The sequence below is a fragment of the Cricetulus griseus genome, chromosome 3 (assembly GCF_003668045.3).
Source record: "Cricetulus griseus strain 17A/GY chromosome 3, alternate assembly CriGri-PICRH-1.0, whole genome shotgun sequence".
Lineage (NCBI taxonomy): Eukaryota > Metazoa > Chordata > Mammalia > Rodentia > Cricetidae > Cricetulus > Cricetulus griseus.
The window spans coordinates 196,039,500-196,181,189 of NC_048596.1; the positions used below are offsets into that span (position 1 = coordinate 196,039,500).

Genomic DNA, 141,690 nt, shown 5'->3' on the forward strand with positions numbered 1-141,690 from the left:
GGCGCTATCAGATTGCCTAATGCCTAATTGCCCCACATTGCCATCAGATAGCACTGCTGCAGTTCCAAAGGGTGCAGAAGAGTGGGGTTTGGGCCAGCTGCTCCCTTGCATGCAAAGGCAATCTACCCAGAGCCACATCAAGCCCACACAGACCTTGAACCTAAGGGTTCCCAGAACACTGAGCTAATGACGGGCAGGGAGCTGGGGAGGGAGGCACAGAGCTGAGGAGGGGTGTGTAGAGTTGGATGGGGTGCAGAGCTGAGGGGGAACCACAGAACTGGGGGGAGCAAAAATTTGGGGTGCATGGAGCTGGGGGTGCACAGTGGTAGGGGAGCAGAGCTAGGGACATGGAGCTGCCACTTTCCCTCATCCCAAAGCTCCCTGGCTCTTGTTCTAGCCCCAGTCTGCTTTGTCGACAGAGGCTGTCTACACATGTTCCCGAGTCTCTGTCCTCTCCCTTCCATGAGTCTCATTCAGGCTAACTAAACAGCAGTTTTGGGCCTGAGCACAGATCACAGCTCCAAATCCCATTCCACTAGTGGCCAGACTTCAGGCATCAGCCCTTGGTGACCATTGTTAGAATTTTCCATATCGCCACTGTGCCTTATGATTCAGTATTTCATGTCCTTGAATATAATCCAAGACTGAAAAATAGGTGATTAAAAACAGTAGTATTAATAAATTTTTGTTAGAGTGGCTTTTCTCTCAGAAGGGGTGGGGGCTGGAGAATTTGTAACTAAAGTGCCTGCCATGTGGGCATGAGGGACTGAATTGGGATCCATCCCCAGGACCTACATAAAAATGGGGTATGAAGACACACACTGTAATCCTAACCCTGGGGAAGCAGAGACCCCAGGATGCCCTGGAGCTTACCAGTCAGCTGTCTAGCTGGTCATAAACTCTGACTTCAGAGTGCCCTCAAAAGGTAAAATGGAAGACAGTAATGGAAGATACTCGACTGACATCAGTCAGCCTCTGGCCTCCACATGCTCCATATGATGCGTCACTTCACACACAAAATGGGGGTGGAAGTGACAATGTCAGAAAACAAGGAACATCACCAAGGCCAGTCAAGCCTGAGATGCATGAAACGAAGGCCAACTCAAAAGTCCTACGTTGTGCTGCCACCAGCAGAGGCAGACCCTGCTTCAGAGTGGAAGGGACAGAGTGAATTCTAGGCAGACTCGAGAGGAAATACACCTGTGGCCAACACCACCCTTGGCAGAAGCCCAGAGATACAGAACCGAGCAGAGCACCCCACCTGTGGGACTTGAGGATGACGTGTGTCCACACTTTATCTCATCCAGATCTCGCTGGCCTCCAGGGAGTCTTGGACAAAGCCATATCCACTATCTGTGAATCTTGCAACCCGTGGACAAACGTCACTGCCTTACCCAGGTTTTCAGTCTTTCAAAGCAGACTAGAATGTGTTTTATTAGAACTCTACCATAGATCCTGTTGCGTTATTTTCCCCAGAGAGTCCATTTTTTTTTTTTTAAGTTTTTAATTAAGCAGGAGCAAGAATTTTAGAACATTTCAGCCGGGTGGTGGTGGTGGTGCACACCTTTAACCCCAGCACTCAGGAGGCAGAGGCAGGCAGATCTCTGTGAGTTCAAAGCCAGCCTGGTCTACAGAGCAATGTGCAGGACAGGCAGGACTGTTATACAGAGAAACCATCTCAAAATAAAAAAATAAAAAAAATTAGAACATTTTATATCATCCATCTGCTTTCTTTTTATTACATTTATTTTTTTCTGTTATTTATGCATGTATGTGGGTGCTCAAATGCTAACAATTTGTGGGAGTCAGTTATCTCCTACTGTAGGTCCCAGGTATTGAACTCAGGCAGTGAATCTTGGCATCAGGGCCTTTACAGGTGAGCTGCCTTATGAGCCTGGTATGTTTTCCTGCTGCCTGTCTTTTTGTGCACATTTTCTGGCACATTCTACCTTAGACATGACCTCACCTACAGGAGAAATTTGTAGGAAGAAACATTAGTTAAGTATTTACATATTTACTTTAATGTCAGTTAGCCAATGATTGATAGACTTCTATCAGCTTATGGTCAGTGTTCTTGAAATGTTTTTTGTTTGTTTGTTTTGTTTTTAATTTGGCTTTTTGGAACCTACAATACCTTTTGTAATAGAAACTATTTGTACTATTGTACAAATAAAGGCTGGATTCCTGTGCTAGCCTGGAAGCCCTCAAAAATAAAAATAAAAAATAGCTGTTACAACTGGTCCTTCAATAGCATATAGGAGAGTAGTTCATTTAGTCCATATATGATAGATTTTTCTTTATACAGACAGGAGCAGAGGTCACCCAGTGTCGTGACCCGGCTTGTCTCAGCTTTAACCCATGACAGCCATGAGGTTTGGCCTGAGTGGGGGTGTGGAGACCTGGAAGCTCCCAGCAAACCAATGGCGATAAAGATCAAACATAGGCATCTTATCATCTTTAGAGAGCTCTCAGTTCCATGTTGTAGAACTAGAGTTATTTCTTTATTAGCCATCTTTTTTGGTGTTTCTTAACCATTCTGCCAATACCATGAGGGAACCATCGCTTTTTTCTCCTCTCTCCTCTCGTCATTTGCCCCTCCTAACTCCTAACCTTCTGTCCTCATAAGTTACTCACACAACTCTGATCTCCCTGCCCAGGTGCAGGCCTATTTAGATGCTTAGGTGCATAGATATGCAAATTAGGAGGCATATTACCCTGAGGCCATGACATTAATAATACAATAGTGGGCCGGAGCTTTCCGGTGCTCCTTGTTTAGTGAGACCAAAGGCTGGATCTCAAAATATTTCATCGTAGCAGAAATACTTTGGTCCCCCACAACCCAGTTTAATATTCTTTCCCTTTATGGCCAGATAAAAGGATGGGTATCCAGGAATACTTGTTGGCATGAGGATGGATAGTGAGTGGAAGAACTAGTTGTATGTCATAGTGTACTAATACAGGGAATGAGTACACACAGGCACCTAACACTGTATTCCACGTGGGCCCTTAGATATCAGGACTCAGAACTGTATCACAGCAAGCTGTGCTTTTCCAGCCTCTGAATGAAAAACAGTGTTTTCTGCAATTATAAAGGAAACATGACAATTTTTAAAAAGTGTTTTATTTACATTTTTAGTTATTGGGAAGGGTGCAAAGCACAAATGTAGAGGTCAGAGGACACCTTGTGGGAGTCAGCTCTCTCCTTCCACTATGTAGGTTTCCCAGGATTAAACTCAGGTCATCAGGCGTGGAAACACATGTCTTCACTCACTGAGCATTCTCCCAGGACAGAGGACCATTACATCAAGCCTCATGAAGCTCCAAGTTTACTGCTGTTCCTTTTGGGAGGATAGGTGTGGCGCTGTTACAGGAGGAGGGATGGTTGTAACATCCAGCGCCAGAGGGATTCCACTTCTTGGGGCAGTGCTTGGGCTGGTGACAGGTACTTCTGAGTTCTATTGGCTCTCAGGGAACTGAGTTCCTGCCTCTTCCACAGCTCCATCCCTGGAGAACGGTTACCCCTGTCTGGGCTGAAAGTCAGGTACACCCGAGCAGCCCAAGTTCAGCCGACTTGGCGTGTAGGATCCATGCTCATCCATCCCAGTTGCTCCTCCCCCAGACAGCCATGCTCCTGAAGTCACACCACCAGCATGTCCTCCTAGGAACTGCAACTTTGCTCCCTGAAAATCTGAAGTGTCCTGTGGGTGGCTGTGGTGGCAGCACTGTGGGGAAGGAGACTTGGAGACAAAGTGAGGGCATGACTCTCGGCCACGCAGCAGGCCTGTGACAAGTCAATTCAGAGGCAGTCTGGGGTACCAGCCTGCAGGATAGTGTCATGGTGAAGACCCTCTCTTAGGGAAAGTCCAGTCTGCCCCCAATCCCTCCTCCTGTACCCACTCCTTTATGGGTCACAGGCAAGGAGATACTCATAGGACAGTGGTGGCTTCAAAGCCATTCTCGCCTGCAAGAGTGGGTGACTCTGCAAATCCTCTTCCTGGAGTCCCAAGGCAGCTTGCAAGCAGTCACATCAGTGCCCCCTCTCCCCAGCTCCTCCACCTGCTACCTGGGGCCCAGGCAATGCAGGAGAACTAACAAAACCCCTTCTGCACAAGCAACTGCTAGGACAGCGCCACACAACAGCCTGCTGGCACTCCTAACAGTGCCCTGGAGGCCATAGGCCATTCATCGCCCCAGACACTGCTTTGTCAGCACAGCAGCAGTGTGGAGACGCTCCTGGGACCTCTCCCTCAGTGACAACCCAGATGCTCAGCTGTCAACGTTTCCTCAACAGTCCAGACTCCATCTAGTCCCAGAGAGCCTAAGAAAGCTCTAGATAGCCCAGGAGGACGGCAGAGCCTCCCGGGTTCACCTTGGGGCTCTAGGATGCAGGGCCTGGTACAGCCACAGCCTCAACTCCAGCAAGCATAATTCACAGCCATCTCTGACACCCCAACCTCTGCCCAGCCCTCACACACTTAACCCTCCCTCTATTCCTGCCCCTCACTCCGTTCCTCCTCCCACTCCGTTTATATACCTCCTCCCTCTTCTCATCTCCCAACTACCTCTTCTCTCCCTCACTTCTCACCATCACCTCCCTCCTCCCACCATCACTCTCCCTCCTCCCAGCTCCTCCCACCATCACCCTCCCTCCTCCCACCATCACCCTCCCTCCTCCCACCATCACCCTCCCTCCTCCCACCTCCTCTCCACCCTCCCTCCTCCCACCTCCTCTCCACCCTCCCTCCTCCCTCCCCCAGGATCCCTGTGGGAGGGAGCTGTGTTTGCAGGCTGCAGTCAGAGCCAGCCAAGGTGCCCTGGTTCCTACCTGAGAGGAGAGTGTGAATAAAGAAACCTAGTTAGGGACATTAAAGGAAAAGACAGACGCAGGATAGATGCCAGGAGGGCTTTCAGTCCATACTGAATGTGCTTAGTCGATTCTTTAACGTTCTTAAGTACTCAACCAAAAGCGGGGACAATGGTAGAGGCTTCTATTATCACTACTATTATCATTACTACCCTTAATTCTCCAGGTATTTGACTGCCACACCTGCCATCCAGCCTTAAGGTCAAGAGTAAACACACCTGAGCCCAAGTCTGTTGTTATTTAGATAAAGACATGCCAGTTTCGCCCAGCACCAGGCTGGCAGATAGCTAGGCAGGGGGCATCAGGCCTTGCTGAGTCATTCCCATGTAAGGGTTCCAGGCCAAAGATAGGTCACCAAACTCTAGCCAGACCCAGGAGGTTACACTGGTCCTCACATCCAAGCCTTTTCAGGCCCAGCAAAGTCCCTGTTGTTCAGGTCAGCTGTTTCTGTGGGTTTCGCCAGCCTGGTCTGGACCCCTTTGCTCATAAACCCTCCTCTCTGCAACTAGATTCCAGTTCAGCTCAGTGTTTAGCTGTGGGTGGTGGCTTCTACTTCCACCAGCTGCTGGATGAAGGCTATCGGGTGGCATATAAGTCAGTCATCAATCTCATTATCAGGGGAGGACATTTAAGGTGGCCTCTCCTCTGTTGCTTAGATTGTTATCTGGTGTCATCTTTGTAGATTTCCAGTCATTTCCCTAGTGCCTGATTTCACTGTAAACCTAAAATGTCTCCCTCTATTATGGTATCTCCTTTCTTGTTTTCTTCTGTTCTTCCCCTGACTCAAACTTTTTGTTCCCTCACCCCTCCTCATCTCCCCTTCTCATTCTCCTAGCTCACTCCTCTCTCCTCCCTTGCTCCCAATTTGCTCAGGAGATCTTGTCCTTTTCCCCTTCTCCAGGGGACTACGTATGTCTCTCTTAGGGTCCTCCTTGTTTATTAGCTTCTCTGGCAGTGTGGATTGTAGGCTGGTAATCCTTTACTCTATGTCTAAAATCCACATATGAGTGAGTACATATCATGTTTGTCTTTTTGTGATTGGGTTACCTCACTCAGAATGGTTTCTAGTTCCATCCATTTTCCTGCAAATTTCAAGATTCCATTGTTTTTTTCTGCTGAGTAGTACTCCATTGTGTAAATGTACCACATTTTCTCTGTCCATTCTTCGGTTGAGGGGCATCTAGGCAGCTTCCAGTTTCTGGCTATTACAAATAGTGCTGCTATGAACTTCGTTGAACAGATGTCCTTGTTGTATGAATGTGCTTCTTTTTGGTATATGCCTAAGAGTGGAATTGCTGGATCTTGTGGTAGACTGATTCCCATTTTCTTGAGGAGTCGCCATAATGATTTCCAAAGTGGCTATACAAGTTGGCACTCCCACCAGCAGTGGAGGAGTGCTCCTCTTTCTCCACATCCTCTCCAACATAAACTGTCATTGGTATTTTTGATTTTAGCCATTCTGACAGGAGTAAGATGGTATCTCAGAGTTGTTTTGATTTGCATTTCCCTGATGGCTAAGGATGTTGAACACTTTATGTGTCTTTCAGCCATTTTAGATTCCTCTATTGAGAATTGTCTATTTAGTTCTGTACCCCACTTTTTAATTGGATTGTTTGGTGTTTTGGAGACTAGCTTCTTGAGTTCTTTGTATATTTTGGAGATCAGCCCTCTGTCAGATGTGGGGTTGATGAATATCTTTTCCCAGTCTGTGGGCTGCCGTTTTGTCTTGCTGTGTCCTTTGCCTTGCAGAAGCTTTTCAGTTTCAGGAGGTCCCATTTATCAATTATTGATCTCAATGTTGGTGCAGTGCTACTGGTAATGTTCAGGAAGCCGTCTCCTGTACCAATTAATTCAAGGGTATTTCCCCCTTTGTCTTCTAATAGGTTCAGTGAGGCTGAATTTATGTTGAGGTCTTTGATCCATTTGGCCTTAAGTTTTGCTCATGGCGATAAACATGGATCTATCTGCAGTCTTCTACATGCCAGCATCCAGTTATGCCAGCACCATTTGTTGAGGATGCTTTCTTTATTCCATCGTATAAATTTAGCTTCTTTGTCAAAAATCAGGTGTTCGTAGGTGTGTGGGTTAATATCAGGGTTTTCAACTCTATTCCATTGGTCTACCTGTCTATTTTTGTGCCAATACCAAGGTGTTTTCAGGACTATAGCTCTGTAATAGAGCTTGAAGTCAGGGATGGTGATGCCTCCAGAAGTTCCTATATTGTACAGGGTTGTTTTGGCTATCCTGGGTCTTTTGTTTTTCCATATAGAGTTGAGAATTGTTCTTTCAAGGTCTGTGAAGAATTGTGCTGGGATTTTGATGGGGATTGCATTGAGTCTGTAGATTGCTTTTGGCAAGATTGCCATTTTTACTATGTTGATCCTACCTATCCAAGAACATGGGAGATCCTTCCATTTTTTGGTATTTTCTTTAATTACTTTCTTTAGAGAGTCAAAATTCTTATGGTACAAAATTCTTATGGTACAAAATACTTACCCCAAAGTATTTTATCTTGTTTGTGGCAATTGTTAAGAGTGATGTTTCTCTGATTTCTTTCTCCATGAATGTATCATCTGTATATAGTAGGGCTACGGATTTTTTTGAGTTAATCTTGTATGCTGCCACTTTGCTGAAGGTGTTTATCAGATGTAGTAGTTCCCTGGTAGAGTTTTTTGGGTCACTTATGTAGACTATCATATCATCTGCAAATAGTGAGCGTTTGACTTCTTCCTTTCTGATTTGTATCCCCTTGATCTCCTTTTGTTGTCTTACTGCTCTAGCTAGAACTTCAAGGACAATATTGAAGAGGTATGGAGAGAGTGGACAGCTTTGTCTTGTCCCTGATTTTAGAGGAATTGCATTGAGTTTTTCTCCATTTAATTTGATGTTGGCTGTCGGCTTGCTGTATATTGCTTCTATTATGTTCAGTTATGTTCCTGTTATCCCTGATTTCTCCAAGACCTTTATCATGAAGGGATGTTGGATTTTGTCAAAGACTTTTTCGGCATCTAATTAGATGATCATGTCGAGTTTTTTCCCCACAGTTTATATGGTGGATTATATTGATGGATTTTTGTATGTTGAACCATCTTTGCCTCCCTGGGATGAAGCCTACTTGATCATGGTGTATGATTTCTCTAATGTGTTCTTGGATTTGATTTGACAGTATTTTACTGAGTATTTTTGCATTAATGTTCATGAGGGATATTGGTCTGTAGTTCTCTTTCTTAGTTGTGCCTTTGTGTGGCTTGGGTATCAAGGTTATTGAAGCCTCATAAAAAGAGTTTGGCAATGACCCTTCTGCTTCTATTGTGTGGAATACTTTAAGGAGAATTAGTATTAGCTGTTCCTTGAATTTCTGGTAGAATTCTGCACTGAAGCCATCTGGCCCTGGGCTTTTTTTGGTTGGGAGACTTTTGATGACTGCTTCTATTTCATTAGGGGTTATAGGTCTATTTAAGTTGCTTATCTGTTCTTGATGTAATTTTGGTAAGTGAAATCTAACCAGAAAATTGTCCATTTCCTTTAGATTTTCGAATTTTGAGGAATACAGGTTTTCAAAGTATGACCTGATGATTCTCTGGATTTCCTCTGTGTCTGTTATGTCCCCCTTTTCATTCCTGATTTTATTAACTTGCATGTTCACTCTCTGCTGTTTGCTAAGTTTGGATAAAGGTTTGTCTATCTTGCTGATTTTCTTGAACAACCAACTTTTCGTTATATTGATTCTTTGTATTGTTCTCCTAGTTTCCACTTTATTGATTTCAGCCCTCAATTTGATTATTTCCTGGCGCCTACTCCTTTGGGGTGTATTGGCTTCTTTGTGTTCTAGAGCTTTCAGTTGTGCTGTTAATTCTCTAGTGTGACTATTCTCCAGTTTCTTCATGTGGGCACTTAGCACTATGAACTTTCCTCTTAGCACTGCTTTCAAAGTGTCCCTTAAGTTTGGGTATGTTGTGTCCGCATTCTCATTAAATTCTAGGAAATCTTTAATTTCTTTTTTTATTTCTTCCTTGACCCAGAATTGTGCAATTGGACGTTACTTAATTTCCATGAGTTTGTAGGTTTTCTGCAATTCCTGTTGTTGTTGAATTCTAACTTTAAAGCATGGTGGTCTGATAAGATACAGGAGGTTATTTTAATTTTTTTGTACCTGTTGAGGTTTGCTATGTTGCCAAGTATGTGGTCAATTTTAGAGAAGGTTCCATGTGGTGCTGAGAAGAAGGTATATTCTTTTGTGTTTGGATGGAATGTTCTATAGATGTCTGCTAAGCCCAATTGGGCCATAACTTCTATTAGTTCCTTTGTTTCTTTGTTAAGTTTCTGTCTGGTGTTCCTGTCCAGTGGTGAGAGTGGGGTGTTGAAGTCTCCCACTATAAGTGTGTGTGGTTTTATGTGTGATTTGAGTTTTAGTAATGTTTCTTTTACGAACGTGGATGCCTTTGTATTTGGGGCATAAATGTTCAGAATTAGACTTCATCCTGATGGATTTGTCCTGTGATGAGTAGGAAGTGACCTCCTTCATCTCTTTTGATTGATTTTAGTTTAAAGTCCAATTTGTTGGATATTAGGATTGCTACCCCTGCTTGTTTCTTGGGTCCATTTGATTGGAAATTCTTTTCCCAACCTTTAATTCTTAGGTACCATCTGTCTTTGAAGTTGAGGTGTGTTTCTTGTATGCAGCAGAAGGATGGATTCTGTCTTCTTATCCATTCTGCTAATCCATCTTTTTATAGATGAGTTAAGACCATTAATATTGAGGGATATTAATGACCATTGACTTTTCATTCTTGTTTGTTTTGGATTTGGTGGTGGTGGTGAAATTATGTGTGGGTTTCCATCCTTTTTTTCCTATGGCTGTTGGTAAAGTGGGATTGTCTATTGCCTATATTTTTCTGGTTGTAGTTAACTTCCTTGAAGTTTTCCTTCCAGAAATTTCTGTAGGGCTGGATTGGTGGATATGTATTGTTTGAATCTGGTTTTGTCATGGAATATCTTATTTTCTCCATCTATATTGACTGAAAGCTTTTCTGGGTATAATAGTCTGGGCTGATATCCGTGGTCTCTTAGAGTTGGTAGAATATCTATCCAGGACCTTCTGGCTTTCAGAGTTTCCATGGAAAAGTCATGTAATTTTGATAGGTTTTCCTTTATATGTTACTTGACCTTTTTCCTTTGCTGCTCTTAATATTTTCTCTTTATTCTGTATGTTTGGGATTTTGATTATTATGTGGCAAGGAGACCTTTTTTTTTGGTTCAGTCTATTTGGTCTTCTGTAGGCTTCTTGTACTTTCATTGGCATGTCTTTCTTTAGGTTGGGAAAGTTTTCTTCTATGATTTTGTTGAATATGTTTTCTACACCTTTGAGTTGGATTTCTTTACCTTCTTCTATACCTATTATTCTTAGGTTTGGTCTTTTCATGATATCCCATATTTCCTGGATATTTTATGTTAGGGATTTGTTGGACTTAAGATTTTCTTTGGTTGATGAGTCTGTTTCTCCAAGTGTATCTTCAACTCCTGAGATTCTCTCTTCCATCTGTTGTATTCTGTTGCTTATGTTTGTATTTGTAGTTCCTGATCGTTTACCCAGCTTTTCTATTTCTAGCATTCCCTCAGATTGTGCTTTCTTTATTGTCTCTATTTCAGATTTTAGGTCTTGAAGTGTTTCCTTGAAAGATTTGTTGATATCTTGTATTTTTTGGTTTGTTTTTTCTTCCATTTCTTTAAGGGATTTTCTCATATCCTCTTTGAGGCCCTCTATCATTTTCATGAAGATGATTTTAAGGTCATTCTCTTCTGCTTCATCTGCATTGTGATGTTCAGGTCTTGCTTGTGTATGGTCCCTTGTCTCCAGTGGTGTCATATTGGTTTTTCTGTTGTTGAATGTGCTTTTATATTGTCTTCTTCCCATCCTTTCTTCCGGTGGGTGTAGCAGGAGTCTCTTCCTCTCCTGGTGGGTATGGGACCAGGGTTCCCTTCTGGTAGATGCAAACAGTTCCAGTACTCTGATGTCGGTCCTCTTTTCGTGGATGGAGGCAGGACAGTTACCAGGGCCTTGGCAATCTCTGGGTGTGTTGGATCCTGCCAGCTGAGTTTGGTTCCCAAGCACAGCAGGGGAACCCGAATCCGAAACAGCCCCTGGCCTACCTCTCTTTCTCCCTCTCTTAAAGTCCAATGCACTGCTGCTTGTAATTTTCAAAATTATCAAATTTTTAGATAGTACAGTCTTTGAGTTCTGAATACCAGGTGCAAAAACTTGTCCATCCCCTCCATAATAGTGCCCAATGTTCCAATGAGTTATTTCTCCCCAAAGGGGATACTGGAAAAAATGAGTTCTGTGCTTGAGAAGGGGAGTGTGCATAAAAGAAAGGCTAGCTAAGGACATTAAAGGAAGAGAGACAGGATAGATGTCAGGAGGGCACTCAGCCAAGCTTAGTCTCATAGGGATAAAGACAGATTTGAACTCTGTGAACTTGAGGCAAGATAAAATGGACCCCTCATTATGGGCCCTGACAATCCCTCATCCCACTTCCTTTTCCAAACAACCTCCCTCCTCCTCCTCCTCCTGTCTTTCCTACACCTTCCCTCCTCCTCCCCTCCCTCCTCCCACCCTCTTCCACCTCCTGTCTTATACTTTCTCCCACAACTCCCTCAAACCACTTTTCCCATAATACACTCTCCCGCTCCCCAATTCTCTCCAACACACCCCGCCCTCCAAAACCCCCTTTCCCCTTCCTCTCCCACGGCCCCCTTACTTCCTCCCACCTCCTCTCCCCCAATTCCACTTTCATACACCCTCCTCCCAGTCCTCCCCCAGTCCCCCTCCTCCCGGTCCTCCCCCAGTCCCCCTCCTCCCGCTCCCCAGTCCCTCCTCCCGACCCCCAGTCCCCCTCCTCCAGTCTCCGCTCCCGATCCTCCCCATCCTCAGTCCCCCTCCTCCCATCCTCCCCCAGTCCCCCTCCTCCCGATCCTCCCCAGTCCCCCTCCTCCCGTCCTCCCCAGTCCTCCTCCCGATCCTCCCAGTCCCCTCCTCCCGATCCTCCCCAGTCCCCTCCTCCCTCCCCCAGTCCCTCCTCCCGGTCCCCCTCCTCCCCAAGTCCCCTCCTCTCCTCCCCAGTCCCAAGTCCCCCTCCTCCCGGTCCTCCTCCCCTCCTCCCAATCCTCCCCCAGTCCCCCTCCTCCCGTCCTCCCTCCAGTCCCCCTCCTCCCCAGTCCTCCTCCAGTCCCCCTCCTCCTCCTCCCCAGTCCCAGTCCTCCTCCCCAGTCCCCCTCCTCCCGGTCCTCCCCCAGTCCCCCTCCTCCCAGTCCTCCCTCCCCCCACCTCCTCCTGTTTTCTCTCCTCTCGCCCCTCCTACGTCCTGTCTCATACTCTTCATCCTCCAGCCTCTGCTCCCGCACCGGCCCTCCACCTGTCCCCCTCCCACGTCCCCTCCCTCCTCATTTCCTTTTCTTTCCCCTTTCTTCTCCCTTTCTCCCTTCCCACCTTCCTCTTTTCCCTCCCAATCCCCCCTCCTGCTTCTCATTCCCTGTACCCCCCTCTTGCTCTCCCTTGGTCCCTTTTCTTTCCTTATTCTCCACCCTTCACTCTTAACTTACCCCCCTCTTCATCTCCCCTGTCTTATTCTCCTCCCCCCATGCACCTCTTGTTCCCCTGCTCCTCTCTGCAGTCACCCTTCTTCCTCCTCCCCATCTTTTCCTGCCCTCTCCCCTCCTCACCGCACCCTCCTCTCCCCTTCCCCTAACTCCTTTTCTCTTTCCTGCCTCCTCCCTCCCAGTTTTCCCTCTGCTCCACAGTTCCCCTCTGCTTTCCTGAACCTTCTCCCTATTTCTACTTCCTATTCCCACCTCCCCTCCCTCCTCCTCTAGTCTCCTCCTCCCCTCCCGCTCTTCCCTTGTCCCCACCTCTCCTTTCCCATCTCCCCCCACTGTTCCTCCCCCCAACTCCCCAGTGTCTTCCCATCTCCTCCCTCTCCCCTCCCCTCCCCTCCCCTCCCCATTTCCCTCCCGCTCCCCCTCCCTCCTAGCCCACCCCACGTCCTCCTCCATGGTCTGTACGCCTCCCCCGGCACTTCCTCCCTTCCCTCTTTCTCTCTCTAGTCCCCTCTCCCACCTGCCTTTCCCTCCCGACTCCTCCATACTCCCTCCTCAGTCTTCCCCCTCCCCTCCCTTGTGTTTGCCCCTCCCCGCCTCCTCCCTCCTCTCACACATCCTCTGTGTATCCCTTCCTCTCTCCTTCCCTGTCTTTAAACCTTCCTTTGTCCTGTGTTCTCCTGAACCTGCCTACATGGTGACCTGGGGCTGGCAGTGAGGGCTGGGGACTGGATTGATCACCCTCAGTTCACCTAGCAGGCTGCTTCATTCTTAAGGTGCCCTGCTGAAGCCTCCCAGACACCAGGAACCAGCTCTGGCACAAGTGGCAGCCTGGCCTTAGAACCCCAGCCCCTCAGAGGCTGCCCCACTGCCTGAAACCAGGTAAGACTTTGTGATGCAACAAACAGGCACCTGGATCCTTGTCCCCCAGCTCCCCTGTTGCCTCATCGGGGGTGGGGTACCCTGGGGGATGGCCAGCTGCACTGTGCCTTCCCCCCCACCCCACCAGTAGTCCCTCTCACCAGCTCTGCTACCAGCAATCCATCATCAGGTAAGCAGACCCGAGGCAGGAAGAGCCCAGTGAGGTCTGTTTGGGATGCTCCAGGGAGGTGATAGCTGAGCCCCCTGAGGAATCAGTTGGTTAAATAGGGCCCTAAAGCAGCACTTCTTGGGTAATCCCAAGAGAGTGCTGAGAGTCCCAGTCCTCAGTCTTCCCATCAAATGGGTTTAACTAGGTCTCTGCCACAGGAACCGCACTTTGGAAGAATGGTCTTAAAACATGTGGCAAGGACTGGGGCCCTGGAACTGCAGTCATCCCCATCTTAGCCTAGCTGGGTTCTCCTCATCATACATGTCCTTATTGAATGTCAGATCTGCCACCCGGACTCTGCTCTGGTTCTGTGGCCTCTGGCTTTTTTTCTAGACCCAGGGACAGCTTGGGCCCAGACAGTATGGAAACAACCTTGGGTTCTCTTAATTTAGCCAAGGTTCATTATGAATGCGCCTGCTAGGAGTGACAGTAAGCCCTAGCAGGGAACTCACAGGGCTCTCCTAGATGCCCACGGCCCTCCCAGCTTCCTTTGTCCTGTGAGGGCAGAGCCCTCACATCCCTGGGCCCATCCATAAGGTCCAGTTTATAGACTGGCTTCACTTTCCCCCTTCTCTGTGCAGAGATCCCACAGGGTCCTGCTGACCTCACCCCCTACCCATTGAACCCTGACTCAAAGTCAGCAGAGGGCTCTCACTGCCACTCTGAGTCCAGGGTGAGGTACACCAGGCTTGCCCTTCCACCAGGGCACCTTCAGTCCAGATCATAGCTCTCTGTGCTGGGACCTGTCGCTATCATGAATCCAGGATCTTGGACACAAGCATTCATTCCATGGACAGGTTGATCCCTAGATCACACAGAAGCAGATAGCCTGTGAGGTAGAGTCCTCCAAAGCCCAGGGTGGTCAAGAGCTGCTTAGCCAAGCCTCAGATCCCTTGGCCTTCCATGGCACCCCACTACTTCCTGATGCGGTGACCTCAGGAAGGTTGGCTTGCCTCAGTTTCCCTGAGCATAGACCTCCAGCACATGCCCCAGGATCTGCAGATCCTCACCACCACACAGTATCTCCCCACTTTTAAAAGGCCTTGAAGCACAACTTCCAAGCCTTCAAGTTCACAGCCACAGCCTGCAAATGAAACTGCAAACAGCTAGCTTTTGCCTTTCATGTGGCCCTCGGTCCCCATTGCCTTGTGAGACTCTACCTCTGGCAAAGGTGCCACTGGGGATAGTCTGCCTGGGGTGAGGGGTGGTGGTGGCTGCTGCACCATCCCAGCTCTGCCCTGAACTGTCCCTTTGCCTCCAACCTTCTGCCCTCTGCTGTGCAAGTGTCCTGTGGCTGGTGTAGCCCATAGTCACGGGCCCAGGCTTACGACCACAGAAGAATCTCTTAGCAGGTAGGGAAGCTGAAGGCCAGAGCCCAGCAGGCCAGCTTGTCCCAGTCCCAGATGACTCCTGCTGGCCTGCCATCCCCAGAACTGCAGGCTGCCTCAGCACTGACCTCAGTGCCCGCTTTGTCAGATCGCCCAGCCCCACTTCTTATAAACGTGCTGGACATCAGGCTCAGAGCTAACCAGCACAGGTTGATCTCATCTCAAGGCCCTTGATACATCTGTAAAGACTCTTCCCACACGGTCACACTCTCTGGTTCCTGGGGTTAGGATGTGGGCATATGTCAGCCACCAGCACTTAGGGACACCTGCTCCCTCTCTCCCAAGGTGATGGCATCTTACATGGATGTGGGTCTGCCGTAACTGTTCACATGAATGAGCAGTCTGGTCTAATGGGCAGCTGACGATACACACACACACACACACACACACACACACACACACACACACACACACAAACACCCCACACTCCCCTCCCCCTTTCCCCTTTCACGTACACTATCTGCCCCCTCCTTCTTACACTTTATATTAACAGGTGAGACTGCCTGCAAAGAAACAGAATATTCTAGATAGCCACTAGGGGAGAAGCTGGTCAACTGGCTTATAGAGTTAGACCTTTGACCAGGCACACCATCAAGCCTGGCCCTCCCCCACCCTCTCAGCCCTTCCTCCTTGGGCTTTCTGACCTCCCCGAGTCCGGTATCACCCATAGGGACTTGTCCCTGCCCATCTCACCTTCACCCAGAGCCATGCGTTAGTAGCTCTGTGAACTCTTCACCGATAAAAGCTCATTGTGTACCTGAGCAACAGCAGAGCACTGTCCTTCCAAACTCAGTCCTTTTGTGACCTCCATGAAACTTCCTCTTCCCAGGCTCCCCAGCTAATAATACCTGGCTTTTGCCTTGTAAACTACCCAGAACCCAGGCAGAGTTGGAGGCTTCTTGTGTGCTCAGCATCCTTTGGCTCCCAAGAGCCTCTTGCTGGCTGGATCATCCCTTCCTCTACCATCTGACAGACCCAAGCCAGGGCTTCATTACCCACCCTGCTGAGCACCTCAGGCCATTCAGAGCCCCCACTCCAGCTTGTAGCCCCTAAACTAGTGCCCTGCCAGAGCTGGTCATCTGGCTTTGTTTCTCCAGGGTCAGAAAGATCCATCCCTGAGAGGGAGAGAAGGGAAGACACCCTGCCCCACCCCCTGGAACTCACATTCCAGTGTGGAGGATCACATCAACAAACCAACAAGTAAGTGTAAAGCACACAAAGGCGCAGTGAGGGCTCTGGGAAAAACACAGATCAGTCCAGTGTGTGGTTACACCTGGGTGCCTGTGTGTGTGTGTGTGTGTGTGTGTGTGTGTGCGCGCGTGCGTGTACATGAACACATGTATCCATGCAAGTATATATGGAAGCCACAGGAAGACTTGGTTGCCTCCCTCAATCCACTTTATTTTTCACCAGGCTCCCAAGTGCTGAGTTTAAAGGCATCTGCCACTGTCCTCAGCCTTCTTACTACACCTGGAGCTCACAGTGTTTTAAGCTGTTTCCACCCCCTGACAACTGGATGCTAGGCATGCAAAGCCATGCCTGGCTTCTTTATGGACTCAAGTTGAGGTCCTCTGATTTCTGGTATAGCAAGTGGGCTTACCCCCTGAGCCATCTCTCCAGCCCCAGAAAGCTGTGGTCTTATGAGGAGACAGTGTTTGAATAGAAGCCTGCAAACTGAGGAAGAAAGAAGGTGGACTGACAGCATTGTATGCTTAGGGAATGACTGTACTAAGCCTCTGAGACAGGACTATCAGGGGTGGCACAAAACCATCCAACTCCCAAAGGGCTTTTCAGGAGTTGCTGGTGAGACTTGCTGTGGATCATCAGGGTGAGCATGGAGTCTGTGGGTCAGAGTGTGAATAGAGTCTTTGTGTCAGAGTGTGCATAGAGTCTGAGGAGTCAGGGTTTAGAGAGAATCCTTGGAGCCTAGGTGTACATGGAGTTGTTTGAGCCACGGAGCTAGGAGAAGCATTTGAGGGAGGACCCAGTGGAGGTGGGAGCTACTTTAGCATAGAGGCAGCTATAGCTTCCTCATATCTTGAGCACTCTGAGCCCAAGAAAGGGGACTGCTGGGCCTCCTGGGGATTTACCTTCTGCCCTTAGCTTCTCCCTCCCCTCTCCCTGTCAGCCTGGCTAGTAGTGGGTGGATCAGCAAGGGAACACTGTGTCCCTGAGCTCTAGGGCCACAGCCCAATGCCCTGAGAGCCCAGCAAAGCTGTCATCTCCATGCACCCACCTTTGGCTCACTGCTATCCAGAGTAGGACATGGTCATCCTACAGTACACCCCGCTGTGGGGATGGCAGGCCCAAGCCGTGGGCCCAGATAGTAGACAACTAGTTCTAGAAACCCAGCTCACCACAAAAGGTTTGGATAGGACCCAGGAAGGCAGGGCCTTAGCCAGGGTGCCTTCCAAAACTGGGTGTGCAGGCAGGAGGGAAGGTGTAGTTGGCCTAAGGCTCAACCCAGCTCTCTTCCCTGCTGATGATAAAGGTGACAATATGGCTGCTGATTGCTTTGCTCAGGTATGATTCCATTCCTCTCCTCAGCTCCTCCCTGGGCATACAGAAATGGAGGCTCAGAGTGATTGGGTCACTTCTCCAGGATAGACAGGCCCAGGTCCCTACCATGCTTAGTGGAAAACTGTCTTTAGTGGCCACTGCCACTTCTTGAGCCAGCTCCATTTCACTGTGGGGCCCTGCTGTGGTCCTCATACTCACCCCTTTACCCCAGGCCCTTCCTGCACCCTGCTCTTCTTAGCTCTTCCCCTGGAAGGAACTTCACTGTTCTTTCAGGCCACAGGGAAAACAGCCCTCCTGCCTCCCCATCCTCTCCAGACTAGAGCCTGTCTTGTTCACTTGCTAACTATATTCAGAGGCCTGTATGAAGTGTTGCCTTTGTGGCCTGACCAAGACACTGCAGGGAACAGTTCAGCAAGGCCAGCCCTGGCTGACCCATCACACAGGGCAGGTCACAAACCCTACCACTATTGCCTGCATCTACCCACATGTCACCCTGGTCCTTCTCCTTACCCCCCTGCTCGTAAATATTCAGGAGTTCACTGAAGCATGCCTTGAGCTGGCTTGTTTCCCTGTGTAACCTTGGAGATCATTCATCGTAGTTAAATGAAGTAATGCTTGCTGCTCCACCACCCTACCCACATCACCCCATGAAGCATCAGCCCTTTGCACTCTTACCTTGACCCATCTACCCTCAGCAAAAAGACTGAAACCCAGGCTGGCTTCAAAAACAAGCCACGTGTGGGAGCTGAGGGCTGGCATGACAATGGCAAACCCAGTGTGGCCTGGAATACCCGCTGTCAGGCAGGGAAAATGGCATGGGCTCTCCAGCAAAGAAGCCACCAAGCCAGCCTGTTGCAATGATCAAATATTCGTGTTTAAACCATGTGTCACTGTTTGGCCAGGTGATAAGTGGAAATAAGGTCAATTCCAATACTTGAGGCAGGAGCGCCTCCACAAGGTCTGGCTTAGCTCAGGCTGCATGCATAGCCAGTGTTGGGTCAGCCTAGGCCATATAATAAGACATAGAGAAAAAAAGATTATGGAAAATGAACCAGCCTTGGCCATCCATCCCATCTGACCCATGGTGTCACTGACCCCTTGGTATCCACGCCCCTCCCCTCCTGCACCCCATCTTCTGCCTTCGCACAGTGGGCATACTTTACCCACCAGTGTTCACATGCAACCTTGGGCACCCTTCCCACCTGCCTTAGGGATTCTCCAACAGGAGAACATGCCAGAACTCCTTTAATGAGTCTCGTGATTGACACTTGACTTATGGCCCACACTGGGCCTCCACACAGTGCATAGCTTCTCACAGCCGTCACCAAAAGTCTGTCTGTGTGTCAAATGCCTAACCAGGCACATAGGCCATGATTGGCTGTCTCTGAGCTCCATGGCTAACTGGTGACCTGCTAGAGGGCCTCTGACTGTCATAACTACCAGCCATGCTGGTGGCTGATGTCACCTTGATCAGCAGCTTCCTGTCCTCAAATTGACCCTGCTCTGTGGTTTCCTGTTGTTTGGTCTCAGAGACATTTATTCTGAAATCTCACAGGGAAGGCTGACCTGTGGAGGAAGTGGCTGCAGTTATACAGGCTGGGTGGGCATCCATCCATCTGCTCCCCAGCATGCTCCCTCAAAGGAACCCAACAGAGGACAGAAGCACTGACATACCAAAAGACAGCAGCATCCAGAAGCTTGGGCTGCCCTTGTGTTGTAGAGCAAATGCCATGAATCCTGAGGATAGCCCAACAGGGAAAACAGAACCACAGCACTGAGCCTAGTGGGAGCCTTGACAGGGGCCCAAGTGAGGAAGCTCTGCCCTGGCCCAAGGGAATGCCAGCCTGTTCAGGCCCAGCATCCAGGGCCTGTTAAGTTTCCAGGAATCTTTGTGACTTGGTTGTTAAGAACACCTGCTAATAAAGATTAAATGGTACAGACTTAGAAAATAACATGTTCATAAAGTGAGACAGCCTGGCTGGTGTCACCCGCTTTGCCCCTGCCTGAGGTCTCCAGGTCTCTCAAGACTGTATGTGTTGGAGGCAGCAGTATCCAGCAGGTCATGGAATCTCTGTTCCACTCTGCCCTTCAGAAGCCCCAAGTGTCACTCTGGTCACCTGACCTGGTCGGTGGAGGGGCTGTTACACCTCAGGAAGCAGCACACAGCACAGCTTTCTACACCACTCCAAAAGATGCTTCTTGCTTTTCTAACTTTTTATTGATTGTTATTTTATTGTTAGGGCACGGCACATGTGTGGAGGTCAGAGGACACCTTGCAGGAGTTTGTTCTCTCCTTCCGCCATGTGGGTCTCAGTGATGAAACTCAGGTCATCAGGCTTGGCCACAGGCACCTTTGCCACCTGAGCCATCTTGCTGGCCCCAAAAAGCTGATTCTTAAACACATGGCAGCACCTGACTCCTGCCCTGGCCACTCTCATCTTATTCTTCAACCTTTTGCCATGACTGCCTTGTCAAATATAACCAGAAAGCAAGCTTGTGTGGTGCTTGGACAGGGTTCATTCTCCCAGGGCTCAGAGAGAGCCCTGAAGGTGTTTGTGTGTCGGGAAAGCTGTAGGAATATGTCTGGCAAGCAGCTTCTGCCCTTGAGAGGGAGGATGCAATGCCCCAGGTTGCACCCCTTGCCAGGCAGCAGCATGTCAGTGCTGACCCGGGCACTGACATGGGCCTTCATGGAGGTTGTAGTGTTCTGCTTATATGACAGACACTATCAACCCATGTGCTGCCTGCCTTTAAAAATATTGGTGTTCTACTTGAAGAAACGGACATTCCATTTTGGATTCTTCCTCCCTTCCTGAGTGGGTGTTAGGGGACTGGGGGCTGTGGGAAGCCACTGTGCCCTTCAGCTTAGGGCTTGGGCTTCAGTGAGTGTGGGGCTGGTTTGCATCTCATGTGCTGCTAATGCAAAGGGGACCCACAGCCCACTCTCCCGACAGACAGACAGACAGACAGGCAGGCAGGCAGGCAGGCAGACAGACAGACAGACAGACAGACAGGCAGGCAGGCAGGCAGACAGACAGACAGACAGGCACTGTGACATTGTACCACCCAGCACAGTGGGGTGGCCAAGGATGTGCTCCCTGTGGAGTGTGGTGATCCTGCGGGCCACAGTGGGTGCCGACTACAAACCCAAGTGAAATGACACATGGCCACAGGGTGATCTTCTGTGAGTGGCCCTGACTGACTAAGTATTTCAAGGATATTCTGAGGCCTGGAATGTCAAGGGTGCCTTGCTGAGAACAGGAAGTTGGGGCCTTAAGGCCAGTCTGTCTGCAGAAACCAGGAACTCACAGGCAAAGCCTTGGTGAGGAAGAAAACAAGAAGTCGGGAGGTGGGGCAAAAACAGCCAGGCACAGTCCAAGGAAGAGCCCAGATATCAGGCAGGGCTGGCCAGACCCAAAGGATCTGCCCCTCAAAGCACACACAGTGTAGGATTCGAGAAGAGAGACACACCAAGGGAGTGTTCTGGTCCCTGTGGCCCCTTACTCCAGCACTGAGAAGAGGCACTGACAAACTGGGGATGAACATCAGGAAGAGGTTAGAAAACAAAGTGAGGGCCTGATGGAAGTCCTCCAGGAGGACCAGGTATGCCCTCCCCAAATGCCGTGGGGTCACACAGATATGTGTGCTTTGCCCCATGGAGTTCATGCCTCACCTTCTTGACCTAATTCCCACAAGACCCCAGAGGAGGCATGCACTTAAGAGTAGGCAAAGGGACACACAATGCCAGCTATGCTTTTGGCTCACAGCTGCCTGCAGAAATGGCTGTGCAGGCCATGTCTCCCCAGCTGGCACCATCCTTTGAACCCCACAAAAAAAGGGAGGAGCTAGCCCACAAGGAGGAGAGACCCCAACTCTGGGACTCAACTCTATGACCGTGGATCCCACTACACATCCTGCTGCTAGACCTAAGACACCACTGCCGACCCCCACCCCTCTGGACACACATGAAGGTGCACACGCCCACATGCATGCAACATGTACCCATTCCCTGACAAACATGCACACGTGCACATACCCATGTGTAGGCATACACACATGGGACTCTCTGGAAGCCAGCCTTCCCTAGGAAAGCTTTCCACTTCCTCCTGAAGACAGAAAGTAGCTGTGACCTTGACGCTTTCTTGGGACAATTGCCAAGGTTCATGACCCACTCTTAGCCTCCTCCTTGCCAATCTCCAAGTGTACATGGAGGTATGCCACCTCCCTGGTGTCTCCCTCTGCCTTTAGAAGAAATAACAAGCTCCTTGAGTGGCCATGGGGTTCCAGTTGTCACAGAAACCCCCAAGCCTCACTTAACTCCCTCCCTCTGGCATTTACCCCATCAGTTTCTCAAACTGCCAACCTCAGGGCCTTTGCATCTGTGTGCTGTTGACTTGGCAGTCTTTTCTCTCCTCCACTCCTGTAGGTTTTCCTGGTCCTAGCCTAGTTGCTATCCTCAGAAAGGCTGTTCCTAGCACGGCCAGTCTGGGTATCTTCCCATGCTTGCTTGGGCAGTCACCACCCCAAGAACAAGGCCTCAGTCTCTCTCCACCATCAGGTGCCCCACACAGCACCAGATGGAGGTGGGAGTTTTAGGTTACTGTGAAGAGCATATGGTTGTCACTCAAGTGAAGCACATAGGGTTGAATTTGATCCTGAGTAACCCTGTCCCTCCTTGGATCTCAGCTTCTCTTCCCAGAGAGTTGGGTGTTGTTGTCTTGCTGTAAGTCTAGATGTCCCTATGCCCAAGATTGTGTACCCTGTCATTGGCAAGCAAAGTGTGGGTTTCAGTAAGCTCAGAACCCCCAAGATGAGGACACAAGGTGAGGGATTTTATCCTGTCCTTGGTTGAGGAGATGGGGACTGCCCTCTTGACAAGGTAGAAGATGGTATCATACATAGGAAGAAGGTCATGGAGTCTGGAGTTGACCCAGAATCCTTGATAGCAGCAAGTAGGCCTGTCCTGGAGCATATACTGATGGGAGCAGAGTCAGGCCAGCCAATGGTCTGACCACCATGCCGGAGTATCATCTCCATGAGGGGGTACTGCAGAAGAGGATGTCTGGACCACAGTTCCTCTCCAACCCCGAGGGCGAGGCTTCCCCCACCCATGCACCAACTGTGCACAACTTCCAAGCTTGCCCAGGCCCGACTGAGCCTCCGGCATGCATTTGTAGAAAACCACAGCAGCCAAGGCTGTAGGACAGGACAGACTTGCCAGCACACTGGGCTGAGGAAAAGCAGGCCAAGATCCTGGGCCTGCCTGGTCCTGTCCAGCTGACTGTGTCAGTAAGGCAGGAGGTTCCGCTACTCACCCAAGGGCCCCTTGCTCCTACAGTCTTTAACTCATGCTCATCAGTGTCCCTACTTAAAGACGGGTGTGTCCCTGATCCCCAAGGGAACTTTGCAAATACAGCTCAGAATGGTCCCCACAGTTCCCACTGTGCAAGTGACAGTAACCTTGACAATGAACAATTATGAAGGTGTGGTGGCAATGATGCTGAAGATATCAGCTACTTAGAAACCTTTGTAGCTACATGGCTTCCATCCAAGATGATGTGAGCCACCCTTCCAGACCGAAAACACTCTCAGAGAGGCTCTGCTTTGAGTTTGGAGAGGAGCTGCTGAGCCTGGGTGGGGGGTGGGCAGCTAGCCCCCACCCTCCCCCTCTCCCACCAGCCAAATCCACCCATCTCAGGTTTCATCCCTTTTGGCAACCAGTCTTGGTGGTGAACTTGTCTAGTTTGCTCTGCTTCATTCTAGCACCTCCTTCTCTGGGTCACGAGTCACCCTGGTTTGAACTAGTGGGTACTTTTGGCTACTTACAAGACCCTTGTCAGTGTGGTGTGAGGACCAGGCAATGCTGGGATCACAGCCAGAGGGAATCCTAAGCCCCTGGAAGCACACTGAGGTTCCAGACCGCAAAATTTCCCCAGAGTGACAAGAATAAACCGTCTCTCAGCTCCACCCAGCCTCCTCCTCTCCACTCTGGTGGGCCTTGTGCCCGTCTCTTTGCCATTAACGCCAGCACTCATACTACTACAAGCCCCGTATTCCCCATGCCCTGGACAGCTGGACAGGTAGACAGGCTTCAAAGCTTCCATGATCTTGACCCAACTTCAGATCTCTCACCTCATCCTGCTCTGGCCTGCCTCAGGGGAGTCCTCCTGCCTGCCCTTGCTCAGCCTTACCCCACCTCTTGCCCACACTACAGATTTCTCCACTCATCTGCTGCTTGTGGTCAGCCACAGCTGACAGGTCAGTTGCCGCCAGTGGAGTATACACCACAGGAGTCCATGTTGGCCACTACTCTGGGCTTTTCTTTGGGGACATTGGTGGTTCATGTTGTAGGTCACTATTGCTGCTTATGCTTGACTTTGTAGACCATCCCCAAGTCCACCAATGCAAACCCCATCACTTTCTCACTGGCCAGCCAGAAATCCACTCCCACACACTGGTACCATCCCCACCGCCCAGGGCTAGCCCCCACATCCAGGCAGTCCAGAAACCAAGGTTGTCTTCCAACCTGGGAATCTCTGCCAGCCTAGCCTCAGCTGGGGCTTGTCATAGAGTATCTGCCCTGTCTCCCCCCCTCCCCTGTGCCCAGCTCCACACACCACCTCTTCCCTGCTACAGAACCTTCTCCAGGGCTTCCAAACAACCCACCCATTCTACACCCCAACTCTCTCCAAAGCTCCCTTTTGTTTTTTATAACCCTGACACACAACACTTAGGCAAGACACACTTGTTGGCTTGCATGGTCTCCTTTGACAAATGGGAGCCCGCTGGGTCAATTTGGGATGGGCTGTTAGATGACTTGGCATGAGCCAGAGGCACAGGTAACTGGAAAATGCCACACCTGCAGCTGTTCCTGCTCATCCCATCAGAAGCAGAGATGAATCCAGAGAAGTGTGCTCAGGCAGAGTAGGGGAGCCAGGGACTCAGAGGGCAGCAGAAGGATGCAGACAGAGTGCCCACCTCACTCAAGAGAGCCTTGAGCATCGGGGGCAGATATCTAGGTCACATCCTGTGGACTGTCAGCTGGCACTACTGAGCTGGAGGTAGTCCAGGACAGCAGGGGTGCCTGAGGGTCAGCAGGGTCTAAGTAGGGGAGGATATGAAGGGACAGGCCTCTTTTTGTTGTTGTTTTGTTTTGTTTTGTTTTGTTGAGACAGGGTTTCTTTGTGTAGCCCTGGCTGTCCTAGAACTCACTATGTAGACCAGGCTAGACTCAAACTCACAGAGATTTGCCTGCCTTTTCCAAGTGCTGGGATTAAAGGTGTGTGTATCACCACTGCCTGGCTGAGATAGCCTCTTTTGCTTTCCACATCCTGCCACAGGAGCCTGAAGCCCAGAGCCACTGTCCTGGGCCATTCCAGCACTTGGCATTTTAAAGCCCTTGTGTAGAGATGAGAAAGGCCCTAGAGCTAATTCCAACCCTCTCTGTGACATTTTACAGGTCACTGCCCTTACCTGCCCTGGAAGGAAGGTCTGTGGGGTTTACAGAGCCTGATAAAAGCAACAAACAACAGACTGAATTTAATCACCACACATAAGACCAAAACAAGAAGGGGACCAATGGGCAGCAGTTGAGTGGGCCAGAGAGCAAACAGCTCGATAGCCCAGCTTCCTGGAACTCTCGGGGCAATGAACTTGATCAGCAGGTCACAGCCTGTTAGCTAGAAATGGAAGTGGGAAGATGCTGGTCAGACAGCCAGGAGCCCAAGGTCTGCAGATCCCTCATTTGCAAAGCAGCCACCAGCTTGCAGGGTACCTGGATCTTCACCAACCCCCTCCAATAGCCACTGTTTCCTCTGATGAATCACACATAACAAGGCCCTTGAGGACAGGGACCAGTGATGTGGAAGGCCTGTGCTGAAACTCCAGTCCTAGAAACATGTGCCTCTTCCAACAGAATTCATTCCCATGGCCAGGATAAGGAGCTGTCATCCTAGGGCCTTGCCCATGTGCCCAGAGTTGCTTAGTCAGGCAGCAGTCACTCCTGTAGTTTTGCAGACTGAAACCTGTGGTAGAGGTCTCACTCCATTTAGCTGTGGCTCTGAAGTGCTATTGAGCATCAGAACTGTCAAGAAGGCTTGGGGCAATGTGAGTGGCTGGGCTTCCCTGGGCCTGCTAGCCTGCAAGGGAGAAGGCAAGCCTGGCGATCCTGGAGTTGGCAAGGCTAGGTGTTGGGAATGGTGGGCACTCAGTGAGTCAGAAGAGGCTGAGTGGAGGGGAGTGGTCCACCCTCTGCTGAGGACCTGCAGTGTGCCAGCCAGAAACTCGCCACAGTGGGCAGCAGGCATTGCTATCTCTGTCTTGTGGATGAGGACATGGAGGTGCAGAGAAGTGGGCTGTCCAAGTGTGCACCGCTAACAAGACCAGAGTCTCTGACTTCACAGACAACACCTTCCAGTCTTCTGTGGCTAGAACAAAGCTGTCCTTCCTGGAGGAAGGGTCTCATGGTTTGCCGCAGAGCCATCTTCACCTTTGTCCAACTCAGAATTGTTGCCAAAGATTTAATCATTGGCAACATGTCAATCAGGAGCATGTGATGTGACATCAACAGGGTCACTCATACTCCAGAATGTTCTAGCAGTCAACCAGAAAGCCACAAGACTAATAGGGATGTGGCTCAGTTGGTAGCAAGCTTGTCTAGCATGCATGCAGCCTGGGTTCCCTTTCCAGCATTGCAAAAACAACATGGTGGTACATGCCAGGGATCCCAGTACTCAGGAGGTGGAGGCAGGAGGAAGGGAAGTTCAAGGTTTTCCTTGACTCGACAGGAAAATATATCAGACACATTGAAAAAATTGGGGCGGGGCGGGGGGGGGCAGAGGAGCAAGTTTCACTCAATTTATTCAACAAACATTTGATTATTTGCTGGGCCAGTGAGACCCACTGCATGAATGAATCTAATTGAAGGGCAGAAAATGCTTGTCTGGCCAAATCGCTTTGTTTTTAAAATATATTTGGAAGAAAAAGTCTGTTTGGGCCTGGTGGCACAGTCCTGTGATCTCAGCTACTAGAGAGGCTGAGGCAGGAAGATTCCAAGTCCAAGGCTAGCCTTGGCAGCTTAGTGAAACCCTATCTCAAAACAGAAAGCTTGAGAAGAGGGCTTGGATGTGGCTCAGTGGTGGGGCACTGGTCCAGCATGGCAAGACCCCGGGGTTCATCGTCATGTTGAACAAGCCAAAGCCAAAGATGCCTATCTAGGAAGCACTGATACCAGTAATCTAACCGCTGCTCTCCTCCCCTCTCTGACTTGTGGGACCTGGCATCAGCGTAGTTTCATGCTCTCCTCTCATTGCTGTGATGAACACAGCAGTTGCCTCTACTTCCATGCTTGCATTTTTTAAACAGCTGTAGGATACTGGCATCTGGGCACAGTCAGTGGTGACTGATCTGTTTCCGGCAGGCAACTGGGGAAGTGGTATGCAGTGTTTGTACTCAGTGGTGTGACCGAAGCTCCCCAAGGATCACAGCCCTTTCTGATTAGGACTGCCCATAATGTTGAGATCCCAGTGTGGACGTAAGCTCTCCGCTGAGTTCAGAATTTTTTGTAAGGAAAACCAAGTAGTTGGTGGGACTTTCCCTGAGGCCCTTGAATGATCCTTGACCCTACTGCCCAGCTGGCCTAGCTCACAGAAAAATGCCTTTCTTTCAGATGCCATGACTTCCTGTGGTTGTCAAGGAGGTGGACTGTAGGAACTGGGGTCTAGTACATGTGTGACCCACCACTCCAGTGACTGCTAAACTGTAATTCTTCCCTGCAACCCAGGCCTGAGGCAGGAGGACCCTGGAGCTCAGGGAGTGAGCTCCTGGGTCTGATAGTGCTACCCCCAGTTTCTGGGGTTTTCCGGGAGTCGGAGCATGCCTCTGAATCTCTCCATGTGACTGCAAGGAGGAGCACGATTGAAGTGGTCACCCATCTCACAGGTGGGATCCATTGGAAAGGTGAAGCCTCTTGTCTCATGAGGTCACATGGCTTGAACAGATGGAACCAGAATCCTGAGAACACCTGGGCTGAACGCTTGTACACCCGATGCCTTCCAGACCCTAGAGCAAATGTCCTCCCTCTCCTCCGGATTGTCCCCTCACTGTTTAAAGGAAAGAGGAAGGAACCAGGCAAGTAGAGGGAGCTCCTGACGCAGGGCCCTGGAGCCTCCCAGCTTCCTCCCTGTATGCACAGCCTTCCTGGGGCTCAGCCTCTCTCCTTTTCCCTCATGGGGGTCCTGGGTCCCCATCTTTGGCAATCTACCTAGGGGCCCACAGTGCTGACCCCTAAGTAGGCTGGCACAGGCAGGCACTGACCACTCACACTGAGTCCCAAGTGTCACACAGAGCTTTGCTGGCAGGCCAGTCTGTCTAGGAAGGCCCTCATCCTGCTTCTGGCTTGGGAAACTCCTGTGGGCTTCTTTATCTGTAAACTAGTCATTGCTAAAATATCTGGCCATCTCTGGGCTGCTGAAGGGACTGGTGAATTTGAGGGTCAAGGCCATGGACATTGTGAGCCTGAACAAATATTTTGTGTGTCATGTGTCGGAAGGGCCTGGGCTCTTTGTGCCAGAGCCCTAACCTAGGTGGGGTCACAGACCCAGCTCTGTCCCAGCTGAGGCTTCCATTTGCTCAGGGCCTCAGTTTCTTCACTGGGGATTAAGTAGAATAATGCTCCCATTGCTGGGCTGGTGTGCAGATGGAACCACCTGAACCCACCAGGAGTGTGTGTGGCAGCTAGCAAGTGAGCACAGCTCTGCCCACCCACCTGAAGAACTGGACACCCGTGTGTTTGCCTACCTGAACCTCTCAGTCTCTCTATTTCAGCGCTTCTCAACCTTCCTCATGCTGTGACTGGCCCTTTAATACAGTTCTTCATGCTGTAGTGACTCCCAACCCACTTCATTGCTACTTCATAATTGTAATTTTGCTACAGTTTATGAATCATAATGTAAATATCTGATGTGCGGGGCCCCATGGAGGTCGAGACCCACAGGTTGAGAATCACTGCCAGCCTTTCCTGGGAAACACCCCGCTCTGCTGCCATTCACGCCTTGTGAGCCTGGGCTTGAGATGAACTTCTCTGAGTAGCAAGCAGCCTTGTGTAAGAGCCTGTCTATTCACGGTGCCTGGTTCCTGGAAGCAAGAAGGGATAAAGCTGGATGGAGGGAGGGTCTGCTGAGTGGTTCTGGGAGAGGCCAGGGAGAGCGCACTGGTATTAGTCTGCAGGAGTGATGAGAGCAAGCCCACGCCCCTCACCCACACCAGGCCCTTCCCTCAACTCAAATCCACTTTGCAACCTAGGAAGCCCCATGGTGACTGCCAAGGTGCTCATCAGGGAAACTGAGTCTCAGGGGTCACTCTGCCCAGCCCCTTGCCATGTTCCAAGTGGCTCACACTCCTGATAAATGAACCCTGGGGATGACTGGTTGTCAGGCTAATGCCACTCCAAGTCTGACACCAGAGCCGAGTGATGTCTGAGGTGCGTGCAGCAGGAGTCCACAACAGGAGAGATGCACTGAGGGAAAGGACAGGGACATCTACTTAGAGATGTCACTTGTGTGCAAGTGTTTCCCTTACTGATCTTATGTGGGGGTTTTCTTCCGTGGCTCTGGGGGTGCTGGGCAAGCACTGTAGCACTGAACTACAGCCTAGCATTCCCTGACTACAGCCTCGGCATTCCCTGACATGTGTAATCTACGGTTCTGGAACATACTCAGTGGTGGATGTATGCTTGACATCTGCAAAGCCATGGATTTGATCCACAGCCTACATGAAATCAGTACAAATATTGACACCACTTTACCCTGTTGGTGGATGGGGTGCATGAGTGCATGCTCATGTGTGTACTCGTGCAGAGGTCAGAAGTCAGCATCAAATGTCTTGCTCCATTGCTCTCCAACTTGTTCTTTGAGGCAGAGTCTCTCACTGAGCCTGGAGCTTGGCATTTCAGCAAGCCTGGCTGACCAGCAAGTGCCCCCAGGATCCACCTGTCTTTGCCACCACTGTGCTGGGATTGCAGGTACATGTCACCAAGTAGAGTTTTTACAAGGATTCCATGGAACTGAACTGAGGTCCTCTGTGTGCACAGTGAGCCATCTCCCCCAGCCTTTTCTACCCAACGCCTATGTTCCCTCTTTAGGCTGTGATTGCCTTATGCACATTTTATAACCAGAATTACAGAACAGAAGGCAAGTTTCCTGAGCAGGCTGAATCTCAGCCTCCCTCCCCATAAGCTTTTTGTGTAAGGGGGCCTCCCAGGATGCACCTGTCCTAAAAGCTCACTTTTTATGAGTCCAAAGTTCAAGTTTCCCAGGAGCCTGTGTGCATTTGCTGGCAAGCCTGCTTTGCCTTCCCAAGTAGGGAGGACTGTTAGGGACCCAGATACCCTCAGAAGCTCTGAGGAGCAGCCCACCACTCCTGTCAGCTTGCTGGCTACACAGGTCCCCTCTGCACCTTCAGACAGTGCCCTTTGGCCTGATTGATCTGGCATCTGTATTTATCTTCATCTCGATGGTTTTGATGCTGATAACTGCTGGACAGGTAAACAAGGAAGGAGGAGAAAGTCCACAAGGTGCCTATCAGCCAACTCCAGTAAGGGGCCAGGGCCGTGGGCAGGGCCAGCCTGGAGAAAGGCCAGTCCCTCTTTCCTGGCTTTCCAGGCTCTGGCCTTTGGCTGCTTCCAGTCTCCCCTTGGCAGCTGAGGCTCCAAAGTAGGAGACCCTGACCCTGGGTACACGCCCTCTTTGCCTCAGTTTACATAGCCAAAAGCATGGGCAAGTTGCAGCCAAGCACTGTGGGACATGAAAATAGAGATGGGATGCAGCCAGACCCAGGGGCAGACCTGTGCTCTGCAACTGCTCCAGCAGTTTCCAGTCAGGAGCCCTCACTGAGTTCAGAGCTCTGCTCCAGGTCCTGGTTTGTGGGAAGTACACTTTGAGACTGTTGAAGTACGGAGAGGGGGTTCCCTCTCACCCCAGGCCACAAAGCACACCTGACTGAGCTGAGGCCTGTAGCAGGGACTCTCTGAAGCTTGTACTATCTAGTTCAGTGGTTTAGCCCTGGGTAAACTAAACCTCTGAGGGGAGTGTCTCCACAGAAGAGCTCAATCCAAGGCAGCTCCCACTCAGACTGAGGAAAGCTGCCAGGTCTAGTGCAGTTAGTTGGAAAATGCAGAATGCATGCCTTTGTTAAAAACTGACCAAGAATTTTAAGGAAGACACCAGAGCTCTAAACAGCATAAATTACAGCACAGGGAAGCCAGGCAGGAAGAGGAAGGAGCCTCTGTGAACTGATACCTAGGCTGTGGCCTGCAAGTACCTGGCCTTTCCCCTAGACCCAGGTCAGCAGCCAGCAGTGGTGCTCACCCACCACTGCCTCCTACCTGTTCTCCCCCTTCACCCACCCCTGCAAGAGGTGCCCCTCTGCCAGATGGTGGTTTGGCACCATGTACTCCTTGGGGAACAGACTCTCCTATTAAGACTGTTAGTGCAAACTAGGGCTCAGATGTGTGTGAATGTGTGTGGTGTGTGTGTGCGCGTGTGTGTGGTGTGAGGTAGGGATGTGTGTGTGTGTGTGAGTGTGTGTGTGTGTGTGTTTGTGTGTGTGTAGCAGTACTGGGGATTGAATCCAGGGCTTTGAGCATGCTAGGCAGTGTTCTGCCACTGAGCCATCTCCCAGCCTGAGCCCAGGTTTGAACATATGCATATGAATGCAAGCAGGGTTTTGTGGAAGGATTTTTTTTTTTTTTTTTTTTTTTAATGGTACTAGGGCTTGAACCTAGGGCCTCATGCAATGCTAGGCACTGGCTCTACTGAACTATTTCCCCAGGCCTATATGCAGCATTTTAAATAATAATTTTTTTAAGCCAGGAAAAACAAAATATTAAATTTTTAAATAAAAATGTGTGCTAGTAGCCAAGATTCTCCCAGCTGGAGGCTGCTCCACAAGGTGGGCCTAAGGACCCTGTCTTTCTTTACAGGGTCTTTGAAGGGTTCTTTATCTGGCGTTTGTATTCATCTTTTTTAAATTTTCTTCATTTTTTTTTTTTTAGAAAATTGCATCTAAGCGTCACTTTCTTGGTTAGTGTGTGGAGTCCCTCTTAGTGTTGGTTCTTAGAGCAAGAGCCTGACACCCACCCCCCAGTCCTTGCCCTGGTGGCAGAGAGGACCATGAGGGTGACAGCTGATAATGACAGGAACAGGTAATGGTCACCAAGGTTGACAGTGACCTAAACCCCTACCCAACTTCCTTCTGTTGGAGCAAATACTGAACACCTTTGTGGAGAGTGCTGTCCCAGACCTAGTAGGCAGCAAACAGTGCCACCCCAGGACCAAGCTTCCATTCAGCAAACTCAAGAACAGTTTAGCAGATGGTGTGACCCCTCCCCGCTCCTCTACAGGAAGGGAAGTCTATGAGGACCAGGGAGATACCACACAATCCTCTGGCCCACACACCCCAGCCCAGGAAGGAATCAAGCTCAACCCCGTTTTTCAGATAGGGAAACTGAGGTTTGTCCAGAGCCTCCAACCAAGAAGTTACAGAGTGGGGATTACCAGGGGTCAGGCTGGTGCCTGGTGGCTTTTTTTCTGCCCCCCTCCCCACAAGCTGGGGTGGAAGCCTGGTGGAACAGCTGCATAAGGTACTTCAGGGGCCAGCAGGCCAGTCATTTCAATTGCACATGGCAAAGTTGTTCCCATAGGGAAGAGACCAGGTGATCTCTCCCAAGGGTCACAGTTCCTCCTTCAGATCGAGCCTAAAAAGGGGGGCTGACCAGCAGGGGCCCTTTAAGGCTGGCCAGGGGCAAGTTCATTCACCCAGGGGCCCCTGCTGACTCATGCTTATGAAAGTGATTTTCCTGGCCCCGCCCCTGCCTCCGCCTCCTCCCAGCCCTGCAGTGAAATACCCCTGCTAGCCTTGGGCCTCTCACAGCCTCTGGGATCTCCAGGGCTAATGGACATCCTGTTCCTGCAGTCAGTCACCGTGACCAAGTCCCAAACCCTGACCAAGTTCCTCTGAGTGTCCTGCCAACCCAGGTTCACCAACTCCCTCCAGCTACTGCCCATCAGGTGAGTGGCCTGGGCAAGGCTGTGGGTGGGAAGTGATAGCTGTGGGGAAAGGGAAGCCAGACAGGGCAGCAGGGCAGTAAGTAACTTGGTCCTGAGCAGGACTCTGGGATTCCTCCCTGCTCCTCCCAGCCATGTCCATGTCCAGGTGCCTGGGCCACTCTCCCCAACAGCCTCATCCAGCCCATGGAGTAGCTGTTCTGGCAGGAAGAAGTGTGAATAGCCTTGATCCATGGCCACCATGTCTATAGTCCAGTGGGTGCTGTGCCCTGTGTGTCAGGCACAGATGGGCACAGCCCAGGGGTCTGGGCACTAAGCTTATGGAAGGTGCTTGGAGGTGGGGCATCAGGAATCCTTGGGCTCAGGTGGGGCAGGCACTTGAAATAAGTGTTCATTGTGACTAAGGCCGGGTAATACTTGGCTGACTGCGCACTTCCTCACGCCCCAGGACTTTGTGTCACTAGCAGCTGTCACTGTTACTTGTTGCTTTGTTTGGGAATGGAGGGGAAGGGGACCAAACTAGGCTGTCTGAGACCTAGACAAGATGCCTTCCTCTACCCTACCTCAGTTTCTTTCTCTGTGTAGTGGGGATAAGAAACCCCAGCTCTTGAGTATCTTAGAGGCAAATGGTACAAGGCCCCAGCCCTCCCCAGTGTGACAATTTCATAACCTCAGAAATATCTGTGGTGTTACACCAGGGCAGTTATTGACACTTATGAGAAATTCTGCTTTTCATTTTTATGTGCATGGTGCATGTGCTCATACCTGTGGAGGTCAGAGGTTGATGCCTAGCAACTTCCTCAATCGCTGTCCACTTTCTTTTTCTTTATTATTTATTTCTTTATCTTTGTTTATTCAAGACAGGGTTTCTCTGTGTAGCCCTGGCTGTCCTGGAACTCACTTTGTAGACCAGGCTGGCCATGGTTAGTACTTAGATGGGAGACACCTTATTTTTAATCTTTTTTTTTTTTTAATAGAGAAAGTGTGTTGGGGGGTCAGTCAGTCACCCTTAGGGGTCAGGAGTCAGTTTCTCCTCCCATCTTTATTGAGTCCTAGGGATCAAATCAGGTCACCACCCTTATGTAACAAGTTACCTGTTGGGCCATTTCCCTGGCTCTCCTGGACTGAACCTGGAGCCCATTGATTCAGCTAGCCAGCCAGTTGTCTCCAGGCCGCTTCCCTCCAGACCTGGGATTATAGACATTTGCTTTTTACAGGGGCACAAGGGATCCTAACTCAGGTCCTTGCACTGTGAGGCAGGCACTGTACCCACTGAGCCATCTCCCTGGCCACCCACACCAGCAATTCATCGTGTTAACTTTTATGTCACTATTGCCCTACCAGAGGGACATCAAAAAGGGGCTGTTCTAAACTTCAGGGTGGGGGACTCGCTCCTGTAATCTGAGCACTTGGGAGGTGCTGGCAGGAGGATCAAGAGTTGTAGGCCATCAGAGGCTTGGTGTAGTTTAAAGCCACCCTTGGCTGCAGGAGACCCTGTCTCAAACAAACCAGGAGGCTTATTCCAACTCTACAAAATACAGCCAGAGAGTGGAGCTGAAGTGCAGAGAAGTTGTTTTGCTTTATAAATGTGTAGCTAATGTTTGTGGGTGGTTGTGAGGGTGAGCAGCTTGGAGGATGTGACCTGGGGGGGACGGGGGGCCGGGGCCTGGTGGTGACCTCATGTGTATGGCATCCAGCAGCTCCAGGTGAAGCCTCTGCCAGCTGTGCTGGGAAAGGGGCCTGGTCTTGGAGTGCAAAGTCCTCCAAAGTATTAGCCCATCCTACTTCCTGTGAAGCAACTTGGGCATCCCCTTGGATCTGGCCTGTGTGGACAGGGCCTCCTGCTGGCACCAGTGAGGAGTTGTATGCTGGGGTATTACAATGAAGGAAAGGGTTGGCACCTCAGGTCTCCAGGGATACTTGGCATGCTCTTTTTAGGAGTGTTGGAATGTCTAGTAGGGTTCTGCCCACAGGGATCAATTTTCAGTTCTGTTAACTGCTTGTTCTGAAGCTTTGGGGGCATGACTTTTCCCCTGAAACCTCAGTCTCCTCATCTGAGAAGTGGGTTGCTGCTGTTCCTGGGGATAGCAGAGGCAGGAGGGAGAAAGCCCAGGCCCTTTGATGTTCCTCGGGTGCACTTGGGAGGGGATTGCCTTCCAGGAACTGCAGCCTGAATGCCCAAGGCTCTGACCATAGCTGCACGGTCAGTGAGAGACTGACCCTGCAGCAGGCCATTGGGTACAACCACACAGTGCATGATGAGTCTCTGGCCCCTACACTTGCAGGAGCACAGAAAAGGTTCTGGAATGAGATGGCCCGGTACAAGTCCAGTCCCCCTGACTAGATGTAGGATAGGCTCCTTGAAGCAAAGGTCTCCAGCCTCAGTCTCTATCTGTAAATTGGGAGTGATCGAAAGAGTACTTTTACCACTCAGATAAATATTATAAGCATGAACTGGTGTGTGTAGAGGGCTTGGACCTTGAGTAGCAACAGCTCTACGGAAGTCTGACAATGCCTGGTGTTGGCTGCTACAATTACTGCCATTGGTCATGCTACTTCAGTATCCTCTTAGGCCCTGTATGGGAAGGCCATATGGTTTCTAATAACAGCAGGGAGCCACCTGCGCCCTCCCAGGGAGGAGGAGGGGGACTCAGGGGATGCTGGGGACATAGAACACCTTCTTTACAAGTCAACGAAGCTGTCCTAAGCCTAAGCATAACTGAGGCCAGGAAGATGGTTTTTGAGCCCACAGTGAGGTGCAGGAGCATGTCCCACTGGCAGGCTGCTCCTCCCCTTGTGTGGCTCACCCTCACAGTCACCAGCAGGGGAGCACTGAGTGCCAACAGCAAGTAAAGCTGCTGTGAGGTCAGTTGTCCCGTCTGACTGGTTGGACCTGCCTGATGGGAGATGCTGGTGTTTGTGTCCCAGCACACAAGTCATACTCAGCCTCAGCTGTGTTTTGTTGGCCTGTGAAGGATTTGCGTGAAGGTGCTTCATTGGCTGGCCACTTTTCCAAACTAGAGAGTTCTGCCTCTAGAGGCGATGTGACCTCAGACCAGTGTGCTGCCACTAGGTGAATCTGAGGTTCTCAGGGACTCGAAGGATGGCTCAGAGTCTTAATCATCAGTTAGCCTTAGGGTAAAGTCCTGCCGGCAGCTTTCGCTCAGGGTCAGCGTGGGAGGGACAGGCGCCTGGAGGATCTCATCACCCCTGCTCCCCAGCTCCCCATCGTGGCCAACATTGTTTGTGGCCCCTGGTTATGCACACAGGGCTGTGGCTCCTGGGGGAGGTTGCCCGCCCCTGCTGCCAGCCTGGGAAAGCAGCTCCGGTGCTTTAAGCAATTAGGCATTGTGACCAGCAGGGGGCGCAGGAACTCCAGAACCGGGGCTTGCTGGCATTTTCCCAAATCTAACTGTCAGAGTCTCCCCAAGTCCAAGGTCCAGCCCCACCCTGAGCAGGAAGTCAGGCAAGGCCTTTCTGTCAGTAAATCCACCCAAGCAGGTGTTCCAGAATATTCTCCTACTTGCACAGTCTACAGAAGCCCCAGGTCTGGGAATGAGCCAGTGTCACCAGTAAGGAAGTTATTGTGTAGCCAGTGGTGTAGTGGCACTTCAGCTACCACAGAAGTCTTCTTGTATCCCCACCCCACCCCCAGCCCTGCTTACTGGGCATGGAATCCACTCCCTGAGATGAATCGGGGAGATGGATGGCATAAGGCTCAGTAGAGATTGTGGCTCCTTGTCTCCAGGTAGCTAGGGAGCAGGGCAGGGGCCCCATGTGGCTGGAGACAAGCTTGTTGGATGCAGAGAATGTGGGAGGAGAGGAAGGAGAGATGAGGCATATTGTGGCTACCCCCTGGGGTCCTACACTCAGTGCTGAGCGCCAGAATTGAGCTGAGAATTGGCTGTGTGTCCCCAGCCTGACCACATGGACTTCTCTTTGCTCTGTTCCCCAGGTCAGCAGCCAGCCTCAAGCTGAACTCCAACCCCAACTATGAGCTCCTGGAAGCATAACTACCTCAGGGCCAGCAGCTCAGAGCCCCTCCCAGTGGTCATCATTGGTAAGTGTCACACTGGCAGGGGGTACACTGGTGCTCTGGGGACCCCTGGGTCTGAGGCCAGCTAAGCTAAGGCTGGACTCTAGTGGCTCTCTTTAAATGAAGCTGGTGTGCTTACCATGGGGCTAGCACTATGTGACGGGGAACACAAAGATAGGGCCCAAGTGTTTCCTGTCTTCAGTTCTTCAAGACTGAGAAAGCATCAGGTGAATGGACATTTTTAAAGTAAAAACAGATTGCTGGGCAGTGGTGGCACACACCTTTAATCCCAGCATTTGGGAGGCAGAGGTAGGCGGATCTCTGTGAATTCAAGGCAGCCTGGTCTACAAGAGCTACACAGAGAAACCCTATTAAAAAAAAGAAAAAAAGAAAAAGAAAAAAAAATGAAAACAAAAGGATGGCAATAAGAGCAGGGGAGAGATGATGCCTTGATCCATCTAGGAGCTTAGGTCCACTCAGACTCAGAAACAGCCATCACCACCCACACAGGGCTTGGAGCAATCCATCCCACCGATGGACCATTGCCACAGCCCTCCTGGCTGAGGCTAGCACCCTGCCTCTGGGCTACACCTCCATCCTCCTTTTACTTTGGAGCTCACTAAATGGCCCGGGCTGGCCTTGAACTTCAGATCCTCCTGCCTTAGCCTCCCAAGTTTCAGGCTTGCGTGGCTATAGGGTCTATCTCTGTGAGTGTGAAGCCCTGCTTAGCTTTTTGTCAGCTGTGTGAACACAGACCACTTACCTAACCTCTCTATGCCCATTGCCTCACTGACATCATTGCAGAAGTGGCTTAGAAACATTTCACACAGGACCCCCACACAGGAAGCCTTTGACCATTGCTCATTAGTTTATTTCTTGATCATTATTACACGTGGCATCTGACACAGAGTAAGAACTTGGAGACTGTTCACAGAATGAAGTCCCCCTGACACCCTGCCCTGTCTCTGCAGGCAATGGTCCCTCTGGTATCTGCCTGTCCTACCTGCTGTCTGGCCACATCCCCTATGTGAAGCCAGGCACCATCCACCCACATCCCCTGCTGCAGAGAAAGCTGGCTGAGGCTCCAGGGGTCTCCATTCTGGACCAGGTGAGGCTGACACACGAGTGAGTGTGTGTGTGGGGTACTCTCCTAGGGAAAAGCTAGGGGTCCCTGAAAGACCAACCACACAACAGAAAAGCCCACCAAACCAACCATAAAACAGGACAAGAGCAGCTGGACTGGTTTTCTGAGACCACTGATGCCATGTCAGTGGTCTAACTATGCTTTAGATCCATGGTTCTCAATGAGAGACTCCCTCTAAGAATACTCACTGGGGCCCTTAGGCTCCCAAAAGGACCACAGTGACAGTCCCCAAGTATAGAGGTCTCTGTGTAACCAGTTTCTCTCAGCCTCAAAGTGGGACTCTGCTATCCTCTGGGGATCCCATTGACCCGTGCCTCCCCTTCAGGACCTGGAATACCTTTCTGAAGGCCTTGAAGGCCGAAGCCAGAGCCCTGTGGCCCTGCTCTTTGATGCCCTCCTGCGCCCCGACACAGACTTTGGAGGCAGCATGGACTCTGTACTCTCCTGGAAGCAACAGAAGGAGCGTGCTGTCCCCCACCTTGTCCTGGGGCGGAACCTCCCTGGGGGCGCCTGGCATGTGAGTGTCTGTCATCTTGGAGCCGCCCCTGTTCTACCTTATACCTCCTTTTCTTCTCTTCCTGTGTCTCCTCTACTGCCACCGTCTCAGTCCTGGGGAGGGGTGTTACCTGTCCAGGCTGAGCCTGAGAACTCCTTTCTCCACAGTCTATTGAAGGTTCCATGGTGACCTTGAGCCAAGGCCAGTGGATGAGTCTCCCAGACCTACAGGTTAAGGACTGGCTGCGGAAAAAGTGCAGGTAAGGGGCCCCTGGAGGCTGGGCAGGCTAAGGAGACTCCCCTACAGACAGACACAGCTGGCCTCTCTAGTTCTGGCTCTGGTGGACTCTCTCTGCAGATGAAGAGGGATGTCAGGCTTGTCCAGTGACAGGAACATATGCTTCTCTTACCTTTGATGCAAAACGCCTGTCAGAATTATATTACGGTGACGCTACAGTGCTCATAGCCTTCCCTTTACATGGCTTTGAAATATTCCTAAAGGGGCCATGTCCCTGGTTTAGCAAATACCCTACCGCAGTGATCCACTGCCAGCCTCTCTTCCGTGTGCCATTGTGAGAAACAACCCAGTGGGTAGCCTCTTAGGACAGTTCTCAGTTTTCAAAAAACAAAAACAGTAGAGGGGAATGACAGACAGAAACAAATAATTCAATAGCTCCTGGGTGACCTAGGTGGATCCTGACCTTTGAGTCACCCTTAGTCATATGTGCCTGCACTGGGTAACTGCAGCCATGTGGAGTCATACAATAAGTTCAGGGAGGTCAGAGGTTATGCAAAGCCATCTCCCCGACCAGCATCACAGACCCTGTAGTCACTGTCTATAGATGGCAGCAGAAATGATGGCGCAGCCCCCTATGCCTTTCCTATGTGGCCCAGGACCTGCTAAGGGCTTCAGTGGGATACTTTAAAGTTCACACTAATCAGAATGTGACTCACGGGATAGAGCGTTGGGGATTTGGCTCAGTGGTAGGGCACTTGCCTAGCATGCACAAGGCTCTGGGTTCTGTCCTCAGCTGAGAGGTGGGGGGCTGGGGGAGGTGTGACTCACATAGAAAAGGGTAGGGAAGCCCTGGGTACCCCTGAGGAGCATGTTGTGCCATGGCACTCAAGGTCAGGTTCAGAGACCTCTGCCTTCACTCACCCTCCCTTGCCCTCCTCTAGTTCAGCCCTGCTCTTAACTCTAGCTGTATAGACCCTTGGCCTCATTCTGAACTTTATAGATGTGAGATCATACTACATTTACATAGACCTTTTGGGTTTTATTTTTAGCTTTTGAGGCAGGGTCTTGCGGTGCCAGGCTGGCTTTAAATTGGTGATCCCCCTGCCTCAGCCTCCTGAGTGCTGGTAGTCACCAATTCTTGGACTATTATTACCCCTTGGGGTAATGACATCCCTGGCTGGCCAGCCCAGGCATGTCACTACAATGTTCAAATTCCAGTCTAGGCACTTGGTTTGCACCCAACCTTGTAGAATCTTCCAAGGCCTCATGGCATGTTGCTGACATACTCATACACCTTGCCTCACAAGTCGGGAAACTGAATCACAGGGAGTTTCAGGCTCCCTGTGTTAGCTCCACGTTACACAAGAGACAGCGAAGCCTGGCCTCAGCTAGGAGTGCTGTCACCACTGGTATTGCCTACCTCAGTGCCTATCTCTGACACCCAGCTCCCACATCTGTTTCCTCCTTAGAGGTCTCCGCAACAGCAGAGCCACAGCTGGTGACATCGCCCACTACTACAGGGACTATGTGACCAAGAAGGGTCTACTTCACAACTTTGTGTCTGGTGCTATAGTCACTGCCGTGGAGCAGGCAAAGTCTGAGCATGGTATCCCTGAGGCTCAAGCACCCAGCCCACTCTTCCAAGTGAAAGGCTACTTAACTGCCAAGGACAACAGCCACCAGCCCTTCTCACTGTGGGCTCGTAACGTGGTCCTGGCCACGGGCACCCTTGACAACCCAGCCCGGCTAGGCATCCCAGGAGAGACTCTGCCCTTCGTCCACCATGAGCTGTCAGCCCTGGAGGCAGCCCTTCGGGCAGGCACCGTGAACCCAAACTCAGACCCGGTGCTGATTGTGGGCGCTGGGCTGTCTGCAGCCGATGCTGTCCTCTTTGCTCGCCACTACAACATCCAGGTGATCCATGCCTTCCGCCGGTCTGTCCATGACCCTGGCCTGGTGTTCAACCAGCTGCCCAAGATGCTGTACCCTGAATACCACAAGGTGCACCAGATGATGCGTGATCAATCCATCTTGTCACCCAGCCCCTATGAGGGCTACCGAAGCCTCCCTGAGCACCTGCCACTGCTCTTCAAGGAGGACCACCAGGCAGTGTTTCAGGACCCACAAGGGGGCCAGCAGCTCTTTGGAGTCTCCATGGTGCTGGTCCTCATTGGCTCCCACCCCAACCTTTCCTACCTCCCCAGGGCAGGTGCTGACTTGGTCATAGACCCAGATCAGCCACTGAGCCCCAAGAGGAATCCCATTGATGTGGACCCCTTCACCTATGAGAGCACTCACCAGGAGGGCCTGTATGCCCTGGGGCCACTGGCTGGGGACAACTTTGTGAGGTTTGTCCAGGGTGGGGCCTTGGCTGCTGCCAGCTCCCTGCTGAGGAAGGAGACCAGGAAACCACCTTAACGTCTGTAGATGCCCTGACACCAGGCCTGAAGAGGAGGGGCTTATCATAGCCCGGTGGGACATGAGTCCATCTAAAGATTTCCCAATGGGGGGGACCAGTCTCCCCAGCAGGAGATGAAGACTTGAGCCTTATGGATGGACTGTCTGGCCCAGAGGCATGGGGAACACAGGCTACCCATCCTCAGGCTAGTCAAGGCTCAAAGTGAGAGCAGTAGCCATAGGCCAGAGACACCTGGGCCTGGGCCTGGGCCCCCTTGAAGCTGTCAGTGTGTGCTGGAATCATGGGGCCAGCTGAGTGCCCAACTAGGAGGACTCCAGGTGGAACCTTTCAGAATCAGGTCCATAATAAAACCAACAGTGCCTCCACTGTGCCTGAGAAGTCTGTGCTTGGGGAGTGGCTGGACAAACAGACCCCATACTGGGCCCCTGGATGAGATCTATAGCTCCCGGAGAAGAAGGGATGGAGGCCCAAGGTGGAGCAGTTGTGGGAACAGTGCTACAGACTGGAGAGTCTGGGCAGGGAATGGGGCTTCCAGAAGCCCTTTGCAGCCCTGTCCACCCTGTAGTTCCTGGTCTGCTTGTCAGTCTCCAAGTCTCACCTCCCTGTTACCTGCCTCAGGGCCTTTGCACAGACTGGTGTCCAGCCCAGGTCTCTTAAGTCTGAGTCACTTGCACAATTCTCCACAACTTGCTCTGCCTTCAGGGTAACTGGCGTCCGCGGGTGGAGGAGGGGAGGAAGGGACACGGGGAGGAAGGGACGCGGGGAGGACCGGCCGGCAGAGGGCGCTCAGGGATCGCCGGACACTAGCACCACGGGGGAGGGGACCCGGGGTCAGCGGGACCCTGGTGGGGACTGGGGCACAATCCCGGGGGCTCCCACCCTCCTCCACACCCGTCCGCAGTCCTGTGTGTACGAGGACATCCCCCTCTGGGACCGTGCCAGGGTCCGGCCGCGGGACCTCGCACCCCCCGCAGGCAGTCCCCTGCCTCCGCTCTTGGCCGGCGGGGTGGGGGCGGCGAGCACGGAGCACGTGGCTCGGGGTCCGGGGAGCCCCCCCCACCCCCCGGCACTGGCGGTCCCCGCGGTGTCCGGGCCGCGGGCCGGCGGCGGGAGCGGCGCTCGCGGGCGGGCGCGGGCAGGGGGCGCGCGGGGGCGCGGCCGGGCGGGGGTCGGCGGGCGAGATGTGCGAGCGGGCGGCGCGCCTGTGCAGGGCCGGCGCGCACAGGCTGCTCCGGGAGCCGCCGCCGCAGGGCCGCGCGCTGGGCGGGCTGCTGCGCTGGGTGGGCGCCAGGATGGGCGAGCCCCGCGCACCGCTCGTCCCCGACATTCCCGTCACGGACCCCAACCCCGGTCCCGCCGTGCCACGCGGGGGCACGGCCGTCATCCTGGACGTGAGTATGCGCTGGACCCTCCGCCCAGCGCGGCTGGGTGCCAGTCTGCACCGGGACCCGAGGACCCTCTCCTCTATCCTGCACGTTCCCACATCCCCACATCCCTTAGCTGGGACCCTCCTCGACGTGGAGACCCCAAGCGCAAACCCCCAACTCTCATTGCCGCTGAGGCGCCTGTCCCCCAATCCAGATCGCACGATCCCCTCCATTCCCTCCCTCCACTTTCCCTTATTTCCACATCTCTACATCCCATAGCTGGGACCCCTTCTTCCCACAGGGACCCCCAGGACCCCCAACTCCCCCTGACTGTACGATCCTCACCTCCATCTTTTTCATCCACTTCCTTAGATCCCCACATCCCATAGCCGGGACCCTCCTCCTAGAGGGGACCTCGAGCCCCCAGCCCCACACCCGGACCAGGAACCTCTTCCTCAGGCCCCTCCCTCCATATTCCCGCTTCCACTTATCCCACAGCCCGGACCCTATTCCTCTCTCATCGCGGCTGGGGAGCCTGTCCCTCTTGGAACTCCACGACCCCCTGCATTCCCTCCCTTTACATTCCTGCATCCCCGAATCCCATAGACCGGACCCCTAGAGCTGCCATTAAGTCTGGCAGCTCTCTTTTGGCCCTAACCAAACCCTCTCACTTGAATCCCTATGACTGGGACAAGAGCCCCTGGGCACTTCCAGCCCTCTCCTCTCTCTTCGCGATTCTTCCCTGCAGTGTTACTTATCTGAGACCACACACAGCCCCTCAACCACCCCTTCACTCTCTGCTAAGGAAGCTGAGCACCCCCAACCCCCCGTGCTGTCCACTTTGCGAGTGAAGCCCCTTCCCCACCTCTCTTTCCATAAAATCAGAACCATGCCCGGACGTAGGGGCCCTCACCCCTCCCCCAGCTCCACCCGGAGCTGTTGTCCTTCACTCTCTCCTGGCACCCTCCCCTTCCTGTACTTTCCATTGACTCTTGGACCCCAGACTCACTCCTTACCCCACCTACCTCCTCAAGCACCACACCTAGCTCCTTCACCGCTGCAGAGTGGGGGAGTCACATGAGTGGGAGAGGGCTGGTGGCCTGGCTATGGAGGGGCTTCTGGGGGATGGAACTGGTCCGAGCGGGTACCTTTACATATTATGAGGTTCTAGGAGAGTCAAGGTGTTTTTGAGTGTGTAAGTGCATGTGCGTGTGTTTGTGTGTGGCACACACCCCTACAAGTGTCAGGGGACTAGAAACCCTCTCCCCACTTTGCTTCCCTTGCTAGATCTCAGAGCCCATACATCTGTCTGGGCAGGAGGGTTTCAGAGATGGGTGTCCTAGTGCCTTTATGAACACACACACACACACACACACACACACACACACACACACACACACACACACACACACCACATGCACACACACAGAAGGATTGAGGCAGAGTCCAGAGTGGAGGTGGCAGCTTGGCCCTCTTTCAGGGGAGCCCTGTCCAGCCCTTCCCTCTGCGCTTGCTGCTGTGTACTGGCTGAGCCTCTATTTCTTCATCTGTGAAGTGGGGTAAGCAGTAGGGGGAGGGTGTCAGTCACGCTGGTTCCAGGAGCCACCTTTCTTGGTGTCAGTTGGGGGCACATCAACCAAGTCATTTCCACACCCAGGCCTTTTGGGGTCTGGGAGTACCCTGAGAATACACATTTCCCTTGCTTGTCCTATTGCTTGTGGGGTGCAGGTGAGCAGAGCCATCTGTCCTTGGACTCAAAGAGACTCCAGGGGGTGGCACTTCCTGCCTGGCCTAACAGATCCCTATCAAACCTTCCTGAGTCTCGGAAAACAGAGAGAGAGAGAGAAAGAGAGAGAGAGAGAGAGAGAGAGAGAGAGAGAGAGAGAGAGAGAGAGAGAGAGAGAGGAGGAGGGGGGGCTGGAAGTTTCCTTCTGGATAAAGGGAGCCAATTCCTCCAGGATCCTGGGACCATCTCAGTGCTAGGACATCAGTCCCCACAGGGAGCTGATTAAAAGTTAAGCCTGACTGAATAGGTTCAGGGTTGGACATCAAATCCCTCTGTGAGTTAGAAGGCCTTAGCAGACACGTTGGTCTGATGGAGCTGCTGGTCCACCTGCCTGGGTTATGGCCCGGACTGAGAGGCTTTTGGAAGTGCCCTGCAAATACCAGAAACAGCCTCTTGACCCTGGTCACCCAGCACCTGTCATTAAAGGACCTTGAAGGATTCAGATGTCAGCAAACCATGGAGTGACTTTGTCTCAAAGTGCAGGTCCCAGGTTTGGTCTGTTCCCCATCCCATCCCTGCTAGTTGCAACCAGAACGTTCCTGCCTGCCTCCCCCATCTCATAATGACGCCATACTTCCTGTGGGCTGATTTTGTCACCAGGCTTCAAGATCACCTCCTTCAGAAGGGACCCAGGCAAGCCAGAGCAAGGGGAGGAGGGTCCTGAAAAGCGAATGGTGGGAAGGCACGGAGCTCTCAGGGGGTTCTGAGCATGGCTGGGTGCAGCTGGGTGCTCAACAATGGGGGAGTCTAGAGGAATGAGTGAGTGTACACCTGCAGAGATACACGTGGGTGTTTGTGAGCGTGCAGCAGGAATGTGCGTGTCTGTCAGCAGCCGTGGGCAGGCTGGCAGAGCAGAGGGAGAGGGAGTGGTGGCTTCTGAAGTAGTGTGGGGAAGGCCTCTGCCCGATGCAGTCTCTCTACCCTGGGTCCCAGCCTTGGGGTCTCCTGGGGAAGTTTGGGCTTCCAAGCCTTACCCCAGCTGCTCCTGGGAGAGGGATCTCAGCTGGGTCAAGAGGCTGCTGAGGGCAGCTGCCCAGACTCAGCTCAAGACTGACTCCAGGTCTCCTCTCTGCAGATTTTCCGCCGTGCGGATAAAAACGGTGAGTTTCCCTCCAAGTGCTCCACTGCCCACACTCCCTGTCCTGATGTTTCATTGGAGACAGTTAGGGGTGGGGATGTGGACAACTATGAACCTGAAGACGAAGAACACAAGAAGTCCAGAAGTCCAAGGCTGTGATATGCCTTGGTTTCCCCTTCTGTCCTGTGTGCTGCCCTGAGCTTTGGGGTGAGGTAAAGAGGAGATGTAGGTGACCTAAAGACACTTCAAAAGAGAACCAGAGAGAGGTGTGTTCATACATGAAGGAAGTACTCATGAGGCCCTTGCCTGTCACCTGCCCCAGAGGCCCTGGTTCCCTTCCCAAGTAGGCTTGAATTCAAGGTGGCTCTGGATTTGTCCAGCTCCTCTGTCATTCGTGGGAGCCATTGTTGACTGTCCCGTGTGGTTGGTGGGGTAGAGCTCTTTGTGTTATGAAAGGACAGGGCAACAGGCCTGGGCTAGAGCCATTACAGAGGAGTGTTGTCCTCTTTGGGTCTGTCTTAGGGATGATAAACATCCTCACAGGCCTCCAGGTGAAGGACCACCTGCAGATTCCACATGGGAAATGGGGACATAGGGACATCAAATGGTACTGGAAATGTGGTAGCTTTGTGCAGAGCCTTCACCACCCAAGGAAAGACTCCCCCTTGCCCCCCAACACAGGCCTCAGGAGTGTCAGCCTGCAGTGGGCCTTACACTGCACCCTCCTGACCCCCACCACTCCTACAGGTTGGGATTTTGGACTTGTATTCTCTGGTAAGTTCACTGTGCCCAAAGCACAGCGGGTCCTCTGCTAATGTGCAAGATGCCTTCCCTCATGAGAACAGGCTGTATGTCTCTGGGAGGTTCTCATGATAAGGACTAGCTTTGTGGTGGACATGAGGTAGCCAATCCCCAGGAGAAGGCTAGAATGAGAGGCCTGACTGGCAGCCCGGGGTAAAACCCTGGAAGACGGCACTGACAGCTGGCAGAGGAGTGGAGACCAGCCAGAGATGAGGCTCATAGGCTCTTGCTTTTTGAAAGGTCACTGCAGCAGGCTGGGCTCCTGCTCATTAGTAGTGCCACCTGCAAACAGCCCCACTTGGTTTGCTGGCTGAGGTGATGAAGCTCCAGAACAATTTATCTTCTCTAATTGGATCAGAGGCCAAGTGGAGGATATTTTCTTCTTTATAGCTCATAGGTGCTCATTAGGCTTGTGGCTACCACCCAAGGTAAATGTCAGAAGGCTTCTGATCAGAGGATCTGCACACTTTGTCCTCCAGCTTCCTGTTCTCTCTGGGTACAGAGGACCCTGAGATTATCATCCGGTGATAAGGAGGTGGAAGCAGTCAGAGGGAAAACAGGGCCTGGTGTTGGGACACCCCATGCTGTGCCTGGGGCAGACATGACTAATCAATCACAGCACGCATTCATTGAGTATAGTATTGATTTCAGCTTTTCCATGCAGCCCAGTTACTCCATGAAAGATGGAGCCACTGACTACCCCTTGCCAAAAGGATGGGGGGCTGTGTTGGCACCTATCATGTGGCACAAAGTCCTGACCTAGGCTAGATTGAAGGTCTGAGCTCAGACTACTAATGCCTTGTAGGACTAAATAGAGGGACTGTTCACTTTCCTAGAGCTAGGACCTAGGTGGGGATTGGGAGTGATCACTGTAGGAAGGCTATTGGTGTCAGGTTAGGCACATTACTTAAACAGTATCCGAGTCAGTTGATTGAGGGGGATGCAGAAGGGAAGGTTGCCTGGTAGAAGGAATGCAAGGTGTTTGTGTGGTCCCCAGAAACCAGCTTCTGTTGTCTCTGTTCGATTGGGATTAGCAGTCAGTAGGCTTCAGTTTGACAACTGGGAGTTTGTCCGCCGAGGCAGTAGTTCTGGGAACAGGCTGTGGGCTGCCAGCCACCACATTCTCTCTGAGACAACAACTGCTTCCTTGCCTGTCCACTGCAGATGACGGGAAGCTGTCCCTGGAGGAATTTCAACTCTTCTTCGCAGATGGTGTCCTCAATGAGAAGGAGCTGGAGGACCTCTTCCACACCATTGACTCCGACAACACCAAGTGAGCCCAGGCTACCATGGGGCACCCTGGGCTTGTATAGGCTCCTCCCTTCTCCATAATGACAAGGCTCTGTTTAAGAGCAAAAGGCCTGCAACTCCCCCTGACTCACTAATCCAAAAGTCAGACCTGTCTGGCCCTCCTGTGTGTGACTGCCACAAAGTTTGTCTTTTCTGCACCACCTTGGCCAAGCAGGGAGAGACCCTGGGCCTGATACAGTATACACAAGACTGACAGGACGTTGGCAGTGACGCTGTGCAGTATCTCCATTTGGTTCTGATTCCAGTGCTACCCTAGAATCTGCTTCCTAAGATCCTTTCCCACTGAACACCATCCCAAACCACCCTTATGCATATGAATCCCAACTCTAGCATAAACCTCACTTCTGATCTTGGAGCAATTTGAGCCTTTTCTGCAACTCAGTCATGACATGGACCTGCAGCTCAGCCTTGCAGGACACCTGGCCCCCAGAGCCAGCCAGCATAGGTGTGCACGGCCCACACTCATGGGCCCTTCACCCATCTTTGTCTGTTGCTCTGAATTCTGCCCGGGTGGCTAAGAGCCACCTGGCCACCTTCCTCTGCCCCACTGAGGTGGTGAGGACTGAAGTTTCTGGGAGCTCTAGGGCAGGTTGGGTCACTGGGGGGTGGAGGGCAAGACTAGTGGTGATCCAGGCACACGTTTACTACCAAACTATGCAGGGTCATAGTAAAGTGGTAGCTTGAAGTCAAGGCTGGAGACCTGACAGGATGTCATTTTCTGGGGATGCCACTATGTAGGAGTGACTTCGATCCTGATAGCAGAGCAGAGGACATTGTCTCCAGGTCACAGGAAGTCTCACGGCTTCTCTGTAGCCTCCTTGGCACCCACTGAGTTATACATTGTCACTGGGAGCCTCAGGTATCAGCTAGTGAGGTGGAGGAGAGGAGGCTCTCCATTAAGATGTTGACCTGGAGGATGGGGTAGGAGGTCTGAGGAGAGTGAACCCACTTTAGGGGAGGTCAAAATTGGGAAGACATTCTGGATTCTTTGCTCCAGTATCCCCCAAAGTAGGAACTACAGACATTAGCCCCTTGAGTTGAGAAGCGTGCCTTCCTGACTCAGACAGCTCGCATGTCAGAAGCAGCATTCCAGGATGTCAGAGAAATTCCAAGGTGGTCACCAGCCTTGGAATCTACAGAAAACGTTTACCCAGACATACACTCTTGAACATGGGATCCACCAAAAGCAGGCCTAAGCCAAGCCAGAGTACAAACTAGTCCCAGAAAGGAGAAGGCATCAGAACCCACACAGCCACTTCCTGGTCCCTCTGCTGCAGCGCCTGGCACTGATGTCTTCACACACCTCTCTCAACCCTGAGCAAGAACCAGATCCTTCTCTGCTTTGGTATAAGGAGTGAAACCCAGGGCTAGAGTGGAGGCTGACCCAGGGCCCCAAGAGTCCCAGGAGAGGCCGGGGTATTATTTTTGACAACCTGTGATAATCGGCAGCCCTTTCCCCACCCTGCTCCCTGGATCAGCTTTCTCATTGGTCCCATCTACTCATGATATGGCCCATAGGCTTTGAGAGGAATATTGAGCAGCCTGGTTTGGTGGCATAGGTCTGTAACCACAACACTCAGGAAGATGAAGCAGAAAGATCATGAGAGTTCAAGGCCAGCCTGGGTTACATAGTGCAACCTTGTCTCAAAATAAGGAAAGGAAACAGCATGGTGGGCAGGCAGGTGGCTCCTGCTCCAGCCTCTTTGAGGTGGAGTTCACCATACCAGTGCTGAGCATGCAGAGGGGGCCACAGCAAGTGTTTTGGGGACTGCTGGGAGGGTCAGAAACTGGCCTGCTGACTCTGTCTCCCTCTCTCTCTCTCCATTTCCTCCCTCCCCCCCTCCCTCCACAGCCATGTGGACACCAAGGAACTGTGTGGTAAGTTCCGGGATCTACAGCCACCATGGTGTGGACAGGAATACCCAGAGGAGGGCAAATCAATATGGACCTAGGTGGGGCTGGTGGGAGGGCCCCAGGGAGAGGGTGGAATCCTCTGTGACCCCTGACCTTTGCAACCTCCTTCCCCAGATTACTTTGTGGACCACATGGGAGACTATGAAGATGTCCTGGCCTCCCTGGAGACCTTGAACCACTCGGTCCTGAAAGCCATGGGCTACACCAAGAAGGTCAGTGGGTATGGGGAGTGCACTCAAGAAGCTAGGGCCTGAACGCCAGTCTAGGTGTTTCTGAACATTGTTGCTCAAGGGTGTCTAGCTTTGTGGTGACAAGTGTTGGCAGGGCTCCTTGCAGAGCCAAGACAAACCACATAGTGAGAGGATGACCTTGGTGGATAGCCCTGTCCCCTAGAGTGTGTGCCAGAGTGTGAGGGTCTTTCCCAGGGTCAGGCTGGGTCCTGGTGTGGATAACTGGTGAGGGCAGGAATCCTGAACGATGGGCTCCTTCAAGAGCAGTGCAGACCCAGGGATCTGGAAATGGGAATTTAGGTTTTGTCTGTCTGAACTTGACCCAGGAGTGAACTGGTGTCCCCTAGTGGCTGGCACATGTGCAGTAGAGGAAGGCCGAGTTGATCTGGTCAGTGACCAGGTTAAAGGACTGGAGTCTCACTTTTTGTTGTCTGTGAAGTGGAAGTGCCCATCTTGCAGACCTTGACTGAACTAAACACCAAACTGTTGAACACAGAGCTACGTAGGTAACACCAGCTCCCTCATTTCCTCACACGAAGCCTGTGCCCTGCCTGCAGCAGACTGAAGACCCCTTCTTGCCATGCACCCTAACATTGCTGAATCTGCCCCACCCCCTGCACACTGCCATTCTGGCATTGCACTGTCAGGAGTCTTGCTGTTTGCGAATATTTTAAGACCTTGTGAGAGCCACTCTCAGGGGATGAGGGTATGTTCATCGTTGCAGTTTTGCGGCAGCCCCCAGTGTCCCCTGGTGGCTGGAGCATTAGCAGGGTGTGCTAGGCAAGTGTGTCAGCCTGGCTGTAAGAAGAGGGGAAGATGGATTGTGCAGCAACACAGTCCTTGACCCTTCCCCTCCTATCCAGGAGCAGAGCCCTGTCCCAGTAAAACCGTAGAGCATGGAACCTCACCATCCATGAGGGAAAGGAGCCTCCCAGGAGGCTCAGGCCAGCCTTAGTCATGCTGCCACAAGGATTGTACATGTAGCCTCAGGTGATCATGGTGATTTCAGGTGATTCCGGAGCATCCTTGCTGGGCCTGGAAATGGTAGCTGACTTTTTTTTTTTTTTTTTTTTTTTTTTTTTTTTTTTTTTGCCTTCTTTGGTATCTCCTAGCTGGCCTGTTTGAAGAAAGGCAGCTTGCTGATGATCTTGAATGCTTTCCTTGTATGCTGGTAGCTTTTATGTCAGTTTGACATAAGTTAGCGTCGACTTGATTAAGAAAATCCCCCCAGAAGATTGGCCTGTTGAACAAGCCTGCGGTGTATGTTTCTGGATTGATGATTGATGTCAGAAAGCTCAGCTCACTTTGGGTGGTGCCACCTATGGACTGGTGGTCGTGGGTGCTATAAGAAAGCAAGCTGAACAAACCATGGGGAGCAAGCCAGTAAGCACCACCCCTCCATAACCTCTGCATCAGTTTTTGCCTGGGTTTCTGCCCTGACCTCTCTCAGTGGACTGTGATGTGGACATGTAAACTGAAATAAACCCTTTGCTCCCCAGTTTGCTTTTGGTTATGGTGTTTCATCACAGCAAAAGAGACTCAAAGACCCCCTGTGATCCCTGATTGAGGCTGACTGCTTTGATTTTGTGACGTAATAGTCTCTGTCATGGTTAGCTGGGTTAGTCTCCTGCATGGTGACGAATATGGGCTCCTCTGGTAACTCTGTTGCATGTGACATATTCTCCAGATCCTAACACATCACAATGATGCAAGGCCCCAGCTTTTCAAGTACATCTAGAGCATCTCTCCACTAATTGCAATATTAATGCCAACTCTTATTTTAGAAACCTCTTCAGTTCAGCCTGTGCAAAAATATGTTTCGCCTTCCCCTTTGTTCAGTCTTGTCTTGGGTGATAGCAAGGAATTTGCTCAAATGCCTGTGGGTTTTTTTTTTTTTTTTTTAATGATCTGATGATTTTGCTTCAGCTATCGATGGGTGGATTCTATTTTTAGATTCTCTCAAATTGAATAGTCAGTGCTCTATGATAAACTTCCATCAGAGCATCATTCTTTCATCATCTCTCACTCAGTTCTGTCACCTACTGAGTGTCTTCTCTCTGCATTGGGAGTTGAAGTGGGAAGATGGCCTGGGGAGCAAACCATGTGACTAGGGCATCTCCTGTATGATGCGCCATCCCTAAAATGTATGGATGTTTTTTTTTTTTCTATTTAAAATCAAAATGTATCCAGAACTCTTGGGTCAAGGGTCTAAAAGGGTAGTGACTATTGTCATAGGTCTTACTGTTTTATGTGTGAAGTGTTTTACCTGCATGTACATCTGTGCACCATGCGTGTGCCTAAAGCCCACAGTAGCCAGAAGATGGCATTGGGTCCCCTGAAACAGGAGTCTCAGATGTGAGCCACCATGTAGGGCTGGGAATCAAACCCCAGGGTCCTTTTCCAGAACTCTTAACCACTGAGCCATTTCTCCAGACCCTGTAATAGGTGGTTTATAGCAAACCCTAATTTTTAAAAAATATTTATTTATTTATTTATTATGTATACACTGTTCTGTCTGCATGTTTGCCTGCACACTAGAAGAGGGCACCAGATCTCATTATGGATGGTTGTGAGCCATCATATGGTTGCTGGGAATTGAACTCAGGACCTCTGGAAGAGCAGTCAGTGCTCTTAACCTCTGAGCCATCTCTCCAGACTTGGAAAACCCTAATTTTATTCGTTTCCTTTTTGGTGTGTTCACTTTTGTATATTCTTTAACAAACCTGGGCATGTTCACTTTCAAGATCAATTATGCACAGTATGTTCTCATGATTATTTTTGAAAGTCTAAACCATTGTTTCACCAAGACAGATATTTCATGCAGAAAAGAACAATAAAAAGTCCTTAGGTGGTTGTGGGTCAGGGCCATCACAGTCTCAGAGCACTTCAGCTATAGCCCCAATTTCCTCCAGGGTTTGTCTCCTCCCTCCCCTCCCTCTCCATCCCTCCCTCCTTCCCTGTATCTCTCATTTCCTTTCTTTCATTTTGTTTGTCGACACAGGATCTTATTGTGTAGACCAGGCTGGCCTCTAACTTGTCACCCTCCTGCCTCAGCCTCCTCAGTACTGGAATTAGAAGCATCTGCCACTTCCAGCTGCTTCCTATATTTTAAAAATGTTATATTTGACAGGGTTGTCTATTTTAACCAGTTGTTTCTCATAGGCAGCCCTGGATGCTTATTTAATATGTGTGTTATGTTTTCTAACTTATTTGTGCTTCTCATTATAATTCTTGTCCTCTGTTGGCTTGGGTTCATCGTCACCTTGGCCTTTTTTTTTTTTTTTTTTTTTTTTTCCTTTGTGCGAATGGTAATTCTGAAATCCAGCACACTGACCTTTGGTATTTTCAAGGCCACCACAGATGGTACCATGAAGTGTCTTTGTCCCCAGAATTTTCCAAACTGTTTCTTGCATTCACTGTATTGTGATAAAGATGGGTGACCAGTAAGTTTCCTCCCCCATCGTGTCTTTTGGTTGCATGACACTTTGTCTTTGATGGTATCTGGGAGGGACATTTGGAGGGTGTGGAACATCAGACCTGAAAATAGATGTCCTGCCTTTGTTGGGAAATGCATGCAGCTAGAACACACTCTTTAAAAAAAAACACAAAGCCAGTCTGTTCTGCATATGCTAAAGTGAAACCTCGGTGATGTTACAACTGACTTCGGAGAAGTCAAAGAATGTGTGTGTGTGTGTGTGTGTGTGTGTGTGTGTGTGTGTATGCTGCTGTCTTTCCACAACATGGGTCCTGGGGATTAAACTCAGATTGTCAGAATTGGCCACAAGTTCTTGCCTACTGAGCCATCTTTTCCCTGTTTATGATTTTCTAATTCATCTTCCTTGTGGGACAGGAGAGCTAATTTCTAACAATAAATATGATCTTACCATTTAAATCTTATATTTCCATTGTTTTTCTCGTATATATTTTTATCCATTTTGTTTAATGCATGTAGACTTTTATTGTATTTTTATTATATCAAATAGCAGTATTCAGTAAAGCTAAGTTCAGAAAACAAACTGTGAAGTGCCAGTTCAAATCACTGTTCACCCAGAACCTCCATGATTGGGAAGGGTTTGGGTGGATGATTCTTGCAACTTTTTAATGGGTAGTTCTTTTTTTTTTTTTTTTTGGTTTTTTTTTTTTTCAAGACAAGGGTTTCTCTAGCTTTGGAGCCTATCCTGGCACTCTCTCTCTGGAGACCAGGCTGGCCTTGAACTCACAGAGATCTGCCTGCCTCTGCCTCGAGAGTGCTGGGATTAAAGGCGTGCACCACCAAGGCACGGCATTAATGGGTAGTTCTTTAATTCTTTTTTTAAAAAAATATTTTATTTGTTTTGCATACAACATTCTGCTTCCACTAGAAGAGGGCACAAGATTTCATAACGGATGGTTGTGAGCCACCATGTGGTTGCTGTGAATGAACTCAGGACCTATGGAAGAGCAGTCAGTGTCTTAACCTCTGAGCCATCTCTCCAGCCCCGTTCTTTAATTCTTTAACATTTTTATTTTAAATGCCCTCGGAGGCCAGAAGAGGATGTCAGATCCCCTGAAACCAGGATTACAGAGGGTTGTGAGCCATCATGTGGGTGCTGGGAATCAAACCTGAGTCCTCTGGAAGAGCAGCTAGTGCTCTTAACCACTGAGCCATCTCTCCAGCCCCAATATTTTTAATATGGTGTCAGAAAACGTTTATTTGCTGCCTTTTACCTAATATTTTAACACTTTCCCTGTAATTTTTAAGAGTGTGTATTTATTTACTTATTTATTTATTTATTTATTTATATTTTCAGACAGGGTCTCACTATAAAGCCCTAGATGTCCTTGAACTCACAGACATCCACATGCCTCTGCTCCCATGTACTGGAACTAGCAGTATGTCTTAGGGTTTCTGTTGCTGTAATGAAGCATCATGACCAAAACAAGTCAGGGAAGAAAAGGTTTATCTGGCTTATACTTCCAGACTCTAGTCTGTTATTGAAGGAAGTCAGGACAGGAACTCATCAGGTCAGGAACCTGGAGACAGAAGCTGATGCAGGGGCCATGGAGGAGTGCTGCTTACTGGCTTGCTCAGCCTGCTTTCTTATAGAACCCAGGACCATCAGCCCAGACATGGCATCATCCAGAGTGGGCTGGGCCCTCCCCCATTGATCACTAATTAAGAAAATGCCCTACAGGCTTGCCTATGGCCCAGTAGTATGGAGGCTTTTTCTCAATTGATGCCCCCTCCTCTCAGGTGACTCTAACCTGTATCAAGTTGACATAAAATTAGCCAGCACAAAGTGTGCCCTGCTGTGCCTGGCTGAGAGTGTCTCTAAATATTCCTACTTGAATTTACTAATTTTTCATTTATAATTGGGAATATTAGTTGATTTCTAAGATTTTACTGTTATAAATATATTCATATTATATATAATATACATATCATACTATGACTCTCACCCAGTGCATACAGATCTGTTCACTCTTTATTCTTAAGGAGCCATGATCAGAACTGGAGGTTTACTGCTCTAAAGAATATGAACAAGAGGATGGGGAGATGACTCAAGAGGTTACGAATGCCTGTTGCTCTTCCAGAGGACCTGAGTTCAGTCCCTGCTCACAACCCCTTCTGGCCTCCACAGGCACCTGAACACACATAAAAATAAAAGAAATCTTAATAAGAATATGAACAAGTTGAATGTAGTGATACACACCCATCACTCTAGCTACTATCCAGGCTGAGGCAGGAGGATTGTTATGAGTTCCAAGCCAGCCAGAGACGCTGTCTCAAGAAAAGACTATGAAGAGTGGAAGCCTCTTCATCCTCAGCTGACTTGCTTTAAGTGACAGCTGCATCCCTGTCACTAAGCTTAGCAAGGCTTACAGCAGCCTCAGCACCAGCCCCAAGGATGAAATAACAGTCTGACGCTCATTGTGTCCTCAGCCTCCTTATCTCTTGTCGTGTTTTCTCATTTAAGCTCTAGCGCCCTGGCGGTATGGCAGCTGGCCCTATCTGCCTGATCGAGTGTGATTGCAGAACCTCTCTGCACCAGCTTCTGTCTGCAAAGCCTTTGCTGCTCTGATGGGGTGCGGCCCAGCTGCACCATGTTTAATCAGCTCCGGAATGGTGTCTGCACCCAGGAGACTGTGGCTGCCTTTCTTCATTATGAGTGTTCCATCCAGGCTGGAGGCTCTTGCAATCCTTTGTTCTTCCTCCATTTCATTCTTTCTTCATCTCTTTTACACTCTTCCTTTTGATGCTCTGCTCTGCTTCATTGACTATGACTCAGAAGATAAAAATCTTCATTTTCATCTTATTAGTGGCTTCTGAAGCCGGGCATGGTGGCGAAGTAATTTAATCCCAGTACTCAGGAGGCAGGTGGATCTCTGTGAGTTCAAGGCCAGCCTGGTCTACAGCGCTAGTTCCAGGACAGTCAGGACTACACAGTGAGACCCTGACTCAACACACACACACACACACACACACACACACAGAGAGAGAGAGAGAGAGAGAGAGAGAGAGAGAGAGAAAGAAAAATCTCTGTAAACATCCTTAATCCTATTTTTTATTCTTAAATCATTAAAAACATTTCCTGTTCACTTTGAAGATGAGGGGATACTGAGATGGGGGATGAAGTGTCAGTAGTTTGACTTAATCTAATCATTGAGACGGCACAGCTTGTCAAGGAGCTTACTACCAAACCTAATGACCTGAGTCCAATCCCAAGGACTCACATGGTGGAGGGTGAGAACAGACTTCCACAGGTTGTCCTCTGACCTCTATGCATGCATCATGGCACAAGCACACACATGCATACATAAAAATACACACACAAATAAATAGTGAACAATTAGTGGCTAACGTATTTTCTTTCTTTACCTCGGAAGCCACTGCTCACACAGCATCTGTCTTAGGGGATCTTTCTCTGTGGCTCGAGCCTGGATGTTAGAGGAGATTCTCCACTGATCACTCTCTACACAGTCACCTGGCAAATCAAATGCTCTTCAGGGTTCTGGGTGGCTCTCAATGACTACAAATGGCTTGTCACAGGGTGCACCCACAATAGCCCCCCGGCCCTCCACTGCAGAGCTGCTCTCGGCTCTTGGCAGAGGAAAAAAGGGTAGTGTCTCCATCGCTGCTCTACCCCGCAGAAGGTGACCTGTCTTTGGAATTCACATTTTCTGCATTTACTGACTGCCTTGTCAGGCCCTGGTCTGATTGATGTGAACCCACGTCCCACTCCTGTCCGGTAGCCTTTTCGGGGGGAGGGGTGCTTATTTACGTATTTGTTTGTTTTGATCATATTATGTCATCTTGGTCATTTGGAGGCATTCCGTAGTCGGAGTCCATGGGTGGCATCAGGTTGTTAGAAAGACAGCCAGGGGCTGCCTGCACCTCAGACTAGGGTGTCTTCTCCACCAGCGTCTGCCGGCAATGGCTCCAAGCCAGGCCTTGGGACAGAATGTCCACTTTCATGTACCCTCCCCCTGTGCCACCCCCACGCCTTCTTCCTCAGGCTCTCTGTCTTCCAGCCATGTTTCCCAATGTGTAATTATTGCTAATTAATTCCCAGTCAGAGTGATGGATAGTTTAATTTGCTTTCCTTGAGAGGCTTGTTTTCCCCTGCTTTGCCAGGGACTGGGCAGAGTTCCAGTGTACAGAGGGAGGGGTCACTCCAGAGGGTGAAGTCTCAGCGCTGGAGGTCCAGCACTCTCCCCACCCACCCTCCCTGGCGGTGGTTACCTCCGCACCCCTGTTGGCTCTAAGAATCCAAACTTCTCCCGTCTCTGCAGCCTTGTGCAGAGGCAGGGATCTCCACGAGGGATATCAGTACTGAAGTCTTACCAGAGGGAGAGGTTCTGCTGCACACCGTACAGCACCCCCCCTCTCTCCAGAGCTTGCTCCCCACCTCTCCACTCCCCCTACTTTTGTGCCCCCACTTCTGAGCACAGGTCTCAGAGGATTTCTTTGGGAGCCATTTAACTTTCTTGCCTGCTCCAATTTTCTTCAGTTAGTTGTCTGAATAGTGACATGAAGACTTAGGGCCACAAAGAATTCTTGTGGAAGCAAGAAGGGAGCGGAGTCCATGAGGCCATATTCCCTGTTGCTTTCTCTCTACTACAGAAACAAAAATGCCACTCAGCGATTGCTGGCATTGTTACCAGCATTGCAGCCATTATCATCACCATCACCACCACCACCACCACCATCACCATCACCAGCATCACTGTTATCAACACTGCCACCATCGCCATGGTAATTGTCACTGCCAACATCTCCATTGCTGTCTTGACCATCAACATTGCCATTGCCATCATTCACCAACACCATTGCCAACATTATTATCACTGCCACTTTTATCACAGCAGCTACAGTTTACTATCTGTCATGTGATGGACACTGTGCCAAGCATCTTATACTCATCTGGTCCCTGATAGGTAAGATGGCAGAATGTACTACCACTGGCTGGGTTTGGAGAAGTGATCCAAATGAAGCCAGAGGTCCTGCTTTGGCCTCTGAATCTGGGGCCCTGCTGTGTATGCTCTGCACCTCTAAGATGCAGGAGGCAGTGCAAGGCCCCACAAAGCAGAGACATGAGCCCAAGGTGTCCCCAGCCACTGTGCCAGCCCACATCCAGGTTCTCCCCACTGATCCCAGGTGTATGAAGGTGGGAGCAATGTGGACCAGTTTGTGACCCGATTCCTTCTGAAGGAGACAGCCAATCAGATCCAGTCGCTGCTCAGCTCCGTGGAAAGTGCTGTGGAAGCCATTGAGGAACAGACCAGCCAGATCCGGTAGGTCAGTGGGACATATAGGGGGTACTTACAGCAGCCTGACCCTTTGTGTACCTCAAATCTTGGTGACCTTGGCCAAATTGCTGCACCTCTCTTTCACTCCCCAACTGCAATATGAAGATACACTTAGGACCTACTACCTGAGTTGTGAGACTTACATGGGACAGAACGTACTTAGGAGAATGGTTGATATGGGACATGCAACCATAGATCTTGTCACAGTTCTCCTTGTTCTTAGCTGGAAAGACTGAAGTCCCAGTCCAGGCCTGCTGCCTGGCTCACTTCTGAACACCAGAAACCAGCTTGGGAAGTGGTATCTGGCTACAGGATGGGGGATGTCACATGGTAGAAGTGAAATATCCAGAGGGAAATGTGTTCCTGCCGGGAGCCCTCCAGATCCCCAAGGGCGGCTTCTTTTTGACCTGGAGAGCTGCAGAGATGGAAGGAGCTACTGAAGGCAGCATAGGACCAAACTAATGCTGAAGGAGATGCTGGCGAGGGATGGAGTTCAAAGGGCTGCTCCTTTGTCTCTGGGTACATGGGCAAGCATGGGGGTTTCTCATGGGCACTGAGGATGCTGTGTGCTTGGTGCCTGGACTGGGACTTCAGTCTTTCCAGCTAAGAAGGGCCTGCTCAAAAGGATATGTGATAGGTAGAGTTTTAGTTGGGTGCGGTGGTAGGGGTGGGAGAGAGAAGTGGGATTGTCATGTAAAACAATCTTGTATCCAATTCAAATAAAAATATGCAAAAAGAAGAAGAAAAGAAGAAGAAGAGAAGAAAAGAAGAAGGAAAAGAAGGAGAAGGAGAAGGAGAAGGAGAAGGAGAAGGAGAAGAAGAAGAAGAAGAAGAAGAAGAAAAAGAAGGGCCTGCTCAGCTTAGAGCACAGCCACATGCTGCCTACAGCTGACTCAGGAAACTCCTATCTGTTCAGATCAGAAAAGGGGAAATGGGACCCACACACAGGCGGGCAGCTGCCAGGGAGCCCATATCCCTGGGCTATCCAGCCTTGGCTTTATCAGTGTACAACTTCAGGGTGCCTGGCAGAGGGGCATAGTGGGAGCAGGATGTTCTTTTGCTGTGGGGTGGGGTTTGAGTGGGAGTCACTTGGTCAGTGAGGACCTCAGATAGGGTTGTGAGGGGTTCTTAATGACATTGTTGCAAAAATGTGTTTGCTGTCAGCACTTGAAAAATGCAGTTCATGACTCTGTCCATGTGGGCAGCCTTGCAATACCAAGTCCCCAGTGTCATCGGCCACCATTCTGGGGACAGACAGCTTTCCCTTTATTGATTTATATTATTATCTTAATCAAACTTCCCCTTTTCCTCCTGCTGTGGACAGATAGCAGCCTTGGGCAATTTTCCTGGCTGCCTTCCTACGCTCTGTGGCTCTATCCATGGTTCCACCCGCCTGCCCCCACTAGGAGGGGATAACTCTGGGGTGTCAGTGGAAGGAGTGGGTGGTGTGTCTTGATGGGAAATCTGTTCCGTGCCCACAGACACCTCAAACTGCCCCACATCTAAACACTTTTGGCTACAAGCCCTGAGTTCTCTTGCACTACCCTCTGTCCCCACCATGGAGTAGCCCCCAAGGGTGCTGTGTTCCAAGAGAAGCTGCTTGAGGGGCCTCCCACTCAACTCTTCATGGTCTGAGGGACACACTGAATTTGTTACTGGCATGTAGAAATGTGTGTGTGATAGACAGCTCAAAGCCTCCGCTAGCCTTGTCTCTCTGGGGGAGCTGAGCCTGCTTCCTCAACACAGGAGAAAGTCTCGTTAAGCTTTCAGGAGTCACAGGAGACAAATTCAAAATGGGATAGGGGTATCAGCCACATACCCCATTAACTGCAATATCTGTAGTCAGTTTTGCAAGCCCATCTTTGTGCATAAGGAATTGGCTGTTCACCCCGAATTTTTGGAGACCCTGCTGGGTGCCTGTCACTGTGTTAGGGGTGAAGGGTGCCAGGTGAGTTATGTGCATGGGGGAAAGAGGACATGGGGACAAGAGATGGACTCTGGCTCTGGCTAGGTTCAGGGTATTTTCTTGCTGCCTTGTTGGGGGTGGGGTGTCTCACTGACCCAGGTCTTCCTCCCCAGAAGTCACTCCACAGTCTCTACTGAGACTAGGAAGGAGGAAGCTATGAGCTATGAGATCAGCCAGATAGGTTCCTGGCCCAGCCATGAAAATGAGCCTATGGGACACAGGGTCTGGCCTCAAGAGTCCTGGCTTAGAGCTATGCCCCAGCTGACCACATGGCCTTGGCCAAGTCACCTGCCTCATGGGTGGTTTCCTCCTGTGTGAAAATGAAGGTCACTCTGACCATCCTGCAGATGTGGTCCCACAGGGCAGGCCTGTGCACATTTCAGGGCATGGCCAGTGCTTCCAAAGTGCATGGTGAAGGTTGTAGAGGTGATCATGGTCCTACAGCTGCCCTCATCAACACCTTGTTTCTCCTGTGCACACTGCAGACAGGAGCACTGCAAACCCAGCCACGGCATCACCGAGAGCCACTATGGAGGCCCCAGTCCTCCCTACATCCCCAACCACAAACTTGTTCCCCCCGAGCCAGCCGGGAAGAGCCTGTCTGTGGGTAAGAAAGCATCAATGGGCACTACCCTCCAAGGGGACCCAAGGAATCTCCTCTAGGGCCTAGCCTGGGGTTGGGGCTCGGCCTCCTCAGGATGGCCCTGCCCACCACCAGGGTCTCTCTGTTTTTCAGCCACAGGGGAGCCAAAGGAGGAGGGGCTGGAGGGCCAGATAAGCCGGTTGGCAGAGCTGATTGGGAGACTGGAGAGCAAGGTAGGCCCACCCCAAGCCCCTTTCACCTTTCTCCTGTCCACTTTAGAACTTGTTTGCTGGGGAGGTTGAGGTCACCCTGGTGGGTGGGAGGTTGTACAGAGTTGGACTGAGGCCATGGTCCTGACTATGGGAGGGCAGGCAGCATTCCAGGTGCAGAGTAATCAGTAAGGTCCTATGCTGTTATCATTTCCAAGAAAGCTAGCTCCAAGACAGGAGGCAAAAAGCAGGTGTGAGTGGGACTCCGCAATGGTTGGAGGCAGGTTCCAGACAGGAGAGTGCTGACCACACAACACAGTCCAGAAGTGTGGAGCTAGGGACAGTGTGTAACTTGAAGGACTCCCACAGGGGCTTGCAGATGGGTGGGCTCAGGTGTTCCTCTGCTGGAGCTGGGTTTCTGCTCTTTGGCTCCATTTGAGTCAGTGGCTTGCTCTCTCTGAGCCTGACACGCCTGCTCTGATGACAGCGGAGACATCTAGGCGATCAGTGTTCCTCACCAAGGTGCAGGTGGCTCAGGTCAGAGTCTGATGTCCCTGTTAGCATCTAACCTTAGCCATGTTAGCACTGCTGTCATCCTTTACCAAATTACCTACACATGTGCCCAGGGCTCCCATGCACATGCTTACACCGAGTGAGTGACAGGTATCTCGGAGCCCTGGGATTGAGGTAACATTTCTTCTGTTTTTCTGTATTTCTTTTGCAAGGAGCTCTGGTACTTAGCTGGTTTGGGGCTTTGTTCTGAGGGACTCATGGGCGTGAAGCAAGGGCCTCCTCACTGGAAAGCAGTCTGATGGGAGGAAAGGCTGTTGGTGGCTCAGCTGCAGGGCTGTGACTGAAGCGGGGGTCCCCCTCCCACACCCCTTTTAAGCCTGCTGCCCTGCCCAGGGTGAGAGCAGCATGGTGGGGACCTTGTGCCCGGTTGTCATAACAACTCAGTGGGTGCCCCAGGAGGGAGGCTCTTTGAAGCTTATTTTTAGTACCCCGGTCGCCCTAACAACCAGGCTGCTGGTAACCAGGAGCACCTAGGCATCCTGGAGATGGGGCGGGGTCCTCCAAGGTCTCTGATTGGCCTAAGCCATTAGTATGGGCAGATTCAAGCCAGCTCCAGGCTTGGCCCCCCAGATAGCCAGGCAAGGCTTCTAACTGTGCCTGGAGAGCAGGGAGGATGGAGGTCCTTGGTAGCAGGTCTGGGTACTGCTGGGCTGGCCATCTCATTGTAGAGAGACCAAAGGGCCCCGGCCTTCCTGGAGCTGCCCATGTGCCTGTTAAGTGACAGAAACAAGCTTGAATCTTCGAAGACATCTTATCTACTTGGCCCTTTCTTGAGATGTACAGACAAGAGGTCAGTGGAGACTAGAGGTGTGATTCAGAGGCAGGCCCTTGTTCAAACTTGAGAACCAACCACCCACCACTGTTTTCTTTAACAGTGGATGCACCTCTTGCTTGTTACATGTAGCTGTCTTCGGGCAGGGCAGACAGGCACAGAGGCTGTGATTGTGAGGTACCCACATTGTAGGAAGAATAGAGGAGACATAGGTTTAAACTCAGGCCCTAATAATCCTTAACTCATCTGAGCCTGGGGTTCTGTGCTGTGACATAGCAATGACTGGACATCAGTGTGGCCCTGTCTTGGGTGCCAGGTACTGGTGGCCCACAGAGCAGGCATGGCTTCTGCATTCCTGAATCACACAGTGGGCAGCAGCTGGCTCAGGGAGGCTGGGAAATGAGACTTATACAGAAAGCTTTTGGTCATGGCTTTGGACGAGCATCGTACAGGCCATCCCACGCAGGCCAAGGGTTAATGGGAAACCCAGGGTCACTGCTATGGGTGAGGTCAGCAAGTTATGGGTCTTAGGGCTCTTATGAAATCTTGGTAAAAACAGTTTCTTGGGAGCCCACCTTGGTCTCTGAGTCTCCTAGTGCTTCAGAGGCCTGGACCACAAGGAGCTCTCTGCCATTTCCCTGACTTCGCTGGCCCTAGGACCCCCTGTTGCTGCTCTGTGTCTGGGAGCTAAGCAACCTTGTCCACTAGGCCTAGCACATAGGAACAGGGGCTGTAACTCTGGGGGGGGGTCCCAGGTACCCCATGTCCTGGGTGGGGCCTTGGGAGCCTCCCTGGAGGTGGCCTGCTACACAGGCACCACTGTGCTTTGTTCTAGACCCTCTGGTTTGACCTGCAGCAGCGCCTCTCAGACGAAGAAGGCACTGACATGGTGAGACGCTCTCTGCCCCTCCTCTGACCTGTTCTTCCAGCCCTCTGAGGAGTATTGTAGCTCCATGTCTCAGCCTTCCCTCCCCAAGGGGCATGGTGAGCCAAGGCTCCAGGACTCTGGTTAAAAAGCATCTGGCCTAGAGTAGAGCAATCATCTGGCCCTCTCTGTCACCAGACTGCATTTGGTCAGAAAGACAGCCTGCCAGTCACTAGCTATGCCTCTGGATAGGGGTCCCTGCAGCATTCCTACTGCCCTGTTTGTGGGGGCCCCTCAAGGACTTCACCCACTTGGCCCAGCCTTCCTTTAGCTGATTTGCACATCCAAGAATAAAAAGCATGGTGGTTTTATTTTGACCCTTTTGTCTCCACCTCTCAGGAACAAGGTATGGGTGGCAGGGGAAGGGCCTGACACACATGTTCACTCTCACTTCGGCCCACAGCACCTGCAGCTGGTCCGACAAGAAATGGCTGTGTGTCCTGAGCAGCTGAGCGAATTCTTGGACTCCTTGCGACAGTACCTCCGGGGCACTGCTGGAGAAAGGAACTGTTTCCAGTAAGTGGCAAAGATAAAGGGGATGTAATCAGGGCCTCTGGCTGGCAGTAGGGGTGGGGAGGGATGGACCTGGCAGAGCCAGCCCTCTCCTAGGGGAGGCACATGACAAGGAAGCTAAGAAAGTGAGGCTCAATCTCATTCCAGCTGTAGGAGGTAGTGGGTGAGTTCACCCCCAGGCCTGGGCTCACTCATATGTCAAGCACAGTATATTGGGAGGGCAAATAGAATAATATGCTGGGCTGAGGCCATGCCTGTTCGTGCACCACTCACCCAGAGTCATCACTGTTACTCACACAATAGAGCCTAACTCGCTTGATTAAAGGGAGAAGCTGAGCTTCCAGAAGGTATGTTTTCCAGAATGCAGGTCACCGGCCCCCACCCACTCCTGTCCTGCCAACCCTGGGTTGGCAGCAAGGTGAAGCAGATAACTGTGGCCTCCAGTGAGGGGTCTGCACACATAGCTCCCAAGAGAGGGGAGATGTGGTTTGGCTGGACAGGTGATGGGGGAGTAAGGAGGGTGCCAGAGGCTCTGTGTTGGGATGGCATCATCAGGAGCTGGGTTGGCCCTGTCTTCTGTGTGAAGATAGGCTGACAGCTGCAGGGAGAAGCCACACATTCAGATGAGGAAGAGCCCTGCTTTGGCTGATGGAGGGGAAGATGGAAATGGGGTAGGCAGGGGATGGCTAGGCCTTTGGCCTCCAGAGAAACTTGATAAAGGATCATTTCACCAATTGCATGGGAGAGGCCAGAATACAGTCACGTTGACTGTGGAAGTCATGTCAGTTTCTTGGTGCCTGTGGGCATGCCATGATATCTGTCTGGAGGTCCCCGATGAGGACAGGCTCAGTGAGGTGGTGTACAGATGGTCATTTTTCTTTGCTGTGCTGGGACCGAACCAAATCTCTTGTGGGTGCTGGCCACATGGCATCTCTCAGCAACATCGAAGCCCTTACCATAGTTCTTAAAGGAAGAAAGGGGAGGAGAACTTCACCTTGTGGTTTGGACACCCCTTATCCTCACCTGGGCCTTCCTGGTTTTGTTGCCCCTCCCATCCCAGTGCTTCTTCAGGACAGGACCCTGGTATAGGTTCTATACACAGGGTGCAAAAGGTTTCCTCCTGTTGTCCTCCATACCCAAGCTTGCCTTGCTGTGCCTTCCTGCTGGAAGTCCCCACCTGAGAAGCCAGCAGTCAGACAAAGGTTACCTGACTGACTGTCATCATCCTGTGGTAGCCACACTCCTATGGTTCCAATTGTCCATGCTAACCTTTGCTGTGTCTACAGAGAGACCAGAGTGGGCACCTACCCTGGCTGGCACAGAACCTTGGCTGGCAGGCACAGCTAAGGCTGGCAGGCACCTCATCCACTCAAGAGCCTGAGGCTGGTGCACGAGTCACATTCCCTCACTTCTCATGAATAACCATTCATGACTTGGAATTTGCATAGCCTTCACCCTAATGAATGTCACCTCCTTGAGAGGCTCAGGTACACTTCTGCCACATGTGGCAAAGAAAGGCATCTAGGCTCCAGGAGGAGCTGGCGGGGACAGGAACAGCACTGAGTGCACCCTTGACTCCACCAGAGCCCACAAGTTCGTTCACATCACTGCCCCAGTCACCAAGATCTTCCGCATCTGAAATGGAGTGACAGCCCAGGTCATTCAAGGGACTTGCCTGGGCTGCGGGTCATTTAGTGTGGGTAGTCCACCCTGAGTTTCAGTGTCCTCTTAAGGACCAAAAGAGACAGAGTGAGCAGGGCACAGGCTGGGTGCTGTGGTTTGAAAAGCAGGTGCTTTGCATGTATGTGCGCGCGTGTATGTGTGTGTGTGTGTGTGTGTGTGTGTGTGTGTGTGTGTATGTATGTGTAGGACAGAGGTTAGTCTTGGGTATTGTTCTTGAGTTGTGAGTACTCAGCTTCTCTCTCTCTCTCTTTCTCTCTCTCTCTCTCTCTCTCTCTCTCTCTCTGTGTGTGTGTGTGTGTGTGTGTGTGTGTGTGTACACTAGGGGTTGTGGAAGGGGGTGCTTGTCTTAGGGTTTCTATTGCTGTGATAAAACACCATGACCAAAAGCAACTTGGGGAGGAAAAGGGTTTGTTTCGTTTATCACAGTCCATCACTGAAGGAAGTCAGGACAGGAACTTAATCAGGGCAGGAACCTGGAGGCAGGAGCTGATACAGAGGCCATGGAGGGTGCTGCTTATTAGCTTGCCCTCTAGGGCTTTCCCAGCCTGCTTTCTCATAGCACTTACTGACACTAAGTAAGAATAATAAGACCTTAATGGAGGCGTTTTCTCAGTTGAGTTTCCCTCCTTTATAGCTTGTGTTGACTTAAAAACTAGCCAGCACAAAGTCAGGACAGTATCCAGGAGATATTCCTCTCCTCCACTATGTAGGTCCTGGGAATCAAACTCAGGGCATCAGGCTATGTTTCAAACACCTTTACCTGCTGAGTCAGCTTACTGGCCCTAACATTGTTTTCTTGAGACACATTCAGTTTTTTCACATGGATTCTGGGGGTTGAACTCAGGTTTTCAGAGTCATGTGCCAACTGAGCCATCTTCCCAACTCCCCAAACCAGATGTTTTAAATCCTGCTTTCATTGTGGGCCTTGGTGCTATGCCAGGTGCCCTTGTGGCTGCCCCTGGAGACTTGGGGTCATTGTGGTCAGTGAAATAGCACCTGCAAGTGGGCTAAGCTGCACTCTCGGCCAGGATAGCCCCGGTGTCTCCAGCTCCTATTGTCCGGTGGATGGCCAATGGGGAAGACAGAGGTTGAGACTGTGATGTCCATCTGTGGGCAGTGGGCAGCCATCGCCAGCCACAGATGTTCGTATCGCTTCCCTGCAGTGTCGCTGCAGTGAGGATGGCAGATGGCCTCACCTTCGTCATCTATGAGTTCTGGGAGACAGAGGAAGAGTGGAAGAGGTAGGTACAGCCTTGTCCCGACCCCATGCCAGGGAGTGGAGCTATGGTAAGATGGGGATGGCTGGCTCTAAGTCCCTGTCCCTTGACCCTGAGGACCTTCAGAGGAGAGGGTGGGGGGATGGTGAGTGTGGTTTCTGGTTGCAGAGGCCTCTACATCTGAGCAAGCTTCCTTTCCTGGCTAGCTGTGCCTCTCACCCAGAGGCAGCAGGCCGGGTCTTAGTGAGACCCCTGACCCAATCTCTCCATATGGCACCATGCATGTAAATCTCTGCTCCAAAGACGCAGTTTCCCACAGCCCCCCTGCCGCTCATCACCTGCCTGCATCGTCAGGTGCTGAGTCTGGAGCCTTGTGGTCAGTAGTGCTGCCGAGTGCCTTGGGACGACACTGTGCTGATTCAAAGCACAGCCCAGGCACTTCGTTGACCTCCCCAGAAGGAGACACAGTACTGCAGAGGTTTCTAGTTACCCATGTACAGCTCCAACACAGGAAGGACAGAGAGGGTCACTTTTGTCCCTGTTCTTCCCCTCAGTGAATACTCGGGGCTGTGAGATTGAGGAGACCCAGGTGCTGCAGGGAGGAGTGATCACACAGGGCTGGCTCGCAGACACAGGGGCTCAAGCCTCCTAGGGCTACAGTGCTGTCATCTGCCCGGGATTCAGTCCTTCCCCTGTGGCTGCAGCTTTAATCCAGAGGGGAAAGGTCGGGGCTGGAGGTCTGATCCTGTTCCCATGGGCAGTCTAGAACAAAAGGCCTTCCAGGATGGATGTTCACAAGGTCACAGCCCCTCCCCCAGTCAGAGCAGGATTAGATCTGGGCCCACACCTAACGTTCCCCTCCCCCCTCTTCTAAGACATACCCCTGGACTAATCCATGCTCCTGGCTTGCAGGCACCTGCAGAGTCCTGTGTGCAAGGCCTTCCGACATGTCAAGGTTGACACGCTGAGCCAGCCTGAGGCCCTCTCTCAGATCTCCGTGCCAGGTAGAGGGGCCAAAGATAAAACAGCCACTGGGGTGGGTGCCCCAGGTCTCTAAGCAGCACCGGCCACCGTGAAGGGGGCCCCAGCCCTACAGGGACTTGCTCACTCACCACCAGGAACCCTGGTCCAGCTTCATGCTCCTGAGCCAAGGCTTGGTGTATAGACAGAGACAGGGTGAGGCCAGGGCACCAGTGGTACATGTGGGGGCCCACGTGAGACACTTAGGAAGTATGTCTGCCCAGAGAGAACCTAAGACTCCCACCCCTCACCCAGGGCCTGAGTGAGCAGCACAGGGTCTCAAAGCCTGGCCTGGAACTCTGCTCAAGGCCTCCCCATACCCACTCTACCTACTCCTGCCTGCAGCCATCCCAGCCTCCATGGGAGGGGCCTGGATTCCCCACAAGCCCAGCCACTAATCACCACTTCTCTCTCTCCTGCTTCCAGCTGCCTGGTGCACTTCAGGCCGAGACTGACTCCTCCTGGGGCCCTGTTAAGGAGCCTATTGGTCCCCCCACACACACACTTCTTGTAAAGGACAACACCCCTTTTCTAGAGAATTTGGTACGCAGCTGTCTTTTCAGTATACTAATAAAAGGATGTGTACTTCCCCCTGCTATGACACTGAGGAGGCCCCTCCCTGTGGCATCCCACACCTGACTTGACCTGGCAGAGTGTACTGCTGGGGTGCTGGTGAGGCCAAGGTTAGCAGGGAAGGCTTCCCAGGCCAGCCTTCAACCAACAGCTTCCCACCCCAGCCTGCCTCTGGCCTCCCTGACCCCTGACAGCTGAGGCCCTGCAGGATCCACCTCAGATGGATAGGCCTCTTTCTCTGCTTCCCTCCTCCTTGAAGGCCCTTTACCTAGTAGGAGCTGTGACCCTGTAGTACCCAACATAGGCTTGGGTAGAGCCCAGGTCCCCAGCACCATGCTAGGCCCACAGCCACCAAATAAAGTCTGGTTAGAAACAGTGTGTGTGTGTCATTTCTGTCCCTTTCCCAGCTGACCAGCCGGAACTGGATGGGACCAGTTGGGACCACAGTCAGCTGAGCCCTCCTATGTCAGTTATTAATCAAGACTCACAGACATGCCCATGGGCAAGTCTTATCTAGGCAGTTCCTCAATTGACAGTTCTTCCCAAGTGACTCTAGCTTGCATCAAGTTGACAAAACTTACCAGCACACACTGTTCCCATCAGAGCTGTCTCTGGTCCCCTGTATCCACAGTTTTGCATCCAGGATTCAGCTAACCACAGGCCAAATAAAAATCCTCATCTCTGCTGACATGCTCTGTGTAGTCGGACAACAAAGCTTGCCACTGTGTAACCAACCATTCAGGTGGTTCTCTGCTGAGGATAATCTAAAGAGACAGGAAGTAACCGGTGGATGTGCGCAGGTTATTGTAGTGGTACAGTGCCTTTTTATGTGAGAGACTCCCTGTGTATGGACAGACCCATGAGGCCTGGAACCAGAGTCCCATGGTACAGAAGGACAGCTACATTCAGTCACAATGAAGGGTGTTGACACCTGCTACAACCCTGCAAAAGTGAAGAGCACCAGACACACGTGCCCACATATTGTGCAATCCATAGGCAGGCTGAAAGATTGTGGCTGATGAAGAAAGCGCTCACAGGGTAGGGGAACCCCAGGAAGAAATGATGTTTTAACACAGAACACATGCCAGATGCCCCAGAGCGGGGGGCCTTGGAATGACAGGCTCTGTCTGTCACATGGTTCTTCAGGACCCCTTCAGGTTCCCGAGCTTACTGCCTGCCTCATTTGCCAGCTGCCTTGATGCTAGACTGATGAACACCCAGGCCCTCATAGCATAGAGGGGGAAAGAGATCTGGAGCATCTCTTATTTATATATATTTTAAATCATTTTCTTAAGTCTTTGGAATTTAAGCTTTCATATCTTCAGACCTTTGTATATCTTAAAACATTTTCTTTCCATCTAATCACTTATCAGAGACAAGAGAAGTTATTATTGAGAGAAGCCATTGCAAAGCATGTTTTAGTGGAAAGTTACACATGAAGTCTGTTTGTCCTTTAATTTGAAGCCTGTTGACTAGGCAAACCTGACTGCCTTTTCTTAACAAGAGACCTAGTGGCTCTAGATGAACTAATAAGGTGGCTGCTGCCTTGGGGGAAAGGAGCTGGTTGCCTGCTGCTGCTTAACTGACAAAGCTAGTTACTGTAATTAATTACATTAGCACTTAATAGGACTAAAGGTATAGTTCTGGACATATTAAAGTATAATCATCTTTAACAGCTTATAATAAAAATAATTTCTGAATTGAAGCTCTTTTTCATGAATACAGTCAGTCCATAGGGAGATTGGCAACTTTATTTTCCTGGTCTTTACATAGGATACCATTACAGAATAGAGACTATGCCAGACTGCTTAGGTCACTGTCTTGCTGCATCATAAGATGGAAATACCTTAGTCTCTGATGTTTAATGTTTGGCGCTCATAGCTATGACCCTAATTTTAGTCTTTTATTTATCTATTTATAAAAATCATATATTAATAAAGACATAATAAAATATCTTATAAATAACCCATAGCCTTATAAACTTAAATATTTTTAAAAGCTGTTTCTTAAAAATATCCAGTTTTATTTAAATTTTCTATAAAACCCCAAAATTTCCTTTTAAAGAAGTTTAAAATCTCACAACTGTGTGCTCCTGTAATATCAGAATAAAGTACCTTTTTAATTTCAAAAGTGAAGACACAGGCCACAACCACAATCTGCACAAGGCAAAACCAAACCTCAACAGTACAAAGCCAGCTTTTTTTAATGTAAATTATCCCATCTACTTTTTGCCTCCGGGCTTTCCTTGTTCTCTTCTGCAAATCTTACTCTTACTCTGTGGATTGCTGCATGTCTGGGTGCCTGGCCCCTGATGTCCTCCTCTGCTTGTTCTCTTCTTTTCCTCATTTCTCCTCCTATTTCTACTCGCTGCCTGCCAGCCCTGCCTATCCTTGTTCCTACCTCGCTATTGGCTATTTAGCTCTGTATTAGGACCATCAGGTGTTTTAGACAGCCATAGTAACACAGTTTCACAGGGTTAAACAAATGCAGCATAAGTAAAAGTCACACACCTTAAAATAATATCCTACCACAAATTTTGGAGCCAGTTTTTCAATAAAGTTAATATTATCCATACTAAAATGACATTTGGATCCCTATTATATTACATCCAGTGGCCAGAGGGTTCAGAGATAAATTCTGAGTCCCCAGCCATCAATGGCTGCTGTGGCACCTGCACCACAAGCAAGTCTTAATGTATCAGGTGAAAACCTGGAGATTTAAATAAAAGACAAGATGTCTGGTTGTTTGTGCCAAGAGAATGTATGTGCGTCTCTTTATTTCAGGGGGGAAGCAGCCTTATATACAGACTCACAGGAAAGTGGAAAAATCCCAGGTGTAAGAGCTCATGTTTTCCCAGGTGTGGTTGATGCCAGTGGGGCAAGGCTGGACTAGGAAACAGGATGTACCTGTTGGCTGACAAGCAACTCACAGAGACCCCTTGGGGGCTGGAGCCTAACAGGCTGCAATAGTAACAGCTGAGTTATAAGGAAGATACATAGGACACAGTAAGCATGGTGATATTTTGTTTGTGCTCTAACAAATAAAACTTGCCTGAAGACCAGAGGGTGAAGCTAGCCACTAGTTAACCATAGAGCCCAGGCAGTGGTAGCACACACCTTTAATCCCAGCACTTGGGATCTCATGCTTTTGATCCCAATACTTGGGAAGCACATTTAATCCCAGCACTAGGGAGGTGGAGATAGGAATATAAGGTGGATGGAGGCAGGATCTCTTACCCACTCAGTCTGAGGATTTGTAGAGACAGGAACCCCTTTCAGGCTGTGGAGTTGGCCACAAAAGAAGTGGCTGTGGCTTGTTCTTTTGTCTCTCTGATCTTTCAGCATTAACCCCTATATATGACTCCAGGTTCTTAATTATTAAGACCAATTACAATTCATGCTACAAGTAAGCTCACACATTCAAGGGAGACCACTCAGAAACATACATGGAGTGGGCACATTCATACATTCAAAACAGACAGACTTTCCTTACCTCCTCCAATGTTGTAATTTGAGGGGAGGGTCACCTTGGTAGCCACTGCTGCTGAATCTAATTCCCCACCGGCAGAGTGGTACTGTAGCAGGGCTGGCCACTGGCTTCTGTACAGGGACCCTGGGATTTTCAAAGTTGCCCACCATTCCCCAAGTCAGAACATACAATGACAGGTACATCTACAAGGCAAGACACAGAGTCAAAGCGACAAAGAAAAACATAGAGCCAAATGACAACAGATAACACAAGACAATGACATTTAATAATTGGTATCCTCTGCTTCAGAGGTCCACCAGTTTGACCAAGAGAAATTTAACAGATAAGAGGTTTCAGCTGTCTCCTTGCACAACCCCTGGTCTGTCTGATATCCCTTCACTGGGCTCTCTCCAAACTCTAGGTTTGAATCCCAGTATCCTGGGATGTCTTGGTTTTGTTATGTAGACCAGGTGTTGGAATCCCATTGATGAACACCCATATGCCAGACCTTTATGATATACTTGAGTATACTGGCTCCAGTGTCACTAGGGTGCTTTCATAGCAGGTCAGAGCCGGGCGTTGGTGGCGCACGCCTTTAATCCCAGCACTTGGGAAGAAGAGGCAGGTGGATCTCTCTGAGTTCGAGACCAGCCTGGTCTACAAGAGCTAGTTCCAGGACAGCCTCCAAAGCTACAGAGAAACCCTGTCTCGAAAAACAAAACAAACAAACAAACAAACATAGCAAGTCAGAAGAAAAAACTGGTGACTCTGTCTGAAACTCCCAAGAAATGACCAATGGGTTGTGGGACATCTCTCTTTGCCTGGAATGGAGATGCCTAGACCTCATAAGGTCCTTCCCATTCCAGATCAGGGTACCCCATCATCAGAATCCATGAGTCAGGCAGAAAAGTGTCACAGGAAGCTAAAAAGTCTTCTATGCCTTACCAAAAAAAAAAAAAAAAATGCTTGCTATCCCCTTTTCCAAACCTGGCTATTATTCCCTGTGGGGGTCGGGGAGGGAATAGAGTTTTGGATTAATATTCCAAAGTGTGTACCACTGGGGCATCCCACCAACCCCAGAGTGAAATGCATGAGCATTTGGAGTGGAATGGTCTTTCGTATCTCAGTGGGGCCTTCAAATGTTAATCCAGGGACTGTCGAAAGAAAAACCAATTCCACAATTTTGAGCCAATTTGAAGTAAGCTTTAATTAAATAATGACCAGTATAGACTCTGGTCAGGTTCACTCTCTGAAATCCCAGTGAGTGGCCACAAGACACATGTTGTAGGGGCTTTTAAAGAAGAAAACGATATGGCTGCATTTCCCCTGTGGCTTTGTTATTTTCCAGGAACTACAACTCCCAGCATTCCAGAAAGTTACTGGTCCTTGGACAGGTAGGGGCTTCCAGGTTGACTTTGGCTCTCACACTGAAGCTTGGCAGACAGTAGTGTTAAGAGCAATATGAACTATGGTGACCTAGCTCAAGAGGTTTCAGAGGGGAACAATTACCATCAACTGGACTATTGGACTAATGGACAAGACCATTCTTGTGATATTATGGCTGATTTTTTGCTCTTGTCCTAAGAACATTCTATAGGCTAAATTGAAGAGTTTCAGACTACTTTCATTGGCAGATTTCAAGAAAGCCCAGTATTGGGTCTATCCCATAGTTGTTAGTGATCACTCCTTGAGCAGGTGTATAACGAAAAAGAGCAAAAAGGACAAAAAGGAATACAAAATATACAGTTTGAGGAGAAAAAGGCATTAGGAAATTCAATGTTGGAGCTATGAGTTGTGCTGAAAGAGAAAAGGAGGGATGGAGTAAAGGAAGTGGTACCCTCAGGGTGAGGCCCGACCCAGATAATCCTGCAACTTGTGAAAGGAAGAGTCCTGAAGGGTTTTTTGCTCCTAAAAAGCATCAACAAATCAAAGATTATGCCAATGTAATTCACAAAGAGAGCCAGATTCCATTCCAAGCAGGCAGCAGAACTTGGCAGCATCAGTTGTGTGGTTCTGGCTTTAGAGTCATGAAGGATACAGGAGTAAGCAAATGGGCTGTGGAATCTTCCTCTGTGAAAGGATGCTAAGGCCAGGTATATGGCAGGGGAGTTTCTGCATGGAAGCCCTGAGAGGCTATCACATGAAGCTGTGAAGATGAAGCCTAGACTGTCTGGAGACCACAAGATGTTGGTGGTGTCAAAGCCATGGATGTCTGCCAGGGAGAGCTGTGTGCAGGGAGTGGAACCAGCCCAAGGGAGAGAAGTGTGTTGCAGTTGGCAAAGCTGGAAGGGCAGAGCCATCTAAGTCCTTTGACATCAGACATAAAGTTATAGTGTTTGGAGTTTGCCCTGATTTTGCTTTGGTCCATATTTCCCCCACTATGTCTCTATCCTTCCCTTTTGGAATGGTAGTGTATATTCTGGGCCACTGTATGTTGCAAGAATGCAGGGGGTTGTATAAGGGACTGCTTGAGTCTCAGAGGAAACTTTGGACTTTTAAACTGTTGAGACTGAAAAACAAATGTGGTGAGAGAGGTTGCCTGCAAGAACCAAAGTGGAGAAACCAGGGGACTCAAGGCAGCCAAGCACTTGAGTGCAATTTGCACAACAGGGCTCATTTTTATTATTACAGCTCCTTTGATAACAAAGTGAGTTTACAGTTGCAGAAAAACCTGCCTTACAGCCTAGCATGTTCAAGGTTATATAAAGCACAATGATGTTATTTGTCTTCAGACAACTGTCTGAGGTATGGGAACATCATTTACCATTCTCTAGAAACTGAGGAAGGTCACAGGCATTCCTGTGTTCCTTGTCACATTTGTTGGCATTCTAAATTCACTCCTTGAGAAATATCAACATTGGATATTCCCACGGCTGTTTCACAATTTCATTATATCCTCATATAACCTTAAGTCAAACCCCAATAATGAACTTTTCACATTGGACTGAATGCATTTTGCATTATGATATGGCTACAAGCCTATGGGGCCAGGTAGTGGAATGTGGTGGTTTGAATGAAAATAGCCCCCAAAGGTTCATATATTTGAGTGCTTGGTCTCAAGTTGGTGGAACTGTTTGCGAAGGACTAGGGGGTGTGGCCTTGTTGGAGGAGGAGTGTTTCTCGGGGTAGACTTTGAGGTTTCAAAAGTCCACACTCTTCCTAGTGTGCTCTCTCTGCCTGTGCTTGTGGATAAGGATGTAGGCTCTCAGCTACTGCTCCAGCTACTGCCAAGCTCCCTGCCGTGATGGTCATGGACTCTAACCCTCTGAAAATGTAAGCCTGCAACAAACTCCTCTGTATCTTACCTTGATCATGTGTCTCTTCACAGCAATGGAACAGTGACGAAGACACACATCTTCAGTAACTAAAAGGGGGCATGGCCAGGGCAGACAAGAGTTTACTAACGACATGGGCCCAGACTGGGTAGATGGCATCCTCCTTGGTAAAAGGAAGCTTAAACAGAGACACACAGGGCAGGTATTTACCATGTAACCATGAACACAAAGACTTGAATGACACATTTATAAGCCAAGAACACTAAGGATGGAGCATTCCAGAGCCTTCTGGGGCAGCATGGCCGCCACACTCTAGTCAACACTCCAGCTCTCAGCATGAGTCCCCCGCTGGTGGTAACTTGTCACAGCAGCCCTTCCTCACCAGGGCCCCAGAAGCCAGCCACAGGAGGAGCAGAGCTCGGTAGGCAGCCAGCAGGTAGGACTGTCCGCTTCCCCAGCACCTTTGGGATGACAAGAATCCACAGGGTCCTCAGGCCAGAGCCCAGAGTTCTCTCAAAGCAGCTCCAACATGGCCTCAGCTGTGCTCTGTCCAAAGATGAAAGTGCCCACCAGCACGGAGAGGGTGCCCCAGGCCTCCAGGCAGCACCTGCAATGCAACATGCCTGGTTGTGTGGCTGGCAGTATGCAGTACCAGATGGTCTTGGCAGGGCAGAAGTGTCATTAAATTAAGACACAACTCCCCTGTGCTGGCTAGTTTTATGTCAACTTGACACAAGCTAACATCATGAGAGGAGGGCAGCTCAATTGAGAAAATGTGTCCATAATATCCAGCTGTAGGCCATTTTCTTAACTGGTGATAAATCGGCCAGCAAATGGCAGGGTTCCAGAGAGATCACTGCAGCATTAAGAGAGGCCAGAAGGAATTGTCACCAGAGAGGGACATCTCTGGCTGAACAACATCAGCCCTCCCCCAATAAGCCCTCAGGACACAACACCACTTGCTAACAGGTGGGAAGGACAGAGGGGAGTTTCAGAAAACCATCTTTAAAGTCTATGAATGAGGGCTGGAGAGATGGCTCAGCTGTTAAGAGCACTGACTGCTCTTCCTGAGGCCACCAGTTCAATTCCCGGCAACCACATGGTGGCTCACAACCACCTTGAATGAGATCTGGTGCCCTCTGCTGGCATGCAGACAAAAGACTATAAACATAATAAATAAACAAAATCTTAAAAAAAAAAAAAAAGAAAAACAAAAGTCCAAAGTCTCTTCTGAGACTCATGGCAACCTCAAAAAAAAAAAAAAAAAAAAAAAAGTCTATGAATGAACCATGCTGAACTTGTCCAGGACAAGAATGCACAGGTGCTTTGGGGACCAGCCAGTGGGGACCAAGCAGCTAGCTTTCAGAAGTCCAGAGCAACTCCTGTCAGGACAGAAACAACACCTGCTGTCCTGGAAAACCAGACCTTGGGCTCACAGGGGCTGAAGGATGGGGTCTTGTCAGAGACCTGCACCAGGCATCCACATCCATGGCTATATAAGCCATGGGCATCTGAAATGGGCTGAGTGGTACCACACATCGCATGCTAACATGGGACTATGGCCTTATCCAGAACAGGGTCTGTGTGTGTGATTAAGCGCTGGGTGCTGGGGCCCGAGTCCATGGACAAGTGTCCTCGTAAGGGAAGGTTGATAGGGGCTTGAGGCCCACAATATAGCCCTGCTGGCTGATCAGCCCATCTCAGGACTGCTTCCAGAGCCCGCAGGGTGCATTTGTGCCAGTAAATGCCACCCTCCAGGCTGTGGCCATTCCCCGCTGAAAGCTAACCCTGCATGCTCCCATCTGCCTCGGTTTATTTCCACAGCTGTGCAGTGGTAATCAAGACGGTGGATGAGCAAGGGAATTCAGATCCCAGGGTCTGAGCTGGGGCTGGCTATCTCCTCACTGGCCTCCTGACCCACCCCTCCATCTGTTTGGTGGAGATAGGTATGTGGGGACGGGGGCCTAGATTAGAGGACCCACAGGGGGGTGAGGCCATATCACCACCTCTGGTTTCCCAGGCCCAGGAGAACACATCATTCCAGCTCACAGCCCCTGAGTATACCCTAGGTACCACCTTCATCTTGGGGTCACTCACTTGACTCTTGGTCCCATGGGCTCCATGTCCACAGCACAGATGAGGCACAAACCTGCAAGGAAGACACAAGGTCAACTTGGCTCTCCCTTACTGAACTAGAGGCACAGAGGGCTGCCAATGCCTGGCAGTCCTCAGGTGGCCAGGGAGAAGGTGGTACATCTGGGGGGCCAGTTTGGAGTTAGTGAGGCCAGTGAGAGCTCTGGCTAAGCACCTCTAAAATGATTTCCCTGAACAACACAGCCTCTCAGGTGTCTGCCTTTCAGGAGCTTGGTTGGTACCCAGTCCTGGGATGCACCCATAGAGCTGCAGCCATCCCTGTACCTTCTCTTTCCTTTCTTTCAGACAGGATCTTGCAACACAACCCAGACTGGCATAGATTTCTCCATTCCCCTGCCTTAGCCTCTCTATTGCTGGGATAACGGGCAAGTGCTACTATGTTCAGTTTCACCCTCCTCCTCTTCCTCCTCTTCTTCCTCCTCAGTTTTGGTTTTTTTAAAAAAAATATTTTTAGGCTGGGGAGATAGCTCAGTTGGTAAAGTTTTTGCCTTTTAAGCACAAAGAGACCCAAGTTTGATTACCTAGAAACAGTATTACAAAACATAACAAAAGAGCTAGTATGGGGCTGGGCAGCTGGCTCAGTGGGTAAAGCACTTGCCATGCAATGTGAGGACTGCAGTTCAGCCTCCTGGAATCCAAAAGCTGGTGATGTGGTAGCCCGCCTACAATCTCAGCATATGGCTGGCACAATGGGTTAGCTAAAAGGGCAAGCTTCTGATTTAGCAAATGCATAGGTGGAAAGCAATTAATGAAGACACCTAGTGCCAATCCTGGGTCTCCACTTGCATGCACATATGTATGCATGTATTCTACACACATGTTATATGCAGGGGAAAAAAAAGGAAAGAGAAAAAGCCAGGCAGCTTCCTGGCTGTGCCTCACCCCCACGCCTCTCTTTAGCCAGGGCTGTACTTTAGCTCTAGAGCTCTGGCCTGGCATGCATGGTCCTGGGTCATACTTCCAGTGCTGCATCTTCAGTTTCAAAGCCTTTCAATTCTTCCTGGAGCTTCCCAGAAACAGCCCCCACACTGACTCCCCCCTCTCCCCGCGCCCGCCCCAGGCAGTTCCCTGGGGCACAGGCAAGAGCTGGAGCTTTGAAAAGGCTCCCCTGGGGCCTGAGCCAGACTTGAAAGAGGTGGCCTGGGAGCAGGGAGTTGAAAGAGGCAGGCACCATGAAATTCATCAAACTCTACCCCAAACCAGAGTGAACAGTGACACTCTCTGGCCTGGCTTCTACCCATGTGTAGAGTTGCCTCATCCAAGGGTGTTATCACTGTCTCAAAGATGGCCTGGGTTGGCATCCAGAAAGAACATCTGGCCATGGTTCAACATGGGGCCATCATCTCTCAAGTTCAGTATCTACCTAATACAGCTCTTCTCACAGCAGAATTGCATAGTATAAACATGGAAGTACTACTATGTGCTGTGCACCTACTGTGTGCCCCCAGGCCCCTATTGTATGCTGAAGCCTGGAAACAGCTCTGAAGTTTTTCTCCAGTCTCACCCCTGCTGGGTTTCCCATATGGAGAGTACACCTCAGCTCATGTACACTGGGAAGGCTCCCTCAGAAGCCATCACTGTAGAACCCGGTATCTGCCTCGGCAGCCAGGTTTGGAGCCAAGAAGACTCTCGTGGAATGTTCTTTTGCACTGTGAGCCTCGTGAGTTTCACATACAGTATCTTAAAATAACCAACCATCCCCACAATGGACCAGGTAGCCTTTCTATTCTTCCCATTTGTGAGATGAGATGACACAGCACATCCATCTAGGGTTGTTGAGCCACTTAGCCAGGAAAGGTCTGGAAAACCTGGCCCATACTGGGGTCAGTAACCTAGTCCCTCATCCCACAAGAGTCCCACCTCCAGAAGCAGACCAGTGGTTCTCAACCTTCCTGAGGCTGCAACCCTTGATACAGTTCCTCATGCTGTGGTGACCCCCCAACTGTGAAACTATTTTCATTGCTACTTCTATAATCTTGCTACTGACATGATTCATAATGTAAATATTTTTGGAGATGGAGGTTTGCAAAAAGGGTCATGACCCACAGGTAGAGAACTGCCGCTATAGGCCAAGGATGAGTGCCGGAGGATGGGGGCAGCCACTCACCGGGGAAGATGAAGATGAAGAAGGAGCTGATACCACCGATAATGCTGATGATCTCACTGAGGTCCGGCAGGAACAAGGCCATCGCAAGTGTCACTGACACCCACAGGAAGGTCAGCGGCAGTCGAACCCATGGCCCAGAGGGGTCAGCCAGTACTGGAGGACCATGTGTGGCCCAGTAGCTCTTTTTCCAAAAGTCCTGCATTACAGACCTGTAGATACATGAACACTGTGTCCAGCCAGCGCCTATGGCTACTGATCTCCTGGCTCCCATTAGTCCTGCACACAGCAGGGTCTGCTCCACATCCAGCCCAATGTTCCCCAGGGCACCTCTGCGTCTGTAGGGGAAGAGGCGGGAAGTCGTGGTTCCAGGCCCAGTTCTGATGCTTACTTGCAGGTCCACAACTAAACCTACTGTGTCTGTGTACTTCTCTCTGTCCATCAGAGGTGACCTCAGTCCCACTTGTACCCCCACACACGGAGAACACAGCCTATGGTGCACCAGGCTGAACAGACACTCACCTCCCCAGGAACAGCACAATGGGGTAGACAGTCACAATGGAGACAGCAAATAGAATACGTGCTACGATGATGGCCGTGTCATTGCCTGGGTAGGACATTAAGACATCAGCAGAAACTTCAGTCCCAAAGGTCAGGAAGCCATAAACCCCTGAAAGTGTGAGAGAAGGTGGTAGGCATCTACAATGAGGAAAAATCCCACACACTTTCCTCCTCAATAACTTAAGGATTTCCTTTGGTATAGTTGGAAGTTCTTGTTCTGTGTCCCAAACACTCCTACAGACTAGCTGGTTGCTCACAGCTGGTGCCAGGGCTCAGACATGACCATTGGCTAGAAGCCCCAGAGCCTTGGGAAATAGACACACACCTCCCACCTCCCATGTTCTCCAGCTCAGGCAACAGAAGCCCAAGAAGCAGCTGGTCCCACATCCATCTTCCAGATGGGAAAACCAAGGCCTAGACTATCCCTGATCCTCCACAATCACACAGCTGGCAGGAGCAGAAAGCTAGCTCCTTCCCACAGCACAACACTGCTGTCTGTTCTGGAACTCACTCTGTAGACCAGGCTGGCTTCGAACTCACAGAGATCCCCCTGCCTCTGCTTCCTGAGTGCTGGAATTAAAGGTGTGCACCACCACCACCCAGCTTACAACACTGCTTCTTGTCATCCAGGTCCTTTGTCCTGTCCTGAGACATTACCTAGAGGCCTATCTAGGAGCTCCTGTGATCCTACTGACCCTGACATTAGGAACATCTGGAGATAATACAGTCATAGCCTTCAAAGCCTGGGACTTCAGAATGATAGGATCTTCTGGCAGGGGAAAAGGTCCCTGACACGTCCCAAGGTGACCCTAGGAGTCCAAGGCTGCACAGTAGAGTCACTGCAGCCCAAAGCCTTCCAGGTCAGTGGCTCCAATAGATGAAAGCAGGAAGGCCACCAGGCAGTAGCCACTAGAGGTCAGCTGTACAGAGACCTGAGTCTGATAGGCACACGCTGTGACCATGGGCCTCTCATAACTACTCCCTGGGCCATGCTTTTACCCCCTCTGATGACCTCTGCCTACCTCACAACATTCGTGAGTACTCCAAGTTGTTACATCTGTGCAAAGTGTTTTGTAAACCTCTCCCCAGATAAAACCACGCCTCAGAACAGCGAGGGAGATGAGAACAGGGCCATTGGTTGGGACATTCAGGACATGTGTGGGTTCTTGACTTTGCACATCTAACTGTGGGACCTTGGAAAAGCCACTGAAGCCCTCTGAACCTCAGTTTCCCCATCTGCAGCCTTTTCCTATAGGACGCCATGGATTAAATGAGCAACAGTGTTCACAGCCCAGCACTGGAAGGGTCTCTAATGAGCCTTGCCTTTTCCCCTTTCCACAGCTACTCCCTCCTCTCTTGGGCACCCCCACAGGCCCTACCTGTCAGCGAGTAGACAAGGCAACAGGCCAGCAAGGACGACACAGAGATCAGGGCCCAGTGGGAGAGGCTCTGGTTCCGCAGGCTGCAGTAGATGGATACTGCAGCCTCGTGACTCTGGAAGACAGAACCTGTATCTCAGACCCTCCAGGGACAACTGCGGAGGGGTTACACCCCAAAGCTGGGGAGTACCCGAGTGTCTACCAGCAGCATAGGCAAATCTCAGGATGCTCACGAGTAGAGTACTATACAGCTCTTAAAAGGACTGACCTGACTCCCCACCTCAGTGCAGAAGAATCTCACAAAAAAACAAGGTTGAAGGAAAGATGCCAAGCAAGGGAGAGGCCTGAAGTTCAGATCACAAGACAAACACATTTATAGTATCATCCAGGGCATCCAGGGTCCAGGGTGCAGGGCGTCACTGCTCTTGGCACTTGGGGGGTAGGTAATTCCCACAATAATGGCTGTCCTGTGGGTTGGAAGGCATCGAGCAGCATTCCCTGCATAGACTGCTGGATACCCATGCATGTTAAAAATCCAAAATAGTCTCAGATGGCATCAGATGTCTCTGGGACACCCTCAAGCTGCATCCCACATCAGTAGCAAAACCATGGTTTGGGTGTGGTAGATGCCACTGATGGAGAAGGTGGTGAGGACACTCTGGGCAGGTCACATGGAAATACCCACACTTAGGATTACAGATCACACTTTAAAAAGAAGCAAATTCTGGACCAACAAGATGGCTCAGCAGGTAAAGGAGCCTGCCACCAAGTCTAATGCCCTGAGTTTGATTCCCAGAACCCACATGGTGGAAGGCGAAAAGTTGACTCCCACAAGTCATCTTTGACTTCTATACATTCATCATTACACACACACACACACACACACACACACCATGTTTAATGTAACATGCTATATCATGATGACAATTCTCTGTATAAAGCATGTAGCCAAGTCAATGCAATTTGACTTTCCTCATCTGGCACAGCCTAAGGCCTGGTGTCACATAGCATGTGAGGGACCCTGAGGAGCTCACAGGGTGGAGACGTACATCAGGATGCATCCCTACTACCTATCACACTCACACCCTTGCCCTCATCCAAAACAGTGTTCTTTCCTCCCACATGGCCCCGGCCCCCACCATGTGTGACTCTGGCTGTTTGCTCTGCCTCTATCAACTGTGAGTCACCATCCCCAGCTCAGAACCATGCCTGGGGAACACATGAGAATCTCTGGACTCCACTGATGGCCAAAGGCTCCAGCCCTCCATTAGCCCATGTTTGGTTCCTACTTAGTGTGAGATGGGGACCACAAGGCTCCCAGGAGCCCTGGAGCACAGGTGCAGTGGGGCTGCACGTAGGCCTTGTTCCTCCTGGCCCTTCCCAGGGAAAGCACAGATATTCTAACCCCGACCCATGAACCTAGGGCAGGGGTATATACTCACTGTCTGCCCTGGGCTTCTCTAACGGCCAGGAATCCCTGGGCTGGGGCAAGCTCAGCCAGGCAATGGCGATTATACCAGATCCTTGACTGACAGTGGTGGGGCTCAGGGTAAACCCTCCGTCCTGTGTCCAGAAGCACTTTTGTGTGTTTCCTGTGTACCTGTCGCCACAGCCAATGGATCCAGCAGTGCCACTTAACACTCTTTTTCCACCCCTGTGGCTACTGAAGGGACACCAGCATCTTGGCCCCATCACAGGTTCTGTTTTAGGGAACCATAGACAATGTCCATGTGGGGGACCCAGAGCATCAAGCCCCCACATGAGGTGAAGATGTACAGGGGTGCAGACACATCTGGGAGCTTGCCTTTCCTGTGCACCTATCTGAAGACAGCATGTGGGGACAGCAGTCAATGCTCAGGGGTGGGGACACACGAGCCAAAGAGCATGACAGCCTCAGATGCACAGCAGAGGCACAGGTCCACAGACCATAGCTGTCCACACGATTGAATGTCACTTGGCTTTAAAAAGGAATTAGGCAAGCTAGGCATGGTGGCATACGACTTTAATCCTAGCACTCGGGAGGCAGAGGCAGGCAGATCTCTGAGTTTGAGGCCAGCCTGGTTTACAGAGTGAGCTCCAGGACAGCCTGGGCCACCCAGAGAAACCCTGCCTTATAAAACAAACAAACAAAAGGAACGAGGCTTGTCTGACCCCCACAGCCCAGGTGATGAGAGACATGGACCACTCCTGGCAGGGAGATCCATGGACAGAGTAGATCCATGGCCACTGGAGGAGGAGCAAGTATGGTGGCCACACTGCATGCTCTGATCATGGCCACATGTTAGAAGGGCAGTTGTATGGGGGTGAACTGAACCTCAGTAAAGCTGTTTAAAACAAAACCAGGGTGGCCAGGGGAGCCAGGGTGGCTAGAGACAGAGTCTGCAGCCTCTGCTCCCCCAGGCCCTTCACTGATCCAGTTCTGTGTGGGATTAGGGGTGCCCTATTTCTAAATGCTTTCTGGGAGAGGTGGTGTGTTTGAATCCTGTCAGAAATCCTGACGGCCTTGCTGCCTTTCCTTCCTCACAGGCCAAGCTGCTAAGCTCCACCATCTTCATCCTCACAGATCTTCTCAGACTCCTGACTCTCCAGATCCTTCATCCACCCATGGCCTGAGCCCTACCCCCACACTGGCATCCTGTCCTTCCCAGCTCCCCAGTCACTGCAGCCCTGGAAACCCTGGAAACCACAGCCTGGTTGCTAGGAGAACCGAGGCACAAGGAGGTCAAGGTGAGGGCTGAAAGCCTTTGGAAGGGGGTTTGCACAGGCTGCCTGCTGCTCTTTGTTGACCACACCCAGGCAACAGCCCAGAGCAAAATCAGCCCCAGGCAGCTTTCAAAACATGGGGTGTATGAGCTTCTCAGGAGCCTCTCACTGAGCCCCAGAACTGACGTAGAGCCAGTTACCAGGCTGAGAAATGGCAGTGTCACAGAAGGTTATCAGAAAAACAGTTCTGAAAGAAAATCCAAGTGGAAGGACAGAACTGGAGGGTAAGGGGAGAGGCACAGGCCACTAGGCCTGGGTGCTGTCACACACAGATCCCCGTGAACTGTGCTTTGTGGCGAAGTTGGTGGTGGTGATGGGTTTTTAAGAGAGTCAAGTCTTAGTCAGACGTGGTCCCCTGTCCTGTTATTTGGCCTCTTTTACTCTCCCTCTCCCTATACCCTCTAGGCAGTAAAATCTTGAGAGGCATGATCTTTCTTCTCCAAGGCCCAGGGCAGAATCTACCCATTCTGGAAGTATATGTGGGCATATATACTTGCATATATACAGAAGTTCAATGACAGCTCACACCTCCTCTAGGTGACCCAGATGTCATGGCCTCTGGAAGACAGCTCATGGGCACAGCTGGGCACTGAGAGCAGAACAAGTCTCTGACTTCTCCCCTGGGGGAAGCTGTACTCTCCAGAGAGCCCAGAAGCCTGAAAACGTCACATTCTCAACGTACCTGGAATCCGAAGCAGATGGTAGGGAAAACGCTAAACACAGAGGTCCAGGGGGACGGACTGTGAATAGACAGGAACAGGTGCTCATTAAGGAATGGGAAACAACCTTCAACTTGAGAGCATTTGTTTTAAACAAAATGAGAGAAATGTAATGGAGTGTGGCTGCAAGACATGTTTTGAATGGCTGAGTCTGTGCTGCTTTTTCTAAATACATCTCTGTGGACATTCAGTGACATGACACTGCCTGTGTGGGTGAGATTTGGGCAAGGCAGTGGCAAGGCAGAACCCCCATATTCCCTCTAGAGGTTGCCTATTCCAAATGTTGTGGGGTATTAGGGCACACACACTCACGTCCAACACATCTCCCCAAATGCAAGGTTGGTGCGCCCTGTGTCCAAGTAACCCCAGGGAGCAAATGTCCCCTCTCTTCTGGCTCCTGTCTGGTAGATCCTGTTTGCTTTGCTAAGCAACTCTTCATGTTAGTCTCTGACACCCACCGGGACACACAGCCCAGTGGGGCATGAACAGCAGCTCCCTGTGGCCAGAACTTTTGGCTGTGGAAGAATTACCAGTCCCCCAAACATCCCTGTCCTGATATTACCCAGGACTCTGCAAATATATTCCCTCTGGGCCAAAAGGAACTTTGTAGATAGAGCTAAAACTTAGGATGAGCAGTGCCGTGGGTCACAGAGGTGAGCCCAGCGTGCCACAGGAGACCACGGTGTGCAACCTAAGCGTCTGCCCAGTTGTAACAGGAGAGCCATGGCCATGGGCAGGGCGGAGATACCGCACTGCTGGCTTTGAGGAGGAAGGACCACAGTCCAAGAACTGTGGGAAGCTGCTAAAAGCAAGAAAAACAAGAGGCTTTCTCAGAAACTGCAGAAGGAATGGGCTTGCCCAGGCCATTAGCTCCAGGGCCAAGGGAAACATTCCTGACTGTTTGAGCCTCTTGGTTTGCAGGGATTTGTAGAAGCATCCCCAGGAGACCCACCTACCTTACAAACCCTACTCTGGGGGTGGACAAATGGCTCAAAGGTTAAGAATACTGACAGCTCTTTCAGAGGACCCAAGTTCAATTCCCAGAGCCCACATGATGACTCACATCTGTAACTTCAGTTCTAGGGGTCCTGACATCCTCACACAGACATACACGCTGGCAAAACACCAATGCACATAAAATTAAACAACAAACCCCACCCACCCAGATTCTTCCAGCTCCTCCATCTCCTGGCTCAGGATCACAACTCCACAGACCAGCAGTGCAGACATCTCTGCTCCCCCTAGCCTGCCTCCTTCAAACTGCAGGCACACACAGCTGGCCAGCCACTGAGGATCTAGCAGACTTCTCCAAGCCACTTTCTGGCTCAGCCTCTGCCATGCCCTGGTCCTCAGGCTTTACCATCTGGGACACACACCCTCTGATTCCTGTTTCCTTACCACTTGTAGTTCCTGGCCAGGACAACCACATACCTGTGGGACCCAATACAGGATGGACATGCTGAGGCCCAGGCTCAATTATGATGGAAAATTCCAAGAGTGGTGACTACAGTTACATGCCCCTGAGCTGTCCCTGAGAAACAGATACCCACACACCTAACATCATATCGCCTGCCTGGGATGCTCCCCAGCCTGAGGCATCAAGTCTAGCTTGGAACGTCTGGCCTGGCCCCTATTCCTACACCTGATTCCCACAGCCCACCCTCCAACCCTTTTCAGGAATGAGCCATGCCCCATCCCTGCTGTTCTCAGAGCACTGGGGGTGCTCCAGTTCACCCATGGCAAAAACAACAGTCTTCAAGAGTTCCTACCTGACACCCCACCTCACTTTCAGCCTTAGTCTGAGCTGCTCAACAGCCCACTGTTCCCTAAGCCTGGGCATCTGCCAGGTCCCACAGCCTCTACATACAGTGTGTGTCTATTTTTGGCCCAGGAGTCCCAGGCTGGTGTGGCCTTCAGTGTCTTTGTTTTCTTCTGAAGGAGGAACTTTTTTGGATTCATCACACGTCAGAGACAGGAGGGACCTCATGGGAAAGAACCAGGATTCTGAGGCAAGTCCCAGAGGATCTCCTTCCAAGAATATCATTCCCAACCACAAAGCAGGAAAAACTGTCCCCCAAACTCACCTCAGCAAAGGACGGGGCTGGCGCAGAAGGCCCTGGGGCCATAGGTAGTACTGTACTGTAACAACCAGAGCAAGGTAGCAAGCAGCCAGGGTACCTAGGATGCTGGCACACACAGGACAAAATCAGAAACCCTGCACCAGAGACACACAGCCAATGCCCACAGGGCATCCCAGCTCTGCCCTGGCTAGAGTGGAACCAGGAAGCTCTCATCCTGAACCACCATTCCCTCTCCATATGGAGAGCCCCAAAGGGTGGCTAGGCAGTGTTGCTCTGGTCCACAGTTTAGAGGTGTGGCTTCTGGGTGGCCCAGCATCCTTGGGAAGAGCAACTGGACATCTCTCCTCTCATAGCAAGTGCCAGTCAGCTGCTGGGGTTTGACATCCAAATCAGGTCATCTTCAGGCTTGGCCACAGAAGAGGGGAAGAACCTGTTGTGGCCTGAAGGCCACAGGCGCCGTGTGGGCTGCAGCTGTGGAGGGACTGGGCCCTGCTTCCAAGGTTACAAAGTACATTGCTATTCACACACAAGGGGGTGGCCGGCAATGAACCTGAACTTGGGCCGAGATTGTCTGTCATTAGGCTTTTGTTTTTCAACACCATCCCGGAAGCCTCAAGATCAAAAATGAATTAAAAACCATGCCCATCTGACTGTGTGTAGGGGGCAGGGGGGAAGCCTGCCACGGTTAGATGACAAGATGTGCTGTTACAATGCTGTAAAGAAAGTGAATTGAAGAAATGTGCAGGGAAATGGATGGAACTGGAAAACACACTAAGGGAGGTGACCCAGACCCAGCTAGGCGAACACTACTGTTGTCTCTCATACAAGTTCCAGAAGCCTTAACGGAGAAGGCAATGGTGCAGCACATGTGACCGCTAAAACGTATGGGTGTGACTCTGAGGTTAACAGTTCAAGCATGGATGGGCATGGGAGTGGAGGAGAGGTGAGGGGTGGGTCTAGCCAAAACTAAGGACACAGGAAAAATCCAACTGTGTTGTAAGCTAACTTAAAAAAATTGTGAAAAGGAATTTAAGTTGGGTGTAATGTGCCTTTAAATCTAGCATTCTAGAGGAAAGTAGATACCTGTGAGTTCAAAGCCAGCCAGAGCTACATAGTAAGGTCCTGTATTTTTTTTTTTAAGTGTAATAGTGGTGCCCTACATGGGTGAACAATACTGCTTCCAGAAGACATGGGTTATTCAACAGCAATCTCAGTGCCGGGCATGGGACACCTCTGTTATGAATTACTGGTCAGGGAGGTCCCAGAGTGCTGCTCCTTCCAAAACAAACAAACAAACAAACAAACAAACAAAAAAACAGGCTATTGCCACCATTTTGGTTCCCCTCCAGAACTAGATGGCAAGCCCCTTTAGCTGAAGAGGCTGTACACCTTGGCTGCAGGATGTAGAGGAGTCAGTTTCAAACTGATTGGGAAACTTCCTGCCTCGTGGCTAGCTTTCAGAGTGGTGGCAGCACTACACAGGCTGCTGTGGGAGAAAAGACATCAGTGGTCTCACCCAGCACTAGACACTGCAGGCTACAATACCAACCTGCTGGGCAGTAATGGGATGGCTGTCCAGGAAGCCAATAGCTCCATAGGAGGGAGGTCATGCTTGGTACTGTAAAACTGGTCCAAAACCCAAGGCTGGGCTGTGTCTACACCATTGATTAGTGCTGCTCTCAAACATAGTCAGAGAAGCCTCTTTACTCAGGGTAGTGGTGAAAGCAGAGGCTCTTACATGGTCACTGTGTTAAGAACTAGTGACTTCTGGGTGCTCAGCCCAGAATGAGACATCTGAATTAACCCTCTCCCTTCAGGGCCCAGATAGCATGGTGGAAGAGGCGAGAGAAAGAATGTAAGGGCCGAAGGATGGGGAGGGCTGAGAGATGCTGTCTTCTGGACATGGCATGGCCATCACACTCATGAACTCACAGCAGCTGTGGTGAGATCAAGGCCGCCAACATTCCAGCACGGATGGATGGGGAGGGGTATGGATTGGGGAGGGGACCACAAAGCCCCATTCCTAGCCGAGGAGCTGCTGGAGGGAGTTAATTTCTTTTGGGGGCTGTGGCTCATGGACGTTGCTCATGCTCCAATGGGTGGCACCACACCACACCTACATACATGTGGGTAGTTGATGTTAAAGGGGAGGGGGAAAAGGAGAAAGAGAGGTGGGAAGGAGAGATTTGGAGGGGATCCAGGGGTAGAGGAAGGTAGGAACAAGGAGAGGATTTGATCAAGATACATGCACACATGTAGGAAATTATTGAAGAATAATTATTAACACATTATTTAATATTAATAAATATTAAGCATTATTTTTAAAAGACCGGCTGTTAGTATTTCTTGGCTTCTCTACACTGTCTACTGCGAGTGCACAGAACCTGTGAAACACAGTACTGCCCAAAGTGAGGCCCTGTCACACCCCAACCTAGAAACCTCTGAGGCCCCCATACCTGGTGTACTTCTGGAAGGCAATTTCCCGAAGTGCTGACAGGGGAAAGATGACAAGCGCCGATATCAGGGGCAGAGTGAAATCTTGGGCTGCATACCAGGGCTGTGGGACGTCGGGCAGGAGGGAGTCACACACTGTTAGAGACAGGGACAGGAGCCAGGCTGTGGAACCCAAAGTAACCACCTGGGCGTGGAGGGATCAGAAATGAAATGGGGCCCATCCCATGCCCCTCTTGAAGGAAGGAACCCCATATTTCATGGACTCATTCAACACACACACACTGAGCTTCCTTCTCTGCCTTTGCGGCACTGAGAGCTGAGCTAGCTAGAGTCAGATGGGACCATTTGGGGCTCTAGCTGCCCTGCTGGAGCAGTGAGCAGCTTGGTTCTCGCTGCAGCTCTGCACTGGAGCTCAGTAACTGCATACTCCACAGCTGGGTGGCTGAGAAATGTAACTCTTGCCCACATTGTGCCTTGGTGTGCAAATGTTAGGGGAGCTGGGCTGGCCCCTCAGTTCCACCAAGGCTGGTTAGGACCCTCAGGGGCACCTGGCTGATGGCAGAGCTGGTCTGGAGGTCCCTGGACAGTAGCAGCCTACTCCTGATGCCTGCTGGTAACCCTAGAGCCCTCCCTCAGCCTTTTGTCTCTTCTCATGGGCCCTCCTACTGGCTCCATGCCTGTGGCAGCCAGGAGCTCCCCAAGCTGGAAGCTACCCATCCTTCTAAAAACCACACCTAGACCTGCCATAGGTCTCTTATGCCATACATTGCAGGACAAACAAAGTCATGCCATGGCACATCTGAAGGACAGGTGACCAGTGAAAGCACCATGGAGAACAGCAGGATGGCTAATGCAAGCTGGTTTAAGAGGGAGGGCAGGTGGGGGAGGGGAGCAAGGGAGAGGCTGACAGCCTGGAGCTGGAGTGGCGGGAACCACAGGCAAGGTGACCACTGGACAGAGGTGAGGCTGGGAGAGGGTCATGGGGTCACTCGCGCTGCAGTGAGTAAATCCTTTTCAGATCTCACCAAACGTTGCCAAACAGGAATAACTGCCTGTGAGAACAGCTCCCCCAGCTGGTGAGGTGAGGAAGGGTCCCACAGCCGCCAGGTCACCACCATGCAGAGACTCTACTCAGGATAGACTCTCTCTCTCTCTCTCTCTCTCTCTTCTCTCTCTCTCTCTCTCTCTCTCTCACACACACACACACACACACACACACACACACAGAACACACACACACACACACACACACACACACACACACACACGTACGGTACGCATGAACGCACCCCAGAGGAAGCAGGTGGAGATGGGCACATGGAGATTCCAAGTGCGTTTTAGAATGCCACATAGGGTAAGTGTAAACCTTTCTCCCACAGAACTTCCTACAGCCAGGAAACAGCAGGTATCATCAGAATGATACCACCTCCTTCACCACACTCCTGAAATGTCTAGACAGCCCATGAAGTTTTCCGCACTGCTGGGGTCAATGCGCCTAACTTACACAGTGTCTGCCCTTGAGCACTCAAGCTCTTTTTAGCATCTCCTTTCCAAGTGTGTGGGGTGTCAAGGGCAGCCACATCCCCAGGGACAGACCATAAAGACATGAGCATGCTCTCTACCCATCTGTGCACTGAGACCTGGGGCGGCTCACATCTCAGTAAAGACTCTTGGGCACAGTGCTCCATCCAGGAACTCTGACTTCTCAACACTGCTTCACTATCAGTTCTGGATCTGAGTTGTGGGACTCCACATGCCACACGTGTGACCATTTACTCACTGGGAGAGCCAGAGAGTCCATCCTCCATATTCTTTGGCACTGGATAATGTCCAAGGTTCTAAAATCCCACTGTCAGGGGACAGCAATACAGTAGATTTAATCTAACCCTAGCAACAGCTATATTCCAATTGAGCCTAAATATTCCAATTAAAAGCCTGAGATTGTCAAGATGATTTAAAAACAAAAACAAAAAAAAAAAACAGAACAACAACAAAAACCACAAGACTCAGCCATATGCTGTCTACAAGGAACATCTTTACAATCCCAAGCTATAGCTGGCTTCAGAGAAGAAGTATGTGAGCCATGGACACTGACCTTGAAGAAGCTGGTGACTCTATGAATAGAGAAGTAGGCTTCATGCCAGAGATGAAAGCAGAGTATTTCATATTAATAAAGGATGTGCCTAATCATGGGGTTTCAAAAGCCACAGAGCAGAGACTTCAGAATTAAAGGGTGAGACAGGCAGGTCTGCAGTCACAGCTGTAGCTGTCAACATGGGTTCTTAGATAGCAAAGACTAACCAGGACATTTTAAAAACTCAGCAGAGACAGGCTGGGGATGCAGTTCAGTGAATAGAGCACTCACCTAGCACGCAGGAGGCCCGGGTTCCATCCCCAGTACTGTATAAACCAGGCATGGTGGCACATACCTGTAAATCGCAGTGTTCACAAAAAGGCATGGGGCCTGCACACATGACTCAGGGGGAGGAGCATGTACTGCCCTTGTAGAGGTCCAGTGTTGTTTCCAGCGTCTGCATCAGGGGACTCATAATCACAGTAACTCTTGCTCCAAGGGATCTGACACCTCTGGCCTCCAGGAGTACCAGCACTCACATACCACCCCCAAACACACTCATAATTAAACTAATAATAAAAACAAGGTGGAACAGGGGGATTAGGAGCTCAAGGTTATCCTCAGCTACATAGTGAGCTCAATTCTAGTCCAGTCTGGGCTATTGAAACCCTGTTTCAAAACAAAATAAAACAGGTCAACATGGAATGCTCACCAAGACTGACTAGCACTGGGTCACAAGTGGGTTTGTTTTGTTTTGTTTTGAGACAGGGTTTCTCTGTGGCTTTGGAGACTGTCCTGGAACTCACTCTGTAGACCAGGCTGGTCTCAAACTCACAGAGATCTGCCTCCCAGGTGCTGGGATTAAAGGTGTGTGCTGCCACCACCGGGCTGGGTTTTAACAGTCTCTAAATTTCATAATTGTGTAAGATGATAGTCTTGTCCATGATACAATTAAGACAGGAGCCAGAGGATCCGAACAACTGCCAAATGGGAATTAAGCAAGATGGCGTAGACATCTGTAAGTCAGGGTGACCAAGCACATGCCTGGCATGGTGCGAACAGAAGGTAGGAAAGCATGTCAAATGCAGCTGCAGCCATGCTTTGAGAAGCCTTAGGAAAGGGCCAGAGGCCATGATTATGTGTGTCCTCACGGTACCTAAGTGCCTAAGTGAAGGGTGCTACTGGGATGTTCTCAGGAAGGTCTTTCTGCAGTTAGCTTAGCTTCCCCATCTGTGAAATGGGCTGTCTCCCTTAGCCATTCCATCTGCAGCCATAGTCTCTCATGCCTTCATGATCAACTGCTCCCTTCCTAACCACATTGGATCCTCAGGCGAGGCCTTTCTCTACCACCAACTACATTACAGGCCCCATACCCTAGGTTACCCCAATGCCAGGAAAGGAACTCACATTTCTCCAGCTGGTCCCCGATCACCCTGAGGAAGGCCACAGAGATCATGATCAGGTTGGTCAGGAAGCAGGCTTCACACAGCTTTCCCATGGCAGCCCCACACAGCTCACGAACCACGCCCTGGTAGGTGGTCTGGCCGCTGATGGAGGCTGCGTAGCCCAGGATGACCAGGCCGCTGATCAGGAAGAGCAAAGAGACCTGCAGAGGGGACCATGGGACTGTGCACATTAGAGGCATGACTCACAGGCCAGCTGGCCCAGGTGTGCCCTCTGTGAAGTCTCTGCAAGGCCAGTGCCGTGCACGGAGCTTCAGGGGCAGTAGGTACTAGCAGCTGCTCTGGGTCTGGGTCTGAGTCTGGGACTCTGACAGCTCTGCCATGTGGGACCGATGAAACTTCACAAAGCTAGGAAGTTGAGAATTCTCTCCTGTTCTCTTGAGAGGCATGGCCAGGAATGTGGGCAGGACAGGGATGTCTGGCTCAGAAGCTCAGGCCAGTCTGTGGTGTGAAGTAGGCTTTCAGACCTGTTGTTTGGCCTGTGAAATGGTGACAGTCTCACTCCACCTGTCAGGGAAGCTGGGGCCTGATGCATTCAGATGCAGGCTCAGGGTAAGCACTCTTGAGAGTGGGATTTGTGGTTTGGGGGTGTGTGTGGAGTGCTGTTTTACTTAGTGCTTTCCGGGGCTCTTTCCATGTTTTTCTTTTCCTCATTGATTGTGAACAATTTTCATGCATACATGAGTTAGAATACTGCCCTGAACCCACTGCCCACCCCAATCCCATGCAACAGGCCCCATGCATACTCCTGTCTACACTGCCCAGACACACTCTGCAGCCATCTCAGTTTACAGGGCACAAGAGCAAGCTGAAGGTATCACTGTAATTTCCTAGGGTGCTTTGGGTGCCCACTGTTGAGAGCTCAGTGCCCTATCCACCCCACCTCATGGACCAAACTTAAACGGAAAGAGCCTCAGAGGTGCCTGTGCGGCTCTAGGATGTGCAAGCCAACCCCCTCAGCACTGTGCCACCTTGCCCTGGACAGTCCCATATCCAATACTGTCCTGGTCTTGTATCAGTTTCTTCTAAGCACAGCACTGGGGAGATGCAACTGTGTGCACCTGCAGCCTGTGGCTCTTTTTCTCTGGGTAATACTTGAGGGCATGACGGATCTCATCCTAATCCTAAGAGCCCGTGGAGACTCAGTGGGGCAGTTCTTGCATGTGACCCACTTAGAGGAGGGCATGTCTCCTAGGTGCAGAGTCTCGAAAATAAAATCCCACGATACCACACACAAGACAGCCAGCTCTGCAAAGCAGTCCTGAAGACCCCCACCGGGAAGAGCGCGCGGGGGGGGGGCATGTTCCACCTGCCCCTGGACACCTCTGTGACTCACCAGTGCCACCAGGAAGGTGGGCACCAGGCCTCCTGCCTTGTAGAAGGCCCAAGGAAAGTTGAGCAGGCCGGCACCCAGGGCAGACTTCAGAAGGATGAACACAGCGCCCAGTGAGGACAGAGTGGGACTGGTGGTGGCAGGGAGGGGCTTCTCTAGAAGGCCTCTGCTCCCTCTGGTCTGTCTTTCCATGGCTGGGGCAGCAGAGGGACAGAAAGGGAGGGCTAGCGTCAAACCTTCCTTTCTCATCCTTTAGGTCTCAAACCCAGTCAGCATAAGACAGAGAAACCATAGTACTCCTCACCCTCATGTCCCCCTCAGACTCCCCTCCTCTCTTCCTAAGGGGGTCATGTTCATTTACTCCTGGCCCTCTAACTCTTACATTTCTTCTCTCTCCCATCCTCCCTCCAACCTCAAGGCAGCCCTGACCTCATCACTCCTTCCCCTCTTCATCTAAAGCCCCAGCTTGCTCTCCTGGTGGATGCTTACTTTCCAGCTCCCACAGTGCCCGGAGCCCTAATCCTTACCAAACCAAGTAAGGTACCCCACAGTCCTGGGTCAGCAGACTCGAACTTAGGCTTCCTCTCAGTGCTCCGGCTGCATTGCTGGGACCCCGAGGAGGAAATGGAAGGAGAGTCTAGCTCCTCAGGCATGGGCTCTTGAGCTGTTCTTCAAGGGGGCCCAGAGGGCATATGTTGGGTTAAGGATCCAAGTCTGAAGAACAGAGGGGACAGACCAAGACCACCTGTCCCGGAAGCTTGCAATGGACCTGATCAGGATGGCTTAATTTCTGTGATCCACAGAGTCCCCCTCCCTGGGGTGTGGCTTTGTCAGCAGCTTACTGGTCAGAGCAGAACTGGTATCCTTCAGAGCCAGGCACCCAGAAGCTGATCCCACCCACTGTGGGCCAGGGGTCAGTTTCTTCAGATCCCTCAGCAGCCCTGCAATGCCTCTAGCATTGGGGAGGGTCGTGGAAGGGGCTGGGCTGAGTCTGTCACTATCACTCCATGTCACTGTTGGCAGTATGTCTCATTGGGGTCCATCTGTGGAAGGGTCCCTAAGCATCCCTAGTAGGTCTTCGCCCCACGTCTTACAACGCCAGTGGTGGGCACTCCTCATACTAACCCTGTGCCTCAGATGTGCCTTGGTGAGAGGCAGACTGATTGCCTCCACTGCGGGGAAGTAGGAGATTCTTGATCCTATTGAGCTCCAGGAGGGAGCTACACTGAGCAGAAGGCAACTGTCAATGCTCTAAACCAATGTGTGGCTACTAAGCTGGCAGAAAACAATCTCCGCTCTGGAAGACACACATCAAGATGCCAAGATCAAATGAGGCATTTTCATCAGCTTGTTGCTGGAAGCCTGGCCCCCCCACTTGTTTCTTGGGAATCCCCTGGAGGGTTCCTGCATACAAGTGACCAGTCCATCCCTGGCATTTCTGCCTCAGTGGGCCTGGGATGGGGTCAGAGAACCTACCTGTCTGTCTAATATGCTTCCTGCTGCTGGCAGAGGGACCCTGCTGTGACCTGCTTTCCATCAAACACCTTCTCTGCCCAGAGCCCCACCCCATCCAATCAGCCTGTCAGGGATGCCCCCAAAGTGCTGTTTCTTCTGGGTTTCTAGTATCTCAACCCTGACTTGGTGACCTCCTTGAGGCTTCACACAGCTGGTGCTCACTAAATGCCCGACAGCCTCTCAGCGTGACTGCCAAGGAGACTGTGATTCCACTGGCCCCCTGCCCTGTGCTGACAAGAGTCAGCACACAGGGAGTACTGAAGGGCAAAGGAAGGAAGGAGGAAGGAAGGACAGACTCCAGAAAGAATGGCAAAGTCACTGGGTCTCCCCCTGTGAAAGCTCCTGGGACAAATGCCACAAACCTGGTGGCTTGAAACATCATTAATTTAGCTCTCATTCTGGAGACTTGGGTCTGAGGTCAGCATGTAGTAGGGCCACCCTCCCATGGCAAGATCTGGGGGATGCTCCTTCTGATCTCCTCGTGGAGCTAATGGTGCACCATGGCTATGGCCTGGGTTTCACGTGCTGGCCTGCGGTCTGGTGTTCACTGGCCATGCTGAGTGGACTTGGATAAAGTCCTTTAGCTCCACGTCCTCCTAGATAGAGTGGGGCTCATTAAATCTGGGGAAGGTGGAGATGGATATTATAGGGGGAGTAGGCAGTAGGGTTAGGGAAGGAGTCCGAGCTGGCAGGGAAAGGGGCCACACACAGTAGCATACAAGTGACCGAGTGCCACACCACATCTTCCAGGAGCCAGGAGGTTCAACAGTCCACACACACACACCCCTCCCCCAGCCTCCTAAGGAAAAAAGATAAAAAGTGCTTGGCCAGTCAGTGACTAAAGCTTTGTACTCCTTAATCAGGCTCAGGGGTTCAATGCGCTCCCCCGTCCCTGCCCAGGGTCCCTCATTAGCTGCCCATTAGTGTGCATGACTTAGAAATTGGCCACTAGGCTGTAAAATTCCATGATCTCTTAATTCATTGAGGCTTTGATATCCACTCCTCTGCTGGCCTCCCAAGGCTGTGTGACCTTTCCCAAGCTGTGGAGGGGGCACCCTGCAGGGCTCCAGCTGCAGCCAGGGGAGGGTGGGCGGCCACCCTCTGCTCAGCCCAGTGCAGGCAGGCCCAGGGCACTGAGCAGAAGGCAAGGCAAGGAGGTGTGTGTGCACAGGCACCCTGGGGATCCTGCAGGTGGCGGTTAGCAGGGCACTATTCTGGAGCATCCTTGCCTTCCAGCCTTCTCCCTTCATCCTCCTGCTGGCTGTCCATCAGGGCCTTCCTGACAGCTGCTGTCCTTCCCCACAGTGTATGACAGGGACTCTTATCAGATGCTTAGAAAGTTCTGGATCATGTGAGGTAGCTTGTGGGAGTGGCCACCTTCCTGGCACTGGGTTTCTGGGATGGCCACCTGTGAAAGCAGTGCCTCCTGTCTGGAGTCATTCATGACAAGCAAGGAAGAGAATTTTGTCAGCAGCTAGGGCTGAAGCAGGAGCACAGGTCACGTGACACTGCCTCAGGGTTTTTCTTTTTAACCTTAGCCCCATAGGGAGCTTCTAGAAGCTGCTGGTGCCAGTCCATCAGCACCGCAGACTACACTGGTTTGACTCAGGACTTCTAACAGCTGCCCAAGAAAGCCTGACATGCTGAAAAAGAGGAAGGCCACCATGCTGAGTAGGTGGAGCCACACAGCCTGCAGAGGAGGCCCATGAATGCTGGTGCAGCAGAGCTAGGGCTCAGCATCCCTGACAGAACCCTATCGGCCCCCTTAGGTAAACACATGACAACTTAGGGATCTAGAAACCAGTGTGGCCAGCTGATGAGGGCACAAAAATGGCTCCATCCTAACCTGCTGTCCTTGTGATGTGACCTCACATGGCAGGAGCGTTCCCAGATGAGACAAGACCCTTGAGATGGAGAGGTGAGCCTGGAGTGGTCCGGTGATGTGACCACTGCAGGAGACCCTCATGGAGGTCAGGCCTACTGCAGTCACCTCCATGGGACCTCAAGACCCTCGTCTGAGATCCTAGGTACTCACTTCTTCCTCCAGGGGCAAAGGAGAGTGGGTAGACGGTTGACTCAGGCAACTTTAGGGCTCATGAGGTAGCATGAGGCAGTGTCTTTCAAGACTAGTTTGCCCTCTAGGAATGGAGCTGTAGGGTCTTACTGTCCCAGACTCAGACCCTTCCAGGTGGATTAGGACACTGGGAACAAGACCCTAGAACCTGGGTTTCCAGGCCACTCTTCTGTGCCTTCTAAAAACCAGTAATGAAACCAATATCCTATTATACACTAAGAAGGTTATTTGGGGTTAAAAAAAAAAAAAATCAAGAACTTCTCTGGAAACGTCTACTTAATCCACACAGGGAAAATGGACAATCTCCAGCAATGTGTGGCTCAGCAGATCAAAGGCCTAGCCTCTCACCTCGGTGGATTTCCTTGCCCAGCCCAACCCGAGGACAGCACAGTACTGCAGGCCGTAAGCAGCCTCGGCAGGCTGCCCACTTCAGCTGGTGCAGGGATCAAGGCTTGGCAGGTCCCGTGTACTAGCTGTGGAGCTGGCCTGCCCCTACCTCCTATCTTCAGCTTTCGGAGGTACCCAAGTCCTTGTTTTTGTACAGGCTCAACATGAACATGAGTGTCTTAAGCCCTTGATATAGGCATTTCACACACAGAGAACAAGTATGGGCTTGCTCTATGCTGAAGTAGGCATTTCAGAGTCACCTATACTCCTGCAACAAACTCCAATGAGCTCACTGGTTCAACAAACCCTTGGCGTCCTATTCAGGGTGCACAGGTGGTTTTGTGTCTCTATGGATAATCTTGCAACAGGTATCATTGTCAGAGTGTAGGAGTGGCCAGAGGTCATCGAGAGTTGAAAGGCTGGGAGGGTGAGCTTGGCAGATAAGCATAGGCCATGAGGCAAGATGCAGTGGTCACTGGAGGTGAGACAGGCAGGAGACAGTCCTCTAGGGACATCCGCAAGTATCCCTGCCACTCAGCCAAGCAAGACCACTTTGGAGCTCCCAATCTCCAGAGCCAACATTAGGGAATGAATAGTTGTTTGCAGGGACCCAACCTGCTCATTTGTGTCCCTGATCCTTGAGCAACCTGAGAGCTGAGACCCCAGGCTCCTGAGCAAGGGCTGGGTCAGTGGTTACCCTCCTCCTGGGTCCTCTTGTCCCCTCCTGACCATAGGGCTGCTTCTGAGGTACAATCAGGAGTCCTGTCTGAAAAGTGGAGAAGGGATTGGACTTTGGAGGTCCAAGGACATCTTCTTAGATAGATTCACTTTCAAGTTCATCTCCCTCTTGCCAACAGTGTGTCTAGGAAGGAATGGCAAGGCCAGGCAACCAAAAGACCTGGGACACCGCACAGCTGGGGCAGAGCCCATGGCCTCTTCGTCCACCACGGCCTGATTACAAATGATTCTCATGTCTGTAGGACCAGAGATCGTTTCTCTGGCCCAATCACAAGATCCCCTGGGGAAGTATGTGTGAGACAGAGACAGAGACAGAGAGAGACGGGGGGGGGGGGGCAGAATTAACATAACTCACCATGTTAACCACGCTGAGTGCACCTCAGGAGCTTAGGTACATTCCTAGCACTGTGCAACCATCACTACTAATTCCCAAGCATTTTCATCACCTCTCCCCCCAGCAGCCTCTTTCTCCCCCAGCCCTGGCAACAGCTAATCTGCTTTGTCTCCATGGATTTGTCTGTTCTGGACATTTCAAGCAATGCAGTCACAGGAGATGCAGCTTTTCGTATCTGTCTTTTCTCACCACGTGTTTAAGGTTTATCATGAGATAGCAGGGTGTCCTTCAAGGCTAGTTGGCCATCTCACCATTTATAGAGACTCTCTCCATCAACAGCACATGGTGGTCTCTGCCTCTTGGCTGTAGTAGAACTATGCATGTCTCCTGTAGCTTTGTTTCAGCCACTTCTGGGCACATCTAGGAATGGAGCTGCAGGGTCTTACTATCACTACTGACTCAGAGACCCTTCAAGGTGGATTAGGACACTGGGGACAAGACCCTAGAACTTGGGTTTCCAGGCCACTCTTCTGTGCCTTCTAGAAGCCAGTGAATGAAACCAACATCCTATTAGTATACACTAAAGGGGTTATTTGGAAAAAGAAAAAAATCAAAAACTTCTCTGGAAACTCCTACTTAATCCACACAGGGAAAATGGACAATCTCCTGCAATATGTGGCTCAACAGATCAAAGGCCCAATCTCTTACCTCAGTGGGCTTCCTTGCCCAGGTCAACCCAAACCCAACCCAACCCCAACCCAACCCGTACTGCAGGCTGTAAGCAGCCTCAGCATGCTGCCCACTTCAGCTGGTGCCCAGGGATCAAGGCTTGGCAGGTCCTGTGTACTAGCTGTGGAGCTGGCCTGCCCCCAGGACCCATCTTCAGCTTTCGGAGGTACCCAAGTCCTTGTTTTAGAACGGGCTCAGCATGGACAAACATGAGTGTGTAAAACCCTGAATACAGCTGTCCCACACACAGCGAACAAGCATGGGCTCCAAGAACACACACCACTGAGGAGCTGGAAGGGCTGGGCTTGATGTATTAAAATGCCTAGAGACCTAGCAAGGGAGCCTGTGCTGGGGTCAGTCTACAAAGTGAAGTTTGCCCATGACCAGCAATCTGGTTGATTCTGTGGCAAGCTTGCTGGCAGCAGCTGTGCACAAGCAGGAGCTGTCCATCCAACAGCAAGCATGCTGTCATCAGAGTTGTGCTAGTTCCATGCCCACAGCAGCTCACCTTCACATCAGTGTGCAGGAGGTGTTGCCGGCCCTGTTTCACACATGAACCAAAGCCTCACCTGCAGTCATGACAAGTGGCAGATAAGGGATCTGACTGGAGGATTTTACAAATTCCACAGTTCAAAACCTATGCTACCTAAGACGGGGCTGGAGTGCCCAGGTCGACCTGCTCTGCTGCCTCAGTCCTGACCCTTCTTATTCCTGTGCTCTGCCGGTCCCTTCCCAGAGGTCCTCCGAGCTGAGGGGTGACAGTGAGCCCATACCCTCCAGAGTGACAAGACGCCCCACATTAACCACTTCTCCCTGGGCAAGTGGAGCTACAGACAGACACAGGGTCCACTGTGTGCTGATATAGCCAGGGTTGCTTATGACATCCTGAAGTACCTCAAGCATGGAACCAGCACTTTGTAAGCCCAGCAGCAGCCATTAGAGCAGCTACAGTTACAAGTGATCCACAGACTTGCCAAGGGCAAGACATGCAGGGAGTGCTGCTCTTCTCTCCCTGGACTTCCTTCTGCACAAGACCCACAGCAGCCCTGATCACAGCCACAGGGGTACAGGGCTAGTGCCCAGCAGCTGGCAGATGTGGCATGCTGGTCAGACAAGGGTTCCATGGGAAGAGGATGCTGGCACGCAGCATGCTTAAAGAAGCAACTGAAGGGAGAAGCCCAAACCTGACCAAAATTAATAATGTTCATGATTTAATGGATACTATCAAGAAAGTGAAAGTCCACTCAGGAGAAGGGAATGTATTTCAAGTCTGATAAGAAACTGCTACCTGGGCATGTAAAGATTGTTCACAAGTCAGTAACAGATTCAAATGACCCCATTAAAAACCAAGCTAGGAATAGCATTTCTTCAAGGAAGATGCACAAATGGCTTTCCACCTCAGTCTCCAGGAATACACAGCAAAAGCACAGGGATAGCACTGCAGCACTGTGACCAGAGCAGTACAGACAAGTGTGGGCCAGGACACAAGGAAGCCAGGACTCACACCGCCAGCCAATGTGTCAAATACTGCACAGCTTCGACAGATCCTCTAAATGCATGATGCCACCACTCCTAGGACGACTCCCAAGGGAAACACAAACATGTTTGCTCACCAGCACACGAATGACGACACTATCCATAGTAGCTGGCAAGTGGTCTGTCTACCCATAGCAGAATATTATTCAGCCATGAAGAGAAATGGCCTCTGACACCACTACACCATGAGTGAAGCTTGAAGAAATGATGTAAACAGAAAGAAACCAGATGAAAAGAACCATACAATGTGAATTCACGACAGAAAACACCAGAATAGGCAAATTACAGAAAGCAGGGTAGTTGCAGGACTGGGGGGAAAATACAGGCAACTGCCAACAGGCCTGAGCTTTCCTTAGCAGTGGTAAGAATGTTCTGGATTTGAGAGCCCTAGCTACATTACCTAGTGAGACGACTGGAGCTCACAGAAGCATAGCCTAACATGGACATTTTTACCAGCTAACCTAGACCCCACTCAGGGTTGTCAGAGAGAATGGGAAGGTGGCAGGGGTCTGGTATACTACACGTTTCAGCTTTATAAGGTTATGCATATTTATTGAAAATTTCTTTCACCAACAATGGTGAAATCAAGACCCCAAATTACAAAACATGATGGCAGTTGATACTTATAAAAATAAAGCGAAGGCTTGCATTTCCCAGATCTGTGCACATGCCCTTCAGTTCAGTCTGTCCTCTCATCAAAAAGGTCATGGGATCTGACTCCTTATGATGTCACTGCAGAAAACTGCACTCAACTGACAAACACAACAGCTTTGCTTCCAAACAGTACAAGTCTTTAAAGTGACTCTCCCCACAATAAATATAGAAAATAGCCTGTAACAAGCATTTCTTCGCTTGGTCAGGATTGTAAGCTTTATGTAGAAAGTGTGTCCCGACAGCCCTTCCAGGCTCTGTGTCTTTGGTGCACTGTCACTGGGCCTGCTGACACCACTGGAGGCTGAGCTACTGAGCACCTCCTGTCAAGAGCCCAGCACAGTGAGGTACTTCAGGATGTAACTCAGAGATGCCTGGGGAGAACACACTAACCCAGCCACAAGCTGGAGATGGGGTCCCTTGGAAATAGGCACCTCCCAGGATGCTCTTCTGATGCCCTGTGTGGCCATCAGAGTGGTCCAAGGCTTGTTGGCTTCTGTGGCTGGCCACTGTGATGATCACACTGACGGGGTCCTTGGTGGGTGGGTCTGCTGTGTAAGCTGTGGACGCTTTGCCCTGGGCCTCCTCCGCTTTGGCCGGCTTTTGGCCTTGCTGATCTGTACCACAAAGAAGGCCAGGGCCACCATGGCTCCGAGGAAGGCAAAGACAGGGATGGTCTGGCCCACCTCTTGGTTGTAGCGGCCAGGCATGATCCCTGTAAGAGAACAGTCATTGGTCAATGGTGCCACAAAACTACAGCTACAGCCTTTCTGAGAATCAGTTCATCAGAGATCAAATGTGGACTCCATTAGCTAGGGTGGCAGGGCAGACATTACCTCTGAGCCAGAGTTAAGGAGCCCAGGCTGCTAACCATAGTGTTGGTAAGAGGGTCATGGAGCTTGTTTTCACCAGCTGATCCTAAGCATCCCTACGTGTATGAGGGAGTGACATCTCAGACTGTTTATCTTCCTGGCTTGTGGGTGGGCAGACAGGCCTCAAGCCTGTCAAAGGCAGCCTACAGCAGCAGGGCCCAGAGAAGCTTCCTGTTTCCCAAAGATCGATGAAGACACATTATTCTCAATCCAGAGAGGAAGGGACAGTGCTGGAGTCCTACTAGCTGAGGAAGAGCAAGCGAGGCACAGAGGTACTAGAGGCCTGCTGGCCATGCTCCCCAGGGGTCAATGGCTCCTGGGATGGCCATAATCAGAGGAGCCCCAGATTAAAAGTCAATGATCCTGTAACTAAGTAATATCAAGGGCTCCAAAGCTTACTATCATCAGCACACCCCATGACCTACACTTCTGGATCTTGGCTTTACCTCATGAAGTTCCATGGTTAGCCTCCAAGGGCTGGGGTATCCTTTCCCAGCCAATTCCTGAAACCCCCCATGGGAACTATGAACCCCCAAGGAGGCCACAGGAGTTTCCTGTGGTAGATTATTATTTTAAGGTATGACTTTTGTTTAAGCTACATTTGTTTAACTCTGTGAAGCTGTTACTTTGCCTGTCTAAAACACCTGATGGTCCTAACAGAGTTGAACACCCAATAGCGAGGCAGAAGAGAGGAAGGCAGGGCTGGCAGGTAGAGAGTATAAATAGGAGGAGAAATGAGGAAAAGAAGAGAGCAATGAGAGAACAAGGAGAGGAGGACATCAGGGACCAGTCACCAAGCCAGCAATGGAATAAGAGTGAAAGTAACATAAACAGAAGTAAGAAAGATAAAGCCCAGAGAGAAAAGGTAGACAGGTTAATTTAAAGTTAAGAAAAGCTGGCTAGAAAGAAGTCAACCTAAGGCCGGGTGTGTGATTTACTTGGGAGCTGGGTGGCGGGACACTCAAAAGACCCCCAGAAGAATAAAGAGTAAAAACATTATACAATAGTTTTCCAGAAGAAAAGGACTACACACACTGAGCTGGAGGGATCTGGGACCCACTCTCCCAGCTAAAACATGGGAACCTGGAATAAGAAGTCTGTTTGGGCCAAGGGTCTTATCTGCACAAAGAAAAGATGGATCATCTCAGGAGCCTGGTGCAGCTTAGCCAGCTATCAAGGCAGGCTACAGAGGACCCAAAGGCCCCAAGGGCCAGCATAACAGAGAAATCCCATAAAGAAAAGTTGTTTCCTGGGGCCCACAGTACATACTTGCAGAACTTTAGCAAAGAGCATTCAAATTACTGTGGAAAATTTTAAGTGTATCATGTGGCAGACACACTTATAATTCATATTTAAAATATAGAGGAGCTGAAGAAATGGCTCAATGGTTAAGTGTACTCGTTGCTCTTGTAGAGGACCTGGGTTTGCTTCCCAGAATCACTTGGTAGCTCGCAATCATCAATCTGTAACTCTAGGTTGGAGGATCAGAAGAGAGTGCTCAAGGGCACCAGGCACACAAGTGGTACACTTATATAAATGCAGGCAAACACTCATATACATAAAAATAATTATTTTTAAATTAAAATGTATATATAGAATTTTCTTAGAGAAATGGCATCTTCATCTCTAGACCTGCTCTTAGCCTTGCCAATTTGTACTACAAAGGCAGCCAGGACCATCACAGCTCCTAGGAATGCCTGGTAAGGCAGAGAGGCCTGGCTCTCCTCCTTGGGGAGAGGAGAGACTTAGAAACCCACAGCAGGATCTAGCCCAGGAAGATGCCTTTAAGGACTCACCTCCAGGAATGTCCCAGGCACCACTTTCTCCAGGGGACAAAGGTCTCACTTGAGGGCGATTCGATCGAAAGTTGGGTAACACTACTTTGTCCAGGTCAATGGAGAGCAGCTTCTGATGTTTCCAAAGATTACTTATGGGAATAGATTAAAACAAAACAAAGATAAGCACCTGCCCTCACTTGGATGCTTAGCTGATGCAACAAACTGCAAGCAACATACAGGGCAGTGTGAGACCCTCCACCTCTCATCACCTGACTGGCAACAGAGCAGCCAGAGCAAGTGCCTGCTTCCAGGTCCTGAGGAAGGCAGAAGTCAGATCCACACTCTGAAATCACAGTACCCGAGGAAGAGCTGTCCTAGGGGATTTATAACACAGCCTATTCAAGCCCATTTCTGTTCAACACTGGGAACACTGCCAAGCAAGGCAAGAGGACAGTCCAGGCTGGAGTCCTGGAGAAAGCAAAGCCCAAGGTGTCATGGAAGCATGGAAGTTCTTTTTTTTTTTTTTTTTTTTTTTTTTTTTTTTTAAGGCTCCAAGTAACCACAGATTGCTTTCTGAATGCAAAGCAATGCAGTGAAGGAATTCCACAACAACCACACTTGGGGAAATGGTACCAGTCCAACCAGCCTTGTGGAGTCAGAGAGACCAGCATCTGCAATGCGAATAGGGCAGAATTGCCAGTAATCAAATACTGAAGAACAGGTGAGCAGGGAACACCTGCCTGCCTGTGGTGACAACCACCTAAACATGTGCTGGAACTGTGAGCACTTGAGTGGGAGTATGGCACTGTTCATTTCTGTTTCCTCTTTAGTTCTGAGGAACTCGGTTAGACCAATATAATTAGAGCTGAAGATCACAGTAGCTGATGGACAGTGGGAAGAGCCAAAGACACCAATGGAAGGAAGGTATCTGGAAATGAACTTCTTATCTTCCTGTGTCAGACCACCTAGAAATTGTTGGCTTGTGTCTTCTTTAGTTGAGGAAGGCACAGACAACCAGTCCCAGCAGCAGCCGCTCATGAAGTTTGTCACTGGTGAGGGGTAGGAGGGAGACCACCAGTGGCTCCTGGTTTAGCACAGCTTGGCCAATTCCAACACAACTTCAGCCCAGCCTGTTTTGCATGACTTAATGCTACTGCTCAGGGTTAATCTATCTGAAAAGTTAACTGACAAAGACACTGAACCCGTGGTATCTTAAGCTTTTCAAGTGTGTTGCTAAGTGGACATTCTAATAGTATCCTGTGTCCTGGAGCTTAACTGGGGACTGACTGTACTTTCTAGTCAGGCACCGAGGTAAAAGCACTCATGTTACCCCTGGATCTCATAGCAGCACACTGATGAGGGATAGAGGGTCTGCCTTGAGCCAATGTTCCCACAGCAAGGACACCTGATGCCCAGCCAACACCTGGGAAAAAGCCTCACCTCACAGAGATGGGAACTTGCCCTTAGCATGGCCGATGGCAATGTGAGCTTTCTAACACAGGCACAGAATCTTCTAGAGATTCAGAATATATCCCGACCCAAGTCTCTGAATACTGAGAATAACTTCTCTCAAGATGTGACATGTGAGATAAGAGAGCAGCACAGTGGAGTGGTAAGAAGAGGGATTGCTGGGAGCAAGTCACAATTAAATTCCAGGAGCTAAGCATTATCAGCACCCTGGATGGACTCAGAGTGGATGGGATTATCTGATGTGGCCAGCCAGATACCAAGGGTACTGATATCTATTTTCAGAGCCTTCAGTGCACACTGGGGAGAAGAACTGGGCTTCTGGCACTCTAGCTAACACGGCTGCTCTTTGAGCAGGAACTGTGGCTCATGTCTAGAATATAAAGTCTGGTTTGAATGCTAACAGAAGGTTCTAAATAAATAAAGATTTGAAAATGGAAATATAAGTTTTAAATGATGCAAGGTAGCTGAAATGGAAAAACACTCTTCCATTAAAGGTTCAGCAAGAATACTGCTACTAAAGACGAAGTGATGTGTGTAATTTTCTGTGTGCAAGTACACGTGTGCCTGGGCCATTGGAGCAGAGAGGTCAACGGTGTTGTATTCCTTGCTCTCTGTTTAAGACAAAAGATCTCTATGACACCCGGGACTTGCTTGCTTCAACTAGACTGGCTGGCCAGTAAGCCCCAGGCATTCTTCTGTTCCTACTCCTCAGCACTGTGGTTACAGGTACATGCTGCTGTGCCCAGTTTTTTTTTTTTTTTTTTTTTTTTTTTTTTTTTTTTTTTTTTTTTTAAACATAGGTTCTAGGTGTCAAGCTCAGTGCACGACAAGTACTTTACTAAGTCATCTCCATGGGGCCAACTTTCTTCTCCTCTGTGACAGTATTCTAAGACACGGTCCTTGAGTAGAATACCGAGGACCTGCACTCATGGAGCAGTAAAGTATGCAGGTGATAACATCAGGCCAGGATGTCTCCTTTCTCATAGAATGGACGGGGATCCTATACATCTGTCTATCACTGAACCAAGCATAGTGGCAGGAAGGAAGGAAGGAAGGAAGGAAGGAAGGAAGGAAGGAAGGAAGGAAGGAAGGAAGGAAGGAAGGAAGAAAAGAAGGAAGAAAAGAAGGAAGAAGGGAGGTGGGGGAACACTGTCTTAAAGGAAGCCTAAGCCAGGAGGGGTTGAGAGGAGCACACACCTGCCCTGTAAGGTCTGACTGCCAGCCAGCTCTTTTTTAACTTTCTCCCATCTTGTCCTGCCTTAGGCAAGATGCCAGAGAGAGAAAAGAAGGTGCAAACTGGAGAAACAGTTCAGCATGGCCTGGAACTGCAGTGGGACCTCAGGTCTGAGAAACTGAGGAGAACAAGACAGATGAAGACGTCAGGAGAGACAGAGAGGCAGAGCCACATAAGGCCACACATGAGCACCTGTGAACAAAGGCCACAGCCTACTGGCACTTCTGGCTAGGCTACCATAGCAGAAGCCACACTTCGTAGAAGCAGCTTCAGTCCTGGCTGCAGAAGGAGACAGAAGCACCTGCATTCCATATGAAACACTTTGGACAGGGAGCACAGCTGCAAACGACAGCTCTCAGATCCCCAACTGGAGCCTGAGCTTAGCTTCTGCTCAAGACAGCACTTGGCTGGACCCCAGCTTTCTTTCCAAAGCACTCTACTGCAGGACACCAAAGTACATTTCTAAAGATCAATATGGGGGTTTGTTCATTGCCACAATTGTCAGAAAATGACAAGCTAGATTGGATTATTCAACAATGATGTCAGCAAGATTGCATTCTCTTCTGTTAAAAAAAAAAAAGGAATGAGTCACAGACCCTGGAGAAAAACGAGGAAAGCACAAGGAGACACTGACCTGGGCGCAGTCTCATTCAAAGGCTGTGGCTTGGCCCATGACAAGTGTGGACAGGCTGGAAGAGGCCGAGGTTTTGGGTCTCCCAGATGGGCCTCAAGAACCTTGGAGTATCGATGAAGGTGGTTTCCTGAGGTTAGCAACAGTAGGGTCAGAAGGGGTGATCACCATTATAAAAATACAAGAGAGAAAAGGTGCCTTTGAGTAACTGTCTTTCTGCCAACAGCTCACTATATTTTGTCAACCACCCCCATGTGCTTCAGGACCACATCCGACAGGGTGCCTGGTTCCCTTCATCAGGGCCACACTGGCAGTGAGCCTCTGCAGACTATCTATCACACATATAAGGCCACTAAGGGCAGTGCCACAAAAAACCTCTCTCTGGAATTGTCTGGCAAAGTAAACAAACCAATTACATTTCTAGGTTTTACATTTCATAAATCTATGCCACACCACATTGCAGCCACCAGCTACTCACTGCGACTGAACAAATGAAATAGGTGTCATACATTTAAGCAATTTTTAAAGTATCAGACTGAAATATATTATTAAAATGAATTTTACCTTTTCTACTTTGTATGTATGTGAGGTCCATGTATATACATGTTCATATATGTACAGATGTGTGTGTGGAGGCCAGAGATCAATATTGGATGTCATCATGCAACTCGGAACTCATAGATTCTGCTGGACTGGCTCACCCAGAGCTGGGGTTACAGGTATGCTCTGCTGCACTCGGTGTTTATGGAGCTGCTTAGGGATAACCCGAACTCAACTTCTCATGCTTATCTGGCAAACCTTTTGTCCCTGAGTCACCTCCTCCCCTGCCCTCCTTGTATTTTAATGTAGCTGGTGGGATTCTTTTTTCTTTAGTTTTGGCTTTATTTTGAGATGGGGTCTCACTATCAACAGGCCAATCTGGTCTCCATTTAGTCTCTTCCCTTAATCACTCAAGTGCTGGGATTATAGGCGTACACCACCATGGCTGGCTGCTTCTATAAAATTCTAAACAACATCTGTGGCTTATATCTTTCTGTGGACAGTGCTGCAAGGAAGAGAACATTCAGTTCTTTGAGTACACAAGCACTAATCCACACAGACCCTGGAGGGTAGGCAGCTTTAGGCTCATCTCACATGTCCCGAGTGACCTGAGGTAGCTGCTTAACCTCTCTCCCTCTCATTTCTGCACCTGTACATCAAAAATAATACTATCTCTTTTTATAAGATCACTGAGAGGCATTCATGAGCTAATCCTTACAAAGTACCCAGCCTGGTGCCTATGTCCAGAGAGTACTTGAAGATGCTAGGCCTTGGGGCTGGAGATGGCTCAGTGGCCAAGAGTTTCTGTCTTGCAGGAAAAAGTTTAGTTCCCATCACCTACGTTGGGCAGCTTACAAGAACCTGTAACTTAGTTCTACAGGGTTCCAACGCCCTTCTTTGAGCTTTACCAGGTACTTGCACATACCCTCATATACAGAAATAAAATATTTTAAAAGATGCTGGATCCCAGGAGAGCACCTACATACAGGGCCCATAATTCTTGTCCATCCTGGGAACAGGTGGATAAGTCCACGGCTGTGCTACCAACAAACACTGAGAAAAATTCACTGCTCTTACTGAAGGGTAGTCCCCATACTAGCAAGTAGTACTGTGTCTTGATGCAGCACTGAGCTGGCTCAAGTCCTTGCTGAAGCACTGTAAGAGATACTTACCTTCCATCCTTTCAGGAGGGGCCAAGCCAGCTCCACTGGGTGGGCGCTGCCGGTTCCCTGAATGGCTGAGGCTGGGAGGGGTCACGCCATATGATGTGTACTGAAGGAGTGCATCCAGAAGCCAAAAGCAATCTGTGGTGTCAAAAGGCACACTGTTTGCTTGTTTGTTTTATTTTTTGAGACAGGGTTTCTCTGTGTAGCTTTGGAGCCTAACCTGGAACTAGCTCTTGTAGACTAGGCTGGCCTCAAACTCAAAAACATCTGCCTGCCTCTGCCTCCCAAGGGCTGGGATCAAAGGCGTGTGCCACCAACACCCAGCTTAACAGGCACACTATTTAGGATCCAATTTGTAAAAGGAATCCCTCTAGGAGAATGAAGAACACTAGCTCCTCCCATGAAAAGGGAGAAATGGACATTCAGCAGTCAGAAGTTTAGGTCAGTGTGAAGCTGATACCCTCACCAGACACTCCTACTCTTGAGAATGTGTTTTCCATAGGCAGGGGTCCAGCCCACCCAGGTCAGTCTGCTCCAGTACCAGATAACTATAGTTGGAGTTTGCTCTATGTCTCAGGGCTCTGGGCAGCTTAGCCCCACTGTGAATGGCTTGGACTACCTGCCTGTCACACTGCTCCAGACAGGTCATGGGCAAAGACAGAACAGGGTTCATTCAGAGATGGCAAGACCATGAACACCCATTGAAAAAAGAATAGCTTCCACAAAAGGAGCTCCAAGGACATGAGATGCTGCTAAGGACCTGAAGCTATCCTGAGAACAGGTAATGGGTTTGAACTATAAAGGAACATATATGGAAGGGGAGTTAAAAATCAGAGGAGAGTATTATTTGAGTCAGTGGTCCTAACCAATATGGTCAGTTCTTTTTTGGACATCTCAGAGTCCAGGTCTGAGAACACAAGCAACTCTCACTCAGAGCTGCACAAAGGACTCCTCCTAAGAAGGCTGCAGATGCTTCTGTTCCAGACTTGGTCTCTCTCTGTCCACCTGCTGCTCCCTTCCCACCCCCTATTTGCCCAGCCCAAGTCCCATTAACACCTATTTGGACCACAGCAGCTTCATGAATGGCTGTTAAGTACTCTGCTATAGAAAAAGTATGCACTTCTGGCCAAGTGCCAAAAGCCCTCAAGGACCCAAAGAGCTGACATCTGAAATGTACAGGCACAGACAGTCCCCTTAGGCACTTAAAATTTTAATAAAGACTCTTAACAGGAAAGCTCAGATCCTAAAGAGAATTTCTGTGGAAATAAAACATTAATCTCCTATCTGCTGTGACTTTAAACCTTACTTTTGATTTAAAAAAAAAATCATATTCTGAGGATTTACATAAACTACTGAAATGCAGTCAACATCAACTTGAAACTGGGGAAAGGTGCAGCATCTGGCATGTGTCTACTGCAGCACTGTCCGAGCACCTTCAGGTGGTCGCAGGGTCTGAGACAAACCTGCTTTACCAGCATCTTCCCAGATAAAGACCTGTAACACTGCCACTGTTCCTACCTTAAAGTAAGAAAATGAAGTCCATACCAAGCACGTGAACTGCATACTTGGAGGACACAAGAGAGAGGATGCAAAGGAGGAACGACAGAGAAAATAACAGAGGCCCCTCACTGATAAAAGCTCTCAGCACCCCAAACTCTCAAATCTTAGGGGAGTGCAATGAACAAGGTCTCCACGACGCATGTCTGGGAAGAGAGGCCAGACCAAAGAAACACTCACAAGGTCACACAACCTAGCAGGAAGCCTGAGAAGGACAGAATGTGGGCCAACTAGGATAAGGGACTCCACTAAATAGGTGACAATGACTTATGCCCATGAGATGGGAAAACAGAGGAAGGTACTGAGGGCTGTATAGGTTTGTGTATCCTATGTGTTAGCCTTCAGGGATTTGCAGAAATATCCCCAGAAATCAAAGTACTTTGTACTCCCATGCCTGGCTCCTGTTTACTTTTCCAGTTCTGGCCAGTATCTCTCCAGGGACAAAGGAAAGAGTACCCAAATCATTAAGCCTATGCACTTCTTCTCTTTTATGGCCATTCTGGGTCTTGATGCCAGGGCCTTGTAAGTTCAAGGCAAGTGCTCTACCATTGAGCTGCAGCCCCAGCCCTCCTATGTGTTCCTTTTTTAAAAAAATTTTTTCAAGACAGGGTTTCCTTGTGTAGTTTTGGAGCCTGTCCTGCAACTAGTTCTTGTAAACCAGGCTGGTCTGGAACTCACAGAGATCTGCCTGCCTCTGCTTCCCGAGTGCTGGGATTAAATGTGTGCGCCACCACTGTCCGACTTCCTCCTGTGTGTTCTTTTCTTACCCTTCTGTCTGTGACTGTCATCCAAGCAATTGGAATCTCCATACAACACGATCCGGCCCCCACCTTCAGCTGGAATCTGATAAAGCCCCAAAATGGGAACATTTTCAACAACTGCTGTCTCTTGTTTTAAGACCTCCAATCCTGCAACAAGAACAAAGGAGAGAGTTCTCTGCGGGAATTACTGATTTTCTACTTGCCACTTACCTGAGATTTGACCTACCTGACACAAAGACCATCAAAATACAACATTCAATCACAACAGTGCAAATCTTCAGAACAAGGAAGCAGTATTTTAAACATGATTAATTTCGGTTTTAATAAAATCAAACTCTCATATAACTAGTGTCCACAAATGCATCTGTACTGGCACCTTGGGCTCTATGCTGTAGTATAGGAGCGGGACAAATGTAAAAATGTGTGTCTGTCCACATGCCATTCAAATGTAAGACACAACAAAGCACATACCTTAGCAACAATACCTCTGACCTGCCACGCAGACAGCATATGAAATGTTTAATGAGCACGCCTTTAATCCCAGCACTTGAGAGGCAGAGACACGCTCATCTCTGTGAGTTCAAGACCAGCCTGGTCTACAAGAGCTAGTTCCAGGACAGTCTTCAAAGCCACAGAGAAACCCTGTCTAGAACCCGCCCTCCCTGTAAAAAAAGAGAAATGTTTAATGAATCAAGATGTAAAAAAGTACCAGTGCTCTGGACAGCTGCCAACAGCATAGCCACACTAAGTTTACTCTATGCAAACTCAAGTTTATGCTACTAGGTACCAGACACCACCAGAATCTGTGACTATTTCTATAGCCAGCTCTCACATGCCTCACCTCTGTGGAGTGAAATACGGGATTTAATACAGGACAGGCACAGATGGCCATGGATGCACTTATATTTTTAGCCCCAAGCTACCTAAGAGTTTTGTTATTTTTTTCCCCTTTCTTGTGGATACTGGGGCTTGAACTTAGGACTAGGTAAGCACTCTACCACTGAACTACACCCCTACCCCTTTCTTTCTAAGTTCAGATCAGATGGGATGTCCTTCTAAGTCACCCAGGCAGGCATCAAGCTTATAATTCTCCTGCCTCAACCACTGTCAGTAGTTAGGATAAGGGGCCTGAGCCACCTTTCTCAGCTTTGACAATAAGGTCTTTTCTGCTCTAACATGACATGCACTATCAATGTCCTACCTTTTATATCCAAAGACAACTATCAAAATTAATACCAAGCAGTTGACTTTTTATACTATACTAAAACACAAAATAAAGTATACATCATTAATCTACTTTTGTTATCCCCTTTGCCAAAATACTAAACTGCAAGAGGCAGTGAGCAAGCTAGGAGGCCATGACTCTCTTAGCCCCAGAAGTGGCAAGCCTATGAGAGCAGCATTTGAAAACACTGACTTATGATGAACTGGGCCAAGGGGCCAAGAAGATAAAATCAACTGGTGCTTAACAGGGCCACAAACAGTTGAGAAACATTGTTTCATATTTTCAACTGATAAAACAGCCATCTTGATGTGGTATGGCTGTTCATTCTCAAGATAGGCCATCAGCTTTTAGGAGGAAATGGCTCCATCAATACATATTCACAAGCATTACATGAAACATGTTAGTCTCCTGTCACTTAGCACAGATGAGACATATGTTACAGCTTAGAATCCCAGCTCTGAGTGACAGCCACAGGAAGGTCCTGTCCTACTGTCCTGCATCTTACTTTCAAAACCAGAGGCGGCCTAGCTTGTTCCTGTTTCACTCAGCAGGTGGGTTCTGTGCACTCAGCAGACTATTACTCACACTAGGGGCCTGGCTCAGACTTGAGGGATGTCTGCTGTGGGCAAACACAGACAAATAGCAATGCCCCCTGGAAGGGACAGAGTTTCTCTGTGTAATACCCCAGGCTGTCCTGTAACTCACTCTGTAGACCAGGCTGGCCTCAAACTCACACTAACTGCCTGCCTCTGCCTCCACCTCTCAAGTGCTGGGATTAAAGGTGTGAGTCAGTCACCACTGCCCAGCGGATGATAGTGTTTTTAAGCAGAGACTTCATCAGGTTAAGAACTCTCAAAATCATCAAGACTATGTTGTAAGAGTGCACCAATCACAAAAGAACAACCCTTAGACTGTGACCAAGACATTTTGAGCCCTGATCTGGAGAAACCTCATTTCTTGTGCAGATGATACACACAGTCAAATTATCAGCAAGAGTCTATCATTTTGGAATCCCCCAGAGTCCAAGCCATAGTATACAAATACTACTACAATGAGTTTTACTAGGAACCAGAGCAGATGGAAGGGAAGACCGGGGACTGCTAGTGGCATTCCTAATGCCCAACAAAGCATGCAGAAGTGGGCTGTGAGGTACACACAAGGTTGCACTAAACCAGATACTTGAGAAGAATGTAGTAGGTGAAGTGCACAGTAAATCTCTGGGGGAGGGAGAGGGGATGTTACCTTGGTCCTTGAAAGTCTGTGTGATCACAACACCATCTTCTGGAAACTTGGCGATGCTGCATCCCGATGCATAATACACTGGAAAACAGTTGTTCACCATTAAGGGAACAGAAACGCCCAACACTTAACTCACTGACCCAGCATGCATTTCAGACATGGTCTACATCACTTATATTTATTCTTAAAGGTTTTCTTGTGTTTTTTTGTTTTGTTTTTTAACCAGAAGAGACAAACAGCTATTGCCTGTTGCACTTCAACTAGAAGTAATCACCTCAAACTTCAAGCAAAAAATGCTGACGACATACAGTTTCTAAACAGATTTTTAAGAAACATACAAATAAACACTTTTTTTGCTTGTTGGAAACAGGGTTTTGTTATATATCCCAGAGTGACTTCAAATACCTGTCTCAAGCTCTTGACTCCCAAGTCCTAGAATTTACAGGCATGAACCACCATGCCCAGTTTACCTGGCAGTGAGGATGAAGCCCAGGGCTTTGCGAAAGCTAGGTAAGTACTCTATCAACTGGGGTACATGCCCAGCTCTGATGGGGACTGAACCCAGGTCCCTGTACATGCAGGACAAGTGACTACTTTCCTATGGCCCCAGGCCTAAATGTGCTTTTTAAAGATACTGATTAGGTCTTTCCACATCACAGCTCATTTATGAATCCCATCTCTCCTTCAAAACATGTAGCTCAAACCCTCACCCTTCTGCCAACTGCATGCCTCTACAGACACAAAGCCTTACTGTCATGATTCGCCAGGGCAAACTCCCCTTCATAAAGGCCATCGCTGAACCCCATGTTCCACACAGACAGCAGCTCGTTCAGAGCTGGGATGTTGGCTCCTCCAGTATCTGGCATCCACCACTGCCTATAAAAGTGGCAGCAGGCAAAGAGAAGGCAAAAATTAAAATCCTCCCATACACTTCCTCTTTCCTTGACAAAACATGGTGTCTTCTGTCACAATCCAGTCCACACATACATACAAAAGTGTCAACTGAAACAAGCTGTTTGGTGTGAGAAATATATAAAACATACTGTTCCAGCAAATGTGTAGAACACATTTAAGCTTTCTTTTATGAAATTAAAATCAGAACTTCACTGGCATGCAACCCAGACAGGCCTAGTCTAGACCTAGCCAGTGAAGAAGTGAGAAAGGAGGACAGATATGCCAAATCCTTAACACACACAGCGTTTATAACACTCTAGCACTCAGCAGTTAACTACACAGGTCACTTTGAGTAGCAGTTCCTTCAGTACACATCATTTTCCTATGTTCAGTATGAAGGATGCAGGACAGGACAGCATGAAACAGAAACCAAAGCACAGGTTATCTGGGCTCAGGGAGCAAAGACAATGACCCCCTAATAAGCACTGAGTCCAGAAATCTCTGTCTCTCCACAAGGAGCTTTCTCCACCCACACTCCACTACCTAGAAAGACAGCCCAAGTGTTACACTAGAGCTTGCTGGGTTCCCCAAACCCATATTGCTATGCAAACGCTAACTGCAACCATACCTTGTGTTTTCATCGTAAAACTTCACTTTTCTCATAACAGAAGTGTTGTACCAGTCACTGAAGATGACGAGGGAAAGGCCATTGTCCACGTCCCTCCTCAGCTTGGCAATCTCCTCTGGGAAGTACTCTTCTTCACTATCCACCATGAGCAAAGTGCCTGATAGAAGAAGTGCTTCAGTTTGAGAACTGCCACATCTGAGTGGCAAAAGACAATTCAGAAGCGCCAGCTCTCACTGGTGTCCTACGTAGGAGTCTGGTTGGTGCCACCCTGCATCACTACAGAGGGAGATGAGACACACACAGACAGGGCCACAAAATGCACAAGGACCAGCTAACTGTGCTCTTTGCTTTTCATTTTTGTTCAATGTAAAGATTTTTCATTACTTTAGGAAAGAGTAATATACAGTGATAGTATTTAAAAAAACAAACAAATGGGAAAAAAAAAGGACTGAGCCAGTGAGGTGGAACATAAAAGCTCCTTCCAGCAAACCTGAATTCAATCCCCAGGATCCATAAAAAGGAGAAAAGTGACTCTTCCAAGTTGTCCTCTGACTGACTCTGACTCTGTCTCTGACACACACACTCTCTCTCTTTCTCTCTCTCTCCAAATGTGGTAAACATAATAATAATAATAATAATAATAATAATAATAATAATAATAATAATAATAAAGACTACAAATATCTCTGTCCATAACCAGTTCTGTACTTAGCTGAGAATTCCAACCATCACTACCTAGGGAGCATGAACATCAAAGAGAGCATTGTTCTTCACCTCCACTTGGTTACAGGGACTATTCCAGGCTCCCTTTATCAACCCATCAGTGAACAGTGTGGGAACAGTCAACACACATAAGGTGTGGATTGAAAGGCCTGGCCAACAAGGCTGCTCACCATACTGTGTAGCATCAAAGCATGTGAATGGGGCACCGAGCACCTCCACGAAGTAGCCCATGCTGCGCAGGTGCTGGTACATGTCCCTGAAATTGGTGTGGACATGGTCGCCATTCCTGAAAAGCAACAACCACAGTGGTCAGATAACTACTCTCCACGGGTTACCATAGGAGGCCAGAGCAGATCCCAGTAGTGGAGCCCAGGAGCCACCCTTTCCAAGATTGCATCATTTGGGTTAGACAAGCTAAAGTGGTAACAAGATAGAATTGAATGCATGGCATGTGCAGATGATAAAATGAGACAAGGACAAGGCTTAAGTTGTCCTGAGCAGTACTTTAGCTACCTGCACGTGACAATCACCACAGGGACGCAAATACCGGTGTACTCTGTGCAGGTGAAGCACAAGATTCCCTATCATCTTGGCTTCCTTTCCTTCCCAAACATCCTCACTTTCCCTGCACATCTAGATTAACTGTCTAAATGATGGCAAACAACAACAACAACAAAAAGCCCAAAGCCCATCTCCTCAGCCATATCCACTTGACAGGCCCCTGTGCAGGGCCATGGCCTTGCCTGAAGTCAGTTTCCCCTATTCTTCTCATTTGTCTCTCATCTGGACCCACCACCCTTCCTTTCAGAAAAATTTTACTTTAAAAGGCAAATCTGGAGCTGGAGAGATAGTTCAGTGGTTAAATTGGCTGTTCTTACAGAGGTTCAATTTCCAGCACCTATATGGCAATGCATAACCCATCTGTAACTCCATTTCCAGGGGATCTGATACCCTTTTCTGGCCTCTGCAGGCAGCAGGCATATAAATAGTACACATACATACATACAAATAAAACATCTATGCATATGAAATTTTTTAAATTAAAAAAAGAAAAGGCAACTCCAACTCTGTAAGAAGCCTAGTCAAGCAGGGCATGGTGGCACATGCCTATAATCCCAGCACTCAGGAAGCAGAGGCAGAGGCAGGCAGTTTTCTGAGTTCAAGGCCAGCCTAGCCTATAAATTCCAGGACAGCCAGGACTACACAGAGAAACCCTCTCAAAAAAACAAAATAAAAATGAATCCTGGTCAAGCAATTTGATACCTTTCTCCTCCACACACTTTCACCATGTAGCCAACAGGTAGTAGATGGACAGACTGAAGCGAGCTGTGGAGAGTGCCTTCTTTCACATAATCATGGTGGCCGATATATGACATAAGAAATATAGAGAAGCATGACTTGTCAAGAGGACAGGGACAATATCCAGACCTCAGCCAGAACTAAAGGAAGGCCATATATGAAGTCAAAGGAAGGCCACACATGAAAGGACAGGAGCCTGACAGTGGGACCGACTGGACTTGCCAGCTAATTCAGTGGTAGACAGGGAAATAAGACAGCCGAGGATGGCATCAGTTTCTGCTGCACAAGTGCATGTTTAGAGACGTGTCTGACTTCACAACATAGCTTGGCTCCCAAGAGTGGCAGGAGCAAGGACACACATCCCTAGGGTGATAGGGCATAGGCAAAACTGCTGCTCACCAGTCTAAAGGATCATTCTTCATCCGCAAGTTGTCCCTGGGAAAGTAGCCTGGGGGGTAGCGGAGGTTGTGATACTGGTCCCAGAGGACTCTCTTGCTCCGAGGAGGGGTGGGAATGATCTTCACCTTAATGGGAAGCTTCACTGTGGAAGTATGCTCGGCACCATTTTTTGCCTAATAAATAAAATGGATAAAACAGAATCTTGAAATGTACCCCCTTTCTGAAAATCTCTTAGTTCAGATTTTAAAATATCTTTTTTTTCCCTCTTTGTTTTTGAGTAAGATCTCAAACTCAGAGGGCTAGAGAGATGGCTTAGTGGTTAAGAGCACTGGCTGCTCTTCCAGAGTACCTGGGTTCAATTCCCAGCACCCACATGTCAGCTCACAGCTGTCTGTAACCTCAGTTTGAGGAGACCTGACACCCTCCCAAGGACATACATACAGGCAAAACACCAATGCTCATTAAAAAAATAAAATAAAATCTCTGGATCTTTCTGCCTTAGCTTCCAGATGCTGGGATTACATGCAACAGTACTATACTATGCTTACAAAGGTTGTTTCTATTTACCAACCTAACCCACATAATTTCAATATAAGAATATATGACAATAACCTATGTTCCTACGTTGCAACTAATTCTGTTCAGACTCAAAAGCAGACTTAAAATTCAGGCATTTTGTTCCTAAAAGCCACTAGAGCAATGCAAGACCAACCCCGTATTTGCTTCTTGGGAGATTAATTTCAGATGCTAATTTTGAACTTGAAATTAGGCCCAAGAAGGTCCTGTCTGCTGTGAGACAGCATCAGAGCATGAAGCACAGAGTGGGGTTTAAACACAGCTGCTCTGGAGGCCCTGGGCCATGGTTCACAGCCAATTAAGCTAATCCAGTCAACCTCAGTGGTTCATTAAATGGAGACCCTCAGCACTGAGTCTGCCCCTACCCCCCATCTCCTAGCAGGAGGGTAGAGAAAAACAAGCTACTTCCTGGTGCACCCTTACTTCCGTCTCTGCTGGGGAAGCCACCGTGATCATGATGTGACCCTGTGCAATGCCTTCCCAGGAAGCTGCCTTCTTGGTCACAGAAATGGAGATGGCCAGGTAGCCTGACCAAGGCCATAACACTGAGGAGTAGGAGAAGGCCACTTCAATGTTGTCTCCATTCTGTGGTAAATAGGGCCGCCACTCAGGCTGTAGGAAAAAGAGAGCAGGTCAAAGGAGACGTGAGCTGTGTGGACTGCAAGTGAGCTAGCCTGGCTGTTGAGGACTACGACTACTTCAGTGCACTGGGTAGATGGAGTCTTGGACACAGACATGACATCAGCAGTCCACAACACCACTTCTACAAGGTTATAAAACTCCACCATTCCGAAAGAAATAGGGTGCACTTGTCAAGACTTCCCTAAGAAATAACACAAGCGACAGACACCCTAAAACCTGTCTTCACTTCAGAGAGTCCCACTGACTGAAGTGTCACAGATGCCAGTTGTCACCAACCAAATCCTGCAGCTAATGAGGGGCGCCTGGAGGAGGAACTGCACACTGGCTGTAGGTGACTGCCCTGCTGTGTAGTACATACACCCCACCACGGGCCAGAGAGGAGAGGAGAGGGAGTCATGAAGAGATCACCTGGAAACCACACAGACCTAAGTTCTGATTCCCTCAAAAGCCACAAAGCCAGAGTCAGGGCAACTGCCTAAGTAACTTGGTACAGCTAAAATAATAAATAAACACAGCTCTGGAAAAAAAGATCCTGTAGGACATAACAACACAAACCCCAGCTTTAATGAGTACTCTTGGAGCTACTGGTTAGCAACTGAGAAAAAAATTTTAACTTTCATTCATCTCTTATGCAACAAACATTAGCTGATGAACAAACTTAATGTTTAATCATATAAATGAGAATTGGTATAAATATAGAACTGACTTTACTAAGCCTCTGTAGGGGGCTTATAGTTTTTCAAATAACAGAAAAAGAATCACAAAAGATGAAAATTCAACTACATCAAAATACAAAACTTTTACAGAAGAAGTGAAAACTAATAAAACAACCACAGAAAGTTATATCAAAAAACAAGAAAACTGGGGGTGGCAAAGTGGGGGGGAAACACTATAAAAACCATAGCAACAGCTATCTTTTCCAAGATACAGAGACACTATAAGAACAGGAGGGGAAACTCCAACTCTAGTCAAAAGTAGTAAATCACTGAATGGTGCATAAGGAACCTTGAGAACATTTTCAGTGAGAAAAACCAATCACAGCAGGATACACAGGAGTCCTCTAGTATGGAATGTTCAGAGCAGGCAAACCAAGAGATGGAAAGTAGACTAAGCCAAGTGTGGTAGTGCATGCCTTCAATCCTAGCATTTGGGAAGGAGAGGCAGGTGGATCTCTGGGAGTTTGAGGCCGCCTGGTCTATATAGCAGTTCTAGGGCAGCAAGGGCTACAAAGAGAGACAAATACAAAATGCATCTCAAATATAAAAAAGAAAAAGAAAAAAATGCAGACTGAGGGGGGCTGGAGAGATGGCTCAGAGGTTAAGAGCACTGACTGCTCTTCCAGAGGTCCTGAGTTCAATTCCCAGCAACCACATGGTGGCTCACAACCATCCGTTATGAGATCTGGTGCCCTCTTCTGGTGTGCAGATATACATGGAAGCAGAATGTTGTATACATAATAAATAAATAAAATCTTAAAAACAAAACAAAACAAAACCGCAGACTGAGGACCACAGGGACCGGGAAGCGGGTAACAGAGTAAGTGCTGATGGGTGAAGTGTCTTCAGGAGTGACACTTCTTGAGTGAAATATTTCACTTCAGGAGTGAAATATTCTTGAATGCCATGTTGGCATAGCCATGTGAATACTAACACATTGACAATTGAAAAGATCTTCATGAAATAGAACACCGAGGAAGATGTGTTCCCAGTACAGGCATGGTACAGACACCCCATAAACACTCGTAGCAGCAGTCTACACATACAGCTCTCTTGAGAGGATTTGGTGTATGCACCAACAACTGTAGTACATCTACCCCCTGACTCAAGATTCTCATCTAGGGACTTCATACTGAGGAAATAACTCAGAAGAAAACTCAGTGTGTAACAGCAAAATATTTACATATATAGGTCACACAACTGTTCAAGCAAGAGCACACAATAACTAAATGATAACCCCCCATCATGCTGAGACACTGGTGTATTTTTCATATGCTTACAGTCAAAACACTTAACTAAATTTTTGCCCACCACACAATGACAACCAACATGACATATTGTTGCAATAAGGTCTGGTAAAGAGTATGTTTTAAACAATAGCTGGGTACTTGAGGTGGAAGTCAGTTTTCTATGCTTTCCCCTCTATCATGTGATGTTGACATAGTGAGTGGTTAGAAAATAATAAAAGTAAAATTCAAAACAAGGACCAGACTTTATAACATGAAGGCCTATTCATATTCACTAAGGAACAAAGTCATTTTTACCACTTAGTCGCTTTGAAAACCAAAGTGTGCTCTGACATTCAGGAGCCAAAGCCAGAGAATAAATTGAGGCCCCAACTTTTCTGTATAGAAGCAGGTATGACTTTCTATATACGAAAGAGCTGCCCACCACCACTCTGAAGCTAAGCAGGTAAAAGCAGCACACCCCAAAACTCTCCACCCCCATCTCCCATTTTTAAGGGACAGGGTTTCACTACGTAGCCCTGGCTGTCCTACAACTCACTCTGTAGACCAGGCTAGTTTCGAATTTAAGAGATTTGCCTGCCTCTGCCTCCCAAGTACTGGGACTAAAGGTGTGCCACCATACCCAGCTCAGCTCTTTCTTAATTTCAGTAGAGATAACTAAGGTACAAAAGTCTGGGTCATGTCACATAGAGAAGTTTCACCTTATCCACAATTCTTCCTGTGACTCCCATGCCATTGAGGATGGTGACATTAACAATTGTTGGCATTCCTCCATAGTAGATGGGCTGAGAACAGTAAGGCCACATGTAGGGACACTCAGTCAGGTCGATGTAGCTAGGACTCAAGCTGAAACAACGAACAAAGTGTTAGTGTAGACCATATCAGAAAGCAATGGGGAAGCAGGCAGCAAGGTGGGCACAGATAGCACAGTGGAGCTGCATACTGTAGGGCTGCCCTCTGTGCAGCTCCCTGACTGCTGGAGTAAACAGCACAGATAAGTAGGAAGCACCTCCTGTCTTCTATAGTCTGGCTCTGTCAGCTGCCATGGCAGCAAACCATGGACTGAAGTTGCAAGAGGCTTTTTTGGACAGAAACACCCATGTACCAATGCAACCTGCTACTTGATCAAAGAGTCAGCTCTGTGAAATGCTACTTGGGGGCTGGGCAGGAGGGACAAGCATAGGAGGCCTAACTCTGGACTCTTCCAGACTCCCTGCTCACCAGCTGCCTTTCTTGCTTACAGCAGGTTCCTCTGTACTCTTGCTCTGCTGTACCAGACACCCTCAGCTAAGACCCATAAAACCTTCTAGTAAAATATTGAGCCTAGAGAGGTCCAGGCCTGGCTGAGATGTGCAGAAGTACTGACACAATGATCCTGCACTTACTTTCATTTGTTGTGTCTATAATGCATCTATGTCAGGTTAACACTATTCCTAGCAAGCACTGGTGTCAGAGACCTGTGCAGGAAAGACGACACACAGGAAGTGGATACAGCAGACAGTGGACATATGGCTCTATTCCTTGCTTCATCTCTCTCATGATGGCACTCATCTTGAACGTATGGGGCAAACTGAATTACTATTTAAAATCCTAACATTATCTTTGTGTACATATTTTCATGTTCAAATGCACATGTGGGTATGCTCATAGACGCCTGAGGTCAACCTCAAATAGTGTTCCTCAGAATGGGTGGATGCTCAACTTGTTTTGTGGGGGAGGGTGTCTCACTAGAGCCTGAGTCTCACAGATTTATTAGATTGGCTGACCAGCAAGCTCCAGGGATCTCTGCCTGATTATATGAGTGGGTCACTGCATTCAGCTTTTTCATATGTATTCTGGAGATTCAATTAATAATCTCATGCTTGCATAGCAAGTATTTTATAGATTGGGGCATTTCCCTAGCTTTACAAACAACATCTTTAGGGCTATTTTGACTTCTATGGAGAACTATAACCAACATGTGTTACATTTAACCATTTCTAATACACCACCTAGTCTTATTCCTAGTGGCTGATTGTATGGCTACCAATTTTACTGAATCAGTAAAAGTACCTACGTGCTACGACACTTTAAACCAACTAGCAGAGCAAGCATAATTTAATACCACACAAAGAAAACAGCACACCATGGCCAAGCAGTAATAGTTTCAGTATTGAAAGACTGATTTGATGTCAGGAAGTCTAGACTACAAGCATCTTATCAATGCTGAACTGGCCTACAAACTTCTAAGCATTGCCTTGATGTGAAACACTACAAAGCCCAGCAAATAGGAATGCCTACCATGATAAAACCTACACTGAGTTCCAAAGGCAGCGCTGGATACAGTGGAGAAATACTGAGGAGCCATGTGAGGACTCCACTGTTCCCAGTCAAAGCTACCAGCACAATGTTGGAGACATTTACCCAGTCCAAGTGGACAGAACAGTCCACGACAGCTTTAAATTTTTAAAAAAGTTTTAATTATGTGTATGTGTATGAGACTGTGTGTGGGTATCTTCACCAAGTGCAGGTGCCTGCAAGAAGCTAAAGGCATCAAATGCCTCTAGAGCTGGAGTTACTAGCAATTGTCAGACACCCAATATGGATGCTGGAAACCACACTAATATCTTCCGTAAGAATAGTATACACTCTTAAACACTGAGCCATGTCTCTAGCACCAAAAAAGGCTTAACAGCTGGTAAGGAAAGACAGAACTACCTGCTTCCAATTACATGATGTCAGTATACCTAGAAAACTAGAGAATCAACAAGCAAACTGAATCAAGACATAATTCACAAGACAGCAGGATATTAAATTATAAGTATTATAATTTAATTATAAATGACAAGAAAAAGATTAAACACTTAAACTTATCAAGCAATATGTAAGACCTACAGGATTCTGTATAAAGCCTCTTAGGAGACACAAAAACCTTGAGCAAATGGCACAGCTATGATGAGTATGGCACAGCCATTATGAGCAAACACTGGGACTAGAGAGATGTCTCAACAGTTAGAACACTGGCCATTCTTCCAGAGAATCCGAGTTTGATTCCCAGCATCCATGTGACAACTAACAAAGGTCTATAACTCCTGTTCTAGGGGACCCAACACCTTCTTCTGCACCTCACAGGAACTACACACAAGTGGTGGACAGACATATATAAAGGCAAAACGTCCATCCACATAAAATAGAAAAAGAATGGTTTTGCAAGGGATTCAAATTTGGTTCTCAGCAACCATGTCAGACAGCTCACAACTGTCTATTAACTCCAGCTTCAGGGGATTAGATGTCCTCATGTGGCCTCTGTGGAAACTGCACTCACATGTACAGTACCCCCAACCTCCCACAAACCCAATTAAAAACATATTAAAACAAGCCATCCCTCTTCAGCTGATTTAAACTTGTAAACCAATAAAAATGCTAATAAGCTTTCTTATGGATGAGCCAAGTTGCAATGAAAAGCCAAACAAAGAAAAAACCTCCAAGCAGAACCAAGAAGATGAACAACAGGGACCAGCCCTACTGTACGTTAAAACACAAATAATAAAAGCTTTCAACAGAACAGAGTGTCTGTGACATATAGACAGAGCAGTAAACTGACATTGAGAGCCCACAGACAGGTCCAAATCCATATAAAGGTCAAACAAAGGACAGAGAACAAAAGTACTCCAAGGAGTCCTGAACCAGAAGGGCCTGTGTGGGACCCAGTATACAATGCTGTCTAGGTGGCATTCCAGACTAGGCAGCTTGAGCTGGTGCCATTAAGATGCCAATATTAGAGGAAGCTGGGAGGAGAACTTCTGGGTTCTCAGTACTAAATGTGGAACTCTGATATAAATCTAAAAATTATCTCAATATAAAAGGTGAAAAAAAAAAAGAAAAACAGCCTCAAACCAATCATAAAAAAACAAAAGATAAACCCATTGGAGATAAGCTGTAATGTAAGCAACTAGCTCTTTGCTCTACAAGTCAAAGCATAAATGACAAACACAAACAAACTGCCAGGGGCCAGAGACCAGGCTAACAAACTACAATGTAGGGCCTGGAACCCCGATTGGACAAAGAACACAAGGGTAAGCATAGAGCCTGAGTGGCTACAGAGACCTTATCTACAAAGCCAGTGTTACACACTACTTTCAACAGTGGTGTCAGCTCAGCTAAGCTGTTATCCCTCCCTCATGGGGGAAGCTGGGCAAATAGTATATGACAATTCTATTTTTGCAAATTTTCTTTAAACCTAGGTTGTTTCAAACATGTTAAAGAAATAGAAATCATTCTTTTTTTTGGGGGGGGGCACATCCATTAAAGTAATATAGTGTCACCGTGTCAACAGAAGCCAGGGTTTTTGCAAGCAGCACCTGGTAGAAGCAGCTCACAACTATACAATTGGGCTTGACTGAGTGTGGGGGCCACCACTCCCAATGTCAGGCTACTATTATGTGCAGGGGAGCCCCAAGGGCCTGGGATAGGAAAGCCCTACTGAGGACGCCAGCACATACCCACCTCGCCTGTGGTTTGTAGCTGCTGAGGATCTGATAGGCTCGCAGCAGATCCAGCTTGCCATGGCCTTGCTCGAACATGTTAACACCAGGAAGCCTCCGGGCTGATGCAATCAGGGCTTGCTTCACACTGGCAGGATTCACTAGCTCCCGCTTCTGCACTGTGCTAGAGGAAGAGAAGCAGTATTTGCTCACTTTTCTTGTACTATAGGATGAAAACCAAACTGCCTCCAATCTGTAAAAAGGCCAGCATGTAGTCTGCAGTCTGTTTTGTATCTAGAAGGACTTCCTGGTCCAGTGGAGCCATGAGATGAGACTACCATGAACTCAATGGGTCCTTGTGTGAGGCCTGACCACACAACTTTTCTCAGCAGTGACTGTATAGGCTCATGCCTATTTATACAAGATGCATGAATAATACAGTTTCCTGATAATCTGATTAAATAGGCCACACAGATTACAGGAGGCAAAACCATCAAAGAGGTGCAGGGTCTCCAGAGAGGGACACCAGCTGGCTGGCTAGGAGATGGAAAGAAACACAGGTGGATATTGGAGAGGGACCCAATTCGGGGTGGGCAGGAGGTACAGGGTGAGGGAGGACTGCCTCCAGTGCCAGTCCTTGTTTTTGGTTAGAGATTTGGAGGCCTGAGGCCACTGTGAATATGTCATTATTAGACTGCACCTCAACACACTGACATGCAGCCTTGTTTGGCCAGCTTGGCTTACTATAACTCTGAAATGTTCATGTTTTCTTATCTATGTATTGCATACAAGTAAGTTTTAGTGACCAGATTGTAGGGGCAGTTGGCAGGCAGAAATGGAAAACTTACTCTCCTACTTAGATCCCTAAACTGGTGATAGAGGTTGATCTGATAGTCAAAGCAATCTTCTTAACGAATAACCAGACAGTAAGAGGAGACAGTGGGACTAGCTCTTCGTGAGGAATGAGAGCACTACTAGAAGTTACAGGTCAATAGACTCCATTTCCTCACTGAGCAACATCTACCACACCACAGCCTCCTGTAACCACAACTGCATCTGATGTGAAGAGGTGAGGTGAAGGCTCCCTTAATGCTGAAACCACTTTTGTTGAGAGCTGCTACTGGAACAGCAAACAGCCTCCTCACCTTCCCACTCACTTAGCAGAGACAGATGGGCTCTACAGAGAAATGGGAAGCCTGGCTTCCTGCTAACAATTATGTGATCAGTACAAACAGACCACTATTTTCTGTTTCTAGAATCCACAGCACTAGAAACAAGAGCCCGCACATACCCTTTACTCAGCACACAGAAGTATGAGTGAGCCAGGAAAGTAGAGTCTGCCTTCCCTCTTTTGCTGTTTCACAGGGGAGGGAAGCAGTGTTTCCAGAAGACACAAACTTATTTCTGGGCAGTGCTGTCACTTTTAAAGACCTGGCTCTGACCTATAAGGGAAGATCAGGCAAGAGGCAGACTGCTCCTGTCAACATTAATAACATAAACCAACAAGCAATTTGCTTAATTATGAAGTGAGCACAGAACACAGATCTCAAATATGTAGAGGTTTGTGTGTGCTTGTGTATGTGTGTATTTGTGTTATTACAATATAGTACCTCAACAAAGACCTAACTAGAGAAGGAGTAAGCCTGATGTCAGGGGAAATGCAACCACTTCAAAGACATAACTGAGAAAAAGGGAGCACGGCCCATCTGACCACACGCCAGAGCAGGCATGCTTCAATTCTGTTCTACCATGTTTTAGAAGCTGCTTCTAGTTTCATCACCTGCAGGAGGAAGGGCCGAGGACTAAGCTTCACTCCAACTACAGATGAGATTCAACACGACAGAACGCGTGGCACAGAGACACTCGTCAGTCATCAAGGAAAGTGGCTGGCTGTCAGGACCTAAGTGGCTTCACAGCTCCTTAGCTAAGAGCACGGAAACAAAATGTGAGGTGATGGCTATGTTAACTTGTTTCAAAGCAGAAACCAGTTTTTCTCTGGGTCCCATGACATAATGTTATATATGTTAAATTTGCATAGAGCTTATTTAATAAGAAAAAATATGTCTTGCTAAGGAAATGGAGGGTTTAGCAAGGAATCTTGCATACTTCATGTCCTTGCATGACAGACACATATTGCAAGGACAAAGTTCAGCCCATCATACAAATGTTATCTCCATCATGGAGCCATGGAGAGCAATAGATATATGCTCTGCAGGGCTTTCTGGTTTACTCCAGCTTCCAGCTAGCACACAGAGGGGATCCTGCCTCCTATGAGAGATGGGGGAGCAGGGGAAGCAAACGCTAGCTGTATAATACTCACCTTACTAACAAGGTGACAGCCCCAGCAACCACTGGGGAAGCGACACTGGTCCCTGAGAGTGCCCGGCAGCCCCCTTTCACACCGGAACCCCGCACTCCGGCACCATAGGTGACAATGTCAGGTTTCACGCGACCATAGCCTCCTGGTAGTTCCTACAAACAAGGGTAGCTTGGTTTCTTATCACATCTAAAGCCCTTAGCCATGGAGGGTTATGTGTGAATAAAACAAGGCAGCTTAAATAGTCATCTGAGAAGATGCTGGTTGGAGTCTGAAAACAAGTTTTAGTGGTAGCACAGAAAATAAAATCGCTTTAGTATGTTTCAAAGTATTAAAATTAGCCAGGCAGTTATGGGACATGCCTTTAATTCCAGCATTCAGGAGGCAGAGGCAGGTGGATCTCTGTGAGTTCAAGGCCAAACTGGTCTACAAAGCTAAGTCCATGACAGCCAGAGCTCCCACACAGAGAAACCCTGTCTCAAAAAAACAAAAAACAAAGTATAATACTAAAACAGGAAAGAAAAAAATAATTTTGCTGATATTTTAGTAATTGTTCAGATCAGAAAGCAATCACTGACTTGTCACTGAGAGAACCAGCAGCCTGCTCTACTTTCTGATAATGTAAGCAATACATCAGAGAACTAGGAAAACTAAAACCAAAAAACACAAGTGTCTTCATAAGGAAAACCAGCACGTGGTTATGATTTGTTGTTTCAAATCACAAGGCACCACTGAGGTCAGGATGCCTTCAGACATCATTCCCTTCAGATCCCTAAAAAGTGGATCCATATGAAAAATACCCACCCCACCGCCTTCTCCCTGTCTCTCTAGATACGGTTATTCTGGATAGCCCAGACTACACTTGAACTTATTTATAATCTTTTATTCTAGTTTCCTTAGTGCTGGGATTACAAGTATGTGCCACCCTGCCTGGCCAAGAACGTACTATATTCTGTTGAGAAAAAGTGTATCTAACCTATTTAAAATGAAAACCTTTTCCAGGCAATCAGTCATAAAAGGAGTGTAGAAACATGGGCAAAGGGTGAAGATGCTGTTGGTAAGAGCTCCATAGATAACTCAGAAACATTTCTTGGTAGCACTGAAAAACAAGTCCTTGAGGAAGGCCAAGGATATGGCACCATGTAGTTGGTGAAGGCTCTTACCCGGTAACTACAGACTGATGCTGACAGATGCTTTATTTCTTGCTACTTGTCAGCACAAAGGGCATGCTGGGGAACACAGAGAACACACAGCACAGTGCAAGCCTGATTCAGAGTAGGGTCTACCAGATCAGACTTCAAGGCAATGAATGGGTCAGCTCCAGAGATAGCATCCTGTTTGTGAGGGACAGAGACCTAGCAGGTAATGGAACCCACACTGTACAACTGAGGCTGGCATAGGAGACTATTCTATAGAGTGCTGCAGGTGGCAAACAAAGTCTAAATGTCCCCAGGAAGTTACAACTCTTTCTGGGGCCTTCTTGAGAGCTTAGCATAAATTAGAGCAATGAGACATGACCTGACTCCAAAGAACACTATGGATAGGTGCTCCCCAGTCACCTCTTGAAGGTTAAAGCAACCAAGTGTGGCTCTGAGGGAACATCTAATTTTGAACCAAACTGAGGATAAAGAAGGGTGAGGTGATATACAATAAAACCCCATGCAGTTCAATCACTAACATTCTGATACTGATTAATCACTAACACTGGACACAGTAAATACAATGACTCTGTTGTCAAAACTGACATTAATTATTCTTACTGGGCTTTCATTTTCACTTTAGTGCTAGGGATGGAACTTGGGATCTGGCACTTGCCAGCCAGTGTTCTCCCATGGAGCTAAATCACCAACCTCAGAATTGACTTCTTAAGGTCAAAGATAAATCTGCGCTTGTATTGAGGAGAGTTGCTGTCTTTCTCCCAGTTTGGACAACTGAGCCTGAGTCTACTTCACCTACATGTGAGCTTCAGAAGATGGTAAAAAGACTGGAACTGGGGAATGCCACTCAGAATCCACCCAGCATCTTCATGGCAGCTCAACTCACTGAACTGAACTAAGGTGGCTAACACCAAAGGAGCCTGATCTTTTGTCCTCACAGTGGTGGGGTGGTATGTGTGTGTGCACAAGAGAGTGCATATACCATAGCTAGGGCTACTTCTCTGTCTGTGCACTGACAAATACATGGCAGGGCTGATAAACCAAGGGCTCCATGAGTCACTTTAGGCTAATATAGGAAAGCATACCCAGGTAGTCATTCCCCTGGAAGAAAAGCGGGCGATGTTATCTTCAAAGTCAATGCCACCCACTCCAATCACATCCATCTGATCAGCTGGGTTATTCAGAGTGCTAAAATGAGACATACAAAAGAAAAAAGAAAAAAAAAAAAGGGAAGAAAAATAATTTAAAATGAATAATTCAAACCAGGTCAAGCACTCCCAGGAAAATCTAGGGCCATTTCTTAGGTTCTTCTGTACAAGATTCCTGTACCTTCACACTATAGCGGTAGCCTCTTTCTGGAAGGGCATCTGTTTGTTCTCTCTTTGTCACCTTACTCTCATGAATGGGGCCCATCCTGAGGATTTCTCCTCCCTGATTCCCTGAATCTGTCCTGCCATGGACTTCCACAGAGCATACACATCAGTTTCTTACTCACCTACATGTTCTCACACTACTGGAGTCAATTACTCTGCCTTTCTCACCAGATTAGATACTACATAAGATGAGCCCAGATCCATGGTTGTGTTGCCACACATAGGCAGACCTACTATATGTATGCCGCCTCCAAGAGAATTTGAGGCTAGCTACCATCAGCCTGCAGTCTTGAGCCCTTAGATGACAGACACATGCCAGGAATCTCATGGCAGTAGATCTGCACAAAAAGCTACAGTAAAACAACTGACAAAAAGGTTTAGGTCATAGCCAAGCATGGTGGTGCACACCTTTAATTCCAGCACTTGGGGCAGAGGCAGGTGGATCTCTTGAGTTTGAGGCCAGCCTGGTCTATACAGTGAATTCTGGGCCAGCTAGAGCTATCTAAAAAGATTTATATTACAAAGTCAAGACGAAGCTGGCTAGAAAGCTGGAGCACTTAAGAAGGTATGCAGCCTCATACATGACAGCTTTGCTCCCAGAACCTTGACAATGCTGTAATCACAACTGATTCCTAGGGGCTTCAGGATATGAAGCAAGATTCTAGAGCATGTGCTTTCAGAGGCTCAAAGCACACCAGCCAATGCTACTCTGTAGCCAAGGAAAGGCTTCTTACCCAGTGATGCTGCAAGTCTGCACATTTCCATGAAGGTAAGGAGCATAAGGTAACAAAAGCAAAAGGCAGAACCTCCTACTGAAGTCAGCAGAGGGCCACCACTTCCCACCTCCATCGATGTGTCAATCCCTAAATCTCAACCCTTAAAAAAATAAGGAAGGCACTGAGAGGGCCAGGTCAGGAAATAAAGAAGCCCTGTTAGGACTGAAAAGGAGGGTGCTACAGCTACAGACTAACTTTCATCAGTCTCAGTGCCAAGGGTGCAGGATCCAGAGCTCCTGGTAAAGAAAACCGGCTACCCACCTCACTTCCAGGGCATGCTTCTATCCTCTGACAGCACTGGGAGCACTCCTCCCATGCCAAGCTGTAAAACGGTAACTTTTCATGAGCAGGGACACTGGGATGGGCCACATGCCAAGTCTATGAGTACTGTGAGCACATCAATAAGCCTCCATGGGACCACTCCTCAGATTCTCCTCATCTATACTAATTTCACAACTCTCAGAGGTGACTATCCACCACAGCAGCAGTGGTTCAGGAAGGGCTGTGTGATAAGGCAGTCGGAATGTCAGAACAGCACAATAATGGGCTGATAGTATCAACAGGAAGACCAGCAGTGGAGACAGTAGCAAGAACCTTCAATTGCTTCTACTGGAGACACAGGTGGCAACCAGATCTAAGGAAGATGTTCATGGGTCAAGAAGTTCTGGCAAAGAGCTGGCAAATCAGCCAGGCAGTGGTGGTGCATGCCTTTAATCCTAGAACAGAGGCAGGCAGAACTCAGCCTGGTCTACAAGAGCTAGTTCTAGGACAGCCTCCAATGCCACAGAGAAACCCTGCCTCAAAAAATAAAAAATAAATAAAATAAAACAATAAAGAGCTGGCAAACCGCCATGGCACAAGTTAGGTGCCACACCTGTTTCTTTTTTCTTTTTTTTTTTTTGTTTTTGCTTTTTTGTTTTTTCGAGACAGGGTTTCTCTGTGTAGCTTTGGAGCCTATCCTGGCACTCGCTCTGGAGACCAGGCTGGCCTCGAACTCACAGAGATCCACCTGCCTCTGCCTCCCAAGTGCTGGGATTAAAGGCGTGCGTCACCAACGCCCGGCTGCCACACCTGTTTCTGTACACATAACTTTAGCAGGACATGGACAAGCTTGTCCATTTCCCAATCTTCCTGCTGCTTTCTCATCACAAAGGTAGAGACCATCTGACCACAGAGCCTACACTATTTACTCTGTGACATCTGAGGAAGTTTGCCAATCCCAGCTAGAGTATCAAAGAACAAGGTGTATTTGCCCATTAGGCACATCTGTCTACTAGAAAACTGCTGCAATGTTGGCCTGCACAGCCATAGCACAGACCAAAGGAAAAAATAGCAGCCACCAGTCAGGGCTCTCCCTGTGTGTCAGTATCACCTATATAGCACCTGAAGAGCAGGCCCAGGATCCTGGTGCAAGCAGTAAGGCTAAGGCTCAAAACAGAAGGTCCTCGGGCTGGATAGGCCCCATCACACCTGTCTGGTCACACCTGGTTCCATTCCTGTCCATGCCAAAACAGCCAGAGTAAGAAATTCTTAGCCTAAAGATAGGAAGAGGATCCAGGAAACCGACAACCCATGTGATCCTGAATTGAGTGGGGCTGTCAAAAATGGGAGACATGGCATCAGGGAGAACACATAAAAAAGGAACAAGAAACTCTTAACAACAGATGCCTTGAGAGTTGGTGTTTGCTATAGAAAAGGTACTTAGGGCAGTTCATGCAACTTAAATTTATGAATCAGAGCATATCAAGAACCATGGCCCCTTAAAATGGATGGTTTGCACACCAGGCTGTACCACAGGACTACCACATAAACTCTAACTTCACATCCCTGGCCTTGTCCTATGCTCTAGATGCTTTGCATACATTCACCTGTTCTCCAGACAGTCTGCCCTCAGCAAGAGCTCCAAGGACATTTCAGCCAAATGCACTATGAACAAATCAATGTGTATACACAGCTGTACACACAGCTACTATCTCCCCTTATTGCACATGGCATTTAAAACACATCCCCTGGCATCTTCTCTTTTCTCTGAGTTCATTTTATACCCTTCGTTCTAGTATTGAACTGCACCCATCCTGTGTACTCTGTGACTAAGGATGACAAGTATTCTACTTCAGAAGTATACCCAGAGATTGCTTTTGAATGCCAGAGATACAGGGAGAGAACTGAGACCCCAAGTTTGTTTGTTTTTGAAAAAGGGTCTCTACACAGTCCTAACTGTCCCGGAACTCATTATGAAGACCAGGCTGGCCTCAAACAAACAGAGATCCACCAGCCTGAGATTAAAGGTATGCACCACCACACCCACCAGGCTGAATTTTTCAGTGTGGAATGTTTCATGTCTCACCCTGCTTTAATTTCCAAAACCTGGCACAGGGCACACTTTGACTGTCTTTTGCTGCTCTCCTCACTGACCCTGTCAGCCCCAAAGGCACCATCTATGTTCCCAGCATATGAGTGCCACTGTGTTTATACCTGTTCTTTTGGGACAGGCAGACATTCATCCATTTGCCTCTTAATCACTGTGCTCTACACAATGACTCTCAAAAATTTCTCAGAAACTACTTTTCCCTAACAAACTCACTATCCTAATTACTATCTTGTTTTCTTTGAAATAGGGTCTTATTTACTCCAGGCTGAACTTGAACTCCTGATCCTCCACATCAAAAACCTCCCAAGTATATGACACCACGTCCAGATTCCTGATTAACTTTAGTGTTTGTATGTGGGGCATACGTACACTTTGGTATATGTGGACACGTATGTGGATATACGTGCTCATGTGTGTTGGTAGAGGTGAGAGAACAACACTAGGGATCTTCCCCCATTGTTCTCTAACTTATTTTCTGAAGCAGGGTCTTTCAGTGAACCAAAGCTCATCAACTGGTTAGAGTAGCTGCCAGCAAGCCCCAAGATCACCCTCCTTTCATTCCTAACCCTAGTGCTGGGGTCATACATACATAGGGTTATGTATGCAGCCACACCTGGCTTTTTATGTGAGTGCTGGGAATCCCAATTCAGGTCCTCATGCCAGCAGAGCAAGTGCTTTGCCAACTGAGCCATCTCTCCAGATCCATTATATTTTGGGAGGAGGGGAAGAGGGCAAAATAAAACTTTCAAGTCTCTAAACTATAGCTAAGTTTTTTTTTTTTTTAAATTAACATAAAAAAAAACTGGCTTCTATTTACAATTGTTAAAGAAGGTGGTAAGGACTTGGGGGTCATTATGCATTCTTTTTTTTTTTTTTAATTAAAAACCTAACAACAAATTTTAGACAGATATAAACAAGGAAACATACAAAGACACAGAGACTGAAGACATAATTTCAGTTACTTTAGGGAAATAAGAATCCCTCAGGTTATCCTGCTGAGATTACTTACCCATAAAGAGGTCCATCATTGCCGATAGCAGAAACCATGATTACATTGTTAGCTGTTAATTCCCACACCTACAAAATAGCCAAGCATTTGGTTAATGAATGCTGCTATCAACAAGTCACCGTCCCACAAACTGTGGAACTTCTCCAAGTATGCCCAAGAAAGAAGCCCCCTCCTGAGGCAGTGGTAGGCCCAGTGGGATGGGCACATGGGACAAGGTTTTGGAGGATAACCCCATGAACCCGGGGCTGGACAATTCACAGCACATTGGCCCAGTGGCCAAGCTTAGGAAAACAGAGCGTCGGTTTAAAAGAAAGGTATCAAGGCACCAGGGAGGCAGCAATGCTCCTTAAAAACACCTGCTCCCAGGTCTCTAGCCCTCTGGGTTGTGACATGCAAGTTTCTAAAGTTCATGTCATTAACCATCTGTTTCACAAAAGCTGTTATTACCTTAGTAGGAATGGCATACACCTCAGGGTATACAAGCACAGGCGCTGTCACCCAACATACTGCCCTTGCATGGTGACTTGACCAACCTTGTCAACAAAGGGATGATCCATGAAGTCAGGCCCGCCGATGCTAAGGTTTAGAACATCAATCTTCTTTAGGATGGCATAGTTGAAAGCGTCCAAAAACCAAGATGTGTAAGACACCTGGTTAAATCGAAACAGTCCTCTGAGGGCCTCAGCAGAAGTGTAAAGAGCTGTGACAGCTCTGGTTTCTAAGGATAAGCACACTCTTCAAAGCATGGGGACAAATCCCAAGTAAAAATACTTTAGAATGTAAACATTACACCCACAAACTAAGTCCTCGAACTAGACCCAAGGAAGAGGACTGTGCCGTATGCTGTGTCTCCCCTCGGGGCAAGAGGAACTGTCTACCTTACAGCATGCCTTCTAGGACCAACACGAGCTTCAAACAGCCCTTATAAAAGGACCCACTTTAAGACACTGCTGTCACGTTAAGCATTTCTACAGTTTAAGGCATCTGTCTAACATCTTTCATTACTAAAAAGACTGAAGGACAAACAAGAGCAACCATAGTCACTTCACAGTATCATACCACCAGTTTTCAGCATCCTCCACTTTCCTTATGTTAGGCAAATTTAATTGCTTTTCAAAATACTACTTCTGTGTTTTGTTTTGTTTTTTACCTACAAACTAAGCCAGGCATAGTGGCTCACAACTGTAACCCAGGCACTTAAGAGGCTGCAGCAGGAATACTGCCATGAGTGTGAGACTAGCCTGGGCTACACAGTGAGTTCCAGACTAGTCTGGGGATATAGAGTAAGACCCTGTCTCAAAAGCAAAAACAAAAAGACCAACCAATAACAAAAAACACAAAATCAAATTCTCAGTGGGCAGAGTAGTACAGTAAGGAAGAATATTTTAAAGGGTGCTTTGAAAAAGTTAAACTGCATACCAACATGCAAAAGAAATCCTAAGGGGCAACATAAGAAGAACGCCCCCCACAGGAAGGTAGGGAGCGAGGTGAAAGCCACTAGAAGAATAGGTGTCATCACCGTGCTTCTTTTTGATGTGCTTTGAGCTCAAAAATAAAATTTAAAAATGAGGGCTTGCAGGGCTGGAGAGATGGCTCAGAGATTAAGAGCACTGCTCTTCCAGAGATCTAGAGTTCAATACCCAGCAACCACATGGTGGCTCACAACCATCTATAATGAGATCTGGTGCCCTCTTCTAGCATGCAGGCAAACATGCAGACAGAACACAGTACACATAATAATAAATCTTTAAAAGAAAAAAAAATAAGGACTGGAGAGATGGTTGTAGTGACCACTAGCGTCAACTGTAAATTTGAAGAATCTAGAAACAACTGGGAGATGGGCCTGGGGTGGGGGTTACCTTGATTGTATTAGCTCACATGGGAAGACTTATTTTAATTGTGTGTGGGTCCACAGGGCAAATCATCCAGGAGAAAGAGCACAGAGCACTAGTTTGCATTTATTGCTCTTCATGATTGTGGATCCTTGTGAGCAGCTGCCTCAAAGTTCCTGCCACCCAGATTCCTGACCATGATAAAGAAAACTTTAACTGTGAGCTAGAATCAACTCTTTCTCCATTTAGTTGCTTTTAACAGAGTATTTTGTCACAGCAACAGGAAAAACAATTAAGTGGGTCAAGAGCTTGCTATGCAAACATGAATGAGTTTGATGCACACAAAAAAGTCTGGATGTGGCAGTGCATGCTTGAAATCTCAGAAATGGGGAGGCAAATCCCTGGGATGTTTTTTTGTTTTGTTTTGTTTTTTCCCCACCCAGAGTCTAATGGGCAAGTCCCAGTTATTTGAACATAGGCCTACACTGGATCCCATAGCCTGAATCAGGCCAGGTCTCCCTGCAACTCTTAGAGAGTTAAGCCATCTACACTGTGATTTGACAGCTCTCAATTTATGGTACGGTATCAAGCTCTTTGCCTTGTATGCTATACTGAACTAAATCACACGATATGAAACTTACTGCTAGCCTGATAATTGCTTTGCTCTTGGGATGGGCTAATTACGGAGCGGGGTTTTTTGAGGGTTTTGTTTTGTTTTGGTTTGGTTTTTTTGTTTGTTTGATTTTTCAAGACAGGGTTTCTCTGTGTAACAGCCCTAGTTGTCCTGGAACTCACTCTGTAGACCAGAATGTCCTAGAACTCACAGAGATCTGCCTGCCTCTGCCTCCCAGAGTGCTGGGATTAAAGGCAAGTTCAATTACTGCCTAGTAGAATGCTGCTTTCTAAAGAAGCTCCTCTGGCCTCCCCTCATCCCTGGGAGCGACTTCCCCCTCTTTCTTCATCTCTCTTAGTCTCTCTCTTAACAGTACTGCTCTCCAGGCCTTATAAGGAAGCATCTCTTTCCTTCTAAAGTCCCATAATGCTTAGATCTCCATATCTGTTCTGTCTGTCTAATGCTCTCTCACCATAAGGCCTTTTCTTCTAATGAATGGTACCTTATGAAGGGACTGTATATCATATCAGTCCCTTCCTGTACCAACTGCTGCTGCTTTTCTTTCTCTTGGTCTAGTACCAATGAGAGATCCTGTCTCAAGAAACAAGGAAAAGTCGGGCGTGGTGATGCATGCCTTTAATCCCAGCACTCAGGAAGCTGACACAGCAGAATCTCCATGAGTTCATAAGTTTGAGACCAGCCTGCCTGGTCTAGATAATAAGCTTCAGGTCAGCCTAGGAGAGACAGTGAGACCCTGTCTCAAAAGCAAAAGAAAACAAACAAGGTGGACAGTGCTCTGGCTAACATACAGCCTCCACACATAAACACATATAAATTAGTACCACAAATAAAACACAATACACACACACACACACACACACAGAGAGAAAGAGAGAGAGAGAGAGAGAGAGAGAGAGAGAGAGAGCAGCCTCTTCCTTTCTGTTTACAGAAGAAATGAGGAAATGAAGCTGTAAACTTTAGGTGCTGGTATACTAGGATACAGAGGTCAATAACAGAGTCCCCATTCTCCAGCAGTGGGAACTAAATGGGGGCAGGGAGGCATAGGTATGTCATGAACATGCTATTAGTCCACCATGGAAGACCTAGACAGTAGCCCAGAGGGTTCAGGCAAGCCAGATTGTAAAAGACAAACAGATCAAGGAACCACAAGGTCTTAGAGAAAGGTCAGTCATCAGGACTGGGGAAGGCTGATGAATGCAGTGTTGGGGGAAGGACACACAGAAGACAGGACAGTGTGAGATAGTGAGGCACACATGACAATAAGGAAGGCTGTTACAGCAGTGTGCCATTTACAGTAGCTGTACAATGGTGCTTTGTGTCATACCTCAGCTCTGACCACTCACATGTTTCAAGGCCCTCCAAACACCTACCTGATTGTTGGTAAAGACCCGGAAGATGTGCAGCTCTGCATCTGGGGCAAATCCCTGGCACTCCCTCATGCTGGCAATCACACCTGCGACAAATGTGCCATGGCCCAGCCCTATAGCCACAAAAAAAGAAGTCCCATGGGACAGCTGAGGATGCATGAGGTAGAAAACTCAAAACCAATGACCATACACTCCTGGTCTTGGAAACACATGAGCTGCCTCTGCTGTGGTCTGCCCCTCATACTCCTGACACCACTGTTCCTACTCTCCTTTTTGGACAATTCCACAGGTAACTTTCTCAGCAGGTACCTCCTTCTCTTCCAGCCTCTACTTCCCCACATCATCTGAGAACATCAGCAAAGCTTCTTAGTACTTGGGCATGTCTGTGCAATCACAGGCCAACTCACAAATATTGGCCTCCAGACCAAGAGCCTCATCTGACTAGGACCTACCATCATCCAGGGTCCGCTCATTGGTCCAGTTGGTTCTCTCCTTCACATTCTTGAAGTGTGGATGCTTCTCACTGAGCCCAGTATCAAAAACAGCAACCCTGACATTAGCACCTTATTCCAAAAGGAGAAAACAGCAAACAATCATATTGGGAGAAATAATCTTTCTTGATTTCTACCCATAAAACACCATTCCTTTGAGGGAGCCACAGAAACAGGAAATCAAGGGCAGGCCCCTGGGATAGGACACAGCTCACAGTTAAGTTCACACACTAGTGAAGACAGAGCTCTTCTGCTCTCATCAGCAAAAGAAAGGGACTCTCACTGGTTCTGAGTTTCATCGAGTTAGCCATGGTCCTTCAGTTTCCCAAATCAAGTGGCCAGCTAGTGAAATGATTCCTCAGTTACTCCAAAGACCAAGTAAACAAGACTAACTGTCATGGAATTGCTCAAATCCAGGTGTCCATATTTGAATGTTATCACCTTCCTAGAAGAGTGCAGTTTTGCAGGTGTGACGTGGCACTGCAGCACATGATGGCAGACATGGGCTTTGAGTTCTGCTGTTTTATGTAGTGTCAACAGGAAAGAAACATTCAAGTCCAATGTCCTGCATTCCATTCCCAGGTCCCACATAGTAGGAAAGTAGAGATGCCTACAAGTCATCCACTGATCTTAACATGGCACACATGTACACATGCACTCATGTATACACTCAGGCACACACACATGTGTGCATTCCTATATATACATACACGTGTACTTGTGTTCAAGTAAATACACACAAATTGTGACATGTAAAAACAAGTCACAGAAACAGATGCTGGGCTTAAGAGGCAAATATGGAAACAGTTAACTGTACCTAGCTCCATACATGGTAAGAAGGAGAGACAGATGTATATGGTAGCAGAGCTGTGGAGGGGCAACCTAGCAGCCGGCCTCCCTGGATGCCGACTGTCCAAGTCCCTGGTCTGCAGTACATACCTGTGTATCCCATCTGCCACAGCACATCTGCCTGCAATGTCTGGGCAACCTGTCGAGGAATGGCTCTCAGCAATCGCCGGCTTGAATGTCTTCCTGTTGCATGCCAGAATCCAGAGCCCAGGGAGAGACTGGCTCTTCTCAGGGGTCGTGATGACTGCCACTTCTGGCTCCACCGAGTTTCATTACATGGCACAATGGGGTCAGCTAGGGTCAAGGAAGAGCATGATCAGAGACCAAGAAAGCAACTGGACATACTGTGCTCTAAGGCAAGGCCACCCTCCTGCAAGCAGCAAGGACACCTTGAAATCATGTTTCAGGACTTTCCTCAAGGCAATCACAACTATATTTTTAGTTGCTATATTATACCCAAATGACTCTTACAATTTTGTAACCAAGGGAAGGCACAGAAAGACTTACAGTAACTTTTACTGAAGCCCTGCTTGGGGTCATGGTAATACACATCTGTAACCCCAGCACTAACAAGGCTGAAACAGGTAGATTATGAGTTTAAAGCTACCTAGGCTATACTGCAAAACCCTGTCTCAAATAAATAAGTCTTTTGTGACACTAAGACACTAAAGATAAAAAATCATTCTCACCAGTGGCCTACCCTTGAGAGATCAGAAGAAAGGGAAATGACCCAAGAGCTGGCCACTAGAGGATCAGCAGCTTTTACAAGTTCTGCACTCTGGACAGGAAAAAGCTGCCTTACCTCACTGAACATACCTCTGGCCAGACTTTAGCAGGGACTTTAAGTATAAAACTCAGCAATTTTCTTACCTTATCCAATTTCCCCTTTCAAAAACAAAAAGAAACAGGAGGGTGAGAGGAAAGTCTGAAGCAACAGAATAGACCTATTTTGTATGCTTTTGCTAAGGTCTGTCAAATTGTACGCTTAAGACAGCTCAGAGTTTAAGAGTGCTTGCTGCTCTTCCAGAGGTCCTTAGTTCAATTCCCAGAACCCACTTGGTGGCTCACAGCATCTATAATGAGATCTGATGCCCTCTTCTGGTGTACAGGCATGCATACGGATAGAACACTCATACATTTAAAAAAAAAAAAAGACTACTTATGCGGGCGGCGGTGGTGCACACCTTTAATCCCAGCACTCGGGAGGCAGAGGTAGGCGGATCTCGGTGAGTTCGAGACCAGCCTGGTCTACAAGAGCTAGTTCCAGGACAGCCTCCAAAGCCACAGAGAAACCCTATCTCGAAAAACCAAAATTGTACACTTAAATAATGAATTTTAAGACCTGAAAAATGTAGCTGGAGTTTCTCTTGTCCCGCCAGTTCCTGCCATCCTTCAGCCCCAAATAAGCACATAGAAGCTATATTAATTATAAAACTTGTTGGCCCATGGCTAGGGCTTCTTATTGGCTAGCTGTGTCTTAATTATTAACTTATAACTACTAA

General features: G+C 49.1%; 4 protein-coding genes across 6 annotated transcripts in view; 2 read left to right on the plus strand and 2 right to left on the minus strand.

Annotated features, from left to right (window-relative positions):
- The first annotated feature begins 32,352 nt into the window (after window positions 1-32,352).
- Window positions 32,353-41,217, plus strand: Osgin1 (oxidative stress induced growth inhibitor 1). Its single transcript, XM_027410770.2, has 6 exons — window positions 32,353-32,520; window positions 36,473-36,577; window positions 37,525-37,661; window positions 38,023-38,214; window positions 38,361-38,452; window positions 39,900-41,217. Exons 2-6 carry the CDS (start codon window positions 36,511-36,513, stop codon window positions 40,846-40,848), a joined length of 1,437 nt encoding a protein of 478 aa, XP_027266571.1. The 5' UTR covers window positions 32,353-32,520; window positions 36,473-36,510; the 3' UTR covers window positions 40,849-41,217.
- An 813-nt stretch (window positions 41,218-42,030) lies between these two features.
- Necab2 (N-terminal EF-hand calcium binding protein 2) lies at window positions 42,031-68,508 on the plus strand. 3 transcript variants are annotated; one of them, XM_027410769.2, is made up of 13 exons: window positions 42,031-42,240; window positions 45,078-45,102; window positions 47,046-47,154; window positions 49,045-49,070; window positions 49,221-49,318; window positions 57,975-58,111; window positions 60,578-60,699; window positions 60,829-60,908; window positions 63,065-63,118; window positions 63,558-63,670; window positions 66,514-66,591; window positions 67,480-67,571; window positions 68,014-68,508. In XM_027410769.2, the coding sequence occupies exons 1-13, from the start codon at window positions 42,031-42,033 to the stop codon at window positions 68,040-68,042; spliced, it is 1,173 nt and encodes a 390-aa protein (XP_027266570.1). In that variant the 3' UTR covers window positions 68,043-68,508. The 3 variants fall into 3 exon arrangements, with proteins under 3 accessions (XP_027266570.1, XP_035298602.1, XP_035298603.1); XM_035442711.1 differs by lacking the exon at window positions 63,065-63,118; XM_035442712.1 differs by lacking the exons at window positions 42,031-42,240; window positions 49,045-49,070; window positions 68,014-68,508 and having other exon boundaries at window positions 44,140-47,154; window positions 67,480-67,630.
- A 6,908-nt stretch (window positions 68,509-75,416) lies between these two features.
- Window positions 75,417-94,180, minus strand: Slc38a8 (solute carrier family 38 member 8). The gene is made up of 10 exons (XM_027410809.2): window positions 93,992-94,180; window positions 92,600-92,798; window positions 89,121-89,253; window positions 86,668-86,769; window positions 84,547-84,604; window positions 81,102-81,216; window positions 79,684-79,831; window positions 79,165-79,373; window positions 77,001-77,052; window positions 75,417-75,510 (listed from the first exon to the last, which is right to left on the minus strand). The coding sequence occupies exons 1-10, from the start codon at window positions 94,178-94,180 to the stop codon at window positions 75,417-75,419; spliced, it is 1,299 nt and encodes a 432-aa protein (XP_027266610.2).
- A 7,656-nt stretch (window positions 94,181-101,836) lies between these two features.
- The window catches only part of Mbtps1 (membrane bound transcription factor peptidase, site 1), a 57,565-nt gene continuing 17,711 nt past the window's right edge, over window positions 101,837-141,690 (minus strand). The window contains 20 exon segments of the mRNA NM_001246682.1: window positions 101,837-102,667; window positions 104,621-104,751; window positions 107,941-108,067; window positions 109,650-109,781; window positions 111,968-112,108; window positions 114,429-114,506; window positions 115,177-115,301; window positions 115,948-116,104; window positions 116,841-116,956; window positions 118,369-118,541; window positions 119,368-119,556; window positions 122,251-122,395; window positions 126,035-126,196; window positions 128,333-128,484; window positions 130,572-130,674; window positions 135,016-135,083; window positions 135,549-135,665; window positions 138,852-138,961; window positions 139,301-139,411; window positions 140,279-140,482. Coding sequence (NP_001233611.1) covers window positions 102,471-102,667; window positions 104,621-104,751; window positions 107,941-108,067; window positions 109,650-109,781; window positions 111,968-112,108; window positions 114,429-114,506; window positions 115,177-115,301; window positions 115,948-116,104; window positions 116,841-116,956; window positions 118,369-118,541; window positions 119,368-119,556; window positions 122,251-122,395; window positions 126,035-126,196; window positions 128,333-128,484; window positions 130,572-130,674; window positions 135,016-135,083; window positions 135,549-135,665; window positions 138,852-138,961; window positions 139,301-139,411; window positions 140,279-140,482 — 2,738 coding nt within the window. The 3' untranslated portion in view covers window positions 101,837-102,470.

What these genes read in the sequence shown, in the direction of transcription:
- Osgin1 (XM_027410770.2), top strand. Translation starts at nt 36,511, where the DNA reads ATGAGCTCCTGGAAGCATAACTACCTCAGGGCCAGCAGCTCAGAGCCC. An exon ending in CCTCCCAGTGGTCATCATTG is followed by an intron (nt 36,578 to 37,524) that starts GTAAGTGTCACA and finishes CTGTCTCTGCAG; the next exon opens with GCAATGGTCCCTCTGGTATC. An exon ending in GGGTCTCCATTCTGGACCAG is followed by an intron (nt 37,662 to 38,022) that starts GTGAGGCTGACA and finishes CCTCCCCTTCAG; the next exon opens with GACCTGGAATACCTTTCTGA.
- Necab2 (XM_027410769.2), top strand. Translation starts at nt 42,031, where the DNA reads ATGTGCGAGCGGGCGGCGCGCCTGTGCAGGGCCGGCGCGCACAGGCTG. An exon ending in ATTGACTCCGACAACACCAA is followed by an intron (nt 47,155 to 49,044) that starts GTGAGCCCAGGC and finishes CTCCCTCCACAG; the next exon opens with CCATGTGGACACCAAGGAAC. An exon ending in TTGGGAGACTGGAGAGCAAG is followed by an intron (nt 60,909 to 63,064) that starts GTAGGCCCACCC and finishes GCTTTGTTCTAG; the next exon opens with ACCCTCTGGTTTGACCTGCA.
- Slc38a8 (XM_027410809.2), bottom strand. Translation starts at nt 94,180, where the DNA reads ATGGAAAGACAGACCAGAGGGAGCAGAGGCCTTCTAGAGAAGCCCCTC. An exon ending in GCCTTCCAGAAGTACACCAG is followed by an intron (nt 86,770 to 89,120) that starts GTATGGGGGCCT and finishes TGTGTGTGCCAG; the next exon opens with CATCCTAGGTACCCTGGCTG. An exon ending in CTTCATCTTCATCTTCCCCG is followed by an intron (nt 77,053 to 79,164) that starts GTGAGTGGCTGC and finishes TCTTCCTTGCAG; the next exon opens with GTTTGTGCCTCATCTGTGCT.